The 133055-nt window shown below is 41.7% G+C and overlaps 3 protein-coding genes, 2 long non-coding RNA genes and 1 pseudogene across 11 annotated transcripts; 1 reads left to right on the top strand and 5 right to left on the bottom strand.

Moving 5' to 3' along the window:
- Window positions 1-11393: 11393 nt before the first annotated feature.
- On the bottom strand, window positions 11394-24404 carry LOC130928094 (NACHT, LRR and PYD domains-containing protein 3-like; annotated as a pseudogene).
- A 9555-nt stretch (window positions 24405-33959) lies between these two features.
- LOC130920680 (NACHT, LRR and PYD domains-containing protein 12-like) lies at window positions 33960-51137 on the bottom strand. Of its 6 annotated transcripts, none has more exons than XM_057844051.1 (14): window positions 49808-51137; window positions 49035-49176; window positions 48890-48968; window positions 48218-48520; window positions 44174-45989; window positions 42816-43013; window positions 41029-41202; window positions 40508-40681; window positions 39772-39945; window positions 39266-39439; window positions 38764-38937; window positions 38063-38236; window positions 36772-36945; window positions 33960-36698 (listed from the first exon to the last, which is right to left on the bottom strand). In XM_057844051.1, the coding sequence occupies exons 4-14, from the start codon at window positions 48471-48473 to the stop codon at window positions 36689-36691; spliced, it is 3498 nt and encodes a 1165-aa protein (XP_057700034.1). In that variant the 5' UTR covers window positions 48474-48520; window positions 48890-48968; window positions 49035-49176; window positions 49808-51137; the 3' UTR covers window positions 33960-36688. The 6 variants fall into 6 exon arrangements, 4 of the variants coding, with proteins under 4 accessions (XP_057700034.1, XP_057700043.1, XP_057700051.1 ...); XM_057844060.1 differs by having other exon boundaries at window positions 49035-49137; XM_057844068.1 differs by lacking the exon at window positions 39772-39945.
- Window positions 51138-73650: 22513 nt separating this feature from the next.
- Window positions 73651-87869, bottom strand: LOC130920822 (NACHT, LRR and PYD domains-containing protein 4A-like). The gene is made up of 5 exons (XM_057844286.1): window positions 87189-87869; window positions 80472-80642; window positions 79947-80117; window positions 79190-79363; window positions 73651-74296 (listed from the first exon to the last, which is right to left on the bottom strand). Exons 1-5 carry the CDS (start codon window positions 87728-87730, stop codon window positions 74290-74292), a joined length of 1065 nt encoding a protein of 354 aa, XP_057700269.1. The 5' UTR covers window positions 87731-87869; the 3' UTR covers window positions 73651-74289.
- Window positions 87870-88083: 214 nt separating this feature from the next.
- On the bottom strand, window positions 88084-103981 carry LOC130920870 (uncharacterized). Of its 2 annotated transcripts, XR_009064231.1 has the most exons (5): window positions 103677-103981; window positions 96159-96335; window positions 92258-95987; window positions 89825-90127; window positions 88084-89362 (listed from the first exon to the last, which is right to left on the bottom strand). It is a non-coding gene; the product is annotated as an uncharacterized LOC130920870 (long non-coding RNA). The 2 variants fall into 2 exon arrangements; XR_009064229.1 differs by having other exon boundaries at window positions 89825-95987.
- Window positions 103982-113761: 9780 nt separating this feature from the next.
- On the bottom strand, window positions 113762-115906 carry LOC130920887 (uncharacterized). The gene is made up of 3 exons (XR_009064241.1): window positions 115550-115906; window positions 114115-114178; window positions 113762-114031 (listed from the first exon to the last, which is right to left on the bottom strand). It is a non-coding gene; the product is annotated as an uncharacterized LOC130920887 (long non-coding RNA).
- Window positions 115094-130639, top strand: LOC130920865 (THAP domain-containing protein 1-like). Its single transcript, XM_057844383.1, has 3 exons — window positions 115094-115319; window positions 129879-129925; window positions 130492-130639. The coding sequence occupies exons 1-3, from the start codon at window positions 115142-115144 to the stop codon at window positions 130525-130527; spliced, it is 261 nt and encodes an 86-aa protein (XP_057700366.1). The 5' UTR covers window positions 115094-115141; the 3' UTR covers window positions 130528-130639.
- The last annotated feature ends 2416 nt before the right edge of the window (window positions 130640-133055 follow it).

Here is a 133055-nt window from a genome sequence, read left to right as displayed (position 1 = left end):
TTGACTGCCAAATATATCAATTCCATTAACAGGAAGTGACCTGTCATCAACAGAAGGTGACCAGATATCAACAGGACGCGACCAACCCTCCAATAAACAGTAACTAGGCCATGTTAGAGCTATCACAAAAGAATCTCTGATCAAATCTAGACAGTTGAACGTTCAAATGAGGTAGCTATTTCATCAACTCGGCGACCAGCAATTCCAATGTCCCAGTAGAAGCGTCGTTTCACATCTATATCTATACTTGACTGTATATTGCGCAATGTTGCTTCTAGTTATTTTGGTGAGCTACTTGGTCTTTCAACTCGCATTTGCTGATTGTTTCAAAAGCAATTACTTAATAATGTTTAAGTGCAACATTAAAAGTATCCCTATGAGCTACAGTCAGGTATTTATTGGCGCCACCTAGCATCGCGTTTGCAACGGCGTCCCCACTCCTGCTCTGCTCTCTCATCTCCGTGAGTCTGTATCTCTCAGACTTTTCTCGCGTCATTCAACCAACATAGTAACGCTTGCCTTTCCCGTCACAGTAACGGTAACGGCGTTGCCAAGATGAGAAAAGTAATAAATTAGATTACTCGCCACTGAAAGAAATAACGGCGTTAATAAAGCTGTTATATTCTAACGCCGTTATTAACAACACTGTATATAGTATAGTATAGTAGTATAGTATAGTATAGTGTATTATAATGTAGTATAGTATAACGAATGCATAATGTAGCCCCAGCCTCTACTGTAGCGTCTATTCTATGCACCTTATAATGTTGTCCGAATATACTGTATGCACAAAAATGAGTACACTCCTCGCATTTCTGCAGATATTTAAGTATATCTTTTCATGGGGCAACACTTACAAAATAACACTTTGACAATGAAAATAGTCTGTGTGCAACTTATATAATAGAGTTAATTTATATTCCCCTCAAAACAACTCAAAATATAGCCATTACTATTGGAACCCATGGCAACAAAAGTGAGTACACCCCTTAGAAACTACGTACATCCCTAAAGGTCCAAATTGAGTACTGCTTGTCATTTTCCCTCCAAAATGTCATGTGACTTGTTACAGGAGTGCGGTCAGCATTGCTGCAGAGATTGGAAAGGTGGGGGGTCAGCCTGTTAGTGCTCAGACCATAAGCCTCGGTCCCATCTTGTTTACGCTGTATATGCTTCCTCTAGGTAATATCATCAGAAAACATAGCATTAACTTTCATTGTTACGCTGACGACACACAACTGTATTCATCAATTAAAGCTGAGCAGATCAGGCAAGTGGATAAACTAAGCACCTGCGTCCGAGATATAAATACCTGGATGAGCACTATCTATCTTCTACTTAACCCTGAAAAGACAGAAGTCCTTATAATAGGCCCGAAAAGTGTGAGAGACTCTTTAACTGAACAGATAGTCACTCTGGACACGTACTTCTTTAATCTAAGTACATGTAAAGCCGAGACTTGAATGGTACAACACTTCTTTATTTAGTGTGCTTCTCAGCATATATATCACAGAGACATCACAGAGATTCCTTTTACACTGTAATACCGCACCCACAGGAAGTGCACACTATGGCAGCAGCAGTGTGACATAAATATGTCACAGTAAGTGTAGCCTCCAGCACCACAGTTAAAAACCTAGGAGTTCTATTTGACCCATACTTATCGTTTGAAGCTCATATTAAACAAACCTGCAGAACGGCCTTTTTTCACCGCGCAACATAGCCAAAATTAGAAATATTTCATCTAAAAACGATGCAGAAAAATGAATTCACGCGTTTGTTACATCTAGATTGGATTACGGTAACTCCCTAATTGCAGCTTGTCCCAAAAGTTCTCTATAAGGTCTTCAGCTAGTCCAAAATGCAGCAGCTAGACATTTTAACGGGAACTAAGAGAAGAGAGCACATCACCCCAGTGCTCCTGGCCTTTCACTGGTTTCCGATCGAGTTTAGAATTAAATTTAAAATCCTCCTTCTTACATGTTAGACCATTAATGGGTTGGGGCCATCTTATCTCACCGATGCTCTGGTTCCATACCGCCCCAACAGAACACTCTGCTCTCAGAATGCAGGTCTACTGGTAGTTCCCAGGGTTCCTAAAAGTACTATCGAAGCTAGAGCCTTTAGCCACCAAGCCCTTTTTATGGAATCAGCTTCCAGCTAATATTAACGAAGCCGAGACAGTCTGCACATTTAAGATTAGATTAAAAACATTCCTATTTGACAAAGTTTATGGTCAGGCTAGTTGAAGTCGGATTAGACTCACAGTTCAGTCTAAACTACACTAGAAGCTATAATGCTGGGGGAAGTACAGCCACTGAGTTCTATCTCCTTTTTCTCACTCTACCTACCACTTGTCCTACTTTATTTCTATTTTCCAAGTTTAATATCTAGTTGACTAGTCTCTTCATCACTAGTCACCCAGTGTCCCCTTTCCCCCCTCCCCTCTGGGGAGAGGCTATTTTTCAGCTGCAGCCTCCTGACTGTCTGGACGGACGTATTCGTTGCCACCCCCGTCTCATCTGGCTAGATGGACCTCTTCTTGTTCCTTTACTCTTCTGCATATCTACAGACTGTAACCCCGTCTGCTAATTCCCACTAGCAGTCCTGGTGCATCCTGTCTATCCGTCCTGGGAGTGGATCTCTACTGACTGTGGTGCTCCCCAAGGTTTCTCATTTTCTCCCAAAGAGCTTGGAGTTTTTGGAGTTTTGGGAGTTTTTCCTTGCCGACATGGAGGGTCCAAGGATGGGGGATGCCCAGGACTTGAACTTTATTTATTCATCTTTGTTTACTTAATTTGCTGTTTGTGACTGTGTATCATATTGCCTCTGCAAAGCCCTTTGAGACAACCTTGTTGTGATTTAGGGCTATATAAATAAAATTGAATTCAAGTGAATTGAATAAGCCGCACTCTATATCAAATTGGTGTGCATGGCTGTTACCCCAGGAGGAAGCCTCTTCTGAAGAAGGTACACAAGAAAGCCCGCAAACAGTTTGCTGACAACATGTCAGCAAAGCACATGGATTACTGGAACCATGTCCTATGGTCTGATGAGATGGGCGGAAATGCGAGGGGTGTTCTCACTTTTGTGATACACTGTAAATATGAAAAAAAGTTTTAAAAAAGGCCTTTCATAGAAAGTGCGCCTTACGCCTTTGATTTCGGAAAACGCGGCAACTCAATCAGCCTCCTTACAAATGGTACAATTGATCGACTAGCGAAAAGCTGACCAACATCTGACCAATCAAACTAAAATGAGATCACATGAAATAAAAGCTAAACAACCAACCAACCGAAGAGAACGACCGACTAACCTATGAACAAACTTGGACCGATAGAGCTACGGACTATCCAACAACTGACAGAACAAAGTTGTACTTACGCGAGGTTCTCATCTCGTCCTTGTTGTCGTCTTTTCACCGAGTGAGTCACTTTACTGCGCACTAAGGTCCAAAGTCCCCGACCGAAAGACACACCCACAATGCGGGCATGTCTTTGTGTATATGTTTGCGCACATCCGTGTGCAAATGTTGAAAAAGCTAAGGGGATTCTAGCATATTTTTACTGTGTACATTTGGTATATTTTTAGAGATAATTTAGATGATGAATATATTATTAAATAAGTGCTGTGGAGCTTGTTTTTTTAATCAGCAAAAGTGAGGTCCATAACCTATCTCCAAGTATTTAACCCGAATAGTTAGAAGCAATGTTGAGCAATATAGAGTCAAGATTCGTTATAGATGTGTAACGACGCTTCTATTGGGACATTGGATTTGCTGGCAGTCAAGTACGTTCGTATAGAACAGCTCTTTTACTCTTTTGAACTTTCAACTGTCTAGATTTAATCAGAGGCCGTTTTATGATTAGCTTTAACGTGGCCTAGTAACAATTTATAAGATGGGTGGAGTGGTCCATCTCATAGTTTCATTTCGGTTGGGTTTCTTGAAGAGCTTGTTTTCGGTACAACACACAAAAAAAGGCAGTACCTGAAATGCTTTTGTTTTGAAAAATCTAACCAATAAAACTTGTGTAAATAAATCAAAGTTACCCATTAAGGTGATATTTCAAATTAATGACACTTTTTTACTTCAAAAATGAATGAATGAATTGAAAAAAAAAAAATACAATGGTATGAAAAAGTAGCTGAACACTTTGGAATTTTTCTCACATTTCTGCATAAAATCACCATCAAATGTGATCTGATCTTTGTCAAAATCACAAAGATTAAAAAGTAGCGTCTGCTTGAACTAAAACCACCTAAACATTTATCGGTTTTCATATTTTAATGAGGATAGTATGCAAACAATGACAGAAGGCGTGAACCCTGATAGCAAAATATAACTGTAGCGGGCATGGGCCAGATGTAGGGCAAACTTTGGCCCAATTTCATAAAACGGTTTGCCCCAGTGTCTTTTTGAACAATGGCCCAAACTCAATAGAGAATCACTTGCCGGATCAGCAACCGTTTTGGGCCAGAACTGGTCCAAAGTAGCGGACTTACTTTACAGTTTTTCTCAATTGCTTTTGAACATTTTTCAGATCACAATTGAAATTCTCATAACTACTTGTTCAACCTGCGAAACATCGTATCACGAGTGTACATCGAACAAGCAATTTCTCATTTCTTTAAGCAAGTCTAGGATGTTTTTAGTGCAGGCATCAAACATTGTTCTTCAGTGTCTAATTAAAAAGCTGAAGACACCTACCCCCAAACCCCCCCAAAAATCAAAATTCAACGTGAAAATCTCTGAAAAGCAACATTGTTTGAATCCTACATGACAGTCTTCGAGCAATAGCTGGGATCTTTTTGGATGTCTACTAATGCCCCCTTTCCTTCTTTTGTGATACGATTGCTTTCTAGAATCAGCTGTTGAAGATGGGAGGGGTTTAACTTCAGAGCCTCGGCCAATGAAATGCCTCCTCGCTTTGGGATGTTGCACTTTGAAAGCCTACAATAAAAGAGACAGTTGCCTGAAGTCAGTAAAGGTACCTGTTGAAAGTGATAGAGCTTCTAAAGAAAGTAACATTGTGTCGGCCTTATCCTTGGCTAATATAATTAGTGATTCTTTTGATTAGCTGACCAAATCACCAGAAGAATACAAGCTGGAGGACTTTCTTACTTGAGGACTTTTAAGATGAAGTGTGGGCTGGCCAGTCCTTTCGAAAGGATCTCAACCTCCTCGTCTGACAGATCGTTGTCGCTCAAGTCAAGCTCTTGAAGATGGGAGGGGTTTAACTTGAGAGCCTAAGACAATGAAACACATCCTTTACTGGCGATCCTGCAGTGGGACAGACTGCAACAAACGAGATAATTGCCTGAAGTCAGGATGGGAACCTGGTTAATGGGCAGCTAAAGAGCTTTGCGGATTTTGGTGTAACTTTACTAATATAAACTTTGGACGAGTTCGGAAAACAGCAATGTACAATACTACATACAACATACAACAATATTAACGCGTAACTGAACAGAAGACTATCCACAGTGAGCATAACAGCAACAACGATATCAGTGATATTTCCACCAAAAGTAACCATTCAGGATCGCTCTTTTGTGACGCTAACGATGGCAACGGCTCACAGGAAAGATGATCTACAATGAATCCCTGCATGTTTGAACCTGAGGCGTCAGATGACCACGACTTTTTTGACACAGCAGACGTTGTGATGACGCCGATTGAAAGCTCAACACTTCTTGAATGGGACAGTGGTAAGCCTATGTCCAGCATCGTGATTTTTCTATTAGAGAGAAAGTGATTACATGGTTGTATATTTTTCCATGCTCTCCATACTGCTGAAACTGGATATTAGGTGAAGGGAGAGTTCCTAACCATCTAAATATGATAAAGCTCGCCCAAATGTGGCTAAATAAATTATTTATAGAATTGATTTTATATTTCTGCGTGGGTTTTCTCCGGCAACTCCGGTTTCCTCCCACATCCCAAAAACATGCATGGAAGGCTGATTGAACACTCTAAATTGTCCGTAGGTATGAGTATGTGCGTTAATGGTTGTGTGTCTCTTTGTGCCCTGCAATTGGCTGGCAACTAGTTCAGGGTGTCCCCTGCCTACTGCCCGTAGTTAGGTGGGATAGGCTCCAGCACCTCCGCGACCCTTGTGAGAAAAAGCGGCATGGAAAATGAATGAATAAATGAATTTTATATTTCAAAATAAATGATGTTTTTATTTTCCAGGTGTAGCTGTAAACTTTCAAGTAATTATCCTTCCAAGAGATTGTCTGTGTTGTCAGGGGAGCCCAGACGTGAGAACCAAACTTGAGGAGGCTGAAGCACTGACAAGGGCATGAATTACATAAAAACAATAAATAAAACCATAAATTGTAAACAACATTGACATATTTTGATGACCGTTTCATTTATTCTATTGGAATGTAAAATATTGTGATTATATTATATTCTGAAACAATGTTCAATAGGCCACAATAATGACGATGCTACTAGATTTATGTTGAATCAGCATCAGCTGTCACTGTCCGATTGTGACACAACATAGAAAGCTAAGCTATACCAAGCAAAGAATGGCACACATCAAAGAACGTAAATTTAGTAAGCGGCACAAATTTAGGATAGCAGCGTACTAGCGCTACATTGAAAAATGATAATGACAAAGTAGTACTACTCCTCAATGACCCAGTGTTGTAAAGACACACTCACACGGCTGTGCGCATGTTTGCGTACACATACGTACGATATTTTTACCATCTATAATTGGTATATTTTGAGACATAATTGAGTAAAGTCGGTATCACAGTGTCTCCCCAAAGAGGAGTGCATTTCCTGCTTTTTTTGTTTCTTTCTTTGGAGAGAAGTCAAACACTAGAGCATGACCTTATATAGGTATTCTGAGCCAGTGGCGGTTCTAGGATTTTTCTGAAACAGGGGCCGAGGGGTGGTGGGGTGACAAAAATTATGATGACCCTGAAACGTAGTGTCAGCATTGTCAGCAACAAGCAAAACACTATTTGCTAAGTATTTTCAATTTATTCACGCAGTTAAACCAGTTGAAATTACACAACAATAAATTTGTGCAAGAGAATATTAAAATATATTATTATAATATATTTTTCTAAAAAGTGTGGAAGATTCTACTTGTGACTAGTTGGCTCAGATGTGTTGACCACTACAGAAGCTTCGTTTAGAAAGCACAGGAGATTGTGTATTTCTTTTCTTCTGTCCCCCCATAATCCCTTCCTGTTCGCTGCTTTGTCATAATAAAAAGCTATTTTGAATGATCACAATGGGAGTATGTCAGACTCTCAATGTGAAACATTAAAACTGTTCAGAATCCGGACACTTAGACTTCCATTCTCTGTGTCAAACAGCTGAACAGGACAGGTTTAAAAGGAGAAAAAAAAAAAGAAAGCTCAGGAGATTTAATCCAATGTTTTATTGGGCTCATGTCAGATCCATGTCAGAGTGAGCCTGCCCATGAAGACACAGACATCTCCACCAAAGATGTACTCAAAGGTTTGTGTGTGTATTTTTGCAGAAAATGGTCAATTCAGATGAAAAAAAAGCAACACTGAGTCATGGCAAACAAAACTGGTAATATACCACTATTGTTATTCATTCAGATGATGAGCCTCCTTGCAAAAAGAAGAAAATGTCAGCTCTGGACCAACTGTTTGGAGAAGACTTTCAAGCAGTGACGTGCGGTCAGGGGAGGCTGTCATCATGACAAAAAAATAATTATAGCATCAAATTTATATTAATATTTGTCCATTGCTCTGTATGTATGACTCATTTCAAAGATTTTTTATAGTCAAAATCGCTGAATTTGCCTATTTCCTGTTCAAATAAAGAAATGAAACGAGAAGTGCGGCAGCAACGAGTAAAGCCTCACCTCTGAATGCGCAATCCATAACAAACTGGGTTGATACATGGAATTGGAGCGTGCTGGTTGCCGTACATATGCATGTCGCCATTATAATGTTTGCAGATACTTTTATTTGACCTGATTTTCCACAGTCTGGCTGATGTCTTTAACCCTTAAAGTTTAATGTTTGCTAGCGACATATTTAGTTTTGCTGATGGGAAATAAAAGCGCAGTGAAAAGGCACAGGTTGCGGCAGATAGTACTCTGCCGCACTGAAAGGGGGCGTACGTGAAACTGGACTTTCCGTTAAAAGTGGATGCGATTAACACAACACCGGAGCTAAAAGGTTTGCTTCAAACTACGGGACAGAAGATAACTCGCGCTTTTCAAACGGACTGGTACACCCGGAAAAAAAACGACTGGCTATGTGGCTGTCCTTCGAAAAATCGCCTTTGCTGCTTTCCCTGCCTTTTCTTCTCAACTTGTGCCAATGTCTGGACTAACACGAGATATTGTGACATTAAAAAACTACCACGAAGCCTCAGCAAAGATGAGAGCTCGACCACTCACATTCAAAGCCTGATTGCTTTAAAAACTTTAGGAAGCTCAAGGATTGATTTGGCTTTGACGAACAGTGGAAGCTCAACGGTAGCATCCACAATGCTATGGTAAAGGAAAACCAAAAGAGTTTGAAAGACCTCATTAATGCAACCTGCATCCTAGCTAAACAGGAGTTAACATTTCGTGGTAACGATGAGCGTGTAAGCTCTTCTAAACGTGGCATATATGTAGAATGATTATATGGTTTTGCTGAGAAAGATGAAAGGTTAGCTAAACATTTGGACACATCCACTGTGTTTTCTGGCTTGTCAAATAGAACACAGAACGATCTAATTGAAGCAATCCTCTCCATTGAGGCGGAGAGATTTTTTAAAGTAAAGGAAAATAAGGAGGACTTTTACAAAAAGGGCGTAGGTTTGCATAGGGACGGTAGGGACATAACACTACCAACTTTTCAGGATGCTAAAATTGTCCCCACCAACTTTTAAGCAACCTTACCTTTTTTTTTGCATGATATAATGTTCAGTTATATAGAGAATTTAGATCTTTCAATAGTTCCATATGTTGTAAGGATAGAATTGACCCTACCATTATTAAGTGAATTATTTTCACTATGTTTATGTTTGCTAATAAAAAACAGACATTTATTCAGGAAGTTTTCAAAATGTTTCTTGAGTATTTTTTGAAAACAAAGGTTTGAATCGAACATTGTATCATCTGAACCAATGCATGTAAAAGTTATTATCAGAAGATAAGGATTTATTTTGCATTGATCATTTTGCCTATTAATTAATTAGGTTCATATACATGAGAAATGTGGCCCTTTGCCCCCTTCATCCAATCTGTTTGGTCTAATTAATGTCCCGTCCCCAGCAAAAAGTGTACCTACATGCAGGTCATGCTTTTATATCGTCCCTACGAATGTTGATACCAAACCTATGCCCTTCCAAAGTAACGCCGGTTTTTGTGGTGAAGGACAGGCGCAAGAGTACAAACAGTTTTCATTTCAATCTTATTAAAAAAAAAAAAAAAAAAAAAAAAAAAAGCTTAGACCAAGAAAAATACAATAGAATATTCAAAAACTAAATTTTGGCCTTAAATAAAATATTCTTTGTTTTTCTTTTCACACTTTTAGTTTAGCAATCTGTAATAAATTGATTAAAGTATCAGAATTAAAAGTTTTAAAAACAACTGAATATTTCACTAAAGGTCAGAATTGAATTCTGTGGTTTTGTACACCACTCTTTACTCTCATTTATGTTGCATGAATTATAGAATTGCGACGACCAACACATTGAGGGTGTAGACCAAATGCATGTTATTTTCTTACTTTTACGTATCGATAATATGTACCGTGTGTGCGTGTTTTGTGAAGAATGCTGATGAGATATGAAATAACCAGTAGCCAATTGAATAAGCTACCCTTTTTGGTTTATATATTTGGAAATCTGACACTAAAGGAGTCAGTGCCTCACCAACCATGAACCTCACCGCACGTCCCTGTCACGCAACATAAGCGCCTAATGTTGGCGAGACGTGTGCTTTATGTTAAAAGGACACAATTGCTAAATGCTGAAGGAAAACAATATTATCAAGTGCAAATTCTTTCCAAAATGTTTTTTTGAATGAATAAGTGCCATCAACAATTTCATTGCCAAATTAGAAAAAAAAAAAAAAAAAGGGGGGGGGGGGGGGGATTATTAGATTGGTCGACTAATCGTAAAAATAGTTGGCTGACTAATCGGGAGAAAATTAGTCGTTTGGGATGGACCTAGTTGTACGGTGTACCGGAACATATTTCCTCCACACCCTTCACACCTCCCAATTTCTTGCCTGTATATTAAAGTGACCCATTTAGCTGATATTTCAAATAAATGACAGTTTTCTTGTAAAAAAAAAAAAAAAAAAAAAAAAAAATTAACCTTTAATGCATGAATTGTGATTCCCTCCCTAAATTTAAGTCATTGGCTGCCAGTGATGGCGCTAGAAGTCCAATGCATATTGACTGGAAGACACTGGAGAAAAACTACTCAGTTTGTGGACAAAAATTCACTCCAATCCATTTTTTAGAAGCCATTTCCTTTTGTTCATTTACATTGATTTTACCTGATCTGTCAAGCACCACAGAATATTGTGTTTGATGGCTACACAAACCCCAAAAAAGAACAATTGGATTGCAATCTTGAATCATGAAAATCATTTTTTCCTACTCTTTACCATTCTTTAGTTATGAGCAGTTGAAAAACAGCAAGTATTTTTTTGATACACTTTTGAACGCGAACCTAAGTGTTCTATAAAACATCTTTGGGAGTGAATGAATTTATTATTTTTGAGATCTGTTGTTGCGTTTTCTTCTTTTTTTTTTTTTTTTTTTTTTGTTATTTGCATATATTTTTTAATTAATTAATAATAATAATAAAGAAACCAACAGGTTGCTACCAATTTTTTCCACTCCAATAATGTCTCTGTGAACGCATTTGCTGCCATTGACGAACAAATATTTTGAAAAATTATGTTTTCTTTTCCTATCCATCCTGTTGGGACATTAGAGGAGACCCAACCCTTTGCACTGAAAGGGCTCATCCGGCGACGTCACTGAGGCGGGTAGTGATGCATATATTTTTTTCCCGGGACATTGAAATTTGGAGAAAAAAAAAATACTTTTAACAGTAGTTTCACCACACCAAACATTTCACTTGAATAGATGTGTGAAGAAAATATGCTACTCTTGCTATTTTGGCATACACCAGTTGTTTGTTACTTTTCCAAAGTTGGGTAGGGAAGCTGAAAATTGTACCCAAGAATGAGCATTACTTCCAAATAATATGACTCAAGTTAAAGAAAAAGGGGTCATCCATTAAATGCACTCAAGTAAAACATATTTGGTTAAAAGAACTCATATACTGCTTATCATTTCTTTTTAAAAAAAACATATAATCAGAGTCGAGTTACTTGGCATTGTAATTCTTTTCATTGTATTTGAGACTCGACCTCCTGATTTTCCTGCATTTCAATCAAGTCAACAAAATAAAACGTTTCCAGTGTATTGATTCAAGTTCATTTTGAATTTTTAGATGATTTTTAAAAACGTTTATTTCAAGTTAGGGTTTTAATGTTCTCATACACAACAACATATTGCACAAAAAAGGGAAAATGATCAAATTTAAAACAACCATGTCAAAATGAGCAAAACTATTTTAGGTGTGCGTATCACATTTTCTTTTAAATTTGTGAAAAACATAAGTTAACCCTTTAAAGGGTACTTATTGAACTCACTGGCTGCCATTGATGATGCTCTACAGTCCAATCCATTTGGACAGCCCCTTCCAGTACAAATAAATGGATGAATAAAACTGCCAGCAGTTTGGTGGGAACGTCGTAGACCTTCCCCTTGAACTCCACCTCCATGTGGCTGCAAAGAACCCGACGACAACCTCCCCGAATTCTGTGAGCGAGGCCGCTTTGCCCGTAGCGCCGACACCCGGTCCTCTTCCGATCGTCGGAGAGTACATGAGACCGAACTAAATCTGAAGGAGACCTAATGGACTCGACGTCTTCTAAAAATGAACATTTGGAATGACTCGCCCTTCTTGACGCCAAGGACCAAACGTTCTTCTTAGATAAACCTGAAGAAAGACACAAAAAATAGGTATTGAACATGAATTTACACTCTGATAAGCAACATTGTTTAGATCTTACCTGACAGTCTTCAGGCTATAGCTGGGATCCTCCTTGATCTCCAATAAGACCCTCTTTCCTTCTTTCTCTATTCGATTTGCCCCGAGATTCAACTCTTGAAGATGGGAGGGGTTTAACTTGAGAGCCTTGGCCAATGAAATGCCTCCTTTATCTGCGATCTCGCACAGTGACAGGCTGCAACAAATGAGATGATTCCCTTTAGTCAAGAAGGGAACCTGCTTAAAGTGATGAAGGTTCTGCTGAAAGTAGGGGTGCACGATATCCATTTTTTGAAACCGATACCGATAACTTCCTGCTCCTCAAGGCCGATACCGATATGATATCTGATAATATATGTACATTTTTTCAATGTATATTCACCTGAGTTTTTGAACAAATGTAGGTCAAAAATACTAGTGATTGATTCAATATAGATTTGCCTTTACTGAACCAGAATTTTCATGATGGCATGAACATTATTATAATGAACAAAACAAAGACAAGAACAGTTTTGACTCCAAAAAAACTGTCCATATTCATTTTTCAAAAAATTATAATAAATATATAATTACAAATATAATTTGAATCAATCACAATCAGTCAATATCATTGACGATGTGTTCCCCTGAACAATGAACACCGATGTTTAACAAACATAAACCCAACAGGTATTGTGCTTTGTCAGCAGATAATATATTTGGTGCAACAGGAGAGGAGACTTCTGTCATCTTGGTCCATGGAACAACTTCATTAATCTGGCAATTACATACCAATAACCAAAAGACCTCTCGAGAACGTGTAGAAATAACACTGTAAGTTGCAAACATTTGCTAATTGCCATAGTAAGGTTTATAACTCAGTGAAGGAAAAACACTGCCTCTAGAACAGTAATAAAACTTTGCATACTGGCAAAACAGGACTGGAAACGCACAGATCCCAATTCGACACTGTGCCAAAAATATTATTAATAGCATCCGATAACATATATTATTATCGGATTTATTGGGATGATGTCATAATTCCTATTATCGGACCGATAAGTATCGTGCGCCTCTAGCTGAAAGTAACATTGTGTCTGCCTTTTCCTTGACTGATACAGGGTTGATGCGGGTCATTCAAAAGCATGAAGTCATTAAATGGATTTTGTGAAAATTAAAAAGGATTAAACGAAATGTTTCAAAGCCTTTCAAATTATGTAAACTTGACAGGATTTTTTTTTAACATAATTGATTATAGTTATGCAATCGACCAGATCCACGAAAGATGACGAACTGAAGGAGCTCCTTACTTAAGGATTTTTAAGATGCAGTGTGGGCTGGCCAGTCCTTTCGAGAGGATCTCAACCCCTTCATCCGACAGATCGTTCGAGCTCAGGTCCAGCTCTTGAAGATGGGAGGGGCTTACCTTCAGTGCCTCAGCCAATGAAACACATCCTTTACTGGTGATCCCACAGTTGAGCAGCCTGCAATAAATGAGATAATTGCATGAAGAAGGGAACCCGGTAAAAGTGGTGAATCTTTGCTCAAAGTGACATCATGTTTGCCTTTTCCTTGACTAATACAGGGTTGATGGGTGTCCTTTAAAAGCATCCTAACTCAACTGTTTTTTTGTGAGAATTAAAGCCTTAAAAAGCATCAAACTAAATGTTTGAGGCATTAAACTTTACGGAAACTTGACAGTTAAAACATTTTTTGGACATAATTTATGAGAGTTGCTGGTAATAGCAGCAGTGATTCCTTTGAATCGTCAACGGGATCCATGTAAGATTATGAACTCTTAGAGCTCCTTACTTGAGGACTTTTATGATGCAGTGTGGGCTGACCAGTCCTTTTGAGAGGATCTCGACCCCTTCATCCGACAGATCGTTCAAGCTCAGGTCCAGCTCTTGAAGATGGGAGGAGGTTACCTTCAGTGCCTCAGCCAATGAAACACATCCTTTCTTTGTGATGCTGCACCATGACAGCCTGCCACAAATGAGATAATTGCCTGAAGTCGACAAGGGAACCTGGTTAAAGTGGTTGTTTGCTGAAAGTAACATTGTTGCCTTTTGCTCGATTAATACAGGGTTGATGTGGGTCATTAAAAAGCATTTAAAGTCATTAACTGTTTCTTTGTGAAAATTCAGACCTTAAAAAGCATTAAACTACATGTTTGAGGGATTTAAAATTATGTAAACTTGATGAGATTTTTTTTTTTTTAATTACATAATTTATTAGAGTTGCTGCTAACAGCAGCAGTGATTCTTTTGATTAGTTGACCAGATTCATGGAAGATTACAAACTGAATGACCTCCTTACTTGAGGATTTTTAAGATGCAGTGTGGGCTGGCCAGTCCTTTTGAGAGGATCTCGACCCCTTCATCCAACAGATCGTTCCTGGTCAGGTCCAGCTCTTGAAGATGGGAGGGGATTACCTTGAGTGCCTCGGCCAATGAAACACATCCTTTACTGGTGATCTTGCAGTTTCCCAGACTGCAAAAAATGAAATGTTTGAAATTTTTTTTTTTTTTTTTAACATAATTGATTCTAGTTATGCTAATCGCAGCAGTGATTCTTAGATGACGAACTGAAGGAGCTCCTTACTTAAGGATTTTTAAGATGTAGTGTGGGCTGGCCAGTCCTTTCGAGAGGATCTCAACCCCTTCATCCAACAGATTGTTCCGGGTCAGGTCCAGCTCTTGAAGATGGGAGGGGGTGACCTTGAGTGCCTCGGCCAATGAAACACATCCTTTATGGGTGATCCCACATTTGGACAGGCTGCAACAAATGAGAAAATTGCCTGAAATCAAGAAGGGAACCTGTTTAAAGTGATGAAGGTTCTGCTGAAAGTAACATTGTGTCTTCCTTTCCCTTGACTAATACAGGTTTGATGAGGGTCATTAAAAAGCATTAAAACTCTGTTTTTTTGTGAAAATTCAGGCCTTAAAAAGCGTAAATGGTGTGATATGGTGTGATATGAATGGTGTGAGTCGAGTTCATCGGGCGAGAGAACTGAACCCACATCCTCTGGGTTGGAGGACAACTACTCTAATACTGAGCCACGCCACACCTTAAAAGATTAAAATTTAGGGAAACTTGACTGTTAAAAAAACTTTTTTTTTTTTTTTTTTTTTTACATAATTTTTGAGAGTTGCTGTGCAGTGATTCCTTTGATTAGTTAACGGGATCCTTGGAAGATTACGAACTGTTACAGCTCCTTACTTGAGGATTTTTAAGATGCAGTGTGGGCTGGCCAGTCCTTTTGAGAGGATCTCGACCCCTTCATCCAACAGATCGTTCAAGCTCAGGTCCAGCTCTTGAAGATGGGAGGGGGTTACCTTCAGTGCCTTAGCCAATGAAACACATCCTTTCTTCGTGATGCTGCACCATGACAGCCTGCAACAAATGAGATAATTGCCGGAAGTCAAGAAGGGAACCTGCTTAAAGTGATGAAGGTTCTGCTGAAAGTAACATTGTGTCTTCCTTTTCCTTGACTAATACAGGGTTGATGGGCGTCATTTAAAAGCATCCAAACTCATTAACCGTTTCTTTGGGAAAATCCAGGCCTTAAAAAGCATTCAACTCCATATTTGAGGCATTAAAAATTATGTAAACTTGACAGGATTTTTTTTATTCATTTATTATTATTACAAATTTTATTAGAGTTGCTGCTAACGGCATCACTGATTCTTTTGATTAGTTGACCAGATTCATTGAAGATTACGAACTGAAGGACCTTCTTACTTGAGGATTTTTATGATGCAGTGTGGGCTGGCCAGTCCTTTCGAGAGGATCTCAACCCCTTCATCCGACAGATCATTCCTGGTGAGGTCCAGCTCTTGGAGATGGGAGTGGTTTAACTTGAGTGCCTCAGCCAATGAAACACATCCTTTACTGGTGATTCTGCAGCGGAGCAGCCTGTAACAAATGAGATAATTGCCTGAAGTCGAGAAGGGAACCTGGTTAAAGTGATGAAGGTTCTGATCGTTGAGCTGTCCTCACAACACGTGACATGTGTTGCTCTACAGCCAGCGAACCAAAAAATGAAACTCTCCAGAGACAAGGCGTACTTTTCTTGGGTTTATGGAGGTCTCAAATAGTTTGCTGGTAACTAAAATACAAATGAATACATTCAAAATGTAATACAATAATATCTTCCAACGTGTGAGTAGCTTAGCAGAAACACAACAGAATGTCTCAGTGAAATCAATGGATAGTGAAAAAGTTCGCCTCAAAGAGAAAAATACATTTTTCTTTCAAACTCAATATAAAAACTAAGTAAAAACTTTATAGACGAAGGTTAGCCTAGGCTTAGCTGGCAGAGCAAGTTCGTCGATGTTACCTTTAAGCCTCACAAGCGCTGAGAAACGTGCTTGAAATGAGGAAAAAAGTTTGGTGTCTAAGATCACTCAATGCGACAGATGCTCTGTTCCTCAACATATATGCACTTTTGCTAGAAAAGGATAGGTCTCACTCCCAACGCTTTTCAGATGAAACCTTTAGACAACAATATTTATTTTTTAACTAAGTTTTACAATTTTAACTAACTTATTATATCTTTATCATTTTCATACAAAGGCATGACAATCATGTCTGCCTTGTCCTTGACTAATACACGGTTTATTCGCGTGATTAAAAAGCATTGAAAGTCATGAAATGGATTTTGTGAAAATTCAGGCCTTCAAAAGCGTTCAACTAAATTTTCGAGGAATGAAAAATTATGTAAACTTGGCGGGAAAAACATTTTTTTTGAATGAAAATGAGATAATTGTCTGAAGTCGGGAAAGGAACCTGGTTAAATTGGTGGAGGTTCTAATCAAAATAAAATTGTGACTGCCTTACCTGTAGTGCCAAAATATACTGGCTGCGTTGACTACGCACTACGCAGTATGTCAAAATTTGGCAAAAAAAAAAAAACAGTGGCTGCGCACAGCTGCGGTCCGGCAATTCCATCCCGTCAAGAGCCCACGGGTAATTGGGCACGCAAATGTGGCATTATAAACAACGACAAACACACGGAGTCTGTACTCATCAGAGAAGCAGAGAGAGAGGCGGACTGAACACTTTTTCCCCGAATTTTTCGCTTTTACTATGAGTTTGTGGCACTATTTCTGTTTTAAATTACATACCTTGCATAATAACTCACCGTCAATCCTCATAGCTTCTGCTGCAGCTTCCTTTTTAATGATCTGCTGCATCATGAATCACATTGTGACATCCACGATGAAGCTTTTGTCCATGTTTGCAGGTGTTTTTACCGTGAATAAGCAACTGGGCTTTTGATTCCAGGCCTTGCTCCGCCCATTTTGACGGATGCGTGTCCGGCAAAAATAGAAAATAGTCTAAACCATCCGGCGGGTTCTGGCACGCCGGAGATGGTCCGCAGTCAGTCCGGAGCACTGACGCGGCCTCTACACTTTGAACAGTAGGATAAAATGGAAACGGATTGGGTTCAGCGCTATATCTTGCAAGACCCGGACCGAAGACGCGTCTGGTATATTTTGGCCCTTATTGTTGGCTGGTTGCAGCAGTATCTCATTAGATAAGTCAACCGTATCCAAGGAAGAGTATGAACTGGAGGTAGATTTCTAAGTGGAAAAGTTCCTTACTTGAGGACTTCTAAGTTGCAGTGTGGGCTGGCCAGTCCTTTTGAGAGGATCTCGACCCCCTCGTCCGACAGATGGTTCAAGCCCAGACTCAGATGCCTCAGGTTGGATGGAGAACTGAGAACGGAATTCAGCAGGTGACAGCTGCCTTTGTCCAGGCAAAATTGACTTAGACTGGAGAACACAGAAAGGAGGAAGTCGTGAGAGGAAGCCAAACCTAACTTCTGCTGACTTTAGTATGGTGCTTTGAATAATAATAAGTAAATAATATAATAATAATTAATTATATTATTAATAATAATAATAATCAGTAAAAGACGTTTTTCTACACTTTTCCGTTCTTCAGTTGTGATCAGTTAAAAATCCTCAATTCTTGTTTCTATACGTTTTGGTAGTAAAATTAAGTGTTCCAAAAATTTATGAACACATTTTTGGGAGTGAATGAGGTGATATTGTTTTGTTTTCCGATTTGTTGTCGCGTCTTCTGAAAAGCAATTGTGTTTTGTTTTTGTGTGTGTGAGATTTGTATTAGTTTTTTGTTTTTTTTTAATCCATCTTTTTTGTGATTTTTGATTGTTTCATAATTTTTAGTTGCTTTCTTTGTGTTTTGGGCACTTCTTCTTGGATTTGCCATTGTGCTTTTGGAATCCACTTCATTTCACTTTAGAGAACTTACTCTGATTTTTAAGAAGCCTTGACCACCAACAGAAGCTTCTTGAGTCCCAAAGGCGATGGGGAGTAGTGGCGAAGATCAAAGGACTTCATGGTTTCGTCGTCCGTAAGTAAGAAGAAGGCCAGGGCCGACCACATATCATTTGACATTTGATGCAAGGACAAACGTCCTGAAACTAGTTGATGCTGGATCTGCTTCAGTAAGGAGTTGTCTTTCAGCTCGTTTAGACAGTAGAACAAGTTGACGCTCTTTTCTGGAGTGTTTCGTTTGATCCTTTTCTGTATCAACTTGACTGTCTTTGACTTGCTTTGCTCCCAGTCATGAGGAACCTTCAGCAGTGCCCCCACTATTTCCTGGTTGCACTGCAATGAAAGGCCAACGAGGAAGCGGAGGAACATATCCAGGTTTCCTTCACTTTCCGAGGCTCTCTGGAGAGCTGACTTGTGGACCTCAGTGATTGTCTTCCGCTTAACAGGCATGAACAATTTTTTCCATCTTGATGTATCCAGTACGTTCTTGTTGTCGTGGAAGAAACACATCTTTACGTACAGTGCGGCCAGATACTCCTGGATGGTCAGGTGGATAAACTGAAACATCTTTTGTTTCTTCCTTTTGAGCGGATGGACCTCCTTAAAGACCTCTGTGAATAACCCGCAGTGTTTTGCTGCTTGGCTGTAATCAAAGCAGCTGTCCTCCAGGTCTTTCTCGTAGAAGATCTGACGCTGATTCATGGTGTGGTCAAAGGCCAGCTTGGCGAGCGCTTTCACGTCAGGGATGTACTCCGCTGTATTTCTCTCCTTGGAGTTTTCCAGGTGGTGACCAATAAATGCCGAGTACATGTCAGTCAGCGTTGTGGGAAGCTCTCCCTCCTTCCCTTGGTCCAAATGAACCTGAAGAACTGTGGCGGTGAGCCAGCAGAAGATGGGAATATGGCACATGATGAAGATGGTGCGAGATTTCCGAATGTGCTCAGTGACGCGTTCCTCATTTGGGAACCTTTGCCTGAAGTACTCCAGCCTCCGGGAATCGCTGAATCCTCCCACCTCTGTTCTGCTGTCGATGAGGTCGGCGGGGATATCGCGGGCTGCCGCGGGCCGCGTGGTGATCCAAACCCTGCCGCACGGAAGCAGGTTCCCTTTGATGAGATACGCCAGCAGTACTTCTAGTGGGTAGCTTTCCTTCACGTTCTTGTTCACTTTCCTCACTTTCTTCAAGTCGATTTTGAAGTTGCACTCGTCCAGTCCGTCGAGGATAAACAAGATCTTGATCCCGCTGCTTTCAAAGTCCTGCTTCCCAGACGTTTGCAGATAGATAAATATCTCGTTCAGTCTCTCGCGCATGTGACTGTCTCCGCCGATCAGCTCGGCCAACGTAAAGCTCTCCCCTTTCTCCATGTTTAACTCGCGGAAGGTGAAAGGAAATATGAAGTCCACGTCCTGGTTAGTACTACCGCTGGCCCAGTCCCAGACAAACTTTTGAATCAGGAAGGTTTTTCCTATTCCCGCGAAGCCGACGGTGAGCATCGTGCGTATCGGTCGCCGGTTCCCGTCGGGGCTTTTGAAGATGTCGCACGGCAGGATAGACCGCTTGGCCGCGGCGTCACACGTTTCCATCTGGAGGACCTCATGCCGCCCGTCTGGGCTGACGTCTGCCCCGTAGGTGATGTCTAGCTGCATGTAGACGTCCTCCAGGGGCTGCTGCTGCTGCCAGCGCTCGGTGTTGCCCTCAGAAGCAAACCTGTATAAACGCCGCAGGTTGTCTTGGAGCTCCCTCTTCAATCTGGCTATCTGATCGTCATCGTGGACGGAGAAGTCTGCGCCTGCAAGTAAGCAGCAGTGACAGCAGTTTAGGACAAAACTGTTCCATTTCGCACCTAAATATTTATTGAGAGATTATGATGTTACATTATTACATTTGAAATTTATGTGATACTCGTGTGAATTTCAAAATAGTTTGAAATTGGCTATTCATAAACAATAAAATATATATTTGATTCACTTTTCAGATCCACCCTCTGCCAGAGCTGCAAGGGCTGAGAGGGCGAGAGGCAGAGCCAGAGGCATGAACAGACCCCTCCCAGATGTAAAAGATGATGTTTCATTTCAGTGAAATGAATAGCAAGTGTGACTTTTCAAGTTTTGGGACAATAATGTGGCTTGTTTACAAAGTATTGTCAAAAAGTGCCATTTTTGGAATGTAAATGACACCCTGCTCATTTGCCCAACCACGATGTGCAATATGTCAAATCCAAGCTAAGATGTTCACTTTATATGATCAGTTGTCAAAACCTTACTGAGATGATAGTTTATCAGTCATCAAGCAATGTGTGTGACTTTCCATATTTGGCATGTGAAATTGTTCGAATTTAGCTGGTGATGACACTTTCAAAAATGTAAGAAATTTGGAAAATAAAGTTCATGACATTTGATGATTTAGGAATAAAAATATGTGCAACAAGGCATGTTTGCAGTTTTTTTTTTTTGTATGTACTCATGGAAAAATCAACCCCTAATTTCACAAAAATTGCTCGGAATTTAATAATAATATAATAATAATACATTTTATTTATAGAGCGCTTTTACCGGTGCTCAAAGGCGCTTTACAGTTGAGGGAAAAAATAAATAAAGCTCACACAACGTGAGCAGTACAGAACAATAGAGGAAAGAATTACACATTAAAAGCTAGTTTAAAAAGGTGAGTTTTTAACCATTTTTTGAATGTGGGAAGATCAGAACAGGTGCGGATGGTTTTAGGGAGTGCGTTCCAAAGTGATGGGGCAGCAATAAAGGGTTAAAATGAGAGAAATCTCTCCCGTTCTTTGAGATGGAGAGACTCCTTTTATTTTACAAACGCCACGCCAATGATTAGTTGGAGGAGCGATTCAATTTTATGATGTCCCACATGTAATTTATTTTTATTTGAAGTGAGCTGTTTTCTATTCATATAAACTGTTGCCGTGTGGTGAAATATATATATTGTGGCGGTATGAAATGTTGGAGTCTTGGTTGTTAGCTCGTGTTGCTATTGTCCAGCCACTCTTAACTCTGCTGCTCTCTGTGAACTCTCTGGAACACGCGCGGCTCTAAAGTGTCTCTGTCACGTGCCTGTGACGTAGCCGGTAACACGCTCGGCCAAACGGACACACAGGTGGGTGAATTATGTCAAACAACAAAGGGTCACCACAATATACATATATGTAACGGGTACACGCAAGTCCATGTGGAGCGTGGAAACCTCCCTGCCGATTCCTTCATGTAAGGACGCTAGCGGCTGTGCCGTTGGCTCGAGCTTATTGGTGCAGTGGTTACCGATCTTGCCTGCCAAATGGAAGCATCGTTGGTACGCGGATTCGCGTCTCGGTCTAGTCAGAGGTGGGAGCGGAACGCGGGGCGGCGCTGACACAGGGGTTATATATATATATATATATATATATATATATATATATATATATATATATATATACACGTATATCTTTTTTTTTTTTTAGGAACTAAGGATATATTTTTAATTCTGAATCATTTCTCATGCTTCTCATGTGTGGCTCAAAATGACTTCATCTATTGCTCCGCTGATGCATTCCAAAAAAATAAATGAGATGAGTAAAAGCGATTGATAAGATCTCGATAAGGGCTTACCATTCTCAGATACGTCTAAGATGAAAAAGAGAAACAAAGTCTGTCTGTTGTTCCTAAGGGCCTCTTAGAAGCAACAGAGCAGCAACAACCCTGATCACAAAATGGGAAGCAATAGCTATGTCTCAGGAGTTGGGATTGGGAAATAGATGAGCAACAAACATTTTGCAAGGGGTCGTTTCATGGTTACCTTCTACAGTTGTCAAGTCACCTGCTTTCTACCACGGTAAGCTAAGTCGGGGACTAACCTTTTATTTTCATCATGTCGCTGCGCAGCTTCTCGGCCAAATTGTTGTTCCCTATCTTCTCCAGAATCTTGACGGTCTCATCCAGAGTGTTCTCGCTGTGCTTCATTACCAGCTGGTCAGCAATGTACACACGGCGAGGGTTTTCGCGTACGCTTTGAGGCAGGTCCGTGTGGAACCTGAAGGACTCGAAGTCGTCCTCCCCCAGCTCCCTCAGCGTGTTCCACAGCAGCTCCTTCCTTCCTCTGTCCAGAGCCATCCTTCTGACTGTTATGACCCTGTGGGTTAATTGTTCTTTTTACTGCTTTTTCCACTGTGTTTGTGCGTGAGTTTGGTGGCTAATTGAATGAATTAGGTGCAGGTGCTGCTGATTCAACCACTCCAGATTGGTGACCCCTCATTGGCCAAGGTGTGGACTTCCTGGCCTATTTAAGAAGCCTGCCACCAGCACTCGTCCTCCTCGCCAGCCAGACCAGCATTCAGAAACGCCAGTTCGTGTGTTCGGCAGTGATTCCTGTTTCGAATAATCTTTGTACATATTGTAAATAGTTGAGCAGTAATGTAGGAGGGAGATGCCTTTTTGTTTTGCACAGTTTTCTCCTGTTTTTGTTGCTAGGACGTAGGTAAAGGAAATGTCTTTAATTTGACCTTTTTAGTTTTGTTAGGGAAGACAGGGTTTTCATAGATTGTTTTGTTTGTTATTTTGGCGACTGTCTCCCTCTGAGCCAAATAAAGAAACTGCTCTTGACTTTTATTCGTTTTCACTGGCTTTTCTGGGTGAGGGTTTGACGGGAGGAGCACACCCCATGTTGCGTCCTGAAACCCCTAGACCGGGGCGTAACACTGACTTACATACGGGTGAGGGAGGTGACCGTGGATGAGGTATCTGCAGACAAAAACTTTAATGACTTATTGTAACCTGAGCTCATAAACTATTTGACGTGACGCAAAACCCAGACGTCAGGTCTTCATTCCTCTTAGCAGTGGTCGAATGCAACAAAGAAAAAGTATTTTTCATGACTGTACTTTAGTGCATTTTTGCGTAGTTATACGTGACTTAAGTACAAATAGGAAGTGGTACTTTTTACGTTTACTTCAATACATTTTCCAGCACATATATGTACATTTTACTCTACTACTTTCCAAATTTTTTCCTGGGTTGTACATTACTTTTGATTTTTCTCTTTTTTTTCTCATTATACATTGATCGCTTTCATGCCCTTGGCGCAATCGATAAACCCTGTGCAACTATACCTTAACTGAGCACTAGAAGCGGCAACAATAGCAGCTCCTTACGCTCTGTGTCCAAAGGCATCCTTCCACCTTGTAAACGCATGAGCGAGATGACCATGGATTGGGTATCTGTGAACTTTTCATTGCTTACTATAACTTAAATCTGCTGAAGGACTGGAAGTCGCCCTCCCCCAGCTCCATCAGTGTTTTCAACAGCAGCTCCTTACGCTCGGTGTCCAGAGGCATCCTTCCACTAAATGAGTGAGCGAGATGACCGTCGATCGGGTATCTACGGACGACAACTTATTGTAATTTGAGCTCATAAACCATTTGAGTGACGCGACACAAAGCATGGACGTCAGGTCAATCTTTTTCACTCATGTTGGAACTCCCTTGTTGCTTTGTTCGCTACAGTGTGGCACTAAATGACTTGTTTTGATATTGAAAATGCCTAATAATATATTGGAAGACAAAAGTATAACAGATTCAGTCTAAATTTCCTTTTTCAAAGAGGCCAGTTTGCAAACAATCGAATAATAGCTGGCAACAAGGAAGCGAGTTGCCACTTGTACATTTCACAAGAAGTTGCTTAACCTACTTAAGCACCCATGTCTTTCTAAAAAGAAGAACTTCAATGTCAGTAAACGAGCGTCAAAAATGTTGTGTCACGCAAAATATAACTGGGTATTTCAAGCTCAGACATTTTGATGGACACAAAATGTACTGTGCAATTAAAAGATATTTTTGTCTTTCCCGTTACACACGATAGAATTGTGACACGATAAATGAAACGGTAGGCAAACTGACCAAAGGAGCAAATTATAAACAAACTTTAAAGTGAATAAAGTTATGACTATTTCACCTTTTCATTTCAGTTAAAGTGAAAACTTACGCGGCCTTGTTGTTGCCTTTTCTTCTCCCGTCCGTGTGACAACTTGTCTTTCTGGTCCTCCTAGGCAGGGCATGCTGAGTGTGAACTTTGGTGACACCCACAACACCATATATGTGCATTATTGCCACCATTTTGTTCAGATTGAGCAGCTTTGTGACCAGTTAGGAACCTTTTTACAGAGTGGGGGTGGGGGAAAAAACGTTGTTTTCAACAACAATGAAAATAACAAAAATATTCGGTTGACAAGAACTTTTTTCATGATGAAGACATGACAAGTTAAAAACGTGTCTTGGTGTAGCCGGTCTGCAAGGAGCCGCAACGAACGACGCGATCTGTCTTCCTTGTCCAGTTCGGGACTTGTACCCGCGTGAAACCTCCGTCCCAATTCTTTCAAGAATGTGCGCTGGAAGCTAAAGGTGCTAGCTTGGGCTTTGTGGTCATGCACTTGCCTGCCGTTTTAGATGCGTCATATGACGCGGCTCCTTGCAGTGCTCCCCCACTAAGCCAAAACTCTTTAGCTGCCAGCGCACCCTCTTGAAGGCATCAGGAAGGAAGTTTCTAAGCACCGCACACAACGGGGACGGATCGCGTCATGCGGCGCGGCTCCATGCAGACCGGTTATGTTGAGAGACGAAAACAATTTTCGTCTGACGTGAGTACAGTGAGTCGAAAATGCCATCATTTTCGTCATATGTTCACGATGTGTGACATTTTCTCAGCCTGGGTAGTATCAGTGTTTGGTTGTGTCACTCATTTGACGTGCTGCACTCCCCCAGTCCCTCTCACTGGTGTCCTCTTGTGATGGCCCTGGTCGTTTAATTATTTGCTTGATTTATTCACCTCCCTCTCATTCGCCATCAAGTCAGGAGGGCCTGACCCCACCACTGGCCGAGCGGCGACAAAATGCGTGAGGGTGATCTCTCCCGTCTTCGCACAACCCACGACGGGAGGACCGCCGATGGGTGTATAAAATGGCTAGGGGTAAAGTAAACAACTAAAGGGAACCGTGGCGTACCCAAAGTCAAGAAATTACTTTCACTTTCGTGACTTTTTGGACTGTCAAATTGTCACTACTTCCAGGAGAGCAGTAGTGACGGCATAAACAGTTCACTTGAGGAAATGAATCCATTCCGGTTCGTTCAGTAAAAAGACTCGTTCCAACAAAGCATTAAACGAATCGTTGCCCCCCCCATCCCCACCCGCCCAAATGAATCGTTCGGTGAGTAAATGGGAAGTGACGTTGCCAAACAAATCCCAAAGACTGCTTGGCAATATAACTGAACGGCAAGTGACTTTGCTTGGTCCTTCCCCTTCTAGCACACAGGCTCATCATTGGCCGCTCGTCATAGCTTCAGAACTCTTTTCGCTGCCTCGTCTCTCCCCCGCTGCTGCAATAGTGAGAACAATTGAAACGTTTCCAGTGTATTAATTCAAGTTTTTTTTAATTGTTCGATGATTTTTAAAAGCAATTATTTTAAGTTAGGGTTTTAATGTTCTCACTCAAAACAACATTTTTGTTAGGGCCTCTACTCCTCCCTCCTGAATTCTCAACTGCCTACGGCAGGTGTGCGTGTTTTTCCCTAATTACAGGTTGGAGGTCAGACGGGTGGAGCGGCCACAGGTGCAGGCTATCGTCATCAGCAGCCTTTAAAAGCCAGTGGACGCCTCACCTCGTCGCCAGATCAACTCGTCTAGTTCTGCTGTCAGTTGTATCCCGCCTTACTTCCATTTTGTCTACTACTTTTGGCTCACGATTTTTGCTTCTGTCCCAGGACCTGTTTTTGCACGCCCCTTGTCGGATCTCCACGCCTCTCCCATCCGCGAACCCTAACAGTTTGATCTGGCCATTATGGATCCCGCAGACAACCCCGCCGCCTCGCCCACGTCACTCCAGGACCACCACCAAGCCTTACAATTCCTCCTTAATAAGGTAACGGACATTTCCCATTCACTCCAAGCCATACATGAGCAGCTCACACCACTTCCACAAGCCCGCTTAGCCCAGTCAGCCCCATGTTACGATGTTACTCCTCCGTGCCACATACCTGCATGTAACCCGGCGTCACTGGCTACGGGCCGAGAGCCTCACGTCCCCGCACCGGCGCCTTACGACGGCAACCTCTGCACTTGTCGCGCCTTTCTAGTGCAATGTAGCCTTGTGTTTGAGCAACAGCCCTCCACGTACCACCGGGAAAAAACAAAGATCGCCTACCTCATCGGATGCTTGCGGGGTGCGGCGCTTCAATGGGCGTCCTCTGTTTGGGAAAATGGTTCTTCCATATGTGACACGTACTCCAGTTTTACGGAGGAGATGAGAAAAATCTTTGACCATCCGGTCCGTGGGAGAGAAGCGGCGAAGCGGCTCATGTCTGTTCGTCAGGGGACTCGGAGCGTCGCCGAGTTCTCGGTGGAGTTCCGGACATTAGCGGTGGAAAGCCGCTTCAACGACGCAGCGCTTCAGGAGGTTTTCACCGGTGCATTGAACGAATCCCTGAAAGATGAATTGGCCACGCGGGACGGGCCGGTTTCCTTGGACGACCTGATTCGATTATCGATTCAAATTGATAATCGCCAGCGCGAGAGGAGGAGACAACGCATGGAACAGCTGGGCGACCCGCGCACTCGCCTCGCTGCTTTTCCGCCCCTGCCTCCACTTCCTGTAAAGGCCAATGACGCTGCGCCGGTGACGTCTCCCCCTGCTGTGAACGCCGGGCCAACGCAGGTGGGACACACCAGGCTCTCCCGGGAGGAGCGCACATGCAGGTACGACGCACGTCTTTGTGTTTATTGTGGGAGGAGTGGACATTTTCTACGCACCTGCCCAATGCGTCCAGACCTGCCATTACAAGGACTACTAGTAAGTCACATGGCTCATGCTTCCTCACGTCGGCTCCAGCTCACAGCTACGCTCTCCTTAAAGGGCCAGTCACGCACGGTTACTGCCCTAGTTGATTGTGGCTTAGACGAGAACTTTATTGACCACGAGCTTGTTAACCAACTAGGACTGGCGACACACCAGCTCCCCCTTCCACTGAAGACCACTGCACTCAATGGCCAGCTCCTCTTCAGTGTGGACCAGAAGACTGAGCCCATCAAGCTCCTCCTGTCGGGCAACCACCAAGAGGTGAGCGCTTTTTTTGTTTTTGTAAGCCCCAACACTCCATTGGTCCTCGGGTTACCGTGGCTTAAGAAACACAATCCCTCCATTGATTGGACCCATCCAAAACTGACTGCATGGAGTGAATTCTGCCACAATAACTGTCTTAAATCTGCACTAGTGCCGTCGTCTCCTGTCCAGAAGGTGGCGCCACCTGACTTGTCGGCTGTTCCAGAATGCTACCATGACCTCTGGAGGGTGTTTAGTAAAGATCACGCCATGTCGCTCCCACCTCACCGTCCCTACGACTGCGCCATCGACCTCCTTCCTGGTGCTGCCCTTCCCAAGGGTCGTTTATTTAACATCTCAGAACCAGAGAGGAAGGCGATGGAAGAATACATCACCGAATCCCTGGCCACTGGCACCATCCGTCCATCCTCCTCCCCGGTCGGTGCAGGCTTCTTCTTTGTTGGCAAGAAGGATGGCGGCCTGCGACCCTGTATCGACTATCGAGCCCTGAACGACATCACGATTAAGAACAGGTATCCTCTTCCACTCATCGACTCCACATTCACTCCCCTCTATAGCGCTACAGTTTTCAGTAAGCTTGACCTGCGCAGTGCTTATCACCTCGTCCGCATCAGGGAAGGTGATGAGTGGAAAACTGCATTCAATACGCCCTTGGGGCATTATGAATACCTGGTCATGCCGTTTGGCGTCACAAACGCCCCTGCAGTTTTCCAGAACCTCGTCAACGATGTCCTCGGGGACATTAACAGATTTGTGGTGGTGTACCTCGACGACATCCTGGTGTTCTCACGCACCCCCTCAGAACACGAAGATCATGTCCGTCAGGTCCTCCAACGTCTCCTGGAGAACAGGCTCTTTGTGAAGGCTGAGAAATGCGAGTTTCACGTCGCTGAGACTACATTTCTTGGCTACATCGTAGGCAAAGGGCAATTTCGTATGGACCCGGCCAAAGTGGCGGCGGTCCTTGAGTGGCCACGCCCATCGGACAGAAAACAGCTCCAGCGCTTTCTTGGATTCGCCAACTACTACCGGAGGTTCATCCGCAATTACAGCAGGGTTGCAGCCCCTCTCACAGCCCTCACCTCTACCACAACACGATTCTGTTGGTCTGACGCTGCCAGTTCCGCCTTCAAAGACCTCAAGGCCCGTTTCACTTCAGCACCTGTGTTGGTCCCGCCTAACCCGTCTCTTCAATTCGTTGTAGAGGTCGATGCTTCAGAGACGGGCGTGGGTGCAATTCTGTCACAACGGCGGCCCGCTGATGGCAAGGTGCACCCATGTGCTTACTTCTCCCGGAGGCTGTCTCCTGCTGAGCGGAATTACAGCATCGGGGACAGAGAGCTCTTGGCAGTCAAGATGGCCCTGGAAGAATGGCGCCACCATCTGGAGGGAACATCGCAGCCCTTCATCGTGTTAACCGATCACAAGAACCTCGAATACCTGAAGTCGGCCAAGAGACTAAAGCCACGACAGGCGAGGTGGGCTTTGTTTTTCTCCCGTTTCAACTTCACTCTGTCTTACATCCCAGGTTCAAAAAACACCAAGCCAGACGCCCTCTCCCGTCAGTTACAGGCCAGCGAATCAAAGGAGGAGCCCGCTCACATCCTACCACAGACCTGCTTCCTCGCCTCGATGGAGTGGGAGATAGAGAAAAAGGTGAAGGAAGCCCACTGTGAACACCCGGACCCCCGAGAGGGCCCTCAATCTGACCTCTTTGTTCCCGAGTCCCTGCGTTCCCAGGTCCTGGAGTGGGCGCACTCGTCCCGCCTCTTCTGCCACCTCGGCATCAGAAGGACGCTTGCTGTGCTGCGCCAGCGGTTTTGGTGGCCTTCCATGTCAGAAGACGCAAGATCATTTGTCCTCGCCTGTACAGTTTGCGCCCGTAGCAAGACATCCACCAAACCCAGCTCCAGACTCCTCAGACCCTTACCCATCCCGAGTCGCCCTTGGTCACACATCGCCCTAGATTTTGTAACTGGTCTCCCTCGTTCCAGAGGCAACACAGTCGTTCTCACGGTGGTCGATAGATTCTCCAAGGCAGCTCATTTCATCCCCCTTCACAAGCTCCCTTCAGCCAAGGAAACTTCTGATCTGCTCACCCGCCATGTATTCCGCCTACATGGCATCCCAGTGGACATAGTCTCCGACCGAGGACCACAGTTTACATCGCAGGTATGGAAGGCTTTTTGTGCTGCACTAGGTATTGGTGTGAGTCTGTCTTCTGGGTACCACCCACAAACAAATGGTCAGTGCGAGCGGGCAAACCAGCAGCTCGAAGCAGCCCTCCGCTGTAACACGCAGGCCCATCCCAGCACCTGGAGTGACCAGCTCCCTTGGATTGAATACGCGCACAACTCCCTGCCTAACGCCTCCTCTGGTATGTCCCCATTCCATTGCTCTTTGGGCTACCAACCCCCGCTGTTTCCCTCGCAGGAGCAAGACATTGCTGTCCCGTCCGTCCAGAGGCACATCAGTCGGTGCTCCAGGGTCTGGGAGCAGGCACGCTCTGCACTCTTACGTGCCTCGCGCAGTCTGACCGCCGTCGCACACCTGCACCTGTCTATGTGGTGGGCCAACAGGTGTGGCTTTCATCTAAGTCCTTGCCGGTGAAGACTGGGTCTGCAAAGTTGACTCCCCGGTTTGTTGGACCCTACATGATTGAGAAGGTGGTGAATCCTGCTGCCGTGCGCCTCAAGCTCCCTGCTCATTTCCGGGTCCACCCCACCTTCCATGTGTCCCAAGTGAAGCCGGTTTGCTCGAGTCCCTTGTCCCCCCCGGTTCAGCCCCCGCCGCCCCCCCGTCGATCGACGGGCAACCGGCTTACAGGGTGGAGCGGTTTCTGGACGTCCGCCGCAGGGGCCGTGGGCTCCAGTATCTGGTGGACTGGGAGGGCTATGGCCCCGAGGAGCGGTCCTGGATCCCTGCCCGGTGGGTGCTGTGCCGTTCGCTCATCCGGGACTTCCACCGCACCCACCCTGATCGCCTTCGTCGTGCGCCAGGTGGCGCCTGTAGGAGGGGGGGGGGTCCTGTTAGGGCCTCTACTCCTCCCTCCTGAATTCTCAACTGCCTATGGCAGGTGTGCGTGTTTTTCCCTAATTACAGGTTGGAGGTCAGACGGGTGGAGCGGCCACAGGTGCAGGCTATCGTCATCAGCAGCCTTTAAAAGCCAGTGGACGCCTCACCTCGTCGCCAGATCAACTCGTCTAGTTCTGCTGTCAGTTGTATCCCGCCTTACTTCCATTTTGTCTACTACTTTTGGCTCATGATTTTTGCTTCTGTCCCAGGACCTGTTTTTGCACGCCCCTTGTCGGATCTCCACGCCTGATTCCCCCCCCCCCGAGCTTTTCCTGCCTCACGTCGGTCTGGATCTCGCCAGCAACGCCCGAACAATAAACAACAACATTTTTGTTTTTACAGCCTGTCGTCCCGTTGTCTGCTTTGGGGTCCTCTCCCATCCGCGAACCCTAACAATTGTAAACAAAGTGAAAATGATCAAATTTAAAAAATTGATGTCAAAATGAGCGAAACTATTTCAAGTGTACCATGACATTTTCTTTTAAATTTGTGAAAAACTTAAGTTAACCCTTTTAAGGGTATTTATTGAACTCATCGGCTGCCATTGAGGGTGCTTAAAGTCCAATCCTTTTGGACAGCCCCTCCCAGTACAAATGGATCAAAACAACTGCCAGCAGTTTAGTAGGAACGTCGTAGACCTTCCCCTCGTCACTGCAAAGAACCCGACTACGATCTCCTCCAATTCTGTGAGCGAGACTACTTTGCCCGTAGCACCGACACCTTGTTGTCTTGCAATCATCGGAGAGTACCTGAGACCGAACTAAATCCGTAGGAGACCAAATGGACTCAACGTCTTCAAATAATGAACATTTGGAATGACTCGCCCTTGTTGACGCAAAGAACCAAACGTTGTTCTTATTCCCATTTAAATCTGAAGAAAGACACAAACAATCGGTATTGAACATGAACTGATAAGCAACATTGTTTAGATCTTACTTGATATAGCTGGGATCCTCCTCGATCCTCAATAAGAGCCTCTTTTCGTTTTCCTCTATTCGATTGTTGATGAGAAATAACTTTTGAAGATGGGTGGGGTTTAACTTGAAAGCCTCGGCCAAAGACACACATCCGTTAATGGTGATCTCGCATTTGGATAGACTGCAACAAATGAATTCATCGCCTGAAGTCAAGAAGGGAACCTGCTAAAAGTGATGAAGGTTCTGCTGAAAGTAACATTGTGTCTTGCTTTTTATTGACTAATCCAGCACGGTAGGCGAGCGCGCTGAGCACTAAGCCAAAAGCCCAAGCTAGCTACTTTATCAGCCAGCGCACATTCTTAAAGGCAACGGGAGGGAGGTTTAACGCGGGTACTGGTCCTGACCTGGACGAGGAGGACAGATCACATGGTTGTGTAGCCTGTCTTGTGGTGACCCCTAGCTATATAGGACTTTTGCTTTGTGTTTTTTTGTACAGACGAATGATGACACGAGGAGGCCGCTCTGTTGCCAGCCGGAAGGAGTTGTATTTACTCACAGCCATCTAATGGAAAATAGAAAATGAATACAGCAACATCTCTAGCTAAAGCTCTCATACGCACCTGTCAACTTCAAGAATACATTTTTTTTGTGCACAGCTTCAAAACAAATACAGCAAACATAACTTTCTACCTTCCCGACTGTCAAGTTATTTTAGATTGTTTTTTAACATGAACATTTGAACCATTACATCAATAGAAATACAGTACAAAATAAAGACAAGGTAGCACACATACCTGATGGAAAATAAAAAATTAATATAAAATTAAAATTATAAAATAAAAATATAAAATGAATTAATTTCTTAAATTAATATATATCAATATAATTAATATATTAATTTATTATTAAATTAATATAAAATTAATACTAATAAGATAAATACTAATAAATAACAATAATAAAAAATTTCGGATCCCTTTCGGTGGGGAAAATACCACAAAAGCGTAAACGGCCAAACAGTTATAAACCGGTGGTGTGCGTCTCTTACGGCAACGTGAAAGACAGACACAGACATCCCTCTCCCGTTTGAGAGTGAATTAACACTATTGGACATGATCGCAGGTGAGACACAATTTAAACAGACTTAACCTAGCGGACGCGACGTTCAAGTAACAGACAGCGGAGGGAGGGTGGGCCACCACTCAGTGGACGGACGCCTCATGAAGAAGAGAGGACTGGCAGTTTCCCGCACGCACGCAACATTGGAGAAATTATGCACCACGCTGAACGAGGCGAGGAGGGCGACTGTATGGTAGCCCGGACGCTGCAACGTCGAACCCACCGGGTGCAAGCGCTAGGAGTCAGTAAAGACACTTGTTTAGCAGGGGTACGTTGGCAAAGTTTTATCATTTTATACATTTTTTATTGACTGTTTTAACCATTTTAATCAATGTCTAATAAAAAAAAAAAAAAAACTAAAACATTTTTTGCTCGCATATTTTAAACTTTTAAACAAATTACGTCACAAAGAAATGGTCTGTAAATAAGTCCCAGATATCTACCTCATAACTATCGCTTAATTGTATTTTTTAGTTACCGTCACAATTCCTCTGATATGTTAGATGATACATTATCAATCCAAACAAAGAAAAATTGGGGGGAAAAAAATGTTTAAAAGGGTGAATATATGAAAGAGAAAATCTCGACCACTCCTTGATGTCTGCGATTTCTGCATCGCGACCCTTGTTATATGACCATGTTTCACTCATAAAATCCCCCAAAAATCCAGCTGTGTCTTGACACTCAGTGATACATGCTACATGGAGTTTTTGGATCAAAACAAGGTAAGTACGCCATAATATCTCTTTAAAGTCATGTCGTCTTTAATTCGTTTTTTTCATACTCTCACTTCCAGATAGGGTTTTGCTGTTTACTTTTTTTTTTTTTTAATGACCTCCTGTTCAAAAATGTTCTTCCCCCAGAAAATTGAGATTTGAAGCTTTCCAATTATGTATCACACATGCATATCGGACCATTTTGAATGTTGGCCAAATTGAGGGTCTCAGAGCAGAACTTCAAGTCACCTGAGTGTTTTCCGCAATATACATGGCCTAAGTAGAGAAGCTATGATGATGATGAAGCCAAAAAAGTGCACCAGAGTGTCCAAAACATTGACTTATTTCAACCAAACAAAGGAGGGTACACTCTTGTCTCCTGTCTCTTCAATGCCAAGCTTGGCTGCACGTCGGCCGTGAATGAACACCTGAAGCGCCGTCACCTAGTTGTAATTTTAGAAGACGACAGGAGCGGGCAGATTGTAAATCCATCTCACCAACTAACGACATGTTTTATTGCCTGTCGCGATATGCCATGAGTCCGTTTATCGCACGGTAAATCAAAATGAGGGCGGTCATTTTCACGGCTGCGTTTTATCGCTGCGTGCGTGCTTGTCATATGAGACTCCAGTTCTTTTCACAGATGTTTATTGGTCATCAACATGCCGTAGAGTTAAAGTTCAGATATACAGTACAAAATAAGGAAACACATCTATATCAAACACTGTAAATGTTAGCATTGCTACATTAAGGCTGATGGGGAAAAAGACAACCTACTTTAGCCTGCTATAAAACATTGGCAGTCTTCTCCAAAACGCAAACTTGCGGTTAAAAGGTGAAACTTCAAACATGAAAAGTCGCTGCTTAACAGCATTTGCAAATGAAAGAAATGAAAAAAAAAAAAGGATTACTGACACCACATGCAATGACAAAAAGAGCTTTTTTTGCGGAGTGCAAAGCTTCCAATTAGCGGTTTAGCGAACGTACTTCTAGTGAACATTTCAAAATAAAAGCACGTCATATAAATAATGGTTTCTGGAGTTAATCCCACATACTTCAGAATTCAAATCCTACAATAAGAGTAGCTTTAAAATGACACCCTTTATGAAAAATCTAATTGGCAATGAATAATTATTATACTAATATTATATGTTGTAGTATATATATATTAATGCTAGTTTTTTTTTTTTTTTTTTTAAGTTGTTTTCAATCATGCTGGAAAGGCGAAGTCAGTGTTCTGAATCCGTTTACATTCCTTTCTTTTTCACTAGTTAATGCTATGAGCATTTGACCTTATTATTTATTTGCGATTTATTGTTATTTACGTGTTTATTTGTACTTTAATAAAGAATTTAGGTGTTCCAAAATGTTTTTTTGAATGAATAAGTGCCATCAACAATTTCATTGCTAAATTAGAAAAAAAAAAAAAAAAGGGGGGGGGGGGGGGGGATTATCAGATTAGTCGACTACTCGTAACGTAAAAATAGTTGGTTGACTAATCGGGAGAAAATTAGTCGTTTGGGACGGACTTAGTTGTACGGTGTATCGGAACATATTTCTTCCACACCCTTCACACCTTTTTTACCCTTCTCCCATTTTCATGCCTGTACATGAAATTGACCCATTTAGCTGATATTTTAAATAAATGACAGTTTTCTTGTTAAAAAATATTTACCCTTTTAGACATGAATTGTGATTCCCTCCCTAAATTGAACTCATTGGCTGCCAGTGATGGCGCTAGAAGTCCAATGCATATTAACTGGGAGACACTGGACAAAAACTCCTACTCAGTTTGTGGACAAAAATTCACTCCAATCCATTTTTTAGAAGCCATTTCCTTTTGTTCATTTACATTGATTTTAACTGATCTGTCAAGCGCCACAGAATATTGTGATTGATGGCTACACAAACCCCAAAAGAGAACAATTGGATTGCAATCTTGAATCATGAAAATCATTTTTTCCTACTCTTTACCATTCTTTAGTTATGAGCAGTTGAAAAACAGCCAGTATTTTTTTGATACACTTTTGAACGCGAACCTAAGTGTTCTATAAAACACATCTTTGGGAGTGAATGAATTTATAATTTTTGAGATCTGTTGTTGCGTTTTCTTATATGCAATTATTTTTGGATTTGCTTTTTTTGTTGTTGTTATTTGCATATATTTTTTAATTAATTAACAATAATAATAATAAAGAAACCAACAGGTTGCTACCAGTTTTTTCCACTCTATTAATGTCTCTGTGAACGCATTTGCCGCCATTGACAAACAAATATTTTGAAAATTTGAACAGATGTTTTCTTTTCCTATCCATGCTGTCGGGACATTAGAGGAGACCCAACCCTTTGCACTGAAAGGGCTCATCCGGCGGCGTCAATGAGGCGGGTAGTGAGGCATATTTTTTTTTTTCCGGGATATTGACTTTTGGAGAAAAGAAAAGTACTTTTAACAGTAGTTTCACCACACCAAACATTTCACTTGAATAGATGTGTGAAGAAAATATGCTACTCTTGCTACTTTGGCATACACCAGTCGTTTGTTATTTTTCCAAAGTTGGGTAGAGAAGCCGAAAATTGTACTCAAGAATGAGCATTACTTCCAAATAATATGACTCAAGTTAAAGAAAAAGGGGTCATCCATTACATGCACTCAAGTAAAACATATTTGGTTAAAAGAACTCATATACTGCTTTTCATTTCTTTTTAAAAAAACATATAATCAGAGTCGTGTTACTTGGCATTGTAATTCTTCTCATTGTATTGGAGACTCGACCTCCTGACTTTCCTGCATTTCAATCAAGTCAACAAAATGAAACGTTTCCAGTGTATTGATTCAAGTTCATTTTGAATTTTTAGATGATTTTTAAAAACGTTTATTTCAAGTTAGGGTTTTAATGTTCTCATACACAACAACATATTGCACAAAAAAGTGAAAATGATCAAATTTAAAACAGATGTCAAAATGAGCAAAACTATTTTAGGTGTACGTATCACATTTTCTTTTAAATTTGTGAAAAACATAAGTTAACCCTTTAAAGGGTACTTATTGAACTCACTGGCTGCCATTGATGATGCTCTAGAGTCCAATCCATTTGGACAGCCCCTTCCAGTACAAATAAATGGATGAATACAACTGCCAGCAGTTTGGTGGGAACGTCGTAGAGTAGACCTTCCCCTTGAACTCCACCTCCATGTGGCTGCAAAGAACCCGACGACGACCTCCCCGAAATCTGTGAGCGAGGCCGCTTTGCCCGTAGCGCCGACACCCGGTCCTCTTGCGATCGTCGGAGAGTACATGAGACCGAACTAAATCTGAAGGAGACCTAATGGACTCGACGTCTTCTAAAAATGAACATTTGGAACGACTCGCCCTTCTTGACGCCAAGGACCAAACGTTCTTCTTAGATAAACCTGAAGAAAGACACAAACAATAGGTATTGAACATGAATTTACACTCTGATAGGCAACATTGTTTAGATCTTACCTGACAGTCTTCAGGCTATAGCTGGGATCCTCCTTGATCTCCAATAAGACCCTCTTTCCTTCTTTCTCTATTCGATTTGCCCCTAGATTCAACTCTTGAAGATGGGATGGGTTTAACTTGAGAGCCTCGGCCAATGAAACACATCCTTTACTGGTGATCTTGCAGGTTTTCAGACTGCAACAAATGAGATGATTCCCTTTAGTCAAGAAGGGAACCTGCTGAAAGTGATGAAGGTTCTGCTGAAAGTAGGGGTGCACGATATCCATTTTTTGAAACCGATACCGATAACTTCCTGCTCCTCAAGGCCGATACCGATACGATATCCGATAATATATATACATTTTTTCAATGTATATTCACCTGAGTTTTTGAACAAATGTAGGTCAAAAATACTAGTGGTTGATTCAATATAGATTTGCCTTTACCGAACCAGAATTTTCATGATGACATGAACATGATTATAATGAACAAAGACAAGAACAGTTTTGACTCCAAATAAACTGTCCATATTAATTTTTCAAAAAATTATAATAAATATATAATTACAAATATAATTTGAATCAATCGCAATCAGTCAATATCATTGACGATGTGTTCTCCTGAACAATGAGCACCGATGCTTAACAAACAGAAACCCAACAGGTATTGTGCTTTGTCAGCAGATTAAACATTTGGTGCATCAGGAGAGGAGACTTCTGTCGTCTTGGTCCATGGAACAACTTTCTTAACCTGGCAATTACATATCAAGAACCAAAAGACTTCTCGAGAACGTGTAAACATATCACTGTAAAATGCAAACATTTGCTAATTGCCATAGTAAGGTTTATAACTCAGTGAAGGAAAAATGCGGCCTCTAGAACAGTAATAAAACTGCATACTGGCAAAACAGGAGTGGAAACCAACGCACACATCCCAATCCGACAATATGGCAAAAATATTATGAATAGGCCCGATAACATATATTGTTATCGGATTTAATGGGATGACGTCATAATTCCTATTATCGGACCGATAATTATCGTGCGCCTCTAGCTGAAAGTAACATTGTGTCTGCCTTTTCCTTGACTGATACAGGGTTGATGCGGGTCATTCAAAAGCATGAAGTCATTAAATGGATTTTGTGAACATTAAAAAGGATTAAACTAAATGTTTCAAAGCATTTCAAATTATGTAAACTTGACAGGATTTTTTTTTTTAACATAATTGATTCTAGTTATGCTAATCGCAGCAGTGATTCTTTCGATTACTCGACCAGATGCACGAAAGATGACGAATTGAAGGACCTCCTTACTTGAGGACTTTTAAGATGCAGAGTGGGCTGGCCAGTCCTTTCGAGAGGATCTCAACCCCTTCATCCGACAGATTGTTCTTGGTCAGGTCCAGCTCTTGAAGATGGGAGGGGGTTACCTTCAGTGCCTCAGCCAATGAAACACATCCTTTACTGGTGATCTTGCAGTGTTCCAGACTGCAACAAATGAGATAATAGCCTGAAGTCTAGAATGGAACATTGGTTAAAGTGATGAAGGTTCTGCTGAAAGTAACATTGTGTCTTCCTTTTCCTTGACTAATACAGGTTTGATGAGGGGCATTAAAAAGCATTAAAACTCCTTTTTTTGTGTGAACATCCAGAACTTAAAAAGCATTAAAAATGCTGTTATATTTGTATAGCGCTTTTCCACCTTTCAAGGCTCTCAAAGCCATCCACCTACTGATGACGCAGCACCAGGAGCAATGTGGGGATCAATATCTTGCTCAAGGATACTTAGCTGAGTTCATCAGAGGAGAGAACTGAACCCACATCCTCTGGGTTGGGGGACAGCTACTGAGTCATGCCACCCCCTAAAAGAATAAAATTTAGGGAAACTTGACTTAAAAAAAAACACTTTTTTTTTTTTTTTCATAATTTATGAGAGTTGCTGCTAATAGCAGCAGTGATTCCTTTGATTAGTTAACGGGATCCATGGAAGATTACGAACTGTTATAGCTCCTTACTTGAGGACTTTTAAGATGCAGTTTGGGCTGGCCAGTCCTTTCGAGAGGATCTCAACCCCTTCATCCAACAGATCGTTCCAGCTCAGGTCCAGCTCTTGAAGATGGGAGGGGTTTACCTTCAGTGCCTCAGCCAATGAAACACATCCTTTACTGGTGATGTTGCAGTTTACCAGACTGCAATAAATAAGATAATTGCATGAAGAAGGGAACCCGGTAAAAGTGGTGAATCTTTGCTCAAAGTGACATCATGTTTGCCTTTTCCTTGACTAATACAGGGTTGATGGGTGTTCTTTAAAAGCATCCTAACTCAACTGTTTTTTGTGAGAATTAAAGCCTTAAAAAGCATTAAACTAAATGTTTGAGGCATTAAACTTTACGGAAACTTGACAGTTAAAACATTTTTTTGGACATAATTTATGAGAGTTGCTGGTAATAGCAGCAGTGATTCCTTTGAATAGTCAACGGGATCCATGTAAGATTATGAACTCTTAGAGCTCCTTACTTTAGGACTTTTATGATACAGTGTGGGCTGGCCAGTCCTTTCGAGAGGATCTCGACCCCTTCATCCGACAGATTGTTCCCGGTCAGGTCCAGCTCTTGAAGATGTGAGGAGGTTACCTTCAGTGCCTCAGCCAATGAAACACATCCTTTCTTCGTGATGCTGCACCATGACAGCCTGCCACAAATGAGATAATTGCCTGAAGTCGACAAGGGAACCTGGTTAAAGTGGTTGTTTGCTGAAAGTAACATTGTTGCCTTTTGCTCGATTAATACAGGGTTGATGTGGGTCATTAAAAAGCATTTAAAGTCATTAACTGTTTCTTTGTAAAAATTCAGACCTTAAAAAGCATTAAACTACATGTTTGAGGGATTTAAAATTATGTAAACTTGATGAGATTTTTTTTTTTTAATTACATAATTTAATAGAGTTGCTGCTAACAGCAGCAGTGATTCTTTTGATTAGTTGATCAGATTCGTGGAAGATTACAAACTGAAGGACCTCCTTACTTGAGGATTTTTAAGATGCAGTGTGGGCTGGCCAGTCCTTTCGAGAGGATCTCAACCCCTTCATCCGACAGATTATTCCCGATAAGGTCCAGCTCTTGAAGATGGGAGGGGGTTACCTTCAGTGCCTCAGCCAATGAAACACATCCTTGCTGTGTGATCTTGCACTCTTCCAGCCTGCAACAAATGAGATAATTGCCTGAAGTCAAAAAGGGAACCTGCTTAAAGTGATGAAAGTTCTGCTGAAAGTAACATTGTGTCTTCCTTTTCCTTGACTAATACAGGTTTGATGAGGGTCATTAAAAAGCATCAAAACTCTTTAACTGTTTTTTTGGGGGTGAAAATTCGGGCCTTAAAAAGCATTAAAAATGGTGTTATACTTGTGTAGCACTTTTCCACTTTTCAAGGCTCTCAAAGCGCTTTACACTACATCACCATCCACCTACTGTTGACGCAGCACCTGGAGCAATGTGGGGTTCAGCATCTTGCTCAAGGATACTTAGTCGAGTTCATCGGGTGAGAGAACTGAACCCACATCCTCTGGGTTGGAGGACAACTACTCTAATACTGAGCCACGCCACACCTTAAAAGATTAAAATTTAGGGAAACTTAACTGTTAAAAAAAAAACTTTTTTTTATTTTTTATTTTTTTACATAATTTATGAGAGTTGCTGTGCAGTGATTCCTTTGATTAGTTAATGGGATCCATGGAAGATTACGAACTGTTACAGCTCCTTACTTGAGGACTTTTAAGATGCAGTTTGGGCTGACCAGTCCTTTCGAGAGGATCTCAACCCCATCATTTGACACATGGTTCTCACTCAGGTACAGCTCTTGAAGATGGGAGGGGGTTACCTTCAGTGCCTCAGCCAATGAAACACATCCTTTCTTCGTGATGCTGCACCATGACAGCCTGCAACAAATGAGATAATTGCCGGAAGTCAAGAAGGGAACCTGCTTAAAGTGATGAAGGTTCTGCTGAAAGTAACATTGTGTCTTCCTTTTCCTTGACTAATACAGGGTTGATGGGCGTCATTTAAAAGCATCCAAACTCATTAACCGTTTCTTTGTGAAAATCCAGGCCTTAAAAAGCATTCAACTCCATGTTTGAGGCATTAAAAATTATGTAAACTTGACAGGATTTTTTAATTCATTTATTATTATTACAAATTTTATTAGAGTTGCTGCTAACGGCATCACTGATTCTTTTGATTAGTTGACCAGATTCATTGAAGATTACGAACTGAAGGACCTCCTTACTTGAGGATTTGTAAGATGCAGTGTGGGCTGGCCAGTCCTTTCGAGAGGATCTCAACCCCTTCATCCGACAGATTGTTCCACCTTAGGTCCAGCTCTTGAAGATGGGAGGGGGTTACCTTGAGAGCCTCAGCCAATGAAACACATCCTCGCTTTGTGATCTTGCACTCTGACAGGCTGCAACACATGAGATAATTGCCGGAAGTCCAGAAGCGAACCTGCTTAAGGTGATGACGGTTCTGCTGGAAGTAACATCGTTGTGCTGTCCTCACAATACGTGACATGTGTTGCTCTACAGCCAGCGAACCAAAAAATGAAACTCTCCAGGGACAAATGAATACATTCAAAATGTAATACAATAATATCTTCCAACGTGTGAGTAGCTTAGCAGGAACACAACAGAATGTCTCAGTGAAATCAATGGATAGTGAAAAAGTTCGCCTCAAAGAGAAAAATACATTTTTCTTTCAAACTCAATATAAAAACTAAGTAAAAACTTACAAAGACGAAGGTTAGCCTAGGCTTAGCTGGCAGAGCAAGTTCGTCGATGTTACTTTTAAGCCTCACAGGCGCTGAGAAACGTGCTTGAAATGAGGAAAAAAGTTTGGTGTCTAAGATCACTCAATGCGACAGATGCTCTGGTCCTCAACATATATGCACTTTTGCTAGAAAAGGATAGGTCTCACTCCCAACGCTTTTCAAATGAAACCTTTAGACAACAATATTTATTTTTTAACTAAGTTTTACAATTTTAACTAACTTATTATATCTTTATCATTTTCATACAAAGGCATGACAATCATGTCTGCCTTGTCCTTGACTAATACACGGTTTATTCGCGTGATTAAAAAGCATTGAAAGTCATGAAATGGATTTTGTGAAGATTCAGGCCTTCAAAAGCGTTCAACTAAATTTTGGAGGAATGAAAAATTATGTAAACTTTGCGGGAAAAACATTTTTTTTGAATGAAAATGAGATAATTGGCTGAAGTCGGGAAAGGAACCTGGTTAAATTGGTGGAGGTTCTAATCAAAATAAAATTGTGACTGCCTTAGTGCCAAAATATACTGGCCGCGTTGACTACGCACTACGCAGTATGTCAAAAATTGGCAAAAAAAAAAGTGGCTGCGCACAGCTGCGGTCCGGCAATTCCATCCCGTCAAGAGCCCACGGGTAATTGGGCACGCAAATGTGGCATTATAAACAACGACAAACACACGGAGTCTGTACTCATCAGAGAAGCAGAGAGAGAGGTGGACTGAACACTTTTTCCCGAATTTTTCGCTTTTACTATGAGTTTGTGGCACTATTTCTGTTTTAAATTACATATCTTGCATAATAACTCACCATCAATCCTCATAGCTTCTGCTGCAGCTTCCTTTTTAATGATCTGCTGCATCATGAATCACATTGTGACATCCACGATGAAGCTTTTGTCCACGTTTGCAGGTGTTTTTACCGTGAATAAGCAACTGGGCTTTTGATTCCAGGCCTTGCTCTGCCCATTTTGACGGATGCCTGTCCGGCAAAAATAGAAAATAGTCTAAACCATCCGGCAGGCTTTGGCACGCCGGAGATGGTCCGCAGTCACTACTTTGAACAGTAGAATAACATGGAAACGGATTGGGTTCAGCGCTATATCTCGCAAGACCCGGACCGAAGACGCGTCTGGTATATTTTGGCCCTTATTGTTGGCTGGTTGCAGCAGTATCTCATTAGATACTGTAAGTCAACCCTATCCAAGGAAGAGTATGAACTGGAGGTAGATTTCTAAGTGGAAAAGTTCCTTACTTGAGGACTTCTAAGTTGCAGTGTGGGCTGGCCAGTCCTTTTGAGAGGATCTCCACCCCCTCGTCCGAAACATTGTTTTGGCAGCGCGGGGCCGACCGTTTGTGATTGCCCAGGTCCAGATGCCTCAGGTTGGATGGAGAACTGAGAACGGAAGCCAGCAGGTGACAGCTGCCTTTGTCCAGGCGACATTCACTTAGACTGGAGAACACAGAAAGGAGGAAGTCGTGAGAGGAAGCCAAACCTAACTTCTGCTGACTTTAGCATGGTGCTTTGAATAATAATAATAGATTTTATTTCAAGATACAAAACAAGACAACAACAAAATAAAGAGCAAATGACAAAATCCAAAGACATTATGCATTTTCTTTTCCCGTGATAATATCACCAACATTACTTGTGCTTGATGGAGGCAGTGTTTGCTTTGGATGTCGTCAAGAAGGATGTTTATCTCGTACAACCATGATGTGTGAATGGTCGTCTTTTGTTTTTTTTCCCCTCAAGATTATAGATTTGATTTAATCCAAATTTTGACCCATTTGAGATTTTTCAAGATGTTGGATTTCCTACTGTTTCAGGGTGAACTTTAGGTAAACCTGTTACACTGACCCAGCTTTTTGTTTGCAATTTCTTACCGTCTTTGCTGATGTCACTGACTTAGTTGGAGCATTACACACATTAAAATTAGGGTTAGGCAACAATTAAATGTGTTCATCTCGAGTAATAAAATGAAGTCTTTGCAATGAATCACACTGTCCTCATCACTTCAAAAGTAGCAATAGACGTGGTTATAAAGTTATCTTTCCTCTCGTCTAAACAGCCACGAGTCAACTTCGCCATCAATGCCAACCATTTCTGGTTCCCAGACATTTTTCAGAAACCATCGCTTTTTGTCCATTTACAATGATTTTGGCTGATCTGTCAAGCACTACAGAATATTGGGTTTCATGGCTACACATATAAGAACAAGTCGATTCCAATCTTTCATCAGTAAAAGAAGTTTTCCTACACTTTTCCGTTCTTCAGTTGCGATCAGTTAAAAATCCTCAATTCTTGTTTCTATACGTTTTGGTAGTAAACTTAAGTGTTCCAAAAATTTATGAACACATTTTTGGGAGTGAATGAGGTGATATTGTTTTGTTTTCCGATTTGTTGTGGCGTCTTCTGAAAAGCAGTTGTGTTTTAATTTGTTTTTGTGTGTGTGAGATTTGTATTAGTTTTTTGTTTTTTTTTTATCCATCTTTTTTGTGATTTTTGATTGTTTCATAATTTTTAGTTGTTTTCTTTGTGTTTTGTGCACTTCTTCTTGGATTTGCCATTGTGCTTTTGGAATCCACTTCATTTCACTTTAGAGAACTTACTCTGATTTTTGAGAAGCCTTGACCACCAACAGAAGCTTCTTGAGTCCCAAAGGCGATGTGGAGTAGCGGCGAAGATCAAAGGACTTCATGGTTTCGTCATCTGTAAGTAAGAAGAAGGCCAGGGCTGACCACATGTCATTCGACATTTTACGCCAGGACAAACGTCCTGAAACTAGTTGATGCTGGATCTGCTTCAGTAAGGAGTTGTCTTTCAGCTCGTTTAGACAGTAGAACAAGTTGACGTTCTTTTCTGGAGTGTTTCGTTTGATCCTTTTCTGTATCAACTTGACTGTCTTTGACTTGCTTTGCTCCCAGTCATGAGGAACCTTCAGCAGTGCCCCCACTATTTCCTGGTTGGACTGCAATGAAAGGCCAACGAGGAAGCGGAGGAACATATCCAGGTTTCCTTCACTTTCCGAGGCTCTCTGGAGAGCTGACTTGTGGACCTCAGTGATTGTCTTCCGCTTAACAGGCATGAAAAATTTTTTCCATCTTGATGTATCCAGTACGTTCTTGTTGTCGTGGAAGAAACACATCTTTACGTACAGTGCGGCCAGATACTCCTGGATGGTCAGGTGGATAAACTGAAACATCTTTTGTTTCTTCCTTTTGAGCGGATGGACCTCCTTAAAGACCTCTGTGAATAAACCGCAGTGTTTTGCTGCTTGGCTGTAATCAAAGCAGCTGTCCTCCAGGTCTTTCTCGTAGAAGATCTGACGCTGATTCATGGTGTGGTCAAAGGCCAGCTTGGCGAGCGCTTTCACGTCAGGGATGTACTCCGCTGTATTTCTCTCCTTGGAGTTTTCCAGGTGGTGACCAATAAATGCCGAGTACATGTCAGTCAGCGTTGTTGGAAGCTCTCCCGCCTTCCCTTTGTCCAAATGAACCTGAAGAACTGTGGCGGTGAGCCAGCAGAAGATGGGAATATGGCACATGATGAAGATGGTGCGAGATTTCCGAATGTGCTCAGTGACGCGTTCCTCATTTGGGAACCTTTGCCTGAAGTACTCCAGCCTCCGGGAATCGCTGAATCCTCCCACCTCTGTTCTGCTGTCGATGAGGTCGGCAGGGATATCGCAGGCTGCCGCGGGCCGCGTGGTGATCCAAACCCTGGCGCACGGAAGCAGGTTCCCTTTGATGAGATACGCCAGCAGTACTTCTAGCGGGTAGCTTTCCTTCACGTTCTTGTTCACTTTCCTCGCTTTCTTCAAGTCGATTTTGAAGTTGCACTCGTCCAGTCCGTCGAGGATAAACAAGATCTTGATCCCGCTGCTTTCAAAGTCCTGCTTCCCAGAAGTTTGCAGATAGATAAATATCTCGTTCAGTCTCTCGCGCATGTGACTGTCTCCGCCGATCAGCTCGGCCAACATAAAGCTCTCCCCTTTCTCCATGTTTAACTCGCGGAAGGTGAAAGGAAATATGAAGTCCACGTCCTGGTTAGTATTACCGCTGGCCCAGTCCCAGACAAACTTTTGAATCAGGAAGGTTTTTCCTATTCCTGCGAAGCCAACGGTGAGCATCGTGCGTATCGGTCGCCGGTTCCTGTCAGGGCTTTTGAAGATGTCGCACGGCAGGATAGACCGCTTGGCCGCGGCGTCACACGTTTCCATCTGGAGGACCTCATGCCGCCCGTCTGGGCTGACGTCTGCCCCGTAGGTGATGTCTAGCTGCATGTAGACGTCCTCCAGGGGCTGCTGCTGCTGCCAGCGCTCGGTGTTGCCCTCAGAAGCAAACCTGTATAAACGCCGCAGGTTGTCTTGGAGCTCCCTCTTCAATCTGGCTATCTGATTGTCATTGTGGACGGAGAAGTCTGCGCCTGCAAGTAAGCAGCAGTGACAGCAGTTTAGGACAAAACAGTTCAATAAATATTTATTGATAGATTATGACGTTGCATTATTATATTCGACATTTATGTGATACTCGTGTGAATTTCAAAATACAGTGATACCTCAGCTCACGAACGCTTAAGCTCATGAACTTTTCGCCTCAAGAACATTAAATTCGCGAGCATATAGTCTCTGCTGACGAACTAGTTTTCGGAGGACGAACCAAACCACGCGGTCGAACAGCGCCACTAGAAGCTGACGCACGCTCACGGCGTCCCAGTTCGTCCCCTCCCTTTCGTTGAGTGCGGTCGTGGTTTGTGTTTGATAGACATTTTGGACCATATTGAGTGTACTTTTGCTATTATGGGACCGAAAAAAAGTTACCTACAGTCATTATGGAAGGTGACTGGTGTTACCAATTCGCCCTCGACTTGTAATTGGCGGTGCTTTCAGCTTCCCACCGTAGTGAGAAGTGGACCGGCGAGTCACGTTGGCTCGTTGTCGTCGGTTGTCTTCGGTTCGCCCGATTTCCTCTCCAGAAAGGTGGCGGCGTGCATACAAACACCCAGAGGCGTCGGATGGCTTTTTGTGGGCACTTTTATTGACAACCAAAAGCATGTGGGGGGCAAAGCAGTGGAGTCTACGCTAACTGCGCACTTTGCCGGTAACACTCTCCTTCCAAACAGTAACTTCCTCCCTCCCTCCCTCCCTCCTCCTCCCACTCCATTCCATCAAGCCATCAACTACCATCACAAAGGTAAATAAAACGACTTTATTCTACAGTACAGTTTATTTCTTTAATTATAATACAATAGCACATTTATTATACATAAAATAAGGTATATTTTTGTGTAGTTTTAAGGCTTATTTAGTAGAAAATTATGTTTTATGGGGACCTGGGAACGGATTATTCTCATTTTAATGGTTTCTTATGGGAAATAAATGTTCGGAAGACGAACTTTTCGCCTTACACACACTTTCTGGGAACCAATTATGTTCGTGAGCTGAGGTATCACTGTAGTTTGAAATTGGCTATTCATAAACAATAAAATATATATTTGATTCACTTTTCAGATCGACCCTCTGCCAGAGCTGCAAGGGCTGAGAGGGCGAAAGGCAGAGCCAGAGGCATGAACAGACCCCTCCCAGATGTAAAAGATGATGTTTCATTTCAGTGAAATGAATAGAAAGTGTGACTTTTCAAGTTTCGGGACAATAATTTGGCTTGTTTACAAAGTATTGTCAAAAAGTGCCATTTTTGGAATGTAAATGACACCCTGCTCATTTGCCCAACCACGATGTGCAATATGTCAAATCCAAGCTAAGATGTTCACTTTATATGATCAGTTGACAAAACCTTACTGAGATGATAGTTCATCAGTCATCAAGCAATGTGTGTGACTATTTGGCATGTGAAATTGTTCGAATTTAGCTGGTGATGACACTTTCAAAAATGTAAGAAATTTGGAAAATAAAGTTCATGACATTTGATGATTTAGGACTAAAAATATGTGCAACAAGGCATGTTTGCAGTTTTTTTTTGTATGTACTCATGGAAAAATCAACCCCTAATTTCACAAAAATTGCTCGGAATGTAAACGGTTGAAATGAGAGAAATCTCTCCCGTTCTTTGAGCTGCAGAGACTCCTTTCATTTTACAAACACCACGCCAATGATTAGTTGGAGGAGCGATTCAATTTTATGATGTCCCACATGTAACTTATTTTTATTTTAAGTGAGCTGTTTTCTATTCATATAAACTGCTGCCGTGTGGTGAAATATATATATATATATATATATATATATATATATATTTTTTTTTTAGGAACTATGGATTTATTTATAAATCTGAATAATTTCTCACGCCTCTCATGTAAAGCTCAAAATGACTTCATCTATTGCTCCGGTGATGCATTCCTAAGAAATAAATGAGATGAGTAAAAGCGATTGATAAGATCTCAATAAGGGCTTACCATTCTCAGATACGTCTAAGATGAAAAAGAGAAACAAAGTCTGTCTATTGTTCCTAAGGGCCTCTTAGGAGCAACAGAGCAGCAACAACCCTGATCACAAAATGGGAAGCAATAGCTATGTCTCAGGAGTTGGGATTGGGAAATAGATGAGCAACAAACATTTTGCAACGGGTCGTTTCATGGTTCCCTTTTACAGGTGTCAAGTCACCTGCTTTCTACCACGGTAAGCTAAGTCGGGGACTAACCTTTTATTTTCACCATGTCGCTGCGCAGCTTCTCGGCCAAATTGTTGTTACCGATCTTCTCCAGAAGCGTGATGGTCTGCTCCAGAGTGTTCTCGCCGTGCTTCTTCATCAGCTCGTCAGCAATGTACGCCCGGCGAGGGTTTTCGCGTACGCTTTGAGGCAGGTCCGTGTGGAACCTGACGGACTCGAAGTCGTCCTCCCCCAGCTCCCTCAGCGTGTTCCACAGCAGCTCCTTCCTTCCGCTGTCCAGAGCCATCCTTCTTACTTACATACGCGTGAGGGAGGTGACCGTGGATGAGGTATCTGCGGACAAAAACTTTGATTGACTTATTGTAACTTGAGCTCGTAAACCGTTTGAGTGATGTGACACAAAACACAGATGTAAGGTCTTCATTCCTCTTAGCAGTGGTCGAATGTGACAAAGAAATAGTATTTTTCATGACTGTACTTTTGTGCATTTTTGCGTATTTTTACTTGACTTAAGTACAAATATTTAGTACTTTTTACCTTTTCTTCAATACATTTTCCAGCACATATATGTACTTTTTACTTTACTACTCTCCAAATTGTTTCCTGGGTTGTACATTACTTTTGACTGTTCTCTTTTTTTCTCATTATAAATTGATTGCTATCATGCCTTCGGCGCAATCGATAAGCCCCGCGCAACTATACCTTAACTGAGCACTAGAGGCATCCACAGCGTTTCCAATAGCAGCTCCTTACGCTCGGTGTCCAGAGGCATCCTTCCACACTGTAAACGCATGAGCGAGATGACCATGGATTGGGTATCTGTGAACGACAACTTTTCATGGCTTACCATAACTTAAATCTGTTGAAGGACTGACGGTCGTCCTCCCCCAGCTCCATCAGCGTTTTCAACAGCAGCTCCTTATGCTCGGTGTCCAGAGGCATCCTTCCACCTTTTAAACACATGAGTGAGATGACCGTCGATCGGGGATCTATGGACGACAACTTATTTTAACTTGAGCTCGTAAACCATTTGAGTGACGCGACGCAAAGCCTGGACGTCAGGTCAATCTTTTTCATTCATGTTGGAACTCCCTTGTTGCTTTGTTCGCTACATTGTGGCACTAATGACTTCTTTGGTAGCGAAAATGCCTGACAATATATTGGAAGACAAAATATAACAGATTCGGTCTAAATTTTCTTTTTCAAAGAGGCCAGTTTGCAAACAATCGAATAATAGCTGGCAACAAGGAAATGCATTCCAAGCATCATTAAAGCAAGTTGCCACTTCTACTTACCACAAGAAGTTGCTCAACCTACTTAAGCACCCACGTCTTTCCAAAAAGAAGAAAAACTTCAATGTGAGTAAACGAGCGTCAAAAATTTTGTCTTACGCAAAATATAACTGGGTATTTTTAGCTAAAAGACATTTTGGTGGACACAAAATGTACAGCGCACTTAAAAGACATTTTTGTGTTTCCCGTTACGCACATGATAGAATTGTGATCCGATAAATGAAACAGTCGGCTAACTGACCAAAGAAGCAAATCATAAAAAAAAAAACTAAAGCAAACAAACTTGCGACTCTTTCAGCATTTCATGTCAGGTTAAGAGAAAACTTACGCGGCCTTGTTGTTACCATTTCTCCTCCCGTCTGTGTGACAACTTGTCTTCCTAATCCTCCTAGACAGGGCACGCTGGGTGTAAACTTCAGTGACACCCACAACACCATATATGTGCATTATTGCCACCATTTTTTCAGATTGAGTGGCTTTGTGCCCAGTTGGTCTCTTTTTAAAGATTGGGGGCGGGAGAAAAACTTAAAACCATAGTTGTTTTCAACAATGAAAATAACAAAAATATTTCGTTGACAAACAATTTTCTCATGAGGATGACATGAAGTGTAATGGTGTAACTGGTCTGCAAGGAGCTGACACATCTGTCTTCCTCATCCAGGTCAGGACTCGTCTCCGCGAGAAACCTCCCTCCCGATGCCTTCAAGAATGTGCGTGGGCGGCTAAAGCTGCTCACTTGGGCTTTTGGCTTAGTGGTCAGCGCGCTAGCCTGCCGTGCTAGATGTGCCATGTAATGCTGCTCCAGGGAGACTGGTTACGTTGGTGCCGTGACGGCAGTGAAGGTTTCGAGGGGTGCATGCGTGTCTGTTGTGTGCGGTGCTTAGAAACCTCCCTCCTGATGCCATCAAGCCCGAAACCCTATGTAACCTTAACCCTAAACCGAGTGTGCGCAGTGTTTTTAAACCAAACATGAGCACAAAGCAAAGAGCACTGGAGGTATGAAGAGCTAAGACGAGGAAATACGGCAAAGCGTGTGTTGCGTTTGGCTTTGAGTTTTAATGCAGTGGGATATGAGGAAAGACCAGTCTGTTTACTGTGTCTAAAAATGTTTGTAGGGGTAGCAGGAAGCCAAATGTATTATGACATAATTTAAAGTTCCCAATCACATTTTTTTTTTTTTTTTTAAACCTGTCCTGTTCAGCTGTTTGACACAGAGAATGGAAGTCTAAGTGCCCTGATTCTGAACAGTTTTAATGTTTCACATTGAGAGTCTGACATACTCCCATTGTGATCATTCAAAATACCTTTTTATTATGACAAAGCAGCGAACAGGAAGGGTTTATGGGGGGACAGAAGAAAAGAAATACAAGAGAAGAAGGAAAAGAAACACATACACAAACAACAACTAGAAATACATTGAACATCTAAACTAGTTACTAATATGCTGGTGCTATCGTCAGCGAGATGTATTTCCGGTTTACACCATGTGGGGGCCTATTGGCCAGTGAAAGAGGAGAATGGGGGTGGGGGTGTCTATAAGCCTATAAGCTAAGTGATTGAAAGGGGTAGAGTGTACACAAATCAGTTCTGTGATCTAGAACCCAGTAATCGTGTGAATCTCTTATGAGTAAGCCCGTTGGCGACCAACCCTACGCCGCCGCATCGCCAATCCCGGCACCGGGACCCCCGACCCGAGAATGCCCTACCACATCCAGCAGCACGCAGGCCCCACCGGGCGCGCGACAGCCAGGCAGACGGGCGGAGAAGCCGCGCGGGCGCCAACCCAGGGCCACGGCCCCCACCCAGCCAGCCCGGGGAGGGAGGGCGGGCGTGGAGGCGGGGGGCCATGCGCAGCCCATCCCTCCTCCCGCAGCCCAGCAAAGGAGCCAACGTCCCCCCCCCGGGACCCAGGGTGGTCCCCCGGGCCACCCGCACACCCATCAACCGGCCATCAGGGATGGCAGGAGGGGACGCATCACCAACCCCACGCCTACACCCACCCCCGCCCGCCCACCCGGGCCACGAGCCACAGCCGCAGCTCCCCAACCGGCACGGCACGCCACGGGACCCCCAGCGGCCCACCAAGCCCCAGGCAAGGCAGGGTCCCCCGCCGGTGCAGGCGACACCCCGCTGATACACCGGCGCCCAGTCAGCGACCCGCGACGGAGCGCAGGGCGGATGCCCAGCCAGAGAAGAAGTTCTCAATCACATTGATAAGCCGCTTGATTTTTTTCCCAGTGATATCGTGCCGAATATTGTCAACAATCATCCCGCTTTGTTTCGCAGTGTTACATCAGTAAACGTGGCATACCAAGTAAGGTGGCATACCAAGTTGCTCAATGTAAAATAACCCTACCTCTGTTGAAATCAACAGTATTGAAAACCTTTTTTGTTTTAGAATCTGTTGTGTTGCTTATTTAGAAAGAAGCAGCCATATGAAGCATTCGATTACTTTTCTAATGATCTCGTAGCAGTGAAAACATGGCATCACATCACATAGCATCCTAGCCTGTTGCTCTCATTTCTTCTTCGAATTTTATGTACACACTACAGCGCCACTCACTGACCAAACTGGTATTGTCACATGAAATACTGTACATTGCATGTGTCTGTAAATACAACAGAATCAGTTTTACAAATAAGGAAACCTTATTATTTTGCCTCATCTACATAAAATTTTAATCACTAGAAGAATTCATACTAATGCTTCTTCGTAGCTCCTAGCTAAGGTATGTGTATGGCAAAAGAATATGTGTAAATGTTTTCTCTGTGAGCTTCTGAAAAATAAACATCTTTGTGAAAGTGCACTCCTGTGGAAAGAAACCTCAACGCATTCAAGAAATATTTACAGTATTTTAGTGTGCACACAAATCATTGTCCATCAAGACGGCGCCCGAAGTCCAATCCTTTTGGACAAACCCTTCCAATCCAAATGGATAGGACGGCGACTAGTGACAAACATGTTTCAATTCACGTCACAAAATGACTACCAGCAGTTTGGTCACAGCGTCGTAGACCTTCCCCCTGAACTCCACCTCCCAGTAGCGGCGTCATTGTCGAGAACCCGACTCCGGTGGGCAAACCTCCTCGAAATCGGTGAGCGAGGCTGCTTTGCACCGTCTTGTGTAAATATATAAAAATATCTTAAAAAACAATGGGCAACAAGCATTCTACATTAAGCTGTACTGCTCTAACTTATGCCAATGAAACGTTTAAGATTTTATGATGGCAGTAATGACACAGAATAAAGCAAGCATATTCAGAAAAATAGTGTTGGCCATTTAACGGTCATATTATAGGCAACACTGTTGGATTATACGTTATGCTGAATGCCGTACCTCTCTTTCCCGCTCGGGCTTGGGTCCGTTCGCCGCCGGCTGCCCCGGACGGATCGGCGGTACGGAACCGGTCGACCCGCTCGCCCACCTCGCGCCGTCGCTGGCCAGGCCGCATCATAACAGCTATCAGAGAAATCACACACGCACACCGTCAAGTTCAAATACAAATCCTTAGGAGGACATTTATAAACATTAACAAAAATAAGGAGAAGGCACTTGATTTAGTTGAAAGCTTGCTAGGAGAAGGAGGGAAACTATGCAAGGCAATGCTTGACTACAAAATACAGTTTCCACAATCGTTTTGAAAAAAAAACCTTCTTCACCTCTCTTTTAATTTGGCTTGGACCTAGCAACAAAAGAGCGTGTAAACCTTCAAAGGAAGGGGAGCAGAGCATGCGACACCTCTATAAATTTGTTTGGCTATGTGTATGCATATAGGTGGGATTAATACATGTGTGTCAGCACATTTGCGCCTTCTCGGGTGTTGTTTTGGCATGGTGGCGGTGTTTATCTTGTGGGTGCATGTTGTGGGACTATCGGTTGAAATGTTTTCGTTGTCTCCATTAACTGGTATGTCAGAAATGGTGCTGTTTCTTTCAAATGGCAGATCATAGTTGGTGTCCACATCAGTCGGTTGAGGTCGCGTCACGAACATTCGTGAGCATCTGTAAAGGATACCCCCATACATGTAAGTAAAAGCCACCAGGACGAGGACTACATATGTGATTAGAGTGTTCCTTGCCCACCTAGGGACTGCCGTGTCGATCGAGAATCCCGAAACGGCAAGAGTGCCTCTGCAATATCTTCACTGACCCGCAGTGTTTTTATACACTAAAAGCAGAGGTTGGGCTAGACATTTTCGTTGTCTGTCATTTTGACTGACAGGGTCATAAAAATCCGGTCATGGTCTATTTTTACCCGTCACTTTAATTTTTAAAATGATAATGATGACATATTCAATAGTATTTAGTTTTCATTCATTTTTAATTAATATTGTAACGCTTGCTTGGCAGCGAAAAATTAGACACGGAAGTCGTGGTATTTTTCTCCTTTTTTACTCTGCTTACCGCCAACAACTCCGCCCCCAAAGAAAAGGAGGCAACGATATAGACCCCAATCACCAACGTCACACAATGATCTTAATTTGGGTTGTCAGCCCAAAATCTTCTAAATATATATTAAATGCATCTTACCAGATATAAAATGACTACTACATAGTCTGTGGTGATCGTTTGGTGCCCAGATTTCTTGTCGAATTACAGCAGTCCATCTCGCTCTCATCTTTGGGTCTCTCAGAATACGGTAGAACTTCAAGTCTCTCCGTCTATCTTCTCTGTTACAGCAACCAACCGCCACACACACCTTCACCATTTTGATTATTAATATTAACGAGCAGAAAAACACGCCGTAATAGGAGGCATGTACGTAGCGGTAATGTGTAAACATGACAATATGGCGGCTCCAGTCAGGGGGGCGGAGTTGTGACGTCATGTGATTGGGGTCTATACACAGGCGGCAATCTTGTCCATCAATTGGATGACGCACTGGCACACCGGGTGCACCAATAAGAACCTCGCGTTGATGTGTCAATCACGGTGCCGCCGCCAGACCCCGGTGACGCTACAATATTCTGACAGAAGAGCCAACGACGTCATGCATTAAGAGAGACAATAGCTAATTAATATGCTAACTCGCCACCCTGTGGTCTGGGGTGTGAATTGCAACCTGTCAAAATGACGGACGGACTTCCAACTTTTTCTGTCACCGTTTTAAAAAACCGGTCAACGACGGAAAATATCCGGTTAACGCGACACCTGACTAAAAGTACAGTATAGGCTGCTACTTTTCCACGATGTATGTCTCGGTTGACCCTTTCGCAGTGTGTGAGGTGTACCCAAGTTTTTCTCTCGGCAATCTTTACAGCTGTAGGAGTACTTGGTAAGGACCTTCCTACTTGGGTGAATGACAATGCTTTCTTGTGATGCTGCAGATCAGAACCCAGTCTCCTGGAGTGACCAGTTTGTTTCGGGTGTACTATATCTTGGTACAATGCAATGCAATGTCTTTACCCTATTTCTTTTGCTATCGTTAACACATATTTGACGTTTTTAAACGTTTAGTTTGAAAGATTTCTACTCAGTTTGAAAGTTGAGCTATGATAACAAGGTGAGACTTTCACATTGGCTTTATTCAGTAAAATCCACGTGTATGCATTAAAAGGGTATGTCACGAGGGGGAATTGCACCCGTTTAGGGCGAACATTGCCGTGAGGATTATGTTGAGCACAGATCGTGCAAATCCTACAAACATTTTTTGGAATGTACTAATGCGAACATCCCCGCTGTTGAGACACAACACCTTCCGTGGTTTTAAAATAGCAGCCCATCCAAAAAGATTTTTGTCGTGCAAATAGGGTTTCCTTCTGTGCTCACGTTATTACCCTCGCGCAATGCCACTCCATGTTTGACCCATAAATTGAGTTCCTGAACTGGACATTGAAGTCGCATATCAATAAGGAATGTGTCCTTCGGCAGTCTTATCTGCAAACGCATTACCAAAAGTGACGAAATCAGTGCCCATGGCGTGTGCAGTGAATTTACAATTAGGTTTGGTACTTGGAACGCATTAGGTAAGTTTGTTAAAAGGTCAGTATGCATGACAGGTTTACCCGTAGATGTTATCATACCTGTATTATAGCGACGGAATATGTCGTTCACTTGAGGAAACGAATCCAGTCCAGTTCCTTCAGTAAAAAGACTCGTTCAAACAAATTGTTCGCCCACCCAAATGAATCGTTCGGTTAGTGAACAGGAAGTGACGTTGCCAAAGGAATCTTCAAAGACCGCTTAGCAATATAACTGAACGGGAAGTGACATTGCTTGGTCCCTCCTCCTCTTGCACACAGGCTCCTTATTGGCCGCTCGTCATAGATTCAGAAGTGAGTGACAGACTATATCATTCTGTTTTCGCCGCCTTGTCTCTACCCCGCCGTTGCAATAGCGAGGGAGAACTTCGTCTGTTGTATTTCTATGGGATCAAAGTCATGGCTCGTGCTTGCATTTTGATTTAGGACACTTTTAAACATTTTCGTTTTGTGAATTTGGGCTTAGGGGCACGCGGACTTTCTCTAGCATGATCTTGATCACATATACAATATTGCCGCTACCAGCCTACGTGACACGCTTGCTGCCACGCAAATATAAAGAGAAATCGAAAGTTTGATTTCTAAATATGGAACGACCAACACATTATATTTACCTCATGCTCTTGGATTTTTGTTTTTATGCTCCTTACTGTTATTTTTGGTAACTATCGTTAAAACTAAAGCGTAAATAGCTGGTTAAATGTATTGAGCTGAAATGAAAACAATACTACATTTTGATACAAAACAGTTTCATTGCATATATTGTTAAGATGATTGTATTGAAATATCATTTTTGCACTGGTATTAATAAATAAATAATCCAGTCAGCTCCCCTGCCGTCCCCTCATCTCAGATCGTCAAATGCTGACGAGAAATAATTGCTTAATAATTGCAACACGTCTACTCAGCGAACCACGAGACTCAACAATAATTGCAACACGTCTACTCAGCGAAACACGAGACTCAACAACATCATCAGCTACAGTTTGCTCTTTACAATGTCACCTTTCCACTTTCATTAATCTGTTAAGAAAAATGGAGACATATTGCTACATCTTCTGTGCCCGCATGCATAGTTTTTGGGCACTTGAGTAGCATATGATGGACGGATAGACATTAATCTGTCAAACCAACAAACACCCAACACGCTCTGACGCGAAAATAATAGATAGATAGATAGATAGATAGATAGATAGATAGATAGATAGATAGATAGATAGATAGATAGATAGATAGATAGATAGATAGATAGATAGATAGATAGATAGATTGATTTTTATTAGCAGACTCAAGGTCCAACAACACAACACAATAATAGATTAAAAGACAAAATAAAATAAAGAAATGGTAAAACAATAACACTGCACTGGGTCTCCTAACGACCCACATTTAAAAGGCACGTATACCAGTGCTTCCAAAACCGAGACGAGTAGCGTGTAAAGCTGTACAAAATGTTGGTCAGGCCCAACACAATCACATTTTCTGAACCATTCAGACGACTGATAAACTTAAACATGTATATCCTTAAAACAGACTGGAGGGTATTCACCCGAGTTGCTACAAACATTGCTGAAGCACTGGTCCATCTGGGCCTTTTTAACAAAATTCTTAGGGAATCATTATATGCCACTTGTAGTCTCTGGAAATGTCCTTTGTTATAATTAGACCACAGATGCGCAGTGTAGAGTGGTGTACAATAAGCCTTAAAAAGGGCCACCTTGACCTCATACGAGCAGTGACCAAATTTACGGGAAAGGATATTAGCTTGGACATATAACGAACGGCACTGGCGAAATATGTCCTCATTGTCTGTCGGCGTGTCGGTGATCATATGGCCGAGATATTTCACCTGACTGCAGGACTTTAATTCTTGACCAGCCAACTTAAAGTCAGAGAAGACCGACTGTTTATCCCCATTTGATCTTACGATCATGACGACACTCTTAGCATCATTATATTTTATATCGTGTAGCTCCCCGTACCTGGCAGACACAGTGAGCAGCTGCTGGAGACCAGCTGAACTTGGACTAAAAAGCACACAGTCGTCAGCATACATAAGATGGTTCACCACCAACCCACCAGCCATGCAGCCAGTTTTACATCTACTTAACTGCTTTGACAAATCATTCATATAAAAATGAAATAAAATTGGAGATAAAACGCTCCCTTGTCTAACCCCATTGGTGACGTGGAAAGGGGCAGGCACACAGTCATCCCATTTCACTTGCATTGTTTGGTGTGCATACCAATATGACAGAATTCTTAAAATATCGCTAGAAACACCCGCTTGGCTTAATTTCTTAAACAACTTTCCATGGTTGACACGGTCAAAAGCCTTGGAAGCGTCTAAAAAACACATAAGCACAGAGGAGTTTTTACTTATATATGTATTTACCAATTCTTTTAAAACGTAAATACACATATCTGTACCATGCCGTACCAGGTTTAAAACCAAACTGATAATAAATAATAATAAATAAATAAATAAATAAAACACTCAGGAAAAATGGACATGTATATACTGTTTCATTGCAAATCAGTATTATGGTGATCATACTCAATATTTTCCTGTGCACATATGAGGTAAATATCGCTGCCATGAAGCCTCCATACAGTGACAGTTCTCTCCACCCTGGACTGCCGTCACGTGACCGCAGCTCAGCTTTTGCTCGCCTCGTAGCTACCCGCGAAAGTGTTTTAAACCACTGTAAATTTGATAGTATGTCGTCATATGTAGTCCCGAGTCTGTTGAGAAAGGTAGTACACTAAACCATGCTCGCTAGGTTTGTGTGGTGTTTTTCTGTTTGAGCAGCAAGTGATAGGCTCCACATTGTGGCAAAGTCATTTCCTTTCATTTTTGACTCGTTCACCGCGTGACTGGAACGTCAAGTTAGCAACAAGCTCAGTCAGGAACCAGAGGACTGAGTAAGTGAACGGGAAGTGACATCACTCAGTCTTGCTCCCTGCCTGCACTGCACGCTGGCTGCTTATTGGCCACACGTGGAAGTGAGTGACTGACGCTCTGCGATGAGGCTGGCGTCTCATTGGTCGTGCGCGATGTCAAGACTGCCTCTTGCTTAATGCCCTCCCACGCAGCAAGCGAGCCCTAGCTTCCGAGAACTAATCAGTGCAGAAGGTGATTAGTTCGGTCTTGTTCAACCAAACAATTCGTTCAAAAAGAACGAATTGTTCACGACTGATACAACACTACTCTATTATTATTATTATATATCGAGCGAAAATTTGGCATGTACAAAAGGCATATTGACTAGCAGTATAAACTGTGACAGCTTTATCAGATGTAATAGTGCAAGCTTGTATGGGGAAATAAGTTGCAGTCAGAGCAGAAAAACGAGAAGTAAGAGGTTCCGCTTTTCAGCACAGCCTAAGATGACACAACTGCGTAGCCCGATTGCGTGTTACCAAACAAAATTTTCTTTGACGAGCTGTGTACGAAAATAATTGAATTTTTCAAACAATGCCATGTTATAATGTAAGATGCAGTTGTGATAACAAAATGGCCATATGAGACTAGTGTTGTGCATGTAATAAAAATAACATGTTCGTCTGTAGAAGTAAAAAAAAAAAAAAAGCACAACCATTGGACTGCTTTCTACAGCTACTGAAGCGGCAACCACAGCTCTGACGGAATGAGGAAGCGCACATGCAACATTAGCAAGCCGAGAAGAATAATAGGCAATAGGCGTAAGTTTATCACCATATCTTTTCGTCAAAACAGATGTTATGTATTAACCTATGCTATCGACCGTTCGGATAAAAGGCTTAGTATAGTCTGGCAAGACCAGAGCGGTGCTAACTACCAAAGCTTGTTTAAGTTGACAACAGGCACGTTCAGCTTTGGGTGTTCATGTCATGATGAGGCCCAAAAAAGACATCATTTGTCGCTTTGTAAGCGGTTTTGGAGCTTGCAACACGCCAGCTTCCCTGTCTTCTAAAATGAATCTGCCACCCTTGCTCTAATCATGCCCCAAGCATAGACTTCATAACCTATTGACCTGACACATCGTCATTCTTTGTGTCACACCTTACCATAGGGGGCTGAGCCGCCGAGCTTCATTTAGTAATATTCAGCCGAAGACTGCACACGCGCTTTCCGAGCCGGATTTTAGCTTGGATTTTTGAAGAACTACGAAAGCTGTACCGCATACAAACAGGAAGGATTGTCTCAGGAATGATTTGTTCGAGGATTCAAAGTAAATGTTTTTTTTTTTTTTTCGTACCATGCATGCAATTTGAAACGTTGTGAAAAAAATCATTGGGAGAATGGGAACCGCTACAGCATTGGCATCATTCTTCGACATATATACTTTAAATAGATGCGTAACTGCATGTTTTTTTTTGCTCTTTTAACAAAGAATCGAGACAGTTTTAAGTCCGTATCTATAAAGATTTCAGAGATTTAAGCTTTTATGCACAAGAATTTTGAAAGGAAAAAGCCATTGTGGCAGCCCCCTTATCATGACAACGAGCTAAGAGGCTAGCATCATTCTTCGACAGATTTAAGTAAATTCAAACTGCCCATTTTTTTTGTGCTTATAACCAAGAATCGAGACTGTTTTACGTGTGCATCTAGTGTAAAATCTGAGAATATTATGGACCCCATTCACGTGACGTCGTAACACCGCCCCCCTGACTTGTGCCGACATATTGTCCGTCAGCTCATTGTGTTTACATATTACCGCTACGTACATTCCTCCTATTACTGCGTGTTTTCCTGCTTGTCTCAGGAATCACCGCCTAGTAAACGAACCCAAAAACCTTACTGACAATCGTTAACATTAATTAATCAAAATGGTGAAGGCATGTGTGGCGGTCGGTTGCAGTAACAGAGAAGATAAACTGTCATTTTAGTAGTTACTGTGTGCCCGCTGTTAAAAGGGCAAATCTCTAAAGCAGCACGGTTTGTTTATCTCGGTCCACGATGCGTTTGTTTCGACAGCCGTCAGACAGCGGCGAAAACATCAATAGTCGTGATGCCAACACGATCGCAGACATCATCAGACGGAGACTACGAAGCTCGTCGCCACGGTCGCGCAACAAGAAGGTGAGCGCAACAACAGGTATTGTGCTGAAAAATAGCCGCCTGTGTGAAATGTCCCCCCTGACGGGAGCGCCCACACGGAAACGACTTTCTTGTACCGTGAATATGTATTATTTTACTCTGCTTGAACTAATAAATGTCATACCTGTGTGATTGTCATTGGGATATGGTCGTGAAAACCTTTAGACTAATACATTTCTGTTCAAAGATGGTTATGTGACCCAGTCCACGATTTGTTGTTTAAATACAGTACTAATATTTTGTGCAATCCAATTATTTACAATAGGGCTGCTAAAACATTAAAATTTTTAATCGAGTTAATTACAGCCTAAAAATTAATTAATTGCAATTCAAACCATCTATAAAATATGCCATATTCTTCTGTAGATTATTGTTGGAATGGAAAGATAAGACACAAGATGGATATATACATTCAACATACGGTACATAAGGACTGTATTTGTTTATTATAACAATAAATCAACAAGATGGCATTAACATTATTACCATTCTGTTAAAACGATCCATGGATAGAAAGACTTGTAGTTCTTAAAAGAAAAATGTTACGACAAGTTATAGAAATTTTATATTAAAACCCCTCTTAATGTTTTGGTTTTAATAAAATTTGTAAAATTTTCAATCAAAAAATAAACTAGTAGCCCGCCATTGTTGATGTTAATAATTACTTACACAATGCTCATGGGTGCTGAAGCCTATAAAATCAGTCGCACCCAAGCGCCAGCAGAGGCCGGCAAAACTCCATAAAACACAAGTGAGCGTTTCACTGTACTGTCATTTAAATCAGTCTGAGCAGGTCTTCTGCGTTAATTGCGTCAAATATTTTAACGTGATTAATTTAAAAAATTAATTAACGCCCATTAACATGATAATTTTTACAGCCCTAATTTAAATCTGATTTTACAGTCATAAATCCATTACTGTAATGAGTCCATGAAAACATTTGATGTTTTCACTTCAATAAAGCGTTATCAATAAGCGCTCCCCTCAGGGGGCACATTTCACGCGGGGCAGCTTTTTTCGGCACACATCGGCCCGTTGTCGAACCGCCGATCAAGTTTCATTTTACAATAGTTACAACGGTGACGCTCACCTGCCCAAATGTCGGTTTATATTCGGGCCGGTGCCGATTTTGGGTACCCGACTCCTCATCGTGACATAAACTAGAGTATGATTGGAAATTTTGTGGTCTCAGGACGAGCTCTGAAGCACGGGACGGGACCGGACGGGAGGAAACATCGGTTTGGGCATCAAATATGGATCTGGCGACTGGATCGACCGACGCCTTTCCAAATAACGGCTTTTATGCAACTCATCCAATGAGTTTACAGCGTCTGAAAGCACCGGGGCTTCCATAATTTGCAAGTGAATCCACCTTTAGAAACTACGATCAATTGCAATACGGACACACAATGACGGACAATATGGCGGCACAATACAGCCATCACGTGATTGTGTAACGTTAGTCATTGGGGTAATAGTTTATTTGAACATTTCCAGTCTGGCTTTCAAGCTCATCATAGCACTGAAACTGCATTAGTCAAAGTAACTAACGACTTGTTACTAGCCGCTGACGTTGGATTACTCTCGATCCTGGTTCTGTTGGACCTGAGTGCAGCCTTTGACACAATCGACCATAATATCTTATTGCAGAGACTAAAATGTGACATAGGCGTTAGAGGAGCAGCCCTCTGCTGGTTTAAATCATATTTACCTAACAGGTACCAGTTTGTCAATGTAAACCAGCAATCATCACCGTACTCTAGGGTTAGTTATGGTGTGCCGCAAGGATCGGTCCTCAGGCCCATCTTGTTTACGCTCTATATGCTTCCTCTAGGTAATATCATCAGAAAACATAGCATTAAGTTTCATTGTTATGCTGACAACACACAACTGTATTTATCAATTAAACCTGAGCAGATCAGGCAAGTGGATAAACTAAGCACCTGCGTCCGAGATATAAATACCTGGATGAGCACTATCTATCTTCTACTTAACCCTGAAAAGACAGAAGTCCTTATAATAGGCCCGAAAAGTGTGAGAGACTCTTTAACTGCCCGGATAGTCACTCTGGACAATGTAAGTTTAGCCTCCAGCACCACAGTTAAAAACCTAGGAGTTCTATTTGACCCAGACTTATCGTTTCAAGCTCATATTAAACAAACATGCAGAATGGCCTTTTTTCACCAGCGCAACATAGCCGAAATTAGAATATATATTATCTAAAAACGATGCAGAAAAACATGGATTACTGTAACTCCCTACTTGCTGCTTGTCCGAAAAGGTCTGTAAAAGGTCTTCAGCTAGTCCAAAACGCAGCAGCATGACTTTTAACAGGAACTAATTAAAGAGAGCACATCACCCCTGTGCTCCAGGCCCTTCACTGGCTTCCAGTCGAGTTTAGAATTAAATTAAAAATCCTCCTTCTTACATTTAAGACCATGAATGGGTTGGGCCATCTTATCTCACCGACGTTCTGGTTCCATATCGGCCCAACAGAACACTCCGCTCTAAGAATGCAGGTCTACTGGTAGTTCCCAGGGTTTCTAAAAGTACTGTCGGAGCTAGAGCCTTTAGCCACCAAGCCCGTTTTATGGAGTCAGCTTCCACCTAATATTAAAGAAGCCGAGACAGTCTACACATCTAAGATTAGATTAAAAACGTTTTTATTTGACAAAGCTAATGGTCAGGCTGGTTGAAATCGGATTAGACTCACAGTTCAGTCTAAGCTGCATTAGAAGCTATCATGCTGGGGGAAGTACAGACACTGAGTTCTATCTCCTTTTTCTCACTCTACCTACCACTTGTCTTACTTTATTTCTATTTTCTAATGTTAATATCTAGTTAACTAGTCTCTTCATCACTAGTCACCTGGTGTCCCCTAATGGGGGAGGGGCTATTTTTCAGCTGCTGCCTCCTGACTATCTGGACCCCTGGCTGGATGGACGTCCTCTTTGCCTCCCCCGTCTCATCTGGCTAGATGGACCTCTTCTTGTTCCTTTACTCTACTGCAGCTTTACATACTGGTAAATGGTGTTACACTTATATAGCGCTTTTCCACCTTTCAAGGCACTCAAAGCGCTTTACACTATCTCACCATCCACCTACTGGTGACGCAGCACCAGGAGCAACGTGGGGTTCAGTGTCTTGCTCAAGGACACTTAGACGTGTTCATCAGGGCGGAGAATCGAACACACAACCTCTGGGTTGGGGGACAATTACTCTACCACTGAGCCACGCCACCCCATACTGTGACTCCGTCTGCTAATTCCCATTAGCAGTCCTAGTGCATCCTGGGTATCCGTCCTGGGAGTGGATCTCTCCTGACTGTGGTACTCCCCAAGGTTTCTCATTTTCTCCCAAAGAGCTTGGACTTTTTTTAGTTTTTCCTTGCCGACATGGAGGGTCCAAGGATGGGGAATGCCCAGGACTTGAACTTTATTTATTAATCTTTGTTTACTTCATTTGCTGTTTCTGACTGTGCATCATATTGCCTCTGCAAAGCCCTTTGAGACAACCTTGTTGTGATTTAGGGCTATACAAATAAAAGTGAATTGAAACAAAACCAAAACTTACTATAGCATATCCTGGTAAAAACATCTCAAGTTACAGGAAAACATCTCCGGTATGGGAAAAACACCTCAAGTTATGACCTGGGAACACCGGCACTGGCTAAAACGATGATGAGCTCAGTCTGATAAGCCACAGTCACCCATTGTATACAATCAAGGCATATTGGAAAACACAGGAACATAACAGTCCATATTGTGATTCAGTCTAAAATAGTCAAGGCTATGGAAAGGCACACTCAAACAGGTTAATATAACAATGATGCTCTATGCCAGGGGTCCCAAACGACCGGGCCGCAGACCGGTACCGGTCCGTGGCGCATTTGGTACCAGGCCGAGCAGAAATAATAAATAATTTATTAACGACTGCATTCTGGCCGATTGACTTTGGCCTGTGCCGCTTAACACACCAATATCCCTGTCTACTCTAGATATACAACTACAGGATAGGAGGTCGTCATAGAAATGCATTGATTGGGCTGTTAGCACTAAATCTCGTTTTGCATATCTATGCGCGCTTGGACTCGATAATAACGTATGACGTAGGCCGTCGCCAATCACATTTCTTCCCGGAAATAATTAGCCCCCACACTAGAATGACTGAATAACAGACAGCTTTGGACAGACTTTTTACGTGGAAAAGGGAACCTGACGAGCCAGAAGATGTGCCTACAACCTCGAAGAAAACAACATTTATGCTACTTCCCAATCCCTAAAGACCCACGAACTGCGAAGGAGTGAATTCGTGACCCGTATGTGAATTCGCCGTGTCGTTAAGCATTAATTTACGCCATTTCCGTGTTGCGCATGTATGTTTATGATGTAAATAGTTTTTTTGCACCATTGGATAACATTGTGAGTCCAACTGAATGTAAAAGAGGGCTTTTTTCACCGCCACAAAAGCTTTGGGAGCAAAATCTTATAAGGGTGCAAAATTTGACAGAACACCGGTCCGTGAAAAAAAGACCCAAATCACACCGGTCCGTGGTGCAAAAAAGGTTGGGGACCCCTGCTCTATGCTACAATGTTCTCATGTAAGCATAACAAAAGCATGCAAAATATGTTTAACAGTTGTGTTTTAAGCATGAATAAAATTCTGTCACGAGAATCACGTTTTTCGGGACTTACTTCCTCCTCTGATCCACTTTCACTTTAGTATTCCGACTCGTGGCACAATCAAGTCGACGAGTCCCGACTGCTGTTTTCCATTGAGTCAAATTCCTTTTGCTGGAATCCTTACCTTTGATGACGTTATCGGTTTTTATCGGTTTGAACGATGCAGAAGTAGAAATGATATTTCTTGCACAATTTCAATAGCTACGGATGTGTGCGAGTCTTGCTCATTGATTTTTGAATACTCTTTGACAAGATTCAATCATTTTATTCGTTTGGGGAAAAAAACGCGATCGTGGCATTTTAAGCCTACATTCTGTTGCATTTCTCATCTTTAACACTAGATGAAGCGATTCACGGAATTGGTTCTTCTCCGTAGCTCAAGAGTCACACCGTGAAAGCATGTTGAAATCAATGTGGGAATTTTCAGTATTTTGTTTAACATAAATGAACATAAAATATCCAATGCAATAAATTGAGCTTCAGAAGTGTAATGCACATTTATATAAACTACCATTCAAAAGTTCAGAAATGTCCTCCTTTTTGAAAGAAAAGCAGTTTTTTCAATGGAAATAACATTAAACCAATCAGAAAAACACTCTATACATTATTAATGTGGTAAATGACTATTCTAGCTGGAAACGTTAATGCAATATCTACGTAGTTTTGTAAAGAGGCCCATTTACAGCAAACATTACTACAGTGTTCTAATGGTACACTGTGCTTGCTAGTTGCCTTAGAAAGATAATAGATGATTAGAAAACCTTATGCAATTATGTTGGCACAGCTCAAAACAGTTTAGGTGGTCAGAGAAGCTATAAAACTGATCTTCTTTTGAGCTAGTTGGATATCGGTGTTATGACGGCAAGCCGTTAATGTGAATCCAAAAACACAGACCAGGAGATCAATAGAACAAATGTTTGTGTTTAATTAGTATAACAAAGGGCGCACGCTAGAAAACGCGGATATAACAAGTACAACTTAGGACGCACGCTAGAAAACGCGGATATAACAAGTACAACTTAGGACGCACGCTAGAAAACGCGGATATAACAAGTATAACTAAAAGAGCACCCAAGATGGCGTGAATATAACAGAGTACAAAATCCTAACTACAAAAACCAGAAGAGCACAAAAGTAAATAAGATCAAACCAGAAACACGACCGAAGAACGTCGGAAGGCACCGAGGATGACGATGAGCACACAGCGGTAAGCAAGGCAGGAACAAGCATATGCAATAGTCCGACACTCGCAGACGGTGACAGGCCTCCTTAAATAGTGAGCGCTCCTAATGCGCCACAGGTGTGCGGCCACGGCCCCGCCCATCCAGCTGAATCAGATGCTGGAAAGAAAAAACAACTGAGAAGGCATACAGATATGACAGAACCCCCCCCTCAACGGACGCCCCCTGGCGGACCACCTGGTTTCGAGGGATGAAGGGAGTGGAAATCCCGCAAAAGCGATGGATCGAGGATCCAGGAGCGGGGGACCCATTGGCGCTCCTCAGGGCCATAACCTTCCCAGTCGACCAGGTACTGCACCCCCCTTCCCCGCCTCCTAGAATCGAGAATAGTACGCACCGTATATACCGGCCCACCGTCAACCACGCGAGGGGCAGGAGGAGGCACTGGTGGAGGGTTCAGGGGGCTAGTGGAGACCGGCTTGAGCAGAGACACGTGGAAGACTGGGTGGATCTTCATTGAACCGGGAAGCTGTAGCCTGACCGCGACGGGGTTCACCACAGAGTCCACAGCAAAAGGGCCCACGAACCTAGGGCCCAACTTCTTGGAAGTCCCAGCAAGGTTCAAATCCCGCGTTGATAACCAGACCATCTGGCCCGGACGATAGACCGGAGCGGGTCTTCTGTGGCGGTCAGCAATCAGGCGGTTGCGGGCTGCAGTGCGGACTAGTGCAGCCCTAGCGTCCCTCCAGACTCTATGGGCCCTCCGCAGGTGCACTTGGACGGACGGCACGACGACCTCGGCTTCCTGAGAAGGGAACAGTGGTGGTTGAAACCCGTATGCCGACATAAAAGGCGACCTCCCAGTGGCTGAGCTAATGAGGGTGTTGTGGGCATATTCCACCCAAGACAGGTGTGAGGCCCAGGAGGCCGGATGCAGTTGGCAAACGCAACGGAGGGCAGCCTCCAGCTCCTGGTTGACCCGTTCTGTCTGTCCGTTGGACTGTGGGTGGTAGCCGGAAGACATACTTGACGTGGCCCCCAGAGCTTTGCAGAATGCTCTCCAAACCCGAGACACAAACTGGGGTCCCCTGTCAGAAACTAGGTCAGACGGAATGCCATGGGTACGAAAAACGTGTGTTACCAGCAGGTCAGCGGTCTCCAGAGCTGAAGGCAACTTGGGGAGAGCGACGAAGTGCGCCATCTTGGAGAATCGGTCAATCACTGTCAAGATGACGGAATATCCCCTTGAGCGTGGATGGCCAGTAATAAAATCGAGTGCAACATGGGACCAAGGACGAGATGGAACAGGCAACGGACGCAGAAGTCCTGCTGGAGCTTGATGGGCCGATTTGCCCCGAGCGCAGATGGAACACGCAGAAATGTAGTCCATGACGTCCTTTCGCATACCCGGCCACCAAAACCTCTGGGAAATGAGGAAGAACGTGCGGGACACACCCGGGTGGCAGGCAAACTTCGAGGTGTGCCCCCACTTTAGCACACCTGCACGCTGAGCGTCCGGAACAAAAAGTTTGCCAGCAGGGCAGCCTCCGGGCACCCTAACACCCCGTAGAGAGTCTTCCACTAGCCGCTCAACCTCCCATCGGAGTGCGCCGATGATCAGGTTCTCTGGAACAACAGGCTCCTCTGAAGACATTTCCTCCACCGGTTCATGAATTCTTGACAAGGCATCGGGCTTCCCGTTGCGTGATCCCGGACGGTAAGTAATCACATAGTTGAAACGTGTCAGGAACAGCGCCCAACGGGCCTGGCGTGTGTTGAGGCGCTTGGCAGCCCGGAGGTACTCCAAATTCTTACGGTCGGTGAGTATTTGGAACGGCACCTCCGTCCCCTCCAACCAGTGCCTCCATTCCTGTAAAGCCTGAACTATAGCGAGCAGCTCCCTGTTGCCGACGTCATAATTTGCCTCCGCGGGGGTGAGGCGGCGGGAGTAGAATGCGCAGGGGTGTAGTCTCTGGTTGACTGCAGACCTCTGGGATAGGATGGCCCCCACTCCGGAACTCGACGCATCAACCTCGACCACAAAAGGAAGATCTGAGTCAGGGTGAACAAGGACAGGTGAGCTAGTGAATGCCCTTCTAAGACCTACAAAAGCGGCTTCCGCCACAGAGGACCACACAAACGGGCGTTTATTAGAGGTCAACCTGGTAAGGGGCTCGGCCCTCATACTATAGTTCCGGATAAAACGCCTATAAAAATTGGCAAACCCGAGGAACCTTTGTAACTGCTTACGTGAAGTGGGGGTTGGCCAATCTGCAACTGCCTGAATTTTGGCTGGGTCAGGCCGTAATTGCCCTTTTTCGACGATGAAACCAAGAAATTGCATTGACCCGCGGTGGAACTCGCACTTCTCGGCCTTGACAAACAGCCTATTTTCCAGAAGCCTTTGGAGGACCATGCGGACATGTTGGCGGTGTTCCTGCAAGTTTCTAGAAAATATTAAGATGTCATCTAAATAAACAAAACAGAAGACATTTAGCATGTCACGAAGCACATCATTTATGAGGCTCTGGAAAACAGCGGGTGCATTAGTCAGACCAAAAGGCATGACTAGGTATTCAAAATGTCCGAGCGGGGTTTTGAAAGCGGTTTTCCACTCATCTCCATCCCGAATCCTAACCAAGTGGTAAGCGCTGCGCAAGTCTAACTTGGTATATATGGTGGCTGACTTTAACGGTGCGAAGGCCGAATCTAATAATGGCAGCGGATATTTGTTTTTAACAGTAATCTCATTGAGGCCCCGGTAGTCAATGCACGGCCGAAGACCCCCATCTTTTTTGCCAACGAAAAAAAACCCCGCTCCCAACGGTGAGGACGAAGGGCGAATTAGGCCAGTTGCCAAGGAAGAGGTTATATAATCTCTCATAGCCTCCTGCTCAGGTTTAGAAATTTGATATAACCTCGAGCTAGGTAGTGGGGCATTGGGCTGCAAGTCAATGGCGCAGTCGTAAGGGCGGTGCAGAGGCAGGGTCTTTGCCTGGTCTATACTAAAAACCTGTTCGAGATCATGGTACTCGGCAGGAACATTTACTAAATTTACAGGCTCGGCAACTGTTTGGGCTTGATCCGGAAGCAGGCACGCCGAGCGTAAGCAGTGCGCGTAACAGAAGGAACTCCAAGTCACTACTTGTGTTTTAGTCCAGTCAATATTAGGGTTATGCATCTTTAGCCAGGGGAGCCCTAGCACAACCGAAGCCGATTTACATGGCATAACCAAGAAGCTACGAACCTCAAAATGGTTCCCGGACAGCTTTGTTTTAAGCGGGGGCGTTATAAACCTTACGTCCGCCAGGGGTCGCCCATCGAGATCTAGAACCTTTTTAGGAGTAGAGAGTCTTATTAATGGGCATTTAAGAGCATCAACAACACTCTGGTCTATAAAACATTCATCTGCCCCCGAATCTATTAAAGCAGTGAACCTAAAATTAACCCCCCCCCATGCGAAACCTCCCGGCAATTGCAGTCTCATTTCACCTCGAGTTTGTTTTAGTTCAATCGACTCGTTGCGAGGCAAATCATTTGACTGATTGCCATAATGTACGAACCTGGTCCCCCCTCTGGCGAGAGGAACCCCAGGGGCCGAAGATCCAGGACGACGTGAAGAGATCGCGTCACAGGCGGCAACGTGGTGCCCCGGCAAGCCACAGTAAAGACATAAGCCCGCCCTCATCCGTCTCCGCCGCTCCTCCGTAGAAAGACGACCGCTGCCGAGTTGCATTGGCTCCTCCCCCGCCAGGACCGGACTCCGCGTCGGCGTAGAGGTTGATGGTGATTCGACGAAGCCGTCTGCACGTAACGTTGCCGGACCGTACCGCGATGACGACCCACGACGGCCCCGCTGCTCCAAGGCTCGTTCCCTCTCGCGCTCCTTCAGTCGATTGTCCAACTTCACGGACAAGGAGATAAGGTCTTCCAGGCCCGAAGAATCCTCCCGGGCCGCCAACTCGTCCTTCACCGCAGACGACAGCCCCCTCCGAAAAATTCCACACAGCGCCGCCTCATCGTAACCGCACTCCGCGGCCAAAATGCGGAATTGGATGGAGTAGTCCGCCACGCTAAGCTCGCCTTGAAAAAAATCCAGCAGGCGGCTGCCTGCCTCCTTGCCTCTAACCGGGTGATCAAACACTCTCACAAACTGTTTTAAAAGTCTCGAATGACTGACGGATTGCGGGATTAGCGTTGCTTACCGCCATTGCCCAAGTGGCCGCTTTACCGGCGAGGAGACTCATGGTATACGCTACACGGGACCTGTCACTCGCGAACGTATATGGCTGCTGGTCATATACAAGGGAGCACTGGTGCAGAAATTGTCGACATGCGCCGGGTTCTCCCTCGTAACGATGGGGGTGTGGCAACACTGGCTCCCGGAAAGCAGCCGGTGGAACAACCGGAGACGGGGCGGAGTGATCGGGCGCCGCGGCAGCGTTACCTACGCCACCGGACTGTGCAGGTGGGGCCATATTTTCAATTCTAGTGGTTAGCGCGGTGATCACGTTCACTAGTTCATTTAACGATTGTTCATGCTTGCTGATCATATGACCATGACCGGCAAGCGCGTGGCGAATACCCTCCGAGTCTGTGGGATCCATGGTCGGACTATTCTGTTATGACGGCAAGCCGTTAATGTGAATCCAAAAACACAGACCAGGAGATCAATAGAACAAATGTTTGTGTTTAATTAGTATAACAAAGGGCGCACGCTAGAAAACGCGGATATAACAAGTACAACTTAGGACGCACGCTAGAAAACGCGGATATAACAAGTACAACTTAGGACGCACGCTAGAAAACGCGGATATAACAAGTACAACTTAGGACGCACGCTAGAAAACGCGGATATAACAAGTACAACTTAGGACGCACGCTAGAAAACGCGGATATAACAAGTATAACTAAAAGAGCACCCAAGATGGCGTGAATATAACAGAGTACAAAATCCTAACTACAAAAACCAGAAGAGCACAAAAGTAAATAAGATCAAACCAGAAACACGACCGAAGAACGTCGGAAGGCACCGAGGATGACGATGAGCACACAGCGGTAAGCAAGGCAGGAACAAGCATATGCAATAGTCCGACACTCGCAGACGGTGACAGGAATCCTTAAATAGTGAGCGCTCCTAATGCGCCACAGGTGTGCGGCCACGGCCCCGCCCATCCAGCTGAATCAGATGCTGGAAAGAAAAAACAACTGAGAAGGCATACAGATATGACAATCGGGAGCATCACCTTTGTGGGTTTGATTAAATTCTCACAATGGCCAGAAAAAAAGACAACTTTCACGTGAAACTTGACAATCTGTTCTTAGAAATGACAGCTAGAATAGAAATTGCCAAGGAATTGAAGATTTCCTATAACGCTGTGTACCACTCCTTCAGAGAGCACTACAAACAAGATCTAACCAGAGTAGAAAGAAAAGCGGGAGGCCCCGCTGCACAACCGAGCAAAAGACAAGTACATAAGAGTCTCTAGTTTGAGAAATAGATGCCTCTCAGGTCTTCATATAGCAACTTCATTAAATAGTACCCGTAAAACGCCAGTGTCAATGTCGACAGTGAAGAGATGACTCCGGGATGCTGGCTTTTGGGGCAGCGTGGCAAAAAAAAAAAAAAAAAAATTTTTTTAAAGCCAAATCTGAGGCACGCTAATAAAAGGAAACAATTAATATGGTCAAAAGAACACAGACATTGGACAGAGGATGATTGTCAAAAAGTGTTATGGACTGACGTATCATAGTTTGAGGTGTTTGGACTTTGGATCAAAGAACAACTGAAAAGATGCTGGAAGAGTGCCTGATGTCATCTGTCAACCATGGCGAAGGTAATGTGAAGGTCTGGGGTTGCTTTGGGGCTGGTAAAGTGGGAGATTTGTACAAGGTCAACAGGATTTTAAATAAGGAAGGCTATCACTCCATTTTGCATCGCCATGCCATACCCTGTGAACAACGCTCGATTGGAGTCAATTTCATCCTACAACATGACAATGACCCAAAGCACACCTCTAAATTATGCACGAACGATTTTGGAAAGAAGCAGGCAGCTGGTGTTCTATCTGTAATGGAGTGGCCAACACAGTCAACAGATCTCAACCCCACTGAGCTGTTGTGGGAGCAGCTTGACCGTATGGTACGCAAAAAGTGCCCATCATACCAATCCAACTTGCGGGAGGTGCTTCTGGAAGCGTGAAGTTTCTCTAGATGACCTCAACAAATTAACAGCTAGTATGTCATTGGTCTGCAAAGCTGTAATTGTTGCAAAGGGAGCATTCTTTGATAAACGCAAAGTTTGAAAGAGAAAATTATCATTTCAAATAAAAAACCCTATTTCTAACCTTGTCAATGTCTTGACAGTATTTTCCATTCATTTTGCACGTCATTTGAGAAATAAAAGTGACTTTTGAAGGAAAACACAAAATTGTCTGGGTGACCCCAAACTTTTGAACGGGAGTGTATCAGGGTAATGACTATATATCAGAATGGTGATATATCACCTTATTGTCCTGCCAAGAAGCCACATATTGTTTTCAAAAGGTGACATGTTTAAAAAAGGAAGCAGTAGGTTGCTAGCCAATTTTTCAACGACTAGAATGTCTGTATTACTACATTGGCTGCCAGCACCGTCTAAATGATTGAAACTTTTGAATCGATGTCCACAAGTTTGCTTTTCCCCTTCATCCTGTCGGAACGCTAGAAGCTGGTCCGGCGACGTCAAAGAGTTCTCTTCTCTCAGGGCGAGTTACATTTACTTTTCGACTAACTTTTGAAGAAAAAATTACTTCTAGAGTAGTTTCACCACGCCATCCATTTGACATTTTCTTGAGTCGAAGAAAAAATGCTACTCTGCTAATTTGGCCTACGATAATCGTTCGTGACTTAACCAAAAGTAGGTGGCCAAAAATTATACTCAAGTTGGAGTAGCGTTACTTCCAAATATCGTAATATTGCTTCAGTAAAATTTCATCATCAATCATTTGACAATATTTACTCAAGTACAAGTAAAAAAACATCCTTTGGTGAAAAGAATACTCAAGTGCTGAGGAATTACCGATCATTAATATTTGAAATAATGTCATCCGAGTAGCGTTATTTGTTTGGCCATAATACTGTTCATAAATGTCATAAAAATAACATGGACATCTGTCCAGGTAATTGTAAAGCATCCTCATCTTCTATAAAATTGCCCTCTCGCTGTGATTAGTACCAATTTTTCTTTACCATTAGGAATACCTTTTAAGTGGATGAAACATTTCCAGTGTATTTATTCAAGTTTTTGTGGATTGTTTGGTGATTTTTCAACTTTCATTTCAGGTTAGGGTTTTACAGGTCCATTACAAAATAACATTAGATCCTCTTTTTGACATGAAGAAGTGAAAATGATCATTTTTAAAACATTGACGTCAAAATGAGCAAAACAATTTCAAGTGTGCGTGTTACCTTTTTCTGAATTTGTGACAAACATGAGTTGAACTTTAATAAGGTATTTATTGAACTCATTGGCTGCCGTCGGCGGTGCTGGAAGTCCAATCCATTTGGTCATTCCATCCCAGTCCAAATGGATTGGACGTTTACTCGTGACAAACATATTCCAATTCATGGCAGAAAATAACTGCCAGCTGTTTGGTGGCAGCATGGTAGAGCGGTGTTGCAGCAAAACACCCGACGCCGGCAGACGAACCTCCTCAAATTCGGTGAGCGTGGCCGCTTTTGCCGTTTGCGCCGATACCTGGTGCTCTTGAGGTCGTTGGACAGTACGTAGCATCGAACTAAATCTGAAGAACAAATGGGCTCAACGTCTTTTAAAAATGAACATCTGGAATGTCTCGCCCTTCTTGAGACCAGGGATCAAACGTTCTTCTTAGCAGTACAATTAAACCCTGAAGAAAGACACAAAGAAAAGGAATTGAACATGAATAAACACCAGGGTGTCCCCTCCATATAAAAAGATTGAGGCGCGCTGCCACGCCTTTTTTTTTTTTTGAAAGATTTAAAGAAACATTCTAATTTATAATTTGGATAATTAAACAAGACGTCTATATAATTAATTAAGCGCTATTTGCCATAAGTCATCTGAAATAGCACGTCAAATACAAATTGTTCCTTTACACGCCTTATTTTGAAAATCACATCAGTTCTCCTGTTGTAAACTTCCGCCTGACGTCGGCGCGGACTCTGCGGAGTTGGAAATCGGGGGCAAAAATATCCGTAGAAAGCTATTCCATTTGATGAATGGAATTCCAGTGTTTAAGCCTTTGAAAACAACCTTAATATGGACATTGGACATAACGTTGAAGTTCTTTATGGCATGTCTATGACCCAAATCGTTGCGTCCTAGGAGCTTATTTGCCACAGGCCAGTGAAAGGAGGAGTAGAAATAACCAAATGGTTATGGCAAGCGTTGTATTTTAATGTTGCGATAACGTGTTCAAAAGCGGAATGATGCAAGATCACAGCTTTACACTCAGCTCAGGAAGACGCTCCAGGGAAGGAGAACTGAAAGCAAACGCAGGTTATCTGGCTCGGACCAAACATGGACAGAAATGGCAAAGTTCAAGCCCTGGCTGTCCCACATAAATCAAGGTGAGTTTAAGATTTGTGCAACTATTATTTTTATTTATCATAATTGTATCGTTTTAACTTCAAGTGCCCGTGACACAAAAAAAGCATGTGTATTTCTTATACCACGCGGTATTTTATGCTAGTGAATGAAAAGGACCGCTTGCATGTGTGTGGAAGCGATCAATATATTTATTCAATTTTTTGAATCCCGCACTACCAAAATGGGATTTATGTGAAACACTGGGATCATGGTACACGTTTTAACAAGGAGGCGGCTTGCATTTTGTGGCTGACTCCCTGTACACCCAGAAGGCCACTCGGCCGACGACCGATGGCTCGTCGCACGCCACGGTCGCCGGCCGATGAGCGTCCGTGCTCGGGCAGCCAGGCGCTCTCATCTGCAGTTCTCGATTGTGTCCAGACTTCTACCCCCCTTCGGTCCTCTTCGCGAGCCCGCCTATCGAGGCTAGCCTCGGCTTAGCCTCGGGCAGCCACGCGTGCCGGCGTCGGCCGGTTTGTCCACTGAGAAAAGTTTGTGGAACTATTATTTTTATTCATCATAATTGTATTGTTTTAACTTCAAATGCCCGTGACACACAAAAAAAAGCATGTTTCTTTCCTACTTCATGCGGTATTTTATGCTCCTGAATGAAAAGGACAGCTAGGATGTGTGTGGAAGCGATCAATATATCAAGTCCATTTTTTTAATCCCGCGCTACGAAAATGAGATTTTTGTGAAACACTGGGATCATGGCACACGTTTTAATAAGGAGGAGGCTTGCATTTTGTGGGTGACAATGCTCCCCGTCCACCAAGAAGGCCACTCGGCCGACGACCTGCGACTCGTCGCGCACCATGGATGCCGGCCGACGAGCGTCCGTGCTCGGGCAGCCACGCGCTCACGTTTGCGGTTCTCCATTGTGTCCAGACTTCCACCCCCCTTCGGTCTTCTTCGCAAGCCCGCCGATAGAGGCTATCCTCGGCTTGGCATCAGGCAGACGTCGGCCAGTTTGTCCACTGAGAATGCGCTATTTTCAGCGTTCATTCCCCTCTGCGCCCCCGGCGACGGGCACTGCCTGGCTGCCGAGCCCAAACTCGCTCGCTGCCGGTGGCTTGCCGATCGGTGAAGACAATCACCCCCGCTGCCTTGTGTTACACGTGCCGGGGTAGTTTTGTGTGATTTTTTTCCTTTTTGAAAGGCGAGAAAGAGACTTGGAAGTGCCGCTCGGCTCGGGTTAGCATGTTGCCTAGCTGTCACGCCTCCAGTTTTTTTTTTACGCTTTTTCCTCAGTCTTCGAAGCCGGGACAGGGAAATGACAAAAGCCGGACAAACTCCGGTGACATAAAATACCGTTCGGGAGGTTTAAGAAGTCGGTAGTTTTGACCATTATGCAGTAGTTTAGCTCTGCCGTACTGAATAAATACATTTTTGATACTTCATATTCCATTTGGCACAAGACTGTTATTTGTCACGAACATACCATTTATTTAGCATTTGGGGAAAAATACTTAAATAAAAAGAATATCCTGTAAAAATACTGGAGTAGAGAGATTAAAACAATGATGACATTTTGCTGCTCTGCAGCTGTAGGCGCTAGATCGCTGTAATGACAGGAGTGGCTAAACTGCAGGTTAAAAGACTCATTTCTCGTCATCTGCGCTTTGCCAAATTGTTGTATATAGTCAAATCGTCTCAAAATATTAAAAAATATCAAAACTTTTATTTCCAATAATAATGCACGGTGGCCAAGTGGTAAGCACATCCGCCTCACGGTTCTGAGATCATGTGATCAATCCTGGTCTCCGGCCTTCCTGTGTGGGGTGTGCATGTTCTCCCCGTGCCTGCGTGGGTTTTGTCCGGGGACTCCGATTTCCTCCCACATCCCAAAAACATGCGTGGTAGGCTGATTAAACACTCTAAATTTTCCATAGGTATGAGTGTGCGCATGATTGGTTGTTTTTTTCCCCAGAGTGCCCTGCGATTGGTTGGCAACCAATTCAGGGTGTACCCTGCCTACTGCCCGTAGTTCGCTGGGATAGGCTCCAGCACCTCCGCGACCCTCGTGAGGACAAGCGGCATGGAAAATGAATGAATGAATGAATGAATAATAATGCTATTTAAGATTTTTTTTTTTTTTATCGGGTCACAGGCGCTTTAACCTTGTAACACCGAATGTGTCGGCTGCAACCCTTTACCCATATTATCTTTGAAGTCTCGTCACGCTGTAGTTACGTCACCCATGTGCAACTGCCTGGTCTCATTTGAAAGTGCGTAAGTTGAGGTCCACAACAGTTTTGACTTCAAGTCAAGTAAAACGGGAGATAATGTCATTCGAGTTTTATTGCACTCACAAATAAGTATTAAAACGCTGCATGGACCATGTGTTTATGTCCATATTTCCATCATTTCTTGTCTTTTTTCAAAACTGAAAGCACCACCAAAGACGACATATCCCAAGAGCCGTTGTGGGGTCAAGAAGGAGGGACGTAATGTTAACATTTTTTAATAAATTGCCGAGCGAGGCGCCACGTAAGGAGAAGGAGGCAACGTAGCGAGCGACGGCCGGTTGGATTGAGCGAGCAACTTTGAAACGTGCGGAATAAATCGAAAACTAAGTTTAGCGCAAACTTATGCATAATTTCATCAACTCAAGGAAGAGGATGAGCCGGATTTGCCGTTGTTTTACTCGGATGAGCCGGCGTCTCGGCGAGTAACAACAGCGCGCAAACGTTGCAAGAGTGGCGAGTGGGCTGTCTGACATAGCTCCATGTTCTGTTCAAGAGCAAACTTTCTTAAGTCGCACGCCTGGAAAAATTGAATTGGACTAGGTTATTGTCGATATTTTTTAAGGACTTTTTTTTTCAATGTTATATTTGATATTTTTTTCTTCACTATCAATCTTTTCAATTTTTATATACTGTAGATGTGTGTGTTCGAGGAGGTTGATTGCATGTACCTGTGTATACTTTTGATAAGGTGATGTGTACAATTCCTCACCTCACAAAGCGATATCCTCCAAACCCTTTTTATGTTAGATGATATATATGTTAGATGATACATATGTTTATATATTCCCTATTTTACACTGTATATAAAGGACAAAAACACCTATGACCATACCTGCTGTTTGTGTTGAATTGTCAAACATAAAACTATTCATTCTTATTTTGTTCTGTCGAATGTTTACCCTAACAAGTTGAATAAATATTATCAAGCTTCAAAACGGTTGGTCGAGCATGTTTGGTTGTCAATGGGACATCAACATCACAAATTTTCTAAAATGTTGATTATCATTGGTCAGTGAAGAAAACAACAATTTGGATATGAAGATTATGGTGTCCTGAAAAAAGGGACCCAACCTGGCCATTGTAAACAATTTTTTCTTTGAAATATAAAGGCAACATTAGAGGCATGCAAATTCGGCCAACATTGGCGTAGGTGTTAAAGGTACGGTGTTGAAAAAGGTTTGTTTATAACTTGGCACACCGCTTGTCCCAAAAATTACAAAACAGATGGTGAATTTGCATTGAAATAAGTATTTTTCATCACATTGAAACAAATATATTTTTATATCGGTTTGTACTAGGGACTAACTTTCAAACAATCAGAAAAGTAACTCCCTCAAAGACATTTCAGTTTTGACTTAAATTGCATTGACTAATGTAATCTTTGAAAACATGGATTTGAAATACTGTAGTCCTAACGGCTAATCCAGTTTACGTGTATGTAAATTACAGATGTTTGTGTCTTCCCATTGCTCTTATTTATTTTTTTTTTGTGTGTCTTCATTTCGCATTGCTCTTATTATTATTTTTTTTTTTGTATGGGTGAAGACTGAGACAGACCTGAGGAACCGGCTGGGGACAATCTGGTGGCACGCATCACATTGACTATATAAGGACCACTTATTGCTGATTTCCTTCATGAAAGAGCCTTCAAATTGTTTTTTAAAAATCAAGTGCAGGCAGGATGCAAACTTTGCAAGTAGATCTTGTTCATGGTTCTTCTTGGAAAAAATGAAATGTATTGATAGTAATCAATAATATAATAAATTGTTTTAAAAAAAGAAAAAATCTTATTTGTCATGATATGAAAAAAATTCCACCACGGCAAGCTGTCTGAATCCGATGCAGCCCACCACCACAACAGCTTCAAAAAATTCTAGCAGAAACCCTGAAAACTCTGACAAGCAACATTGTTTTGATCCTACCCGACAGTCTGCAGGCGATAGCTTGGATCCTCTTGGACGTGCGATAAGACCCTCCTTCCTTCTTCACCTATTGGATTACCCCACAGCAATAGGTTTTGAAGATGGGAGGGGTTTGACTTGAGCGCCTCGGCCAACAAAACGCATCCTTTATCCGTGATCTTGCAAAGTGTCAGCCTGCAACAAATGATATAACTGCGTGAAGTCAGGAAGGGAACCAGGAAGATTACCAAAAAAAAAAACAGCACATCACAAAACCCTGTGATAAATATGAAAAAACTAATCGTTTTATCCAAGGGCATAGGTTTGCATAGGGACGATAGGGACAAAACACTACCAACTTTTTAGGATGCTCAAATTGTCCCCACCAACTTTTAAGCAACCTTATATGCATTATATAATGTGTTCAGTTATGTATATGGCTAATTTAGATTGTCTTCCTATATGATGTGACGATAGAATTGACCCTAGCATTATTAAGTGAATTATTTTTAATATTATCAGACTTCCATTTACCCCTTTTTCACTTGCTAATGAGCCAGTCCATGTTTTTTTTTGTGTTCATGTTCTATTTTCAATCACCAACAGGAACGCTCATGTGCTGGCTGTAACAGTCTTCATTTATTATGGATGTCGTCAACAAGGACGTTTTTCTCGTACGACTACACTGAGCGAATTGTTCTTTTTGCTCATTACACAGTGATTCCATTGATTACTCGACCGGAACCACAGAAGATTACCAACAGGAGCAGCTCCTTACGTGAGGGACTCCAATTTGCAGTTTGGGCTGGCCAGTCCTTTTGAGAGGATCTCCACCCCTTTGTCTGACAGAGCGTTCCAGCTCAGATTCAGATGCCTCAGGTTGGCTGGAGATCTGAGAATGGAAGCCAGCGGGTGACAGCCGTCTTTGTCCAGGCCACACATTCTTAAACTGGAGAACACAGGCAGGAGGAAGACGTGAGCCAAACATACAACCTGCTGACTTTAGTATGCTGCTTTGAATAATAATCATAGATTTTATTTCAAGATGACAAAAAGGCAAATTACAAAACCTGATTTATCGTTTTATCGATATGGTGGATTGTATGATCTAGTCATGATGTCACCAACAGGAACGCTCATGTGCTGTCTGTAACAGTCTTTATTAGTTTTGGATGTCGTCAACAAGGATGTTTGTTTCGTACCACCACATTGAGTGAATCATTCTTTTTGCTAATAATAGCAGTGATTCTATTGATTGGTTGACCGGAACCACAGAAAATTATGAACAGGAGGAGTTCCTTACATGAGGGACTCTAAGATGCAGTTTGGGCTGGCCAGTCCTTTCGAGAGGATCGCCACCCCTTCGTCAGACAGATTGTTGTAGCTCAGATTCAGATGCTTCAGGTTGGATGGAGAGCTGAGAACGGAAGCCAGCAGGTGACAGCTGCCTTTGTCCAGGTTACAACCATGTAGACTGGAGAACACAGACAGGAGGAAGACGTGAGCCAAACATAACGCCTGCTGACTTTGGTCCGCTGCCTTGAATAATAAGAACAGATTTTATTTCAAGATGACAAATAAAAAAACAAAACCCAATGACAAATCTGAAAACTAATCCTTTTTTCGATATTTTGCATTTTATTTTCAAGTGAGGATGTGAGCAACAGGAACGCTCATGTGCTGACTGTTATGCAGTCTTCATTTGTTTTGGACGTCGAAAACAAGGCCGTTCATCTAGTCCCACCGCGATGTTTTTTGTTTGTTTTGTTTTTTGAATTCAAGATTGAAACTCGGAATTTCCTCGAATTTCAACGCAGTTGACATTCTTCAAGATTCTGAATTTGCAAGTGTTTCAGGATGAACTTCAGGTCAACATTTTCTTTGCCGCCATATACATTGAAATTAAGGCTGGCCAGCAATGAAAAATGTTCATCTCAGTGAGCAGCATGAAATCCTCGCAATGAATCACACAGAACCATCATCAAATCAAAAGAAAGCAAGAGACCCAGCTATATAAAGACCTCTTGAAATGCGTCTTTCCTCTCGTCCAAACAGCCGCGAGTCAACTTCGGCACCAGTGCCAACCATTTCCGGTTTCCTAACGCTTTCACTCCCAGCCGTTTTTCAGAAGACACCGTCTTCTGTTCAGTTGCGATGATTTTGGCCGACTTGTCAAGCACTACAGAATATTGTGTTTGATGGCTACACAAACATTTATTTTTTTTTCACAAAATGTTTTGACTCTTTTCCATTCTACAGTGATGAGCAGTTGAAGATTAGGAGTAATTTCCTTTTTCTATACGCCTTTGGTAGCGTTCTGGAGAGCTGGAGATTCTGTTCAGTTACAAACAGTTGAAAGTAAAGATGCACGATAATGTCGGTTACCGATAATTATCGGCCGATAGTGGCAATTATGACGTCACTCAGATAACAGATAAAAAAAAAAAATCAACCGATAATGGAATCCGATAATTTGATACTTGATTTGGCCTCCAATTGTGCGCAATCGAAGCAGTTTTGTCCAATTCTGCACTGCCGCCTCCTCAACCCCTCCACCCTCGGAAGCCCCTGATGCATGAGTGACGCGACATGGTTGAGGTAGTTGGATGTCGTGGCGGCTCTGTCACCAGCGTGGGTTGATTTTTCTGTGTGTGAAACAAACGGTGCTCTCGCCATCTGCAAAAACACGCACTGCAGAAGTACCACGAGGCGGAAAGAAAGCGTCCTCATGCAACACCACTAACCTGATAAGACAATTAAAGCTGCATCACAAAGATATTTGGAACGAATACGAGGCTGCTGCTAGCGCGAAGGCTAAAGCGAACGTAAACATAAACTAAGCTAAGTTACGGGGCTTGTGACGATCGAGAGACTCTTTTGGCAGCTCGGTCTCGGGCAGCCCCGCCCCACTCATCTCCAGTTCAACTCATTAAGCACCACGGACAGACAGAGGCCTGGCGCAGGTGCTCACTTGCGGGCCGGACGGACTGAAGAGCACAGGCGGGAGGAGGTGCCAGGCTCGGTCGGACGAGAGACGTTTTTTTTTTTTTACTGAAGTGACCCGAGAACCAAAGCCCCGGATGAAAAAATCATGCAGTTTATACTGTACGTCCACCATTCTTCGTGAAACGCATGCCGATCACATCAGTTTCATCACAGACATTTGGACATGTGACGTCAGTCAAGTAAGCATGTTTATCATTCCGGCACAGTGGTTAGATGATCATTTCAACATGCACCAAACCACACTCACAAGAAGTCAATCAGTCAGTGATGCATTCAGTACGCTATAAATTTACGACAAGGCATGTGCCGGTATGAGATTTTGACGGTATCACGGTATTGCAATTATAGCTCCAAAGTGTGTCATTTTGAGATGTATGGGTTAAAAAAAAAATCTTGGATTTTTTTTTTATATTTCAGAACATATTTGCAAATTGTTACATGAATATAATGTTAAAATAAATAAACAGATAACATATTTTAAATAAAATTAAAATGAATAGAACTTATAGGCTATCCACAGGCACAGCTGTGTTTGCTCAAGATTTGAGCAAGAACAAAAATAATTGCTATTAGAAAAAAACAAAACAAAAAAAAAACAAAACAAACGCCTCTAAATAAAATCAAAAAATATTTACTGCACAACTTTTTTTGTTTTTTTGGAGGGGGCAAAAAGCTCAAAGTTTCGCCATTTTCAGCCATTGTGTCAACTCTAGTCTACATGTCATGCCGTTGTGTTAAAAAGACATAAAGTTAATAAGTTAAAATATAAATATTGTTGTGTAACGGTTTCATCTCAAAAAAACATTGGGAGTGAGACCTGTCCTTTTCCAGCGAACGTGCATTTTTGGTTAGGGCAAGATCATCTGTCGCAATCAGCGATCTTTGACGCTGTCATATCTGTATGCCTTCTCAGTTCTTTTTTCATTCCAGCATCTGATTCAGCTGGAGGGCGGGGCCGTGGCAGCACACCTGTGGCGCATTAGGGGCGCTCATTATTTAAGGACTCCTGTCACTAGAGCTGGGAATCTTTGGGCACCTAACGATTCGATTACGATTACGATTCAGAGGCTCCGATTCGATTATAAAACGATTATTGATGCACCTCCCTCCTTTTTTTTCTCGTTTTTTTTTTTTTTTATTTATTTTTTTTTATGTTTTGTACATTAGTTCCAAAATTGTTCAAAAATACTCTCAGGCTAAACCACACTACTATTTCAGTATCAAGTTGACATATAGCAGTAAACAAATATACAAAAATAACATTAAATAAAAAACTCCAGTCCCCATTCTGTATCAGCAGCTTTCAACTACATTCAATTAATTTAATGTTGTGAATCAACCATTAAATTTGTTAAAATTGCTCCCGTTATTCCATAATTTCCCTTTTGTCTACTTTCAACATGTGAAAGTTTTAAAACTATTTTAAAGATAGATTCAAGTCAATATTTTACCGATTTAGGAGTATTTTAGATAAAAAGTTAATTAGGTGTGCTTGGAAGGTTCGCTACAACAGCCTTGCAGGGAAGTGTACTGCTTTAAGATGGCGGCCGTTTATAACGCCCGCATCTAGCTTTTTTTTTTAGATGTGCTGCTAACACTTCCAAAGCTGTAGTGCATCTAGTCCTATATAAATGATATCCACCGTAACATTATATGGATGTAGTTTGAAGCAGCTTTTCGGCAGCAGTCAGGTATGTTGGTGTGTTTTTTTAATCTCGTTGCATGAGGTGAGCTAGAGCCGTGAGTTGAGCATTGGCATTAACCGAGGGGCCTGGTAATGGGAAGCATGATGTTTAGCTACTCTTGCTCCGTTCCGTCCCGAAGACCGCGCGCCGCGCTGAGTGTTGTGTACTTCCGCTTTACTTCGCATATTTTAATAATCGGAATTTGGATGTTTGTGAATCGTTCTCGAATCTTTAACGGCCAAATCGCGAATAATCTAAGAATCGGAAATTTTGCACACCTCTACCTGTCACCGTCTGCGAGTGTCGGACTATTGCTTGTTTGCGTGTTCTTGCCTTGCTTACCGCTGTGTGTGCATCATCCTTCGAGCTTCCCGATGTTTCTACGGTCGTGTCCTGGTTTGATCATTTTACTTTTATGCCCTTGTGGACGTTGTAGTTAGATTTTTGTACTCTGTTATATTCGCGTCTTATAGCGTGCTCTCTTAGTTGTACTTTAGTGATGGGTCCGTGAGACCTCATGAAGCGTGTCGAAACAGTGACACACTGTGTTGAGACAGTGTGGATACTGTGTCATTGAATACTGACACCTGCTGGACATAAAAGTCCCTACAGGCAACCCACTTGACAGACTGACACTGAATTGATGACATGGCATGTAAAATCAAATCATTTAAGTCTTTGCATTCATATTGCATTATTCCATATCTTTAAATTATGTGAACATATATTATAATGTGAAAATGTAAGTAATAATGAATGGTGAATGAGGAGTGCCTGTGGACTTTTTGTTTTGATAAAATTTTATTCAAAAACTTTTTTAAATGTTTAAAATTTGGTTGGTTACTTTTTTTTTTTTTTTAAACAATCCTGCTGTGGACAACACACTCGCATGGAACCAACGATGCCAGCATGCAAAAGAATTTCCAGTTGAAAGAGGTTTGGATAAGATGGCCATTGGCTCCTCCAGTATTGAAGAAAATCTGCATTGCGTGCCATGTTCGGCTCGGCCGTGCATCGTTGCACTTTTGCAATTTCATCTACAGTTGCATTGCCTCCTTGACTCCCCACTTCGTCATCTAAGTGCTACCATGGCCCGTCAGAAAGAAATTGAAGTGGACAAAAAATAAATTTTATGAATAAACATAAATTAAAATGATAAATTTCTATAAATATTTATATAAATTATAGCTTAATTATAGATTTCTAAAAAGTGACCGTGGGAAAGTAAAGGAATGGCTATACCTTTGTTTATTTTGGGATTATCAGAGACTTCATTCTCATGCTTGGCCCAATAAGTCTTCAGCATTGAGGAGGTGGGAACTGTTTGTATATGACAGGTTAGTCATATACAAAGTACAAATGCGACATTTCACCTGCAAAAAAATAACTTTAATAGTAAAATCAACAGACTTAGAAACGCGCCGCAATCTGTTCAACGCGTTCTGACCAGGACTCGAAACCACACGCACGACACGTCGGGGATAAACGGCGTTTGCTCTGACCGCTAAGCTAACACAACTGCCCGCACGTATTTACCGCAAACGACGGACCCGCATGCACCCGTCACACTAATAAACTAAGATTGACCTTAAAATTAATTGTATTTTGAATGGAAGATGACAAGTGCGTTTTCCCTATCTTACGTCCATTTCCACAGCATGTAGACAACGAGGAAGTAACCGTGAGATGTGGATTGTTTCAGCAGCTCCATCCCGTTGACAGACGCGCTTCCTTTTGAACCGGTTTGCCGCGTCGTGACTGTGTGGACACAGTTCAATGAGTTCATGCATCGGTCACGTGATTTTCTTGTAGCGATATGCGTGCCGACGCAGGGGTTGCTCCATGAGCTGGTTGCGCGCGCCGGCGCATTTGTATCACTGGACCCATCACTACTTTGTTATACTCGCCTTTTAGGCGTGCTCCCTTAGTTGTACTTTGTTATACTCGCAATTTTGGCGTGCTCCCTTTGTTGTACTTATTGAATACAAACATTCACTATTTGTTTTTTGGTCTGCGATTTGGATCCGCATCAACGGCTTGTCGTTCACAACAGACGCTATTCTTTTTCCCTTCATTCAAGCTTGTTTCCCAGTGGCCATGAGATTTACAACCTTGACGAAGTTGCTCTCCCAAATAAGACTAGGCTAACATTTTCTACGGTATGACGGAAAATTTTAGTGGTTTTGAAACCGTGAGGTTTTCATACCACGGTAAACCTTGAAACCAGTAACCGGCACGTGTCTATTTATGACGTCTTCATCAGATCAGTTTTCTTAAATCTAGACAAATAATTTTTTCTCCATCTTGTTTTGAGTCTTAAAGACTAGTTAACGGAGGAATGCGCCAGATTATTCCACTTACTTGAAGCAAATATTACCATTTGTTCTTATTAAGCCCGTACATCTAAAAACTTGGTCATTTTTCACCAAAATCAAGAAAAAAAATGCTTTCCAATAATGTTTTGAACCATACCTATTCTTGAATAAAGAACATCTCTGACAAACATGTTTTTTAGGATTAAATATATTAATGTATTGCTTGAAATAAGGCTGTTAAGCTTATTTTCAGCTAGCTAAATTTCTTATTTCAAGAAATCTGAGTGAAATGTACTTGAAGCGCTGGCAGATAGTTTCACTTATTTCCAATAGATTTATACTGAAAACATGGGAATTTAACTGGTTTTAAGGAGGTGTGCTTTTGCAGTGTAGTAATGTTATATATGCATGTTAGGAATGGCTTACTTTTCCAGGCATTTTTGTGCAACATAGGTATCTACTCTAAGTAATTGTTGCCAAAAGTTTACCATTACACAATGTCAGATTTAGATGTTGGAATTTACTACTTGTTCATATTTGATGTTGAAAAAACGAGAAAAAAAATTCTATTTTTACACAGTAATATTTGCTCTTGTGTATACTTTAAAATTTTACATATAACGTTTAATAGAATTAATGGCTTGACATTATCGATCATCGGCTGGGACGAGGAGGAAATTGTCGGTTATCGGTTGAAAATGTATTATCGTGCATCATTAGTTTAAAGGACTGGAAGGATTTTTTTTCTATAAGTCTTTGGTAGCAAACCTAAGTGCTCCCAAAAAAATGTAAAAACATGTCTTTGGGAGTGAATGCGCTCATTTCCGTTCTTTCAGATTTGTTGTTGGGTTCTGTAATACGCAATTGTTTTCAGATTCTTTTTCTTTTTGCCTGTTTTGTGATTTGCAGTTGTTTTGTTGAGTCATCATGTTTTGTGACTTGTTGCACTTGTTTTTGGATTTGCCATTGTGCTTTTGGATCTTTTTTACTTTAAAAAGACTTTAAATCACGCACCTTGATCGTTGAGAAGCCTTGACCACCACCAACAGCTTCTCGAGCCCCAAAGGCAATGGGGAATAACGCCCCAGGTCAAAGGACTTCATGGTTTTGTCGTGTGTCAGTAAAAAGAAGGCCAAGGCTGACCACATGTCATTTGGCATGCTGTTTGTACGATATTGTCTGGAACGATTTTTCTTCTGAAACTGCTTCAGCAGAGAGTCGTCCTTCAGCTCCTTTAAGCAGTAGAACAAGTTGATGTTCTTCTGTGGAGTGTTTTGTTTTATCCGCTCCTTGATCAACTTGACAGTCTTTGGCTTGCTTCGTCTGCAGTCCTGAGGAGCTTTCAGCAGTTCCCCCACTAGTTTCTGGTTGCACGCCAAGGAAAGGCCAAAGAGGAAGCGGATGAATATGTCCAAGTTTCCTTCACTCTCCGAGGCTTTCTGGAGAGCAGACCGGTGAACCTCTGATTTTCCAACCCCCTTCATCTTCTGTATCTTCTTCAGATTCTTTTTCTCCATCGTCTGATTCTGTTTCTTCTTCTGATTCTTTTTCTCCATCTTCTGATTCTGTTTCTTCTGATTTTTCTTCTTCTTCTTGGAAGACACACTCCAGTGCCTGCTCTGAATCAGCCAGTATGTTCTTGTTGTCGTGGAAGAGGCAAATCATCACGTGGAATGCGGCAAAATACTCCTGGATGGTCAGATGGACAAACTGAAACATCTTGCCCTGTTGGTTTCTTCTAAGCGGACGGACCTCCTTAAACACCTCAGTGAATATTCCGGAGTGTTTTGCAGCTTGGCTGTAATCAAATCCGCTTTTCGCCAGGTCCTCCTCGTAAAAGATCTGTTGCTTACTCATGGTGTGGTCAAACGCCAGCTTTGCTAGCGCTTTCATGTAATCGGCGTACTCTGTCGTCTGTCGCTCCTTGGACTTGTCCAGCTGGTTAAAAGCATACTCCGAGTACATGTCTGTCAGCGTTCTGGGAAGCTCTCCCTCCTTCCCTTTGTCCAAATGATCCTGAAAAACTGTAGCAGTGAGCCAGCAGAAGATGGGCAGGTGGCACATGATGAAGATGGTGCGAGTTTTTCGGATGTGCTCAATGACACGCTCCTCATTTGGGAACTTTTTCCTGAAGTACTCCAGCTTCCTGGAATCGCTGAATCCTCTCACCTCTGTCCTGCTGTCAATGAGGTCGGAGGGGATATCGCGGGCCGCGTGGTGATCCAAACCCGGGAGCAAGGAAGCAGGTTCCTCTTGATGAGGTGCGCCAGGAGCACCTCCAGCGGGTAGGGCTTTTTCACATCCATGTCTACTTTCATCTGATTCTTCAAGTCCATTTTAAAGTTGCACTCATCCAGTCCATCCAAGACAAACAAGATCTTGATCCTGCTGCTTTCATAGTCCTGTTTCCCGGACTTCTGCAGGTCATCTAATATAATGTTCAGAGTCTCCTCGCTGATGTGTCTGCTCCCGCAGACGTAGCGACGGATAAGCTCAGCAAGCGTAAAACTTTTCCCTTTGTCCGTGTTCAACTCACGGAATGTGAAAGGAAATATGAAGTGCACGTCCTGGTTGGTATTGCCGCTGGCCCAGTCGCACACAAACTTTTGAACCAGGAAGGTTTTCCCGATTCCCGCGAAGCCGACGGTGAGCAGCGTGCGTATCGGTCGCGGCTGCCCGTCATGGCTTTTGAAGATGTCGCACGGCAGGATAGAGTTCTTGGCCGCGGCGGCACACGTCTCCATCTGAAGCACCTCGTGTCGCTCGTCGGGCCTGACGTGGGCCCCGTAGGTGACGTCCAGCTCCGTATAGACCAGGGGTGCTCAAAGTTTTTTGCTCCAAGATCTACTTTTAAATGAGACAACCTCCCGCGATCTACCTTAAGAGCAACATATGATGTTATGTTGCTCACAAAACACAAATAACTGTGTACGTTTAAAAAAATATAAATAAAAAATGGACGGTAAATTATGTTTGCTCACATAACATAACATTTTAAAAAACATCTAAAATTATTATTATTATTTTTTTTTTTTTTTTTTTTTTCTGATGCTGCGAGCTACCCACACTAGCGTTGCGATCGACTTGTCGATCGCGATCGACGTAATGGCCACCCCTGGTGTAGACGTTCGCCAGAGGCTGCTGCTGCCTGCGCTCGGTGTTGCCCTCGGGAACAAAGAAGTCGGGGCCTGCAAGAAAGCAGCAGTGAGCCGTTATGGACAAAAAACAACAACCTTGCAAACATCCCCGGGGCACACAGCCACCAGAGACATAGATGTTACAACTTGAAATAAACATTTTTGATGAAAGTTCATCAGCTAAGTCTACTTTGCTTTTGTGAAATATGAGTTTAAGAAGTTAAACAGATTAATTTTTTTAGGAGCTTTACATGCATGCTTCACAAGACAAACAGGCTTTCCAAATGTCTTTGGCTTTGATCAAAACTGATAAAGCTCCGATTGTCTGCCAGGGTAGAAGGAGCACCCGGGGGAGCATTTGAGAATGGAGGCTCAACTAAATCAGTACAACCTGAGGTTCATGCAGACCGGAACAGAATTTCAGGTCAAGTAATTTTTTCCTGTCTCACGGTTGACTTCCACAGTTTTTGAGTCACTGGCTTTCTAACCCCTGAGGCTACTTTGAGGACTAACCTTTTATTTCCAGCACGTTGCGACGCAACTTCTCGGCCAAGTTCTTGTTACTCATCTTTTCCAGAATCTTGATGGTCTCCTCCAGAGTGTTCTCGCCATGCTTCTTCACCAGCGCGTTAGCAATGTTCACCCGGCAGGGGTTTTCTTGTACGCTTTGAGGCAGGTTCGAAAAAAACTTGAATTCCTTGAAGTCGTCCTTCCCCAAATCCTGCAGCGTTTTCAACAGCAGATCGCTCCGCTCACTGTCCAGAGCCATCCTTCCTTCTTGTAAACGCGTGAGCGAAGTGACCGTCTCTCAGATATCTGCGGACAACAACTTTTATTAACTTGAGCTCGTAAACCATTTGAGTGATGTGACCAGTGGCATTTCTTGGGTCTCCAAGCAAGATATCCCTGGGGCCCCCGTCATTGCACGCCGCTAAAAAATTGTTTTTTGCACACATGAATGCACAAGAAATAAGTAAACGATGTATAAGAGCTCATCAAAAGAAAAAGTTGGTAGACAAGTTTTATAAAACATTTGATAATATAAACCATTAACATAAAAATTGAAAACATTTGGCTTGGCTAGTGCAAAATCTACAGAAGAATGGCAGCAACGTAACATTTAACTAACTTTCACGGTATCCACAGGTACACTGATTGGAAAAAAAAAATTGTATTTTTCAAAAACAGCCACAAAATAGACCAGATCCAAAGATTAGCTCAAAATGATTTCACATCATAATTCAACACGTTTTAAGTTTAAACGTCCTCCTTGGTACATCTATATGGCGGAAAACACTGAAAAGACAGTTTCTGCTCTTGCACTCCTCTTTAAAATAAACTACTGTACTTTAAGCCAAAATGTGTTTGATAGAACAATATGTCTATATGCTGCCATAGCAGGTTCATGGTGCATTAAGCCCCCGAACTATTTTTAATTTGTGCCTTTTACCCTGGAAACCCCTGTTTACAGACGTCGCGAAACCGCTTTTGTTTCAACCCAGCTATAAAAAGAATGATATTTATAAACAAAATGTCTGTCATTTTTAGCTTAGAATCATGAATTGGTGTCTAATATTTCGTTTAAAAAAAGAAAAAAAACTAATTATTCACTCGCATATTATAATCTTTTAAACAAATTACATCACAATGAAAAAAATGGTGTCTGTAAAGTCACGGATATCTATCTCAAAACCATCGATTAATTGTATTTTTTTGTTACTGTCGCCTTTTCCCCAATATGTTAGATGATAAACGATCGATCCAAACAAAGAAAAATTGGGGAAAAAAAAAACGTTTAAAAGGGTAAATATATGAAAAACAACATCTCGACCACTCCTTGATGTCTGCGATTTCTGCATCGGGACCCTTGTTATATTACCATGTTTACCCATAAAATCCCCCCAAAATCCGGCTGCAGCCATTCACATCTGTGTCTTGACACTCGATGATACATGCTACATGGAGTTTTTCGATCGAAACAAGGTAAGTACGCGATAATATCTCGTTAAAATCATGGCGTCTTTAATTCTGCTCTCGTGTGCTCTCGCCTCCAGTTAGGGTTTTGCATTTTATTTATTATTTTTTTTTTTTAAATGCCCTCTTGTTCAAAAATTTTCTTCCCCCAGAAAATGGAGATTTTCAGCTTTCCATAGATGTATCACACATGCATATAGGACAATTTTGAAATTTGGTCAAATTGGGGGTCTCAGAGCGGAACTTCAAGTCACCTGAGTGTTTTCCGCCATATACAAAATGTATTAGTATTATTATTTTACTGTATGTTATGAACTCACGTTTATATGTTCACTTGTTTGCATTATGTAGCCTTTTGTCTTTAGTCAATGCAATAATGCATTCACATTCTGGTTCGTTTTAACATATACCATCTGGTGTCACAGAAGTAAGCCCAGTTATCTTAAAACTTTGAAGAAGACAAAGGAGTCACAAGACTCCACTTAGTCGACTCAAGTCTTTGATCATCAAATACGGCAGTGACGTGCGGTGAGGTTCGTGGTTGGTGAGGCACTGACTCCTTAAGTGTCAGATTTACAAATATATAACCAAAAAGGGTAGCTTATTCAATTAACTACTGGTTATTTCATATCTCATCAGCATTCTTCACAAAACACACACACACGGTATATATTACAGATACGTAAAGGTAGAAAATAACGTGCATTTGCGCTACACTCTCCATGTGTTGGAATTTCCATCGCAAGTCTTTAGTTCATACAACATAAATGAGTACAGAGTGGTGTACAAAACCACAGATTTCAATTTTGACCTTTTGTGAAATATTCAGTTGTTTTTAAAACTTGAATCTGATACTTAAATCAATTTAATACAGATTGCTCAACAAAAAGCATGAAAAGAAAAAGTATATTTTATTTAAGGCCAAAATTTAGTTTTAAAATATTAAGATTAAAATGAAAACTGTGGTCTTACCTTTATTTGTAGATGAAGTCCATGCGCCTGCCCTTCGCCACAAAAACCTCAGTTACTTTGTTGTAAAAGTCCTCCTTATTTTCCTTTAGTTTTAAAAGTCTCTCCGCCTCAATGGAGATGATCACCAGGGAGGAAAGTTGTCCTGAATCGGTCCTATTCCGACTGTATCACATCACCGATTGCTTCAATGAGATCGTTCTGTATTCTATTTGACAAGCCAGAAAACACAGTGGATGTGTCCAAATGTCTAGCTAACCTCTCATCTTTCTCACCAAAAGCGTATAAAAGTTCGACATAATTGCCACGATTAGTAGAGCTTGCCCTCTCATCGTTACCACGAAATGCTAACTCCTGCTTAGCTAAGAAGCAGGTTGCATTAATGAGGTCTTTCAAAATCTCGCGGTTCTCCTTTACCTTAGCATTGTGGGTGCTAACGTTGAGCCGCCGCTGTTCGTTCAAAGCCAAATCGATCCTTGAGCTTCCAAAAATTTTTAAAGCAGTCTGGCTTTGAATGTGAGTGTACGATCTCTCATGTTTGCTGAGACTTCGTGGTAAATTTTTCATGTCACAATATCCCGTGTTAGTCCAGACATTGGCACAAGTTGAGAACAAAAGGCATGGGAAGCAGTAAAGGCGGTTTTTCGAAGGACAGCCACACAGCCAGTCTTTTCGGGTGTACCACTCCGTTTGAAAAGAGCGAGTTATCTTAGACTGTCCCGTAGTTTGAAGCAAACCTTTTAGCTCCGGCGTTGGTCTTCCTCTGTTAATCAGGTCCAGTTTTGACTGAAAGTCCAGTTTTGAGAATTTTTTAAGTTTGGATATATAATCCTCTTCCATTTTGGGAGTCCGATGTCCACGTAGTAAACAATACAAAACGGCTCGCCGCAGTGCACTTGATTCGCCTGGCGCCATTACCTGTTGGCTCACGTTCGCCCCCTTTCTGTGCGGCAGCGTACTATCTGCCGCAACCTGTGCCTTTTCACTGCGGTTTTATTTCCCATCAGCAAAACTAAATATGTCGCAAACAAACATTAAACTTTAAGGGTTAAAGACATTAGCCAGACTGTGGAAAATCAGGTCAACTAAACGTATCTGGAAACATTATAATGGCGACATGCAAATGTACGGCAACCAGCACGCTCCAATTCCATGTATCAACCCAGTTTGTTATGGATTGCGCAATCAGAGGTGAGGCTTTACTAGCTGCTGCCGCACCTCTCGTTTCATTTCGTTATTTGAACAGGAAATGGGCAAATTCAGCGATTTTGACTATAAAAAATGTTTGAAATGAGTCATACATTAAGAGCAATGGACAAATATTAATATAAATTTGATGCTATAATTATTTTTTTGTCACGATGACAGGTGAGGCTCTGCCTCACCTGCCTCCCCTGACCGCACGTCACTGAAATACGAGGAAGTCAGAACACCCCCAGAATGGTTGAACAATTGAAAAAACAAAACTTGAAAAAAACAACAACAGCCTGATATGTTACTTCATCGTCCGCGGGATTTACCTATGAACCGAAAAGTCATTACTTGCCGGCGGGAAATTTCGAAATGATAACGCCTTCTAGACCAGGGGTCGGGAATTCCGTTTTGTGATCACTGTTTTTTCGTGAATGCATTTGAAAGCATCAAGCGGGCGCTAGAGTGGAAGGAGAGTACGCTCGGTTTTTAAAAGCAGTCGCCGGGTTGTTACTGAAATGAATCTTCAGAAAACAACAAAAGCCTGACATCGTTACTTAGGATGTTACTGTCGATGCTCAGTTGCGCACTCACCAGTAGGAAAATAACACATAGAAACATATGGTGTTTGGCGTATGGCGTATATTTCCTGGAAGCCGCGACCAGGAGTGCTCGTGTATAACAGTGGCAGCAGTTTTGACAGGCGGAAATGTCATGAAAAAAATGATCGTGCACCTCTGTGCGTGGGGGTACCACGCAGTTCACTTTTCGTGGTTTCATTTTCCCCTACACATTTTTATACACTGCACTCCAGTTCGGTCGGCATTGATTTGGGAAGGGCCAGCCGTGCAGCTGACTTAACGTGCTCTGTCATAAAACTAGGCTAAAGTTTTGAACACACCTCATCATTTGTGAGTTTTCTTTATCTTAATGTCTATTTACGTTGTAGGTTATCAATTTAAATTGAATTGAAAATGCCCACCCCTGATATAGAATCTTCGTAATGTATCGCCCATCCCTACCCCCCGGTCAAAATGGATTGGAGGTCTGGCAGCTCGTGAGTCGTATGCTACTTTTTCAAATTCTCCAATGACTCGTGTATATACATATTCAACCAAGTATTTTATTTAAAAGATAAGGAAATGCCTGGCAACAGCCAGTGAGGTGAGTCACACTCCTGAAGACAGCGGGAAGTTTGCTAGTGAAACCTTGTCTCTCTAAAAAGAAGATGAAAAGGAAAGGAGTATTTAAGCACACATTTGTAATCACACACAACAGGAGGCTAACTGACTATAAGAGCAAACTATGGGCAAACTTTGGAACGACTAGCGCCTTTCCTTTCAGTTCATGAGAAAGCTAACCTGGCTAGCCTCGTCACGTCGTCACGTGTGCGAGTAAGGACTTGTCTCAGTGCCCTAGTGTTGTGTCGATCCTGAACGAATTGTTTTAGAGGAACAAGACTGAACTAATCACCTTCTGCACTGATTCATTCTTAAGGCAGGTGGGTCTTGCGTTAAGACGCAAGCTGCAAAGTCTGACATCTCGCATGACCGGACAGACGCCAGCCTCATCGCTGGCAGGAGAGGGAGCGGAAACAGAATCAGAGCGTCAGTCAATCACTTTCACGTAGGTCCAATAAGCAGCCAGCGTGCAGGCAGGGGCAAGACTGAGTTATGCCCGTTCACTTACTCGGTTCTGACAGAGATTCCTGCACACGACACTTAACTGGACTTTCCAGTCACGCAGTGAATGGGTCAAAAACTGAAAGGAAAGGGCTTTGTCACATATTCTTTCATGTGTAACCTATCATATGCAACTCAAACGCACAAAAACACGCCTACATAGTGAGCAATGTTTCGTGTACTACTTTTCTCAACTCTCGACTACATATGACAACATATCAACAACATATCAACTTTTATCGACGTTTAAAACTTAGTAGCTACAAGGCGAGCAAAAGCTGAGCTGCGGACATGTCACGCCAGTGCGGGTGAAAGAGCTGTCAGTCTATGGAGACTTCGCGGCGGAGTTAGTTACCTCATCTGTGCACAGAAAAAATGACTAACCCTCAGAATTTGGTTTTTGGTGCATCCCTACTACTAATATATGATGATATTACTACCATCATTGCTAAAATTTGTACCAATTAAAAACAGAGAAAGTTTGAAGTCCACTTTTTTGAGTAATAGTGACGGCTAAAGTATTTAAAATAACTGACCTTTTACGGCACTTTTAAAGATGTCAAGTGATTGATAGGGCCAGCATCGGATTCACGGAAGTTAGGTAGCACCTGTGTTTACCGTAATAATGACACAACCAATCGATTACAGTAGACAACATTTCACCTACCACTATCTCTCTTTATTTTTTCTTCCGTTGACATTTCACCTCCAGAAGGATAACTCCTCTTCATTTATTCAACCAGACACGATAGGAAGTCACATACAGAAGAACGGGTGTAATTCACTTGACATCATACCCTCTTGGGGGTTTGTATCCCTCTGTGTAACTCCATTGAGTTTATATGGACCACCAGGATCTACTAGGAAAAAACATTCCATTTTCAAAAGGTGTGAAGATGGTGAATAATTTCAACAAGGCAATATGTTGTCTTGCAAAATGTATACATATTTCGAACGGCACAAATGTTATGAACATTTCTAGATGAGGTGGGAATGGAAGCGAAGTAACGCTAATAATTCCAGCAACCTACCTGTGTGGAAAGCCTATCCGGTGTGTTTGTGTCCGATCCCAATTCATTTTTTGCTTCGAGACAAATGGAATCTTCTGAATTGTACCGCCTTCTTGAGAAACTAACGCTGTATATTTGCTTGGGAAACTAACAGGTCCAAGGCATGATACTCGTTACCCAGTTTATGTTGATTATTGTCTGAAAATACAGGACACAGATTAATGGACAAAAGACACGTGTCGTCGTTGCAAGAATCATCCAATCATCTTTCTTCATCCGCGAAACTGTCAAACCCATCTAAGAACCCATCTAAGAACATCCCAGACACATAAAGTGCAACTTGTAAAATTTCGTCCATAGGGAAAAAAACACGCACTGTAGGGACATAACACTAGCAACTTTTCAGGATGCTCAAATTGTCCACACCAAATTTTAAGCAAACTTATTTAGAGTTTATTCAGTTCAGTTATAAGTTATATACTGTAGATTGTCTTCCCATATTTTGTAAGGTTAGGATTTACCCTACCATTGTCAAGTGAATTATTTTCATTATGTTTGGACTTAGATTTGCCCCTTTTTAATTGTTGAATGTACCAGTCTATTTTCACCCTCTAACGCACCTTTGATTGGCTGATGACTTGCATCCATTTAAAATATATTTATTTATTTTCTACATTATTTATTTTAAATTTACTCATGATTTTTTTGTTTTACCCTGATCCTGATTTATTTATTCAGACAGTCAATGTTGAGTGGTCTAAAGACCAATGTTTATTTTTTTGCATTCCAGGATAGTTAGAGATAATGAACAAGATTGCATTTATTGTTAATGTTATTGTAATTTCAGTTATGTTCAAATATTGCTAATAAAATCCATACATTCATTTTGGAAGTATTTAAAATGTGTCTGTAGTAGTTTTTGAAAATAAAGTTTTGAATGGAACAGTGTATCACCTGAACCAACAAACATGAAAGTTAGAATAAGTCAATACAGATTTATTTTTGCATTGATCATTTAGCCTATCGATTCATTTGGTTCATCTTCGTGAGAAATGTAGCCCTGACCCCCGTCCACCCAATCTGTTTGGTCTTATCAATGTCCCGTCCCCAGCAAATGTGTACATGCAGGTTTAGCTGTTATATCGTCCCTACCAACGCTGAGACCAAACCTACGCCCTTGATGCCAACACACACACCCCTCAAACCCCAGACACACTCACAAAGTTCCATTTATATATAGCTATACTGGCGAGTGGGGTTGCCGACAAATTAATTGGGAGGAGCCTTGGCCAGGCCTGGCCACCCCCTCATGGCACCATTGTTCCAAATCACACAAAATATATGGCGACTCATGTCAATAATACCGAGATGTATTCCGTGCTTGAAGGCAATACGTCGGTACCTGGGAATGATCAGACTTATTAGTTTTGTATCAAATTTTATTTGGGCAATTCATCATCTATTCATTTTTTGTCAATACCTTATTATTTTTTTTAAAAGCGCGTACGACTGGATAAAAAAAGTCATGTTAGCTTAAATAGCATTATTGTGTGATTTAGAATCATATTTTGAGAATATTCGACTATATACAACAATTTGGCAATTAGTGTTTGAAACAGCCGTCAAGCCACGCCTGCCATTATAGGGCTCTAGCGTCCCCACCAGGTGGAGGACGTTGGCAGGAGAATGGTTTCATCTGATTTACAATTCAGCCCATTGAGCCCAATGATTCAGAGCAAGGAAAATGCGATGAAGAGAGCCGCAAAATGTCATCGTTTCAGTCTCTCTACTTCAATATTTTTACAGGATATTCTTTTTATCAAAGTATTTTTCCCAATTGCTAAATAAATGGTATGGTCATGACAAGTAACGGTCTTGTGGGCAAATGGAATATGAAATAGTAAAAATGCATTTATTCAGTACGACATGGCAAAATTACTCCATAATGGTCAAAACTGTCGACTTCACCTTTACTGTCGCGCCTCCAGGTCAGGCTTTTGTCATTTCCCTGCACCCCGGCTTCGGAGAATGTAAACAAAGCAAGAGGCGTGACAGCTAGCCGACATGCTAACCCGAACCGTGTGACGTCTCAAAGTCTTATTTTCGCTTTTCGAAGCGGAAAATCACACAACACTAGCCTGGATCATGTCACACTGCGGCGGGGTTGTCGATTGTCTTCGCCGATCGGCAACCCGCCTGGCGGAGAGCAAGTTACAGCTCGTTCCCCTACTGCTACGGACAGGGCTCGCCGGGGAAGCAGCTGGAGAGTACCGCCGGACAAACCGGCCGACGTCGGAGGAGCACATAGCTGCCAAATGTTCAACACGAATATGGCGAGATAATGCTTTACTACGCGGCAAAGACGTAAACAGCGAGAGAGTCATAGATGAGCGGCTGCAGTTGTTGAGCAGCTAACATGACGGAATGTGTCATGCCCATCCATGATCAATCGTAAGTAAATAGTCCTTTATTTAAAGAAAGTTTGTTGTGTTTACTTTGTAATCGCTATATTCGTGGCCATTTTTAACACAAAGTTGCAATTTCTGATCGGGTGGAAAATTTGACAGAACATCGGGGCGTGGAAGGTGAGTACTGCTTGCTTCAGCTGGACCTACTTGATTTGAAAAGACACCTTGTCATTTCTCATGGCCAATTCATGTCATTTCTGTAGAGTATACTGTATGTTGCCGGCTCCACGAACTTGTCTGTCCGCTAGCCACGCCTCGGCACGCAACAATTACATTTAGTCAAATCTGAAGAGAAAAATATTAAGAGTTCATATATAAGCTCGTGGGTCCGCAACCCGCGGCTCTTAACACCGCATGCGGCTCTTTAATGCTGCCCTAGTGGGTTCCTGGAGCTATTTCAAAAATGTTTGAAAATGGAAAAAGATGGGGGAAAGCAATATATATTTTTAGTTTTAATACTGTTTCTGTAGGAAGACAAACATGACACAAACACATTTGTATTTCATTAATATGGTCATGAAACTTGAGGCGGCATCGTACAACAGAGTAGACATGTGGTGAATCATTCTCTATAGGATGTGCTGCAGGGAGAATAAACATTTATCGTATTTTCCACAGTATAAGGCGCATCAGAGTATAAGACGCACCTTCAATGAATGGCCTATTTTAAAGCCGTTTTGATGTGCAGGGCGCACTGCATTATAAGGTGCAGTAGTAATAGTAGTAGTAGGAATGTTTGGCATTGCGTCATGCATCCACAAGATGGAGCTCAGCTAAATGGAATGTCATGCCATGATTAACCAATATTCATTGATATATAAGGCACATCAGATTATAAGGTGCAGTCGTTTTTTGAGAAAATTGAAAGCTTCCAGGTGCGCCTCATGGTGCAAAAAAATACAGTAATCATGAAGGCTTATTATGTATTTGTAGCTAACTTAGTCATTGTGACAGTGGGCTAATGTAGCTAATAATGGCTTATATAAGGCTTTCACTTTTTAACAACCGCAGACATATTTGTTTGTTGCTCCAATGTGGCTCTTTTAACTTTTTGGATTGCCGACCCCTTCTTTAGTTTCATGTACTAAGTTTGCTAGAACAGCAGATAAAAAGGAGTATTAATATTAATCCATAAAAGACTTTTATTTACATTAATTAACACAACAGCAGACCCTGAAGACCTTGACCCTAAAGTCTATTGTTTTATTATTGCAGTCTATTACCACTCAATAATGAAACTAGCATGTTTATATGACTGGACATCTAGTAAGCTATCAAGAGAGGCTAAAGTCCCTTGTTTAATCACCCCCCTCCCACGCACACACACCCACACGCACGCACACACAGACCCTTGGCACTGATGGCAAATGTCAGCACAGTAACTATTTCCTAATTCTTAAGGACCTAAAATAGAAGCTTGTACAAGAAAGGCTTAAGAATTCACCTGCTTTATGAGTTAAAAAACTTACTGAATCAACTTCATTACTGACACAAAAAAACAAAAAAACAACAACAATGGGAGAAAACATATGAGTGAAATATCAGAGGTTTGAGTGAAGCTTGAGTAAAATACATGTTCAAAATGATGATCATTTGTTTTCTTGTTCTTCCGTGTGTACTGTATTTTCACTGGTATATTTTTGCGTCGTATCCTCATTATATTTGGAGGGATCATTGGTGAAAATGTTATTGCTGAGAGGATTTTTAAATGCACCTAAATTGTTAAAACCCAAAAAAAAGTTTACCTTAGAGTTTATGTTTGCAGTTTTTAAATTTGAAAAAAAAATGGTCCGTGTCTCGTTTGGTAATTGGATTGTACGTTTTGAAACGGGTTTGAAAAATAGAAAATCGGCTGGTTATTTGATTTTCGTTTTAAAACGGAAAAATGAAAATTGAAATACAGCTTGATTTTCTTGTTTCTTATCTGGAACGAGTAACGAAAAGTCCCAAAACAGTTAGATTTTTAAATATTAAATTCTTTAACCAAAATAGAATTTAGACCGAGACAAAAATTGAAAAAAAACGGTCTGTATATTTGTTTTTAGTTACCGGAAGTTGTCACCGGCAAGAATATGGACCATTCTCATACTGACTGGGAGATGGCGACAGCTTGACGCCTGCCATCCGAAAACACGGTAGAGACGAAGAGTTTGCAATTACTGTAATAGCCCACAGGTGGGGGAGAAATTACTTGTCCGTCTCCCTGAGGCTATGTCTGCAGTCTGCACTAGGACAGATAATTTTCTCCAGGGTATTTTGCCGACTATTTTCATACCTGTTCACACTTCATTTAAGGCACTGGTGTCAAACTGACTCCATAAATAGGCGAAGGCCAAGTGGGTGCAGGTTTTCTTTCCAACCAATGAAGAGGACACCTTTTGGCCAATCTGATCTCTTACATGGGTAATCAGTTAAACTTTGTCAGGTGCTGCTTGTTTCAACAGAAAATTCATTGGTTAAACTGTTTGCGCGGTATCGGTTGGAACAAAATCTAGCACCCACTTGGCCCTTTGTGGAATTGGTGTGACACTTATGGTTTAAGGCAGACATGTCCAAACTCCGGCCCGGGGGCCAAATGCGGCCCGTCGTCAAATTTCATCCGGCCCCCAGCCTCTGTCATAAAATCAATGACGTCTGGCCCACACACAGACTTAATATATTGGTCAGCAGTACTGCTACCAGCATATGAAGGATCTTACACACGAAATGCTGCTCCTCATTTACCCACTAAAAAGCAACAGCACTCTAAGCAACATTACCCCGTGTGACCTTTTATTTTCTAAAATGGCGACAATCAACAAAAAAAGTTGACTGCGACGGCCGACGCTTCAAGGATAGGTGGAAATTGGACTATTTCTTCACTAAAATACGCAACAACTGTGTCTGCCTCATTTGCAAAGAGACAGTCGCTGTTTTGAAAGAGTTCAATGTGAGGCGATATTACCAAACAAGACACGCTGACATGTACGACAAGATTACAGGGAAGATACGCAGTGAGAAATTGAAGCTACTTTAATTTCACTGCAGCGGTATTTTGCAAGAGCCCAAGAGTTGAAATAGAACGCCACAAAGGTTAGTTGTGAGATTGTTGAAATTATTAATTAAAAAATAATAATAAAGCAAATGTGACACACAGAATGGCTTGCTAAAATTTACTTAAATATATTGTTCTACGTAAATTACGTCAGCCAAGGTCGGCCCCCCACATTTTTACTACGCCAAATCTGGCCCGCTTTGCCAAAAGTTTGGACACTCCTGGTTTAAGGTGTGTTTAAGGGCCCCCCCTGCTTCTGCAAGGTACGCCTGTATTTGAGCAAACTACAAATGCGTAAAAAGGAGAAGTTGGGCGGACGTGGCGCAGTTGGTAGCTAGAGTTGTTGAAGTGACCTTGGGCAAGGCACTGAACCCTGATTTGCCTCCAATGGGTTGACAGCGCCTCGCATGGCAGCAGCCCCGTTGGTGTGTGAATGTGTGCGTGAACGGGTAAATGCTATGGTAAAATGGTAACATTAATCGCCTACATTGTCCGTCTAACAACTAATCCGGATAATAGGCATACTAGTGTGGCCGACATGTCGTACAGTCCAACTAATTACACATTTAAGGCCATTATCCGTCCTAGTGTAGACGTAGCCTGACAGACACACATTTGTCTTTTCTGAAGCCGATAAAATGCTCCATATCCATCTTTTGTGTTACAACTGCTAACTGTGAACCACTAATTTAAATTCTCCACCACCTATGCGCTATTAATTGCACACTCCTCGTCTCTACGGTGTTTTCGGATGGCAGGCATAAGCTATGTGTAGGTGTCAAGCTGTCGCCATCTCCCGGTCAGTATGAGAACGGTCCATATTCTTGCCGGTGACAACTTCCGGTAACTAAAAACAAATATACAGACCGTTTCTTGATTTTTGTCCTGTGCTAAATTCTATTTTGGTTAAAGAATTTAAAATTAAAAATCAAACTGTTTCGAGATGTTGCCTTAATCGTCCCAGATAAGAAACAAGGAATCAAGCTGTATTTAAGTTTTTGGAGTAAAATTATTATAATATTATAAGCATGTTGATATGACTTGATATCTAGTTAGATATCAGCAGAGACTAAAATCCTTTGTTATTTTTAAATCATCCCCCAAAACATGTCGCAACATTTTCTGATAAAGAAAAAAACCCAATAATTTTCGCTCTAACTTGTGTTTTTCTCTTCTCATGTGCGACTCGACCGCTTTGATCACCTTGCTCCTAAAAGAAAAGAGACTTTGCACTTGGTGTGGGTAGCTCTATTCAAGGCTTACAATGAAGATCTCACGATATGGCAAGACAGCAATTATTTTTATTTTGGGGCATTTACATTTTACTTTCTGTTGAGTTTGGGTTACTGAAAAGGAAGTGACTTTTTAGAACGAATTATGGTTCTTGGTTTGAGCGTATCAATTGGCTTTTGGGATTCAAAGTACCGCGATAGAGCACCTTTTCAATGTATTGTCACATCCCCACTTTGCTCCAGGCGCTGTTGTTATTCTCACCAGGGGCCAACCATCTCCTAAATAAACCATCTTCCATCCATATTTGATGAAATTCACACATTCCTATTGCTGCATATTCCCGCTCACCTCCAGAACCACAAATAACCAGGTAATAGTGTCGATGCTTCAGCTGGAGTCGCTGACGTAGACTGAGGTTGCGCACAATTTACTGTATAACGTACGCAGTATATTAACCTAAAAGTCTCACATTTAATGGAAAGCCACTAATAAAACACATACACACCATTCAAAGTTGTACAGTAGACGACAGTGATTTCTTAGGCATTAACAGGAAATTCAATACCTACCGATTTTCCATTTAATTTAAGACAATTTAAGTACTTGATTATCCTGACTATAAATTTAAAACTTTTTAAGTACCTGCACGAACTCGGGACCAATCAAACTAAACTGAGATCATGTGAAATAATAGCTCAACGATCAAACCAGCTGTTGATCGACCGACTAATCTATGAACAAATTTGGACCGATGCAGCTACCGACTCCGACTGTGCAACAACTGAAAGAAAAAGGTGTACTTACGTAAGTTATTGTCTTTGTCTTGTCTTTTTCGTCGACTCTTTGCCCAATGAGTGACTCAAACACTGTAGCTTTGGTAACCCAGCGACTAAAGGACACACCCACACCACTGGGCGCATTTTTGTGTATATCTGTGTGCAAATGCAGTAAAAGCTAAGGGGCATCGATTACATTTGACCGTCTATATTTGCTTTATTTTTAGACATAATTTATAATGTTGACATCTAATCCAGGGAAACCAAGATGACGAAAATCTTTGTACAATGATAAAAATTCCTGATTACAAACTGCAGTTTGAGAAAACTAGAATGTAGAGTGTGTATCACAGTCCTTCCCTCTTTTATACAGAGAGAAGTCTAACACTCAAGCATGACCTTATACGGATATTTTCACAATGCTTTGTTACTATTGGTGGAACTAGTCTTGCTTTACATTTTGAACAACAGGAAACCCACAGGTTGACGTGACAACAAAAGCAGATGCGACTAGACAGTTTGGCCTCAAACTTTCTATCACAACTAACACATTCTAAAATAAGTGTTTTTGAAATAATCGGAAAACGTGAAGTGCATAACCGATCTCTGAATACATCAGCAAAACAATTAGAAGCACCCATGAGCGATATGCAGTCAAGTATAGATGTAGACGTGAGTTAGACATCTCCATTTCAACTTTATTTCAACCAAATCTAGACAATAGAATTTAAATCCATAATTTAATAGTTCCATCCATCCATCCATGTATCCATTTTACTACTGCTTAATCCAGGTCGTGGGGCCAGCATCTTAAGCAGGGAAGCTCAGACTTCCCTCTCCCCCGCCACTTCAATTCATGCAAATAATTACTGATCGTTGTATGATCGTTCTAAAAACTTAAAACTATAACCGATTTAAATGCCACATCATCTTTCGAAAGGAATGTTTAGGTTTCCTCAAGATGTCTAGCGCATTTAAAGGGACTGAACCGTTGGGCAAAAAGTTGAAAAAAAGATGAAAGCACTTTGCTGGGTAAAGTCACTTCCAGTTGATGTTGGGTCAAATACAATTGATTCGCGGGCACTTTGATGTGACTTTCTGTTGATATCAGGTCACTTCCTCTTGGTTACAGGTCACTTCCTGTGAATGGAATTGACCTATATGGCCGTCAATAGCATTGACGTATGTGACCGTAAGTGGCATCACATAACACTTAAGCAGTTACCTCTTGTAACCCTAGCCATAAGCCTAACTGTGACCACTAACGCTACAGTTGAAATGAACTGTACAATTGAAATGCCATTGGAAATAAACGGTGAAGTTTTTGCTAAAAAAAAAAAAGACAGAAAAGACCACAAATAGAATTTTTTTGTGGATTATTTTCCGGAACGGAGAACCGTACCTAATCTTTTACAGCTACGGCATCCCAGACCATTCTGGTGTTCTGCCAGACCAGCATGCCTTCGTAAAGTAGCATACTTATGTACTAGTCCGATAGCTCCGTTTTTCTGGCAAGCATATTTTATCACAGTAGCATTTTTAAACATGTTACAACTGTAGTCGGTGGGTCATTTTAGGATTGAAGGACAATTTACGCCCCACCTTCATGTTTTAAATTATCCACATACGAATTACTATTGTGCTATTTATCTATTTAGTTTTAATTTGAGCTGATATACTTGATCGGAGTAGCATTTCTACGTACGCCAAGAAACGTTTACCAGAGTAGTATTCCTATGGATACTATGACATTGAATGAATTGGAGGACATTCTATGATCCACCCTTCAAATTTGAAATGTGCACTTTGCACTATTACTACAGTGCTTATATTTTTTACTACGTGGAAGCAAACGTTACCAGGGTATTGCGTATTCTACAAAGAGGCTCCATTAGCTAATATCCTTTTTCTGTTGCGTTGAATTGTGCTATAAAAATCCATTTGGCTTTTCGAAAACATGGGTTTAAATGTCATTTTGTTTCATTGCCATCTTTTGTCACTACTTTTTAATAAACATAATTATATGGGGCTTTGCATTGCAAAGGCCCAGATAATAAAATTGTTCAACTTTATTCCTCTCTTTCAACATCTTATTTTCTGCGTTTTTTTTTTGTCGCGACGCACAGCCCAAACCGTTTGACCGATCGGCACCGTCTAAATATTGAAACGACCGGAATTCTCGCCGAAGAAGGACGTTTTTCGAACGTCCCTGTAAAATTTTATGTTCGCCCTTAAACACTGATTTAATAAAAATAAAATTTAAAACGCTACTTGTCCTACAATTTTTGACCACATCACATAATTTGAATGTGAAAATTTCCAGGACAGTAAGGAGTATAAAAGTTGTATCCAGAATTTGTAAAGTAAAAAAACTTCAGGTTCCCCAAAAATCCGCCAAAAACTGTCCCATTCATTTTAATGGGATGCCATTGACAGCCATGAATGTATGTATCAAAATTTTCCATTGATTTCTAATGGCATTTTGAGTGTAGTGACGCCCATGTACACAGATGCCTTTAAGGGCTGTGCACGTCCGTGCCATTGATGGCCATGTATGTCGATTCTATTGATGCCAATGTACCTTAATTCCATTGACTGAAGTGTAAGTCGACGCCATCAATGGCCATGTACGTCCAAATTTCCCATTCATTCCAAAGGCATTTACATTGCATTGAATCGCATGTACACAGATGCCATTGACGGCCATGTATGTCAATTATATTGATGCCAATGTACTTGGATTCCATTGATGGCCATGTACGTCCAAATTTCCCATTCATTCTCAATGGTAAAAAAACTTGTGTCCCCAAACCATCAGGAAATGACCAGATATCAATAGGACGTGTCCTTCAAATATCCCCAAATCAACAGGAAGTGACCTGATATCAAAAGGAAGTGTCCAGTAAATGTTCACAAATCAACAGGAAGTGACCCCATATATCAGCAGAAGGTGTACCCAAAATGTTCTCAAATCCATGGGAAGTGACCTGATATCAACAGGACGTGTTCCCGAAATGTCCCCAAATCAACCTGGGCCAGTCTTAGATCTGTATCTCCCACAGCAAAGGCCCGTAGTAATTTCTCTGGACGTTTTTGTATTTCAAATATCATTCATGGAACACACATCCACAAGATAGAATAGAAGGCCTTTATTGTCATTGTCACGTTGTACATGAAATTTAGAGCTTTGCCATAAAGTCCACCACATAAAACAAAAGTACAATAGGGGAGTTAATAAAAAAACGGTTACAGGGTTCAAAGATTGGGAATAAAGTGAATAAGTGACTAGGTTGCAGTAATATAACAGTGCGTATATGACCATTTACAGTCCTCAGATTAGGAGGCAGATGGCTGATTCGATATGAAAGAGTGAATGGCAGTTTGTGCATAGATATTGATAGAACCGTGTATAACTTCTCTAATGGAACTGCGCAACCCTATCCATCGTTTTTTATGATGACGATCTATCGCTATTTTTTTGTGATTCCACTTCATGTGGATGTGCCCAATCCACAATCCACACTACTTGCCCCAGGCAGAGCAGGTGAAGATATTGACTGGAGGTGTGGCACCCAATTCATGTCTCTTTTTATGTTTTCCGTTGTACAACGGACTTGACATCAAGCAATGTCTTTTTTTTTTGTCATTTTAGTTCATCCAGCAGCATTGAGGAATTGATTGTGCACTTTTTGCATTACAAAATAAGTTGGTGTTGTCCTGCACATTCCACATTAGTGAAGCACAAACAGATGACAGTGCACCTTTGAAATGTCAAAGTAAAATCACTCAAGATTCATGAACAAGTGTAATATGCGAGTCGTTTTACCATCTCAATGATGCTTTGTTCGGCATCATATTGTGGCATTGTACAGGACACACAGTAGTCCTCCACAGATTCTGCAACAGGGGCGAAGTTTAGGAGGGTGGTGGGGGTGCAGCGTAGGGCTGGGCGATATGGCCTTTAGTATTTATCACGGTACATTGAGTAGATTTACTTCCAAAGTGATAAATGACAATAAATTCCCCCCAGCGGACTGTTATAGAATTTGAAAATCTGAATCAATGCATGAAATAAAAACGAACCATTTCTCATTGATTTATCAGCTTTCAATTGTACATATTTAACAATTGTACATTCAGTGTAAACATTTAGTGTATCAAATGATGTAAACAATAAGTATTCAAGTAGAAACATTTAAAATGGCATGTATGACTTGAACAATGTACAGTGATACCTCAGCTCACGAACGCTTAAGCTCACGAACTTTTCGCCTCAAGAACATTAAATTCGCGAGCATATAGTCTCTGCTGGCGAACTAGTTTTCGGCGGACGAACCAAGCCACGCGGTCGGACAGCGCCACGAGAAGCTGACGCACGCTCACGGCGTCCCAGATCGTCCCCTCCCTTTCGTTGACTGCGGACGTGGTTTGTGTTTGATAGACATTTTGGACCATATTGAGTGTACTTTTGCTATTATGGGACCGAAAAAGAGTTACCTACAGTCCTTATGGAAGGTGACTCGTGTTACCAATTCGCCCTCGACTGGTAATTGGCGGTGCTTTCAGCTTCCCACCGTCGTGAGAAGTGGACCGGCGAGTCACGTTGGCTCGTTGTCGTCGGTTGTCTTCGGTTCGCCCGATGGCGGCGTGCATACAAACACCCAGAGGCGTCGGATGGCTTTTTGTGGGCACTTTTATTAACAACCAAAAGCATGTGGGGGGCACAGCAGTGGAGTCTACGCTAACTGCGCACTTTGACGGTAACACTCTCCTTCCAAACAGTAACTCCCTCCCTCCCTCCCTCCTCCCACTCCATTCCATCAAGCCATCAACTGCCATCGCAAAGGTAAATAAAACGACTTTATTATACAGTACAGTTTATTTCTTTAATTATAATACAATAGCACATTTATTATACATAAAATAAGGTATATTTTTGTGTAGTTTTAAGGCTTATTTAGTAGAAAATTATGTTTTATGGGGACCTGGGAACGGATTATTCTCATTTTAATGGTTTCTTATGGGAAATAAATGTTCGGAAGACGAACTTTTCGCCTCACACACACTTTCTGGGAACCAATTATGTTCGTGAGCTGAGGTATCACTGTACATCATTGTAAATATTGCTATGGCCACTGTGCACACACAAATGAAGAACAGCAAGTGGGCCTTCAACAGTGCACTTCAAACAGGGGGAGTATCAGACAACATGTTGTTAATGGCTGCTGTGACATGATCACTCAACACAAGTGTTTACTTCAAGTTCCTATTGCGTAAAAAAGAGCATGTTAAGTCCTTTTTTTAATAGGGCATTTCCTGAAATACACTTTTATCCGATAATCTGACTCCATCACATTCACTTTTTGCGTACCGGGCTTCTGTTTGTTTAATTTCCTTATAGCCAGGTGACTTCACACGTACGCGCATGGGCTGAACTTTCTTAAAGGGGAATGAGCAAAGCTGGATAACACATTGTCAAAACGAGCTAAAAATACTTTAATTTTTTCATTTCATTAAAATACCTAATTTGAAATTACGTCAGCCATCTAGGTAACTGTAAATTTTCGTTAAACCGTCCGGCCCTTGTGCGGCACCCTTAGGGGGCCGGGTTTGCAGGTGTATGGTTGGCCAAGGGGAGGGTCAAACAGATAGGTAAGATGATGCACAGAGCTGTAATATAGTGTTTAATCCCTCCTTCAGTTGGAATGCCCTCGAACTCTTCGAGGCGATGGCGGTAGAAATTACCGTCTTCATTAAATCTCTAAAACTGAACATAAATGCTCAATAGCGTTGAAGTCTGGGGATCGTGCCGGCCATACAAGACGCTCAACTTGATTAGAATGTTCCTCATGCCATTCTTGTGTTCCATGATTACGATGCCAAAATGTTAAGTGTTTCCATTACAGGGTGACCCCAAAAAAAGTTTACACTGCCATAATACAACTTAAATGCCATGTTTATTCAGTTTAGAATTAGAATTGAATCACAAATTATACATTATTTTAAAGAACATGTACAGTACACTCTATTTTTCAATGTGTCCTCCCTTAAGTGTCACAACAGCCTCCAGGCGCCTGCGGAACGCTTCTTTATGTAGGATGCTGTCATCTTTTCCCAAGATCTAACAATGGACCTCTCCAAGGCTGCCACAGAAGTTTGTGGCTTCTTACAGGCACTGTCCTCCACAGTTGTCCATATGCTATAATCCAGGGGACTGAGATCTGGACTCTGGGGTGGCCACATACCACCTTGTCAATCAACTTTTTGGTCCGCACAGATCTTCACTTCCAGACCCAGGTTTTCGTGAGGCTGTTCCAGTATCTTTCAGCTTCTTTTTAACTTTGTAGACTGCACATCTGGATATTCTCACATTTGCTGCAATCTCAGTAGGTGTCAGACCGGCATGCAGCAATTCAGGTACAGCTAAAGTTTTCTTCATTTTCAGCAGAAGCACAGGAATTGTAGAGACGAGAGATTACCAGCTGCATTGAGTGACCTTAATGAATCACTTAAGCATGACAACCTATTTAGATATGTTTCAATGGCTTTTAAACAAGCAGTCAACTGAGTGTAAACTTTTTTTTGGGTCACCCTATATTTTGTCCAATCCCTGTATCTCACTAAAAAAACCACTCAGAGTCAAAACGTGCAGTTCAGGACTAGTTTCTTTTCACTGTACCGCGGGTCCGCACTGCACTAGGCAGCAAGGCTTTCAGCTATGCTGCCCCTTATGCATGGAATGAGGTGCAAATCCCTCTAAAATTGCACGATATGGTGTCACCTGATGCTTTTCAGGTCTTCTGAAAGAACTGGAAGCAAGTACATTTTACTGTAGAGGCTATGACTGCGGATTTTTGAGTTCGTAGTGCTGCTTGTCTCGGCCAGGACTCTCTTGTTAATGAGATTTTTAGTCTCAACGTGACCTTTTTCTGTTTAAACAAAGGTCAAATAAAGTCACACCAGTTACGTGCATCTTGTTTTGCTTCAGGAAACCCACAAGTCTATCAGACGTGGTTAGATGGTTTCAACTCAAAATTTTCATCACACCCAACACGTAAATGTTTTTGAAACAATTGGCAAATATGAGGTGTATAATCAATTTCCGAGCACTTCACTAAAATAACTGGAAGCAACATTGAGCAAAATACAAACGAGATACAACGATGGGATTTCCTGATGACAAACTACAGTTTGAGGAAAATAATGTGACTGAGTGTAGCGTCTGTATCACAGTGCTTTCTTCCTCCAGAGAGATGTTAACAATAAATTGGTATTTTCTCACTGCTTAGTTACTGTTGGTTGAAGAAATACTGTCTTAGTCGGTCAAATGTGATAACGTTCTTGCATGCTAGTGACGCACTCTTTTGTTTCATTTTGAACCACAGGAAACCCACAAGACGTGACAACATAAGCAGATGCGTTTAGACAGTTGCGACTCAAAATTCACACTCATACATTTTATTTTACGCCTTCTTGACAAATGTATCAAATTTGATACACTTAGAACTTCACGATTTTGAGACTAATTCAAAATTTTGAAATATCTTTCCAAAAAAAAAACCAATGGATGCAAGTCAACTCATGCATCTGCAGGTTCCATGAGAAAAAAAAACAGGATTTAGCAAGGGTTATAGATATTAGAGCGCTTAATACACATATTAATTTTTCCTTTCTTTTTTACAAATTTGAAAAAAAGACTTCATTAAGACCTTATTTTCCAAATTTTTTGATTATCTCACAATTGCTTCATATTGCAGTCATTAAAGGGGAAAATTAATGTGAGGTGCACAACCGATCACCAAGTACTTCACCAAAGTAATTCGAGGCAACGATGAGCAATATACTGTCAAATATAGATACTGTATAGACAAGATTTAGAAATCTAAATTTTAACTTCATTTCAACTAAATCTACACAATTGAATTTAATCCATGATTTATTAGTTATTCATTCAACGTTCACTGACATGACTATCATTTGACGGAACACGGGGCTCGGAGCTGATCCGTTGGGGGTCTATTTTAAAAAACTTAATATTCAAATATTTTCAAAACCAAAACCACTAGCGACCAAAAAAAAAAAAAAAAACAGGTACCTCCCTTAGGCATATATGAGTCTCTGTGAGCAGTGGCATCAAAACATTAAAAGTCATTCCATAATAAAAGCCTGATTATTTGTTACACAAGTATAACAAAACTTAAAATGGCTATAAATTTCTCAGATTTTTCGCAAGATGTGCAAAAATCACCAAATGCAGAGATAATCACCTATATTTTCAGGATGAATAGCAATATTTAACATAAGTTTTTGCCCAAATTAGCAAATTATTTTTTTTCTATTTAGTGGAATTTTGACGCAGGTTTTCAACAGCTAATCCAATCACTCAATTTTCAAATCAAAGACATGCAAAATCATTTTAATATTATTCATCAAAAGAAAGGAAAAATTAGCATATTTCTATGTACCATGTACAACTTATTGAACTAACTGAATTCCAATGTCACTATTGCCTGAGCACTTTTTGTCAACTATCGAGCACTCGTCGTTCAACATTCACATAGCCCTTTAGGGCCTATGACTTGTGGTTAAAAGCAAAAAAAACGGCAGTTATCGTTCATTTTATGTAAATATTTCAAGCAAAAGTTACGCTATTGTGTAATCCAACATTGCGGCTGTCACGAAGCAAAGAGCTTTTTAGGTTGAAAAACTTGCGTGAAATGCGTTAATCGCAGAATTTCTGTAGATATGAATGTAAAACAGTCTAGAATCTTGGTTACAATAAAAAAAAAATTGCAGTTATCATTGATTTTACATAAATATTTCAAGCCAAAGTTACACTAATTTAACCATTGATTTTTTTCACAACATTTGAAAGAGCATGCACGGTGCTATTTAACATAATAGTTACCTTGAATCCTCGACCAAATGACTCTTGAGACACTCCTGCCTGCTAGTATGCAGTAAAACCTTTGTCTTGTTTCCATCTAAATCCGGCGTTAGAACACATCGCGTGTTTATCACAGTAAAAACCAACTCAACGTTCTGCCTGGGTAGGGCCCCTACGGGAAGGTTTGGCGCAATATCTGTAGGAGCTGTCATTTCAACTGATGGTGAAGTCTATGGTACGTTGTTTGATCCATTTGAAAATGTTGACTATAACCGGTTTAATATCCATATCATCTTTCAAAAGTAACTTTCAGATTTCCTCAAGACATCTGCGGCGGGGGGAGGGGTGGGCGGATGCGGGGGTGGTCTGGGGCGGTGGTTGATCGGGGCCGCGGCGGATGGGCCACGCCTGCGGCAGCCTGCCTCTTAATTCACGCACTCCTCACTTTGTACTGTAAATATCTTTCACGCTGGCACCTACATACTCATTCATTCCGCCGGGCCAGGACTGTACGGCCCCGTCCCAGCTCTCCCTTGCTTTTAATGCATCACACACCAAGAATGTGGGACGGATGGGACCTGTTGGGAGATGGTGACATCACGGTTGCCTCCTCACAGCAGGCCCCACCATTACAGCACCTTTTATAACGCACCACACACAGTACTGTGCGTCGTTGTGTCAACTGAAAGCGGCTATATATATGGTTGGAAATGGAATGTTTTGATCACCGACCAGCTATGAAGCGCGGATGTACCCCGCCATACGCCTTAAATCGAAACAAGCAGGAGAAAATAAGTTAATTTATTTGGCTCGCTGCTTTAGTTTCCAACTAAAAGATTGTTTATATGTTCTTATCACTTTGTTGATCGTTCGTGGACAAAACTCTAACAATGTGTGCAGCCAGTGTTAATATAAGGTGTAGACTGATACACCAGCCGGCCACGTGAGTGACAAAAATGAGGTGAAATTACAAATAATATGACAGTTGCCGGATGCAGATGTGCTGCAACGGATTTTGTTGTAACAAGCAAATACTACAAGGTATTTTTCACCTGGTTATAGTTAGAGCATTATGAGCTCGTCATTCATGTCCAATGTAAACACAAGGCGTATGTTCTTTTGTATTGCAGATATTGATCACAATAAAAGTTTTTGACAACATGAGTCCATTGTTTAATTTATAAGAATTGGTGCATGTGCAAAAGGTCTGTAAATCACAATTTATAAAGTTATTACTCAAACATTAACGAATGTGGAGCATAACTGGAGCCTTCCATCAGTCATCCACAACTTCAGGCAGCATGTGTAAAAAGTAAAATGCACGTAGTCTCGATGTATGTCAGTCAACGTACAGCAAGTGATGTTGTGGGCACATCAAGTTGTCTTTGCTTGCCTAACAGCGTTTTGCAGCTGCAAACAAACAAACAACAGAACTGTGCACTGACTCCCTTCTATGACGTCCATTGCCCCCTTCCAACCATAGTGCGACACGGCACCTGTACACAATAGATGGATGGATGAATAGAACTACAATATCATACACACTTACTTCATTTTGTCGAGAAAAAGTATACGATACCTTACGATGCAAAGTCACGGATAAGGTTGCCGTTGAGTGCAACATCTACATCATCGGCTGGAGCCTACAAGTAGCTTAGGTTAGCTTGTGAGTGAGGACTCCGAGAAGTAAGAAGAAAAAATAAACTTTTTTTTTCTACTGGCAAAAATGGGCTTCTTGTTTTGTTGGAAAAAAAAAAAAAAAGTTTTTATACTTTTTTTTTTTTAGTGGTGGGAATGGGCTTCCATAGTAGAGGGATGAGGGTGTGAAATAAAAACATAATAAAGCTAACTGTTAATTTTAGCTTGGTTGTCATTGATGGATAAAACACCAAGTGGCACTGGTGCCTATTGTGCTCCAATACAGCACGTATCATACATTTATTTTGAACACTGCAAAAACTCAAAATCCTATTATAACTAGGACTTAAAAATAGCTTGACAGAAATGGAAATTCAATTGAGCTTTTAAGTAATTTGTGTTATCAAGCGAAATGACATTTTTAGGTAAGCTATAAGAATTTTTCTTATTAGATCTTAAGTTTTTTTTTAATGAAAGCAGCGAATTAGTTTTTTTTTTTTTTTTTGTAATCACATCTGAGATGTACATTGTTGAAAACAGCCAACAATTACATCTAATATAAAGACATTAATTGTCTTAAAACGGTTCAAGATTAGGTGAAATGTTTTGTTCTCTCTTGTATATGTATAATTGCTCTCTACAGGGAAAAAAACGTTTTTTTCCGATTACTCGATGACTAAAATATTTGATAGCTGCAGCCCTAAAATATTGTAAGATTTTTTTTTCTTGCATGAGAAAATATGCAATGTTGCATTAGCCTTTTAAGGTGTTTACTGAGTGATCCCTACACTGTAAATGCAGCTGGTAGCACATCCTCTCAAACTCTCACTTATAGACCCTACTCACGTGACGTCACAGCCACGCCCCCGCGCCATGATGTCCGCATACTTGCCATAGAAATGCATTAGCGCTTCGTAAATTCTTCCTATTATTGCACGTTTTACTGCTCGTCAACATTAATACTCAAAATGGTGAAGTCGTGTGTGGCGGTCGGTTGCAAAAACCGAGAAGATAGACGGAGAGACTTGAATTTTTACCGTATTCCAAGAGACTCGAAGAGGAGGCCGCGATTGACTGCTGCAATTCGACGAGAAAATTGGGCTCCAAACGACTACCACAGATTATGTAGTAGTCATTTTATATCTGGTAAGATGCATTAAATATATATTTAGAGGGTTTTGGCTGACAACCACAATTAAGATCATTGCTAGGCTAATCGCCGACAACATACACGTATGTATGTAGTTAGTGCTATCGCTAAACCATATAAACATTAAAAGCCCTAGCTCCATTGACAAATGACATGAAATACATTAGACTTGACAGTGGATGTTAGCAAGAACAAAAGATTTTGAATTGAAAATTTCGTAACTCACCTTCCGAGCACAAGATTCCTGCCGAATTTTCGTGTGCGAGGACGTGTTTCACCTAACCAGCAACGTAGCATTTATAAGCCTCCAAGCTCTTAAAGTTTTTCAAACTTTCGTGAGAATAGGCTGATTTTGTGTGGGTATCAGATGTCAGGCGAAGCCAGCGGGTCGAAAAACATCGATTTAGGCATCAAATACGGATCTGGCGAATGGATAAACTGAAGCTTTTCCACGTAACGCCTTTTATGCAACGGATCCAATGAGTTTACAGCGTCAGATAACACCGGGGCTTCCATGAATTGCTCTATAACTAGCTCGACTAATTGAAATCAATGAGAATAAGTCTGAAAAAGAGGTACAATATGGTGGCCGGAAGCAGCGACACGCCCATTTTGTGACGTAGGTGAGTAGGGTCTATACTTGTTTAGCTCTCGTCATGACGTCCTGGTTGGTTTAATTATTTGAAAATAATGTACTGTTCTTGTGTACGTTGTAACGCCTGGTAGGTAGGATGCGTGCATAAAAGTAACAAAAAGAGGACAAGCTGCAACTTATGCACATTTATTTAAAAAAATGAATAAATCTACTTTGACCACCCGTCACTCGGGAGCTCAGCTGTATGCACACATGCGTTCCCAGACGAACGCCAACATTAAAGTAAACAGCAACAGAAGAAGAACATATTCAACATAAATAAAGCAGCGCCATCGTGTGGTGGATGTCGGGAGGAACACCACTTAAGGAGGTGACTGTTACAACGTGTATAATCATAAAAAGAAGTGCTGCGTTCGTTGGTTTGGTGGCACTAGACAGAATGAATCCTTTAAGTCTCAGATCATCATTGTAAATTTGAAACTGTTGTTTTTTTGTGTGTGTGTGTGTTTGTGTTTTAAACATTGCCTTTCAAAGTCTACGTGCTTTTTTAAAAAAAAGAAGAAGAAAAAAAGTATATCAGCCTCAAATTTGGGCTTAAAAAAATTTGTTTTGGTTATAGGCAATTGGTTGAATTTTTTGGGGCGTTAATATCGGCATCGGCACTTGAAAATCCCATATCGGTCGACCTCTCCAAATGGATTTTAACAGCACATTTTAATTTAAAAAAAAAAAAGGATATTCACAAATGGAGTATCATCGTAGGATAGGAAATAATAATACCCTGGTACCGTATGCGCACACGAAATAAAAAATATAAGCACAGTAGTGCTAATATGTTTATTTCAATTTTGAAAGGTGGAGCATAAAATGTCCTCCAATTCAGGTATGACCCATCTATTTGAAGGTACCATGTCATATTATACATAGAAATGCTACTCCGGTAAACACTTCCTGGCATACGTAGAAATGCTACTCTGATGAAGTATACCTGCGCAAAATCAAACATAATGGATTGATAGCACAATTGTTTTTTGTATGTGGATAATTGAAAATGTGAAGGTGGGGCATGAATTGTCCTCCAATTCTAAAATGACCCACTGACTACTGTTGTAACATACGCAGAAATACTATGAAAAGTGCTAATGTATGCTTGCCCGATAGACGCAGCTATCAGACTGGCGTACGTGGATGCTACTCTGAAAAAGCATGCTAGTCTGGCAGAACACCGGGACAGTCTGGTACGCCGTAGTGGTAAAAGATTCGGTATGGCATTTCATTAATGAAAATAATCCCCCCCCCCCCCCCCGAAAAATAATAAACGTCGATGCCAATGACGGCCATGTAAATCGATGGCATATATGCAATTCCATTGAAAGGAAGTTACCTACCTGTAATCATCGGAAGTGACTCGATATCAAAAGGAAGTGACATCAAAATGCCCCCAAATCAACAGTAATTGACCCGATACCAACAGGAAGCCACCCCGAAATACCCCCAAAATCCACAACAAGTAACCCAATATTAACAGGGAGTGACCCCAAAATCAACAGGCAAGTTTGCTGACTACCACAGTAAGGCTATCCACAATTTGTCCTGTAATTGCATATTTTAGACGCAATAATTATTGGTACATTTTATTTTTTATTTTTTTTTATAAAACATCAATCATTATCGTTTTCTTCATATAATTATACAGTTATAGATTAATACAATGCTGATGAAAGCTCCATAAAAGAAATTGAAAAACAGATATACTCTTAGTATGGCCCCATGTAACATTCTAAAATAGGGATTTTATACGGCGGAAAACACAGACAAGGCTGAAAAAGCAGTTTCTGCTCTTGCACCCATCTTTAAAATAAACTGCAGTATTTTAAGTCAAAAGAACTGTTGTGTTTGATAGAACAATATATATACACTCACCGGCCACTTTATTAGGTACACTATGCTAGTAACGGGTTGGACCCCCTTTTGGCTTCAGAACTGCCTTAATTCTTCGTGGGATAGATTCAACAAGGTGCTGGAAGCAATCCTCAGAGAGTTTGGCCCATATTGACATGATCGCATCACACAGTTGGTACAGATTTGTCGGCTGCACATCCATGATGCGAATCTCCCGTTCCACCACATCCCAAAGATGCTCTATTGGATTGAGATCTGGTGACTGTGGAGGCCATTTGAGTACAGTGAACTCATTGTCATGTTCAAGAAACCAGTTTGAAATTATTCCAGCTTTATGACATGGCGCATTGTCCTGCTGAAAGTAGCCATCAGAAGTTGGGTACATTGGTTCCCTCCCAGGCCCGCCCGGCCGCAGCCACATCTTCCTGTACCGGGTGCCGGGGAGGTGCCCTCTGGTGTCATACCGCGCGCCCCTCCTGGCCCGGGGGTGGGTTGTGGGGGTTGCGCTTCCCTCCCCTTGGTCTGTTTCTCTTGGGGCCCGCGGGCCTAGGGTGAGGCTTGCTGTCCCTTGCCGGTGGGGTGGACGTCCCCTGGTCGCCGGCGCTTGGTGTGGCGCCTGCTCGGAGTGCGCGATGGGTGCTCGGTGGGTGGGAGGGCGGTGGGCGGTCGCGGAGGCGCCGTGGGTGGTCTGGGGCGGGGATTGATCGGGGCCCTGACGCTTCTTCCGCCCTGCGGCCGGTGGTTCTGGTGGACGGGGCCACACCCGCGGGAGCCTGCCTCTTAACTCACGCACTTCCCACTTCGGCACTGTAAATATTTTTCACCCTGGCACTTACATGCTCATACATTTCTCCGGGGAGAGTTGGGACGGGGCTTTACAGTCCCAGCCCGACTCCCCCCTGTTTTTAATGCACCACACACCAAGGTTGTGGGATGGTTGGGACCTGTTGGGGGGGGGTACCTCACAGCTGCCTCCTCACCACAGGCCCCTGTGGCAGCCACAGTAATAGGGTAGTAGGTGGGTCCCACACTTTTTCTATATGGCGTGGCTCCCGGGGTGTGGCCTCCCCTCTGCCTCGGCTGCCGGCCGCGGGAGTGGGTTGGGGGGTCGGGTCTCCGATCTTGCATCGCCCCGTGGCAGTTCCTGGGCGTTCTCCTGCCTCCGCCTTCCCCTCTCTTCTCTGGCTGGGCATCCGCCCTGCGCTCCATCGCGGGTCGCTGGCTGGGCGCCGGTGTATCAGCGGGGTGTCGCCTGCACCGGCGGGGGACCCTGCCTTGCCTGGGGCTTGGTGGACCGCTGGGGGTCCGGTGGCGTACCGTGCCGGTTGGGGGGCTGTGGCTCGTGGCCCGGGTGGGCGGGCGGGGGTGGGTGTAGGCGTGGGGTTGGTGATGCGTCCCCTCCTGCTATCCCTGAAGGCCGGTTGATGGGCGCGCGGGTTGCCCGGGGGACCACCCTGGGTCCCGGGGGGGGGACGATGGCTCCTTTGCTGGGCGGCGGGAGGAGGGATGGGCTGCGCATGGCCCCCCCCGGGCTGGCTGGGTGGGGGCCGTGGCCCTGGGTTGGCGCCCGCGCGGTTTCTCCGCCCGTCTGCGTGGCTGTTGCGCGCCTGGTAGGGCTGCTGGATGTGGTAGGGCATGCTCAGGTTGGGGGTTCCGGTGCCGGGATTGGCGATGCGGCGGCGTAGGGTTGGTCGCCAACGAGCTTACACTCATGAGAGATTCACACGATTACTGGGTTCTAGATCACAGGACTGATTTGTGTACACTTTACCCCTTTCAATCACTTAGCTTATAGTCTTATAGACACCCCCACCCCCATTCTCCTCTTTCACTGGCCAATAGGCCCCCACATGGTGTAAACCGGAAATACATCTCGCTGACGATAGCACCAGCATATTAGTAACTAGTTTAGATGTTCAATGTATTTCTTGTTGTTGTTTGTGTATGTGTTTCTTTTCTTTCTTCTCTTGTGTTTCTTTTCTTCTGTACCCCCATAATCCCTTCCTGTTCGCTGCTTTGTCATAATAAAAAGGTATTTTGAATGATCACAATGGGAGTATGTCAGACTCTCAATGTGAAACATTAAAACTGTTCAGAATCCGGGCACTTAGACTTCCGCTCTCTGTGTCAAACAGCTGAACAGGACAGGTTTAAAAAAATAAAATAAAATAAAAATGATTTGTTCTATATATTTTACGAACGATAATTTATACATGTGTCCAGTCCTGTATCCAATGCGTGACATTTTTTTTTATCATAAAAGAGTACTCACTCTGGCCATTTCGAGCTTGGCTGCTCCCCTCCTTTGCTTAGCTTTAGCCTCCTTTATCAGTCATCGTCCTCTCTCTTGATATCTCAGGACATTTAGGTGGCTGTGCCTGTATGGTCGGCACCGCATCTCCTTTGAGCAGCAATCTTTTAGCAAAACCCGATTTCTCTTGTCCATAGTTCGAGAAGCTTTCAGTTGGAAAATGCGCACCACAGAAAAGCGTGCCGGAGGCTGTGTCTAGAAAATTAGCCCTCTTTGCACGGACGAATTTTACCCATTTTCTGTGTCGTCCAGCTTTTTTTTTTCGCGTTCAGGAACTCATGGATACTATATTCCGATAAATAACTATTTGTACACCACATAGCACAGCAGTTTTGAACCATTGTTGTGATGTTTTGGTCAAACAAACCCCAACGCTACTCTCTCGTCGTTAAAAAACAATGGCACCTAGCTCCGCCTCGACTGTCAATCACTTGTCGTGACGTCTCCGCCCCATTCGGCTGTTTCCGGAACACTTTCGGTAATGTTCGTCATTTTCGATCTATTTTCGATAATTGCTCATTAATGTGATTGATTTTTTTGTTAACTTTATCAATATTTGTTATCTTGGCACATAACGGTTCTATTGATGTCTCACACCCCCTTTGCCGCTACAGCCCCTTTAATAAGGTCGCCGTCATTTGCGATCTCTACAAGTTGATCTTACTGTTGCACAGACATGCTTGAATCACTTGGTTTATTCACAAATGGGTCACGAATCCACTCCTTCGCCATTCATGGGTCTTTGAGGTTGTAGGCTCGTCAGGTGCCCTTTTCGCCGTAAAAATATCTCCAAAGACGTCTGTTTTCCAGTCATCTTTGCTCGTGTGGGGGCTAATTATTTCCGGGAACAAATGTGCTGCGCCCGCGACCTAGCAATACGTTATTATCCAGGAGAAGCACACATAGATATATTATATACACAAACAAGATGTACTGCTAGCAGTCCAATCAATGGATTTCTATGACGACATTTTAATCTATCCCGTAGTATTATATCTAGAGTAGACATGGATATTGGTGTGTTAAGCAGGGGCACAGGGATACTTCTGTCAGAATGCGGTCGTTATTAAATTATTATTTCTATGCGGCCCGGTAGCAAATGCGCCACGGACCGGCAGATGGGGACCCCTGATTTATATGACAAACATGACGTGCTTTTATTTTGAAATGTTCACCGGAAGTACGTTCGCTAATCCGCTAACAGTAAGATTAACACTCCACAAAAAAAGCTCTTTTTGTCATTTATGTAGTGTCAGTAATCTTTTTTTTCCCCTTTTTTTTTTGTTTGCAAATGCTGTTAAGCAGTGATTTTTCAGTGTTTGATATAGATCGGTTTCCTTATTTTGTATGTCTGAACTTTAATTCTACGGCGTGTTGATGACCAATAAACATCTGTGAAAAGAACTGGAGTCTCATATGCCACCAACACGCACGTGTATATGCACGCACGCAGTGATAAAACAGCCGTGAAAATGACCGCCCTCATTTTTATTTAACGTGCGTTAAATGGACTCATGTTTTAATCGCAACAGGCATTAAAACATGTCGTTAGTTAGTTAGATGGATTTACAATCTGACAGCACCTGTCGTCTTGTAGAATTACAACTAGGTGACGGCGCTTCAGATGTTCATTCACTGCCGGCGTGCAGCCAAGCTTGGCACTGAAGAGACAGGACACAACACTATACCCTCCTTTGTTTCGTTGAAATAAGTCTCTGTTTTGACCACTCTGGTGCACTTTTTTGGCTTTGTGCTGCTTTCCCCGCTTGCATACGGAGCGTCCGACATAAAAAAAAAAAATCTTTTTTTTTAAACAAAATATTAGGCATCAATTAATGATTCTAAGCTAAAAATGAAAGACATTTTGAATAATAAATATAATTACCTTCGTTTTATGGCTGGGTTGAAACAAAAATGGTTGAGCGACGTCTGTAAACGTGGGTTTCCAGGGTAAAACGGACAAATTAAAAATAGTCTGGGGGGCTTAATGCACCATGAATCTGCTATGGCAGCATATAGACATATTTTTCTATGAGACACAACAGTTGTTGTTTTTTTTAATTCAGAAATAAAATACTTTGTTTTCCGCCCTAATACGTCGGGAAAAAAGAATTATCCTGCCCTAATACGTCGGGAAAAAATAATTACGTCCACACCTGCACATTTGTAAAAAAAAAAAAAAAAACGCATGGGCTAAGCTACTATCTGAGCAGATATCTTGTAAATTAATTTTAATGCTGACACTGCGTTTCAGAGTCATCATAATTTTTGCCACCCCGTCCCCTCAGCGCCTGTTTCAGAAAAATCCTAGAACCGCCACTGGCTCAGAATACCCGTATAAGGTCATGCTCTAGTGTTTGACTATTCTCCAAAGAAAGTAAAAAAGCAGGAAATGCACTCCTCTCGGGGGAGAAGCTGTGATACCGACTTTACTCAATTATGTCTCAAAATATACCAAATATAAACAGTAAAAGTATACTCGACGCCCCTGTACGGTGGCCTTGATGCGGTTGCCCTGAAGTGCAAAACACAACGGCCAATCAAAAAACACAACCGCAAATAAAAAAACAGAACGGCAAATTCAACAACACAGTGACAAATAACACAAAAAAAAAAACAATTAAAAAACAAAATGCCAAATCACATAACAAAAACAAAAAAACAAAAAACAATTGAAAAACACAACGGCAAATAACTCAACAAAACAAATGAAAAAACAATACCTCAAATCACATAACAAAAAAAAAAACAAATGAAAAACAACGGCCAATTCAAAAACACAACAGCAAATAACAAAAATACAAAAAAAAAAACAGCAAATCACATAACAAAAAAAAAATTGAAAAACAACGGCCAACTCAAAAACACAACAGCAAATAACAAAAATACAAATTAAAAAAAGCAAATCACAAAACAAAAAAAACAAATTGCAAAACGATGGCAAATCACATAACAAAAAAACAAATGAAACCCCCCCCAACCAAATAACATAACAATTAAACAAATTCAAAAACACAATGGCTGGTTCAAAAACACAACGGCAAATAACATGTCAAAAATACAAATAAAAAAAAGACGACACCAAATCACATAACAAAAAAAAAAAAAAAAAAAAAAAAGGAAAAACAACGGCAAATCACCTAAAAAAAAAAACAAATTAAAAAAACGAAACGCCAAATCACATAACTAAAAAAAAAGGAAGAACAACGGCAAATCACACAAAAAAAAAACAAAAAAACGAAACGCCAAATCACATAACAAAAAAACAAATTCAAAAACACAATGGCCAATTCAAAAACACAACGGCAAATAACATGACAAAAACACAAATAGAAAAAGACGACACCAAATCACATAACAAAAAAATAAAAGGAAAAACACAACGGCAAATCATATAACAAAAAAAACAATTCAAAAACAACGGCAAATCACATAGCAAAAAAAAAACAAACAGACCATAAAACACAACGACAAATCCAAAAATGAAATTACATTAAGGAACTGGAAGAGGTAGGTCCTAGTCTGCTTATTGGCAACACGTGGAAGTGAGTGACAGACGCTCCGATTCTGTTTCCGCTCCCTCCCCTGCCCGCAATGAGGCTGGCGTCTGATTGGTCGTGCGCATTGTCAGAAGACGCTGCCACTTGCACAACGCCCTCCCACGCAGCTAGCAAGCCCCGACTTCATAGAACTAATCAGTGCAGAAGGTGATTAGTTCGGTCTCTCCGAACTAATTCACCCAAACAATTCGTTCAAAAAGAAGGAATCTTTCACGAGCGATACAACACTATTGCAGACATCAAGAAGTGGTCGAGATTTTCATTTTCATTTATTTACCTTTTAAAACGTTTTTTTTTTTTCTCTCTCTCAATTTTTCTTTGTTTGGATCTGTTATTTATCATCTAAGATAATGGGCTAACTGCAACAGTAACAAACAAAATACAATTAAGCGATAGTTATGAGGTAGATATCTGTGACTTATTTACAAGACGCTATTTTTTTCATTGTGACGTCATTTGTTTAAAAGTTTAAAATATGCGAGTGAATAATTTTTTAAAGTCGTTTTTTTCTGTTTTTACTAAATATTAGCATCATTCAATGATTCTAAGCTAAAAATGACAGACATTTCGAATAATAAATACAATTACTTACCTTCTTTTTATGCCTCGGTTGAAATTAAAGCCGTTGCGCGACGTCTATAAACGGCGGTTTCCGGCGTAAAACGGACAAATTAAAAATAGTTCAGGGACTTAATGCACCGTGAATCTGCTATGGCAGCATATATGTATGTATATATATAAATATATTGTTTTATCAAACACAACAGTTCTTTTGACTTAAAATACTGCAGTTTATTTTAAAGACGGGTGCAAGAGCAGAAACTGCTTTTTCAGCCTTGTCTGTGTTTTCCGCCGTATAAAATCCCTATTTTAGAATGTTACATCGGGCCATACTAAGAGTATATCTGTTTTTTAATTTCTTTTATGGAGCTTTCATCAGCATTGTATTAATCTATAACTGTATAATTATATGAAGAAAACGATAATGATTAATGTTTTATAAAAAAAAAAAAAAAAAAAAAAGTACCAATAATTATTGCGTCTAAAATATGCAATTACAGGACAAATTGTGGATAGCCTTACTGTGGTAGTCAGTAAACTTGCCTGTTGATTTTGGGGTCACTCCCTGTTGATATTGGGTTACTTGTTGTTGATTTTGGGGGTATTTCGGGGTGGCTTCCTGTTGGTATCGGGTCAATTACTGTTGATTTGGGGGCATTTTGATGTCACTTCCTTTTAATATCGAGTCACTTCCGATGAATACAGGTAGGTAACTTCCTTTCAATGGAATTGCATATATGCCATCGATTTACATGGCCGTCATTGGCATCGACGTACGTGACCGACAATGGCATGACCTAACCCACAAACAATTACCACTTGTAACCCTAGCCCTAGCTATAGCATTAACCCTACAGTTGAAAAAAACATTGCTACTAAAATGCCATTGGAAAAGAAAAATTAACTTTTCGCTCATAAAAATGAAAAAAGACCACAAATGGAATTTATTATTTTTCGGGGGGGGGGGGGGGGGGGGGATTATTTTCATTAATGAAATGCCATACCGAATCTTTTACCACTACGGCGTACCAGACTGTCCCGGTGTTCTGCCAGACTAGCATGCTTTTTCAGAGTAGCATCCACGTACGCCAGTCTGATAGCTGCGTCTATCGGGCAAGCATACATTAGCACTTTTCATAGTATTTCTGCGTATGTTACAACAGTAGTCAGTGGGTCATTTTAGAATTGGAGGACAATTCATGCCCCACCTTCACATTTTCAATTATCCACACACAAAAAACAACTGTGCTATCAGTCCATTATGTTTGATTTTGCGCAGGTATACTTCATCAGAGTAGCATTTCTACGTATGCCAGGAAGTGTTTACCAGAGTAGCATTTCTATGTATAATATGACATGGTACCTTCAAATAGATGGGTCATACCTGAATTGGAGGACATTTTATGCTCCACCTTTCAAAATTGAAATAAACATATTAGCACTACTGTGCTTATATTTTTTATTTCGTGTGCGCATACGGTACCAGGGTATTATTATTTCCTATCCTACGATGATACTCCATTTGTGAATATCCTTTTTTTTTTTACATTAAAATGTGCTGTTAAAACCCATTTGGAGAGGTCGACCGATATGGGATTTTCAAGTGCCGATGCCGATATTAACACCCCAAAAAATTCAACCAATTGCCAATAACCAAAACACATTTTTTAAGCCCAAATTTGAGGCTGATATACATTTTTTCTTCTTCTTTTTTTTTAAAAAAAAACATGTAGACCGTGAAAGGCAATGTTTAAAACACACACACACACACACACACACAAAAAAAAAAACAACAGCTTCAAATTTACAATGATGACCTGAGACTTAAAGGATTCATTCTGTCTAGTGCCACCAAACCAACGAACGCAGCACTTGTTTTTATGATTATATATGGAGGTAGATTTGTGTCTTTATTATTCAATCAAAAAAAAAGTTGCTTCAATCAAGTAAAAAGTTGCTTCAATCAAAATATATATTTTCAATCAAAGAAAACGTCTCTTCAATCAAAAAAAATGTGTTTGAATGCAAAAATAAATTTGAAACTCAAAAAAATATATTTGAAAACTATTTTTCTTTGATTGAAATTTTTTTTTTGATTGAAGTCAAGTTTTTTTTAATTGAAACACCATTTTTGATTGAAGTCATGTCATTTTGCGTTTGGACCACATTTTGGCTAGGACATTTGTGTCTTTATTATTCAATCAAAAATTAAGTCGCTTCAAACAAACAAAAAAATATTTTCAAAAGAAAAATCACTTCAATCCAAAATTTTTAAAAATTCAATCATAGAAAAAAAGGTATGAATGTGAAAAAATATTTGAGACTCAGAAATTCGCATTTGAACACTTTATTTTTCATTCAAACCGTTTTCTTTGATTGAAGCAATCCTTTTTGTGTTCAAGCCATATTAGGGGTAGGACATTTGTGTCAAAATCATTCAATCGCAATAAAAGTTGCTTCAATCAAAAAACTATTTTTAATCAAAGAAAAAAATCATTTGCAAAAATATATATTTTTTGAAAATATATTTTTTTATTTGAAATATATATTTTTTTTTATTGAAGTATCACTTTTTTTGAAAACCAAAAAGTTTTAAACTTTTTTTTTTTTTCAAAGTGGAAAAAGTTTGTAACACACTTTTTTTTTTGAAGTGGGAAAAGTTTTGAAGGCACTTTTTTTCGATTGAATCATTTTGACACAAAGATTCAACTTCAACGCTAGTTCCGGTGTGTTTGAGTGGCAGCTGATTGCGCCAGTGGCATAAAAGTATGAAGCAAGAATAATGGCCATTGGCCACCAGGTCTCCATCCAGCCATCGGAGTCTCCTGGAGTCCAAGCCGAATATAGAGCACTGGTACGGGGGTGTAACATCGGCATTTCACCGGAGTACGGTGCTCTACTGCTTAATGTGATTCAACACGGCGAACTTCACCCGCTGCCCTGACGTGACGGTTGGCAATCGGTTCCAACCGGAGGGTCCGCGACGCGCCGGTACAAGAGTGGTCGGCGAGTGGCCCGACACTAGCCTGCCCAGTAAGAGAGTGGACTACCAGCGAGTCGCCGGCGTCCACGCCTGGAGCCCCATCACTTCAACTTTGAATGAGTGTCGTGTCATTCGCGGACCGTCCACTCGACAGCCAGCCTCCGCGCCTGGGGGGTGATATCGGGGTCCGACCAGTGTGCCGCGACAGGGCAACGTGCCGTTGCGGGTACTCCGGTGAAATGCCGATGTTCTACCCCCGTACCAGTGCCCTATATTCGGCTTGGACTCCAGGAGACTCCGATGGCTGGATGGAGACCTGGTGGCCAATGGCCATTATTCTTGCTTCATACTTTTATGTCATTGGCGCAATCAGCTGCCACTCAAACACACCGGAACTAGCGTTGAAGTTGAATCTTTGTGTCAAAATGATTCAATCGAAAAAAAGTGCCTTCAAAACTTTTCCCACTTCAAAAAAAAAGTGTGTTCAAAACTTTTTCCACTTTGAAAAAAAAAAAAGTTTAAAACTTCTTGCTTTTCAAAAAAAAGTGATACTTCAATAAAAAATATATATATTTCAAATGAAAAAATATATTTTCAAAAAATATATATTTTTGCATATGATTTTTTTCTTTGATTAAAAATAGTTTTTTGATTAAAGCAACTTTTATTGCGATTGAATGATTTTGACACAAATGTCCTACCCCTTATATGGTTCAAACACAAAAAGGATTGCTTCAATCAAAGAAAACAGTTTGAATGAAAAATAAAGTGTTCAAATGCGAATTTCTGAGTCTCAAATATTTTTTCACATTCAAACCTTTTTTTCTACGATTGAATATTTTTAAAATTTTTGATTGAAGTGATTTTTCTTTTGAAAATATATATTTTTTGTTTGAAGCAACTTAATTTTTGATTGAATAATAAAGACACGAATGTCCTAGCCAAAATGTGGTCCCAACGCAAAATTACATGACTTCAATCAAAAATGGTGTTTCAATCAAAAAAAACTTGACTTCAATCAAAAAAAATTTTTTTCAATCGAAGAAAAATAGTTTTCAAATATATTTTGGGGAGTTTCAAATTTATTTTTGCATTTAAACACATTTTTTTGATTGAAGTGACGTTTTCTTCGATTGAAAATATATATTTTGATTGAAGCAACTTTTTATTTGATTGAAGCAACTTTTTTTTTGATTGAATAATAAAGACACAAATCTACCTCCATAATTATACACGTTGTAACAGTCACCTCCTTAAGTGGTGTTCCTCCCGACATCCACCACACGATGGCGCTACTTTATTTATGTTGAATATGTTCTTCTTCTGTTGCTGTTTACTTTAATGTTGGCGTTCATCTGGGAACGCGTGTGTGCATACAGCTGAGCTTCCGAGTGACGGGTGGTCAAAGTAGATTTATTCATTTTTGTTAATAAATGTGCATAAGTGGCAGCTTGTCCTCTTTTTGTTACTTTTATGCACGCATCCTACCTACCAGGCGTTACAACGTACACAAGAACAGTACATTATTTTCAAATAATTAAACCAACCAGGACGTCACGACGAGAGACAAACAAGTATAAGTGAGAGTTTGAGAGGATGTGCTACGAGCTGCATTTAGAGTGTAGGGATCACTCAGTAAACACCTTAAAAGGCTGATGCAACATTGCATATTTTCTCATGCAAGAAAAAAAAATCTTACAATATTTTAGGGCTGCAGCTATAAAATATTTTAGTCATCGAGTACTCAGAAAGAACATTTTTTCCCTGTAGAGAGGAATTATAAATATACAAGAGAAAACAAAACATTTCACTTAATCTTGAACCGTTTTAAGACAATTAATGTCTTTATATTAGATGCAATTGTTGGCTGTTTTCAACAATGTACATCTCAGATGTGACTAGAAAAAAAACAAAAACTAATTCGCTGCTTTCATTCAAAAAACTTAAGATCTTATGAGAAAAATTCTTACATCTTACCTAATAATGTCATTTACGCTTGATAACACAAATTACTTAAAAGTTCAATTGAATTTCGATTTCTGTCTAGCTATTTTTAAGTCCTAGTTAATTTTTAGGTTCAAATCTAACTTGTAAATCCTAATAGGATTTTGAGTTTTTGCAGTGTTCAAAATAAATGTATGATACCTGCTGTATTGGAGCACAATAGGCACCAGTGCCACTTGGTGTTTTATCCATCAATGACAACCGAGCTAAAATTAACAGTTAGCTTTATTATGTTTTTATTTCACACCTTTATCCCTCCTATGGAAGCCCATTCCCGCCACTAAAAAAAAAAAAAAAAAAAGTTTTTATTTATTTATTTTATTTTTTTAACTTGCTGTTGCCCGTTTCCGCCAATGGGGAAAAAAAAGTTTTTTTTGTTTGGTTTTTTTTTTTACTTGCTGGTGCCCGTTTCCGCCACTGGAAAAAACGTTTTTTTTTTTTTGTTTTTTTTTTTTATACTTTTCAGAGTCATTACGCACAAGCTAAGCTAAGCTACCTGTAGGCTCCAGCCGATGATGTAGATGTTGCACTCAACGACAACCTTATCCGTGACTTTGTGAAGGCATTGTATACTACGACAAAACGTCGTACGTGATGTGTATGATATTGTAGTTTTATTCACCCAACCATTGTGTACAGGTGCCGTGTCGCACTACGGTTGGAAGGGGGCAATGGACATCATAGAAGTGAGTCACTAACCGTCAAATTATAGCTGTTTTAGAGGAATCTCACAATATGAAAATGAGACTCCAGACCCTGGAGAGAATGCTGAAGAACAAATTGTGGAGGAGACGAAATAATTTATTATTGTAATTATGATTATGTTGCTACAACACATGCTAACTACTAGGCTCGTAGTACTCAGTACGTCTAATGTTTGCGTAGGACAGTACAATTATGTTCTCTGCTACTTTTCCATTCACCTGTTTTTGTGTCTTGTTCATAGATATTGTCAGATTGTACAGTTGTCAATTTCTATATATATTTCTTTTATTTCATTTTTACTTGCCACTGAGGTTAGAGAGTCACGCAATTTCAATTCTCTGTCTGTCCTTGCACATGTGGTAGAATTGACAATAAAGCAAACTTTGAACTTTGATTTTGACTACCCATTTGTTTTTTGCGTCACAGCTCAGACATTAACTTCGCTAAACGTAGTTATCCAACGATAAAGGAATGGAAAACATTTATCAAGTCAAGCACGAGCTTCTTACCTTAAGTACATACGTGCAAGTTTTTTGTGTGTTTGCAGGTGGAAAACGCTGTTAGGCAAGCGAAGAAAACTTGATGTGCCCACAACCACACTTACTGTACGTTGATTGACAAACAGGTATCTCGAGACTACGCGCATTTTACTTTTTACTTACATGCTGCCTGAAGTTGTGGATGACTGATGGAAGGCTCCAGTTATGCTCCACCTTCGTTAATGTTTTTCTAATAACTTTATAAATTTTGATTGGGCATGCACCAATTCTTATAAATAAAACAATGGAATCATGTTGTTAAAAAGTTTTAATGTGATGATATCTGCAATAAAAAAAAAAGAACATACGACTTGTGTTTACATTGGACATGGATGACGAGCTCATAATGCTCTAACTATAACCAGGTGAAAAATACCTTGTAGTATTTGCTTGTTACAACAAAATCCGTTGCAGCACTTCTGCATTCGGCAACTGTCATATTACAGTGGTATCTCTACATACGATCGCTTCGACACACAAACTTTTCGACATCCGACGTAAAATTTGACTCGCCATTTGTTTCTACATCCGACGACATGCTCGAAATACGACGACAATGGCAGCACCGCGGACGAATGCACGGCGGATTTTTTGACTTGTGTGACAAATCAACACTGGTTTCAGAAAAGGTTGGTACAAGTGGTGAAACAAGGAAAAAGTTGACGCTTACCTTCTAAATGAAGATGCAAATGACAGAAAAATATGAGCATAGGGTGGGCATCCGTGAAATGGCTCAGCAATACATCTCCACGGTCCTCCTCCGACCATCGTTCGCCAGTCTTTATAAGTTAAGCTGACAGATCTTATTGTGGTAACATCTCCAGAGAAATCGCCAACTTCGCCACGTTTTTATCATTTATTTCACAACTTATTCAAAACAAAAACAACTTCTGTCTGCCGCAATTGACGGTGTTCTCAAGAAAACATTCAAAGTGAAAGTGAAACTCAAGCTCACCGGTCTGTCTCTGGCACGTCAGCCCCGCGGTGCGTTCAGGGTCAGCAAAAAACGTCCGCCACATTAGAACCCGATTCGTTACATTAATACAGGAATTATTATGATTGTTATTATACCGATTTTGATTTATAATTTATTTGTTTTGCTATGTGTAATTGCCATTTGTAATAGTACCAGCAGTATTTTTTAAGGATTTAGTGAAGGTTTTTGGGCTGTGGAACGAATTAATGGAATTATAATGTATTCCTAAGGGAAAATCCTGCTCGACATACGACCATTTCGACTTACAAACAAGGTCCTGGAACGGATTAACTTCGTATGTAGAGGTACCACTGTATTTGTAATTTCGCCTCATTTTGTCACTCACGTGGCCGGCTGGCGTATCAATCTACACCTTATATTAACACTGGCTGCACACATTGTTAGAGGTTTGTCCACGAACGATCAACAAAGTGATAAGAACATATGTACAATCTTTTAGTTGGAAACTAAAGCAGCGAGCCACATAAATTAACTTATTTTCTCCTGCTTGTTTCGATTTAAGGCGCATGGCAGGGTACGTCCGCGCTTCATAGCTGGTCGGTGATCAAAACATTCCATTTCCAACCATGTATATAGCTGCTTTCAGTTGACACAATGACGCACAGTACAGAAAGTCCCAGAGCTTCATCTACGTCGTCCTGAATCCATTTGGAGATTCCGTGGGTTCCTCTGGTTTGACTTTGCGACAAGAAGTGCGACACGGCACCTGTACACAATGGTTGGGTGAATAAAACTACAATATCATACACATCACTTACTTCATTTTGTCGAGAAAAAGTATACGATACTTTCACAAAGTCACGGATAAGGCTGCCGTTGAGTTTGAGTGCAACATCTACATCATTGGCTGGAGGCTGGAGCCTACAAGTAGCTTAGCTTAGCCTGTGCGTTAGGACTCCGAGAAGTAAAACAAAAAAAAAATCCAGTGGCGGAAATGGGCACCAGCAAGTTAAAAAAAAAAAAAAATTTTTTTTTCTACTGCCGGAACAGTAAGTTAAAAAAAAAAAAAAAAAAAAAAAGGAAAAAAAAACTTTTTTTATACTGGTGGAAATGGGCTTCTTGTTTTGTTGAAAAAAAAAAAAAAGTTTTAATGCTTTTTTTTTTTTTTTTTGTGGCCTAAATAAAGCCAATATGAAAGACACGTTAGCTACAGATCGACAGTCGTCATAATTATTTGAAACCTAGCCCTCCGCAGGGCTAACATTACGTCAGCACGGTACAGTAATATTAATCCTATTTATTAGCGCTATGTTAACTTAATTTTACCTTGTCCTGACTATCGCTCCTCTGCTATCGAAGTAAACGCGGTGCCTTTGGTGGAGCGGGGGGGTGGGGTGGGGGTTAGTGTTATGCAAGCGCTGTGAATACATGTATTGGCATACAGTGAATACATGAAAGCTTGTTTGCCTTGGTCTCAGCTTGACATCCTCCCAAACCTTTGACACTTTCTACTTTTTCTTGGTGCCTAACCCTTCGCTTTTGTCAGCTTCTTCGTTGTTAACTCTATATTTATGCGTGTTTGAAATCAAATGTATCCGCCGCCTCTCCCTTCTTCCTGTCCGTCCTGGATAACGC

This window comes from Corythoichthys intestinalis, chromosome 1 (genome assembly GCF_030265065.1).
Source record: "Corythoichthys intestinalis isolate RoL2023-P3 chromosome 1, ASM3026506v1, whole genome shotgun sequence".
Taxonomy (NCBI): domain Eukaryota; kingdom Metazoa; phylum Chordata; class Actinopteri; order Syngnathiformes; family Syngnathidae; genus Corythoichthys; species Corythoichthys intestinalis.
This window is presented reverse-complemented; position numbering and strand designations above follow the sequence as displayed.

What these genes read in the sequence shown, in the direction of transcription:
- LOC130920865 (XM_057844383.1), top strand. Translation starts at nt 115,142, where the DNA reads ATGGTGAAGTCGTGTGTGGCGGTCGGTTGCAAAAACCGAGAAGATAGA. An exon ending in TAGTAGTCATTTTATATCTG is followed by an intron (nt 115,320 to 129,878) that starts GTAAGATGCATT and finishes CATTGTGTACAG; the next exon opens with GTGCCGTGTCGCACTACGGT. An exon ending in GGGCAATGGACATCATAGAA is followed by an intron (nt 129,926 to 130,491) that starts GTGAGTCACTAA and finishes GTGTGTTTGCAG; the next exon opens with GTGGAAAACGCTGTTAGGCA.
- LOC130920822 (XM_057844286.1), bottom strand. Translation starts at nt 87,730, where the DNA reads ATGGAGAAAAAGAATCAGAAGAAGAAACAGAATCAGACGATGGAGAAA. An exon ending in AAGGCTTCTCAACGATCAAG is followed by an intron (nt 80,643 to 87,188) that starts GTGCGTGATTTA and finishes TGTGTTCTCCAG; the next exon opens with TCTACATGGTTGTAACCTGG. An exon ending in TGCATCTTAGAGTCCCTCAT is followed by an intron (nt 80,118 to 80,471) that starts GTAAGGAACTCC and finishes TGTGTTCTCCAG; the next exon opens with TTTAAGAATGTGTGGCCTGG.
- LOC130920680 (XM_057844051.1), bottom strand. Translation starts at nt 48,473, where the DNA reads ATGGCTCTGGACAGCGGAAGGAAGGAGCTGCTGTGGAACACGCTGAGG. An exon ending in TGCATCTTAAAAATCCTCAA is followed by an intron (nt 39,440 to 39,771) that starts GTAAGGAGGTCC and finishes CATTTGTGGCAG; the next exon opens with GCTGTCATGGTGCAGCATCA. An exon ending in TGTATCATAAAAGTCCTAAA is followed by an intron (nt 38,938 to 39,265) that starts GTAAGGAGCTCT and finishes TATTTATTGCAG; the next exon opens with TCTGGTAAACTGCAACATCA.